The sequence below is a fragment of the Scomber scombrus genome, chromosome 3 (assembly GCF_963691925.1).
Source record: "Scomber scombrus chromosome 3, fScoSco1.1, whole genome shotgun sequence".
Lineage (NCBI taxonomy): Eukaryota > Metazoa > Chordata > Actinopteri > Scombriformes > Scombridae > Scomber > Scomber scombrus.
Window position 1 is genome coordinate 2,627,985 of NC_084972.1, and position 109,751 is coordinate 2,737,735.

The 109,751-nt window shown below is 38.8% G+C and overlaps 5 protein-coding genes across 6 annotated transcripts; all 5 read left to right on the forward strand.

Moving 5' to 3' along the window:
* Positions 1–3,247: 3,247 nt before the first annotated feature.
* chia.1 (chitinase, acidic.1) lies at positions 3,248–8,660 on the forward strand. Its single transcript, XM_062416548.1, has 11 exons — positions 3,248–3,266; positions 3,841–3,870; positions 3,984–4,188; positions 5,407–5,463; positions 5,580–5,745; positions 6,036–6,160; positions 6,508–6,631; positions 7,088–7,270; positions 7,663–7,779; positions 7,946–8,072; positions 8,452–8,660. Exons 1-11 carry the CDS (start codon positions 3,248–3,250, stop codon positions 8,658–8,660), a joined length of 1,362 nt encoding a protein of 453 aa, XP_062272532.1.
* Positions 8,661–24,817: 16,157 nt separating this feature from the next.
* Positions 24,818–28,215, forward strand: LOC134005267 (acidic mammalian chitinase-like). Its single transcript, XM_062444269.1, has 11 exons — positions 24,818–24,842; positions 24,959–24,985; positions 25,100–25,307; positions 25,419–25,475; positions 26,229–26,394; positions 26,526–26,650; positions 26,745–26,868; positions 26,955–27,137; positions 27,262–27,378; positions 27,465–27,597; positions 27,968–28,215. The coding sequence occupies exons 1-11, from the start codon at positions 24,818–24,820 to the stop codon at positions 28,213–28,215; spliced, it is 1,413 nt and encodes a 470-aa protein (XP_062300253.1).
* Positions 28,216–34,023: 5,808 nt separating this feature from the next.
* On the forward strand, positions 34,024–37,586 carry LOC133978234 (acidic mammalian chitinase-like). Of its 2 annotated transcripts, XM_062416638.1 has the most exons (11): positions 34,163–34,207; positions 34,325–34,351; positions 34,467–34,674; positions 34,786–34,842; positions 35,601–35,766; positions 35,898–36,022; positions 36,117–36,240; positions 36,327–36,509; positions 36,634–36,750; positions 36,840–36,972; positions 37,339–37,586. In XM_062416638.1, exons 1-11 carry the CDS (start codon positions 34,183–34,185, stop codon positions 37,584–37,586), a joined length of 1,413 nt encoding a protein of 470 aa, XP_062272622.1. In that variant the 5' UTR covers positions 34,163–34,182. The 2 variants fall into 2 exon arrangements, with proteins under 2 accessions (XP_062272623.1, XP_062272622.1); XM_062416639.1 differs by lacking the exons at positions 34,163–34,207; positions 34,325–34,351 and adding an exon at positions 34,024–34,032 and having other exon boundaries at positions 34,484–34,674.
* A 4,236-nt stretch (positions 37,587–41,822) lies between these two features.
* Positions 41,823–48,255, forward strand: LOC133978185 (acidic mammalian chitinase-like). Its single transcript, XM_062416549.1, has 8 exons — positions 41,823–42,073; positions 42,186–42,239; positions 42,927–43,092; positions 44,896–45,020; positions 45,117–45,219; positions 47,368–47,550; positions 47,891–48,007; positions 48,097–48,255. The coding sequence occupies exons 1-8, from the start codon at positions 41,823–41,825 to the stop codon at positions 48,253–48,255; spliced, it is 1,158 nt and encodes a 385-aa protein (XP_062272533.1).
* Positions 48,256–66,814: 18,559 nt separating this feature from the next.
* arfrp1 (ADP-ribosylation factor related protein 1) lies at positions 66,815–80,744 on the forward strand. Its single transcript, XM_062442196.1, has 7 exons — positions 66,815–67,149; positions 69,497–69,584; positions 70,012–70,094; positions 72,019–72,100; positions 75,194–75,264; positions 75,523–75,623; positions 78,702–80,744. The coding sequence occupies exons 1-7, from the start codon at positions 67,057–67,059 to the stop codon at positions 78,787–78,789; spliced, it is 606 nt and encodes a 201-aa protein (XP_062298180.1). The 5' UTR covers positions 66,815–67,056; the 3' UTR covers positions 78,790–80,744.
* Positions 80,745–109,751: the final 29,007 nt, after the last annotated feature.

Sequence of the window (109,751 nt, forward strand, 5' to 3'; positions counted from 1 at the left end):
AGAAAATGTTCATAATAAGAAAATCTCAATAAAGAATCAATATCAGCCTCACCACAGGCTGAACCCTGCACCTGTATACTGCAGTCTCCTCTCACCCTCCTCCGTCTTGCTGCTCTGTGGCTACTTACCTCACTTGTTAACCAGAATCATCCAACTTTCAGGCTAAGAGGATTAAGACATGTTCAGTGATATTTTCATAATCAGCATATTTATAGTTAAATTAATGTAAACAGGTCACATTCAGTCAGCCTAATGCTACAATTTTGATGAATTTACTTAATTACTAACAGTTTCAGTCCGTAAATTAGCCAGATGGAGTCCTTTTTTCAGTTCACCTGATTGTCACACTAGTCCCAAGTCAAAGCATAAGAAGCTCCAAAATTTGACCTCTAACAACAGAGTCCTGGTTTGTTTTCTAGTCTGCGTGGACACATCTATGCAGACTGAAAAAAAGCTAAATCTAAATACATGTTTTAAAAATGCCTAAATCAGAGGGTGCAGAGAAACCACTGTCTACTTGCTTGTGAGTTGGATGATTCTCTGTGACCCATGAACTCTGGGGATCTACATGCACTCGTTTTACATATACATAATAATGTAATGGTCTGGACAACCTAAAAGCTTTGTGTTACTACAGCATTACACTTTATACTTTGCAAGTGGTTGAATGATAGGCCACTTGATTGTACACTGATGTGCTTTATTATGTCTGGAAATTGTAACATTTCATCATGTGCTTTTACTTTACACCAAAATTATGTTTTATCATTTAACTATTATTAGGCTGGAGGTAGCAAAACACTGTATTGGGCAAATCTTAGGAAAAATGATTTTCTGTGAACACTGGAAAGCAACAACAACAATACAAATCACAAATATCCATACCTGTATACCATAAATATCATTTTGTAGCTGTAGGCAGTTACTATTATTGTACATGTTCTTTCATCAATGAAACTTGGATTAGGCCAATATGTGAATTGATCCTAATCACAGTTTCATGATGTTCTAAATACTCTAAATATGAGTAATTCAAATAAAATAAATTGGTCTAAACCTGAATTTAAACGTCCATCACTGTCTTTTACTCAGATATGTCGAGCGTCACGCAGTTGTATCATCTCTGCACAAATGTAGAAGTTAAAAATGCTTTAGGAGCATTGAATGTTGTTTTGGTTTTGTGCTTTTGTGCTTTACTCTGTACAAAGTGTTTTCTTAATGCCTTTAGTATTCATGGAAGAGCCATAAAATCATTTCTGTGTCGCACCACGACTGGATGCCACTGAAAGTTCGGACTGAACCTTCAGGTCTACTGGTGGACTGACTGGTTTCATCGCTCACTTAAGGTGGAAACCATGAGTCTGTCCATCATATGGCTGGGTGAAATGCACTGGATAATGTTGCCTTTGGGCCTTTTCAAAAATGTGATTGAATAGATATGTGAGGGAGGGTTGGGAGGGATGGAACTTGTAAATATGATTTAAAATAAACACCTTGAGATTGTATTTCATGTGTGCCTTTATTACATTCACAATCTTGACCAAGTATTGTACATTCACTTCTCATATAGGTCACTGTAGGTCATGATGTAAGGGCACCAGAGGAAAAATCATACACTATCCCAAATGGAAAAGGTTCATCCTGTTCAAAACATGAATGAGCATTTTGGCATCACAGGAAAGGTCAGGGGGTTACTAAAATCATCAGCATTCATCCAAAAAGGAGTTTGACATACATTGGCCAACTGGTAATGGATCAGAGCATTGGTCAGGAGAACCTTTGACTTTGTAAGACAGTAAATGGTAAATAATGTTGTAGGACAAGTGATAATGACCTCAGCTGTTTGCCATAGCTGAGAAACTAAAGTCTTTTTTCCCCAAAACTGTAGAGGAAGAGTCGTTTTCAGTTGCTAGCCTGAGAGGCCAATTAAACAGTACATAAAGCTCCAGAAAAGCTTATTCCCGACTCTCGTTGTACTCTCTACTGCTGTGTAAGAAGAGAGGAGTGAATGTAAGAGCTAAGAAACAACCAGTTTAGAGATTTTAGAGGCCTGGTTTGAGCCTGGTTTCTGTTTTACCAAGAACCAAACCTTGTTGACCATAGGGTTGACTGATGAGTTTGATAAGAAGATGCAGCATGTACAATATATAAGCACCTTTGAATGGTTGATACTGTGTTCTTTCACTTTTGATAGACCAAGTGTCCCCCTGCATCCAGTCTAAGGCTAAATGCATCATGGACCCAGATCCATACTGCACATTTATTAAGACAGTGTGTTTCTTTGCTCCTTTAATCACCCAGAAGCCCATGTATAGATCTTTAGCTGAACTCTGACATTCACATTACACTCAATAAGAATCCCAGCAGGAAGCTGCAAGCTCAGTTTCAAGTTCATTGCACACTATGCCTGTCTTCATTTACCGGCCTCTTACTTTCCCACTATGTCCTTTTACTTATCATTATGGTGTTACTCCTTTGTACTGATAACACTTATAACTGACACTTATAACTCCTGTAAAAACTGATCTGATAGCTCATTTCCCAGCAACTCTGGTGTTTATGTAACTTTGTCTGGCCTTTTCTGGGTGTGGGTTTATTAGGCACAGTAGGCCAAACTCCCACCACCTTCAATCCTTATCAGCTGCACTTTGTCACTAGCTATTAGTCATTAATAAGTAAAATATAAATCTGAACCGACTTCACCAAGCTCTGGACTCTGCTTCTGTTCTTCTTGAAGAAAGGTAATGAGATCATCACTTTGTATTTATCATTTACAGCCAGAATATTACTAGCAAACAAATATTCAATACTGTAATGCTTCATGTGAGAACAGTAAATATTGTATTTTGTACTGGAAAAAAAACAACATAATGAGATACATTGTTTTGTAATTATTGTAGTAGCTGCTAATGGCCCATAACTAAGAGTTATTTTTTGAATCATTAGTACATTTCTAGTATACACAATATAAAATCTAAGGTCATGTCTAATTTTGTATTTATTTTTGTCTGAGATAAAAAAACGTATAGATATTAAGTTTACTATCGTATAGCAGTTCATTTTGTGTTGGCTAGTATAGCATTAGCTACATGGTATCTGTATGGTATCTGTTATTGTTCTTGCTGCATGGTATCTGTTATTGTAACTGCATGGTATCTGTTATTGTTCCTCATGTATTTTATCATCATCTCATTTAAAGAAGTTCATTGCTGCAGCACTAAATTAGTTGGATCCCCGGCACGGCACCATGAGGAAACTCCTCACAGGTAAATAACATTAATTTATTCAGAACAGTAATGTAAAACTTAAACTAGTAATACCATATACTGACATCCACATACATACAAATGCACTAAAATGCACAAACATACATTAAAAATAATGCATGAACAATATGAAGTTGAGAGTTTCTACAAAAACCAATCACACTTTGTCACATGCACTCATCAATTATTCATTCTTCAATTCATTCATTCACTAATTCATTTATTCACTTACATATTTACTACATAAGTTGACATTTATTCAGGCTCCCCTTCTAGCATATCTGAAGTATCTATTCAAGGCGCTCCTACACTGTAGACTCACCTATTTGATAATAAAGAATATATAGTTGCATACACAGGTAATGCATTTTAAAAGTTTTCATATTTGCATATTTGTTTTTTAGTAAAAAGGAAACTGCACAAATCATATCAGTTACTTAATTTTCTGTCTATTCTATTCTCTTTTCTGCTGTGTTTTTCTAGACATCACCTGTCTCTGATCTCATTAACAGATTATATATCATTTTTTCCAAATGCTCACATCTCTCTTCCTGTTTTCTCTGTGTATTCGCAGCTCTGGGCCTTCTGGTCACCCTGCACATCGGTAAGCATTTGTATTGTATGATAAGCATTGACTCCTCTTCATACTAATAAACAAAGTTTCAGAAGAAACACAGGTGCAGTCAAAGTCTTCACTGTCCTTCTATCTCCCCTCAGCTTCATCCAACAGGCTGGTGTGCCACATGACAAACTGGGCCCAGTACAGGCCAAGCAGTGCCAAATTCACGGCAGAAAACATCGACCCCTTCCTGTGCACACATATCATCTATACTATGGCCACCATCAACAGCTTCAACCAGATCACCACCACCGAGTGGAACGATGAACAGCAGTTTGCCAAGCTCAACAGCCTCAAGAATGCGTGAGTAAACACAGTCTGTGCAGCAAGCTAGTATAGACAGCTGATGAGGCTTCTTCAAGGATAGAGTACATAAAATTGAGTGTTGGTATTCAATATTTAAAATGTTCCACTGTACATTAATTTACATATCAAAACAATACAAATATTCATTACATAAAATAACTTTTGTAACAATATTTCTAGAAGTTCTTTACATGGTGTAGTCCATTTATTCAGTGACAGGGGAATTAACAAATTCATTACTATGAAAACAATTAGACAAAATAATTTAATGAAAAACAATTGCCATGATGTTTTTGGGCAGAGATTATCACCATACCATCCTCCAATGTCTAATAACGTTGACTCAGTAAAGAACAGTATTGCAGTACATTGAAAACAACATATTAGACAATACATGTGACATTATTCTGTATGCTGCAGTGCATAAAAACTGCAATCTGCTAACATAAAATATATTTGACTTTTGTAACCTTGATACTCAAATTGTCCCTGATTTTATGTTGCACAGGACTGAACTCCATGTTATTGTCTTTTGTTGTATTTTATTTCATACAAATGTATCTACAAAAGAAGCACTTGCAGATATTCATTATTATTCATTATTTACATGCTCTGTAGGCAATGTTGAAACCAATTGTCTAGGGATTTAAGAATGTAAGAATGAACTTTTAGAATAAAAGTATGTTATGCAGAGGCACTTTTCGAGGCAGCAGACAGACCGTTCAACTACTCTGTTTTCAGCAGGAGTGAAATCATTACTCATGCCAATACAGACAGACTCATAGCTAACAAGCATATCAGCTATGAACCCAGGAGTGAGGTCATTTAAAAGAGATACTTTTAGTCATAGTGTAGTCATATTGTTTATTTGGACTTTTAGCACAAAGATCCGCATTCTGGATCAGCAGCAATTTCCGACTGGTGCCCAAAGAGAGTATGACAACAGTTAAATATCATCATGTGGGGTAAAGATTTGTCAGAATCAGAAACTATTTTAAGCTATTGGCTCTCTTATTAGCAGGTCTTAGAACTATAGTGAGACATCAGTCCTTACGCTATATATCTGGAAGAAATCACAATCAACAATAATTATTAAAAAAAATTCTAAGCCAAATATATAACATTATGTCATCTGCAATGGTTTGATAGAAAACTTCATGTTGTTTATTAATGTAATGGTTTATAACATATAAAACTGTCTATCTCTGCTTTTAGTAATCCTGCACTGAAGACTCTGCTGTCTGTCGGAGGAACAGTCAATGGACTAAGCCCGTAAGTTCAAAATGTCACAGCAGACATGACACAGTTTTACATCAACTCAGAAACCTTACTTACCTACCATATCACCAGAATGGAATCCACAATTTTTGTTTCATACGTCCTACCAGATACATCGCCATGGTTTCCAAGTCTGAGACCCGTGCAGACTTCATCAAGTCAGCCATCAGCTTCCTGCGCACCAACAACTTTGATGGGCTGAACCTGGCCTGGGAATACCCCGGACACAACGGCAGCAATGAGGACGATAGAGAGAGGTTCACTTCACTGGTCTCGGTTAGTATGGACCTTTTTTTAATAATAGCAATAGTGTATTACTACCATGTAATAGGTGTGGTGTATCTTAATCTGTCTTAAAGTCACTATGTCTCCATCCATTTCATATGATAAAAACATATTTTTAGTTATTCGGATTGGCAAAAAAGGTTTTTCTATTTTGGAAAAATGTTATAATCCTGTTAAAAACAATAGCATCTCAGTGTCATGGTGCCTAATTTATATCATATGCATTGCCGTCTAAATTTGTATTTGGAAGTATAATTAGGGTCTTATTGTTTGTTCTACAGGAACTGGCTAAGGCCTTTGAGGATGATGCCAAAGAAAACAGGAAGACTCGGCTGATGCTGTCAGCAAATGTTGCTGCATTGCATCAGACCATCACAAAAGCCTACGAGGTCGACAAGATTGCACCGTAAGTTTGTTTCCACTAGTCAATGTATGGTTATACTACAAACTAAGGTATCAAGTATAATTTCGGTATCAGGACCGACACATGGGCATCCCGTTGGCACTGGTTATTTCAAATGATACCCAGCTTCACTTATATTAATGACAAATACACTTTGGTAGGAGGTATGAAAAGAAATTGAACGTGAGACCAGTAATAATAATGTGACAGACCTTTGTGAGATTTGCTCAAACAATGTGCATTTTACTTTTTAGACTTATAGTTTGACCTTTAATCAAATATTTTGCATGTGTACTATTTGGGAAAAAGTTCTACTGATGATCTGAAAGAAAACTTTTCCAAATCCACAGTCACTTTAACTTCATCAACGTCATGACCTATGACTACCATGGAGCCTGGGAGAAAACTACTGGACACAACAGTCCACTGTTCGCTAGCAGAGTGGACTCGGCCTCTCACATTTCCCACAATATAGTAAGAAACAGGCAGAAAAGTACCCAACATTCTTTGGCATAAATCAGTGTATTAGTTCGGCTGGTTTCATTATTCCTGTAAAACTGACAAAAATGCTTTTTTTTTAGGCTTCATCAACTTGTCGAGAACAAAATTAACACTAGAAACAATAAATACTGTAATAATGGTCAATGGGAAAATGAAAAACTAATCCGAACAAACCAATTCTGACCACTAGGGGGCAGAAATACTGTGACATACTATCAGATGACTATCATGTCCTTATCAGTAAGCATTTGTCTACTAAAACTGACTCAAAACAGTGTGGGCATCCTACTGGACCCATGTTTATATCCAAAATTCTCTTTTCAGCTGTGATTTGATTTGAAAAATATCTGGCTTTTTACCTGCAAATCTAAACAATCTAAAAATGTTACTCATAATGGAGTCTCAATTTTCACCATTGTCCACTTTCAGAATGCTTCTATAGTTAGCTGGTTGGTTCAGGGGGCACCAGCTGAGAAGTTGCTACTAGGTTTCCCGACGTATGGAAGAACATATCGTCTTCGCAGCGGTGACACCAGCCTAGGAGCTCCAGCTAATGGCCCAGCTGAGGCCGGACCCTACACTCGCACTGCCGGCTTCTGGGCCTTCTATGAGGTACAACACATCAATATAGCTCAACTGAGTTTGTGGTGATGGTCAATATTTCTCCAAAAACAGCTACTATGTATGTGTTCACTGATGTTAAAATGACAAAACATCAGTGGCCAGTAATGCCACAATTAAAGATGCGCTCTATAAGCAAAACACAAGAAATATAGAATACTAGGTACTGACATCACTGTTTTTCATACCCAAACATTTCTCCATTTAAACTCCGCTGATTTGTCTGGTCATCAACATATGATCAATTATCTCTGAAAATAAGAAAAAATACACCTCTAAACTAAACAGACCCAAAATTGAATCAACACAAAAATGTATGAATAAGAATGGTCTTTATATTCTGTGCTGTCTCATTATGTCTTATTATGTTTCCTCACTGTCAGATCTGTGACTTCACCAACGGTGCTGATATTGAATGGATCGATGAACAGCGCGTTCCATATGCCACTTATGGCAGTGCATGGGTGGGCTATGATGACAAGCGCAGCTATTCTTCCAAGGTAACTAAGGGCTCCATTATTACTTGCGGTTATGATCTGAATTATTTTTGGAAGAAAAATAATAGCAATAGTTCTCCTGTTTCTCCATTCTTGGTCTATTTCATAGACGTTCAACTGAAACTATTCAAATCACATTTGTCATTGATATGGTCATGATGTATTGTAGGTCCAGTGGATGACTAATCTCGGCCTGGGAGGTGCTCACGTGTGGGCTATGGACATGGATGACTTTGCTGGATCCTTCTGCTCAGAAGGAGCTTATCCTCTCGTCAACCACCTCAGGCTATCAATGGGTAAAAACTCTACCTCAGCTAACTTAGAAAGCAATCTCTGCTCACTGTGATGGCTTTTACTTTTTGATGTTGGAAAAAAAAATAAAAATAGATATATATATATATATAAATATATGTAGATATAGATATATATAGTGATCTCAGAAACCTGACAATGTTGAACATCGTCTTCCAGTATTTGATACATTTTAAAAGTTGTGAATGCCACTGCACCACTCATCAAATACCATTGGTCAAAATTATTCAAAGTCTGTTTGTTCTTTGACTTGTGAAAATATTTACTCTAAAATAATAAATATTAGTGAGAATTTTTGGACTTCACATACTATCAGGTCAGTTTAGCTTGTGTCTGATTGAAACATTTATGCTGATTCTGCAGGCTTCCCCCCTAAGCCCACCACCACCCCAGCCCCTACCACCACCAAGGACCCCATAGCCTCCTTTTGCCAGGGCCGCCTTGATGGCCTGTATGAGAATCCAACTGATAAAACCACCTACTTCCAGTGCTTCAAAGGAAACACCTACATTCACCACTGCCAGTCTGGCCTCATCTACTGGGACTCCTGCAAGTGCTGCGACTGGCCCTGAGCTGCAGAAACATCAACTGCAAACACACACAGAGTCTATGACTGTATGAGACAGACAATTCTGTTTTAGTAAAATGATTTCAGAGTGTCAGAGTTTAACCCTAACCCTAACCCTAACCCTGTGCTGTTTAACCTCATAATGCTGGGTTACAACTGCTACAAAAAGTAAGCAATTAGTACACTGCTGTCTCTTTTCATATTCTTATTTGCAGGTGACTTTTTGTGAACAAAATAAATGATGAACTGATCAAAGATATGTCTGATTACTTCTGCTTTTCATTATTATGTTTTATAAGAAAAGTGAACACTCTCTCTACTTAGACAGTTGCAAGACAGTTTGGTTCAGAGGCTGTTTGGTCAGACCTCAAACTGTTTGGCAAACTGTAAAATCTCTCTGCTAACCCTCGCTTGTCAGAGCTACCTCCTCAACTAGTTGTTGACTCCATCCCTGTCTCAAATACATCTGAGATGCCTCCAGCTCCAATATCCCATTGTAAATTACCCAGATTTTCCCCAGTTAGTCATGCCTATGACTATGTTTATGGTCTATAGCATATTAAACCTATGGTGATTTTTATTTTCAATTTTTAATTCAATTACTCCAGTTTCAAGTGAAGGTTTCTATTATTTGTGTCCGCTACATTGTAATATAACACACTCAACTCTATTATATTCTTACAAATAGACTTTGTAGCAATGAGGAAGCTATTCATGCCTCACAATCACTGGCTCATTTACCGGCTGTGTAGCAATTAGTCGACTAATGACACCCAATATATATAAATCTTGCATGGAAATGAAGACTTGATACTTCTCACTATGGCCCCAGTTACCCATATCATTTCAGGGTCTACAGGAATTTGGATGACGAAGGGAAATAACATTCATTCTACTTACACTTGAAATAAAGTTGATTGAAGAACTCTGATATTAACAAATTAATATTTTGAGTATGCTGCAGAAATAGTTATGTTAGTTATGCTCTGTCTTGTCGGTTGTGTCTCATTTCTTAATTCAGTTAAACATTTCAAATATGAGAAACAAAATGTACACTGTACACTTTACAAGTGGTGTGTCATCTCAATATGTTACCTGATGGAGTATAAGGCCTTTGCAGTTAATGAATATGAACATATTAAAAGGTAATTATCCCAGCCAGCATGTCCATGTGGGCCCCATAAGGGTTCAATTTGGGCTGCAAATTTTGGGTCTAAGTATGTTTGTCTGCAGTTAGCCCCACCTGTGTTTGCCCATATGGGTTCTGACTGGGTTTCAGATGGAGCCCAATTGGGTGAGCTACACATGTGGGGCCCATGTTTCTGAAACAATATGGGACCCATACAACTGGCCCTGCTTATGGCCATGCCCACTAAGCCCACTTACATCCCTTATGGGGCTCATACAGTCAGCCCACATGGGCTTCACATGTGGGGCCCATGTTACTGAAACCATTCGGCAAAATTTGCCCAGTTCAAGCCCATGCGCAATACACAACCCATAGTAACACTTATTTTGATGCTCTGATCTTACTGATAGACAGTTTATGTTAAAAATTGTTATAAAAAGATAAATGTCTTGAGCAAAAATATATAATATTGCAACAATTTTGTTTGTACTAAATTTCAGCACATCCCCCCTTGTCACATACGCATAACCCTTATTTCTGTTTAGCCACCAACAACTTCAATAGTAAACAGTGTGGGTGTGTAGCAGACAGACAGGTTATCAGCTGTGATAGCAGCATCTGGGGAGGGCAATGTCAGTGTGTGGGTCAGTCCGCCACTTTAGTGCATGTTGTAGACTCAACAACTACTGGGGTACGTTCCATAAAGCAAGCTCAGAAAAGCGGCGCTTATTGTCAAACACCTGATTTGAATGAGCCTAACAAATGAGATCAGGCTAAAGCGGTTCCATAAAGGCCAATCCATGTTCATGCAATCAAACTAATTCAAGACAGGCTCAAGTATTCAGACTAACTGCGAGTGCACGCCATTCACATGCAGCCCATGACGTCGAACACAGATCAAACGGATTCACAATGACAAAATCCACCACAAAAGAGCCACAGAGCAGCAGCAGTCTCCAGCACACACTTCTGCTGGAGATATATGAAGAATTTAAACATATGATCACAAAAAACTGCTGATCGATTGAATGGGTCTGATCTGTCTCTGAAGTTGTGCTCTTGTTGCAGTGCCCTGCGTACTATAACAGCTCTGTCATGTACAAGCTCCTCAATGAAGGGACACGGCTTCACTAACAGAGAAACAGAGCATGGGTTGAGGTCGTTATATAGACTGGACCTTAATCAATTAACAGATAAAGGGAAACACCTAGACATGCATCCACTAAACACATCTTAGTTTACTTTTTAGACATTATTTTAAATGTACTAATCAATAAGCAATACCTTTTAAAACAGCGCTTCCTACCAGTTAAAGACATATGGATTTAAATATTACATCTCTTGTCCAAATATGTTTGCAGTTGTTTAATATTTATGAGGCTGTTATTCTGTCAGGCCTCAATGTTCAATATTATGAACACACAGACACAGACACAAATACATACATATATATATAATTAAGTTGACTAAGTACTCGATTATATAGGGCTATGTATGAATGATGTGTATTAAGTTGACTATATATTTGTGTATATATATTTATATGATAAGGCTATTATTAAGTCGAATTAAGTTTCTTTTTAAATTATGGTGATTAATGAAGCCATATAATATGTTAAATCATCTCTTTTCTTTCAGGATAAGCAGCTACTCAGGCTAAGCCTGACAATTAGCCTGGTCCAGACCAGGTTAGTTTGCCAGCATAAATTGCCATGGTAACTGAGCTTGAACTATGCTGAGCTTGCTTTATGGAACCGAATCTGCTGGAAAATGAGCCAGACTAACGAAATAAACCTGGCTTATTTGGTAATCCTGCTTTATGGAACAAGGCCCTGGATGGATTGCACAATCTTGTTTCTTAGGCTTATTATTATAACTACCTGAAGATACCACAGCATTTCTACAAATACTATTGTAACATTTTCCAAAGTCTCTTTATTATGTTTGAATTTATATATTCATGTTTCATATGTGTTGATACTGGTGTCCTTTCCGTGAACTGTGTGGTTTTATCACTCTATTGTTCCATCAATCTTTTATCTTTAAAGTTACGAACGTGTTGGATGATAATGCACTAACTGGTATGCTTTTTGAAAGAAAAAAGTTGACCTTTAGATTTCTAACAACGCATTATGTAAGAACTCAATGAACTGTAATAAATTGAAAAATGCATTACATTTGTAAAGTTATATTACATATTGCATTGCTACACATTTTTAATTCCATGTGATTTTGAATTTTACACTTTGGTCTTAAAAATCATTAAGAGCCTGTGAAGTATCATATTATGATGAGACAAAGCTTCATGTTCCCTTTGGCTGTTAGCGTATATTGACCCTGAGATGTACAGTATACAGTATATGGTATTTACCCAATAGACATAATATAAGGGTTGCAACATACTATACTTACTACCAGCCTTGTGACCTTTTGACCACTGATTTCAATGTCAAAACGTTCTTATCACCTCAGCTCAGGCCGCTGTTCATTTTATGAGGTGCAGTACAGTACAGCACCTTCAAAACTATTAACTATTGTTTGTATCCATAGATATATGATAAAGTCTCAAATTCTGTAGCATTTCTAATAGGTTTGGTTACATTCTAGTTTTATTCCAGATGTCAGAAATGTTATCTGCAGTGGAAAAAAATGATGGGTCCAGAGCATCTCCATTGCTCTGGCAAGCAACTTCCCGAGGTTTCTAAAGGTTAATTGATGCCCAAAGATACTGAATATATAGAATATGCATAATATAGGCTGTAAGTATTGTATAGATCCAAGCAAGGTATAGAATAGACTTAGAAAGACATAGATGAAAGTTAATGTTGGCACATGCATTTCACAAAAACAATTAAAATCATCATCTATATTTATAGTATATAGAACTTTTCAAATAGTGTCACACAGTGTTTTGTTGGTGGTCAAATCAATAGTTGCTAACTTGATCCAACCATCATCTTCAAACATTAAAAAAATAAACGTTCCTGCTATGTGGCACAAAAAGTGTTTATGTGGCAAATCAACTACCACACAGGATCTTTTCTTCTGTCATAGATGGGCTGACTTCCACGACTTTTATGGTTGTTGCCAATAGTTGTAATGTAATACACGCTGTCACATCCAAGTCACCACATACGTAAATGTGAGTAATATAACCATGTTATCAATCGAAGGATTAATCATTTACTGCTATCATTATTAATTAATCATAATAGCAAAGTTTCCAAACTGATAGGTTCAATGTTCTTCAGATTCTGACAACAAAACAGAGATAAAGTAATATACACGTAAGCTCCAACCTGTAAAGTTCAGCCAATTAAAGTACAATGGATTTATATGGCTTGTACATTAATTGTCCTCGCACAGTTCAATTTTTGTCCACGTCTTGGGAGAAGAAGATGGAGAAGTGTCACCAATATAAAGCTGCATTAAACAAAGTGTTCCTGTGAGTAAAGTGCATGACCTGATTAGCCTTGCTTATGATAATAATCATCATCATCATCATCATCATCATCATATTTGTTAGTAGAGCACTTTTCTAAAAGCAAGTTACGAAGCGCTTCACACTGGGTATGAAATTAAAAGCAGCAGTTCATACATAGCAGCAGAATTGAAACAAGCAAGTCATAAAACAATTGCTTTAAGACTGAATTCAGTGCAAATACAGGGCAATCAGAGCAGTTGATAAAACAAACTACAGTATCACCAGCAAAAGGGCAATCAGTAAGATTCATAAAATCCATAAAAATCTATGAAAATCAGCATTTCAGGCAGTGAATAAAATCAAATAAATTCTTGAAAATCTCTCCAAAAAGTATGTTTTAAGAAGAGATTGGAATAAAGACTGAAAGCAGAGGGAAACAGTCTGGTTTCATCCAAAGAAAAGGGGAATTCCATGCGGGAACTATTTATTTGTCAAAAACAGTTGGGTACAGTGACTGTGTGCAGCTTTCAGAAGTCATATTGTCATGTAAGGTTGCCAGGTTTGGTACCTAAAACAAGACCTATACCTATCTATCACATGCTACCCAGAGAAACTACAAAGAATCATCAGAATTTTTTGTTCACTGAAAAAAACAAATCATATCTAATAACAAAATAAGGCCATGTTAAATCAAGGATTTTATCACTTTGTTTCCAGCAGCAGGCAGCTGTTAAAAGTGAGTGTGTAGGGAAATGTTCTCCATAACAACTATATGTAAATGTTTTGTTCAGAACAGTATGTCTGTAGTCCGATGGGTGAGGTCACCATAAGTCTGCCTTACTTCATATTTACAAGTCATTTATAAGAACACAATGTGAGGAAATAATGTCCTTGAACTTTTGAAGGATTGTTGAGCTTTATTTCCATGGTGATAATCAGTGACACCTGCTAACAATTGATAAAAAAGATGAAAACATTGCTTGATTTGTGGTTTCCAGACAGTGCTGAGGAGCTAGCAAGACAGCCACAGTAACACATTTGAAATATTTACATGTATTTTCCTTTTTTACAGTTTAAATCTACAGTTTAAATTGTTCCAGAAAGTGCACATTTTCTGCTGGAGTGAACAGTGGCAAGAAGCTTTACTCAGTCATGTCATGACCTAAATTATCACCATGTCAGTTGAGGTCTGATGTAACTTATCTTATCCCTTTTTGTACTCTGTACATTTCATGTCATTACTGCTTCCTTTGATGATATGACTGATGACTGAGATCCCCCTCCTCCACAGTGCTGTAATGTTTGTATTAGGCTGGAAAACTTGTACAAAGTAAGCTTGTACTAGGAAATCAGCACTATTAGTCTCCCTTTCTGTACACTGTACTTACTCTTAAGTGTGCCATCCTCAAGGAGGGTCAACAAACTGAAGTTAAAGACATTTCTCAGGTATCATGTTCTTTTTTCAAGAACATGATACTGGTCCAATTTATGTTATTGGCTCTCTTATGAATTGCTGAAACAATGTGAATCAGTTATTAGTTCAATTTAAACATGAAATCTTTATAGCTAACATAACCTTGTTTGATTGAATTAGAACAGTCACCACCGATGTCTATTGTTTAATTAGCGAGACTGTTTTTAGTGTACTTTAGGAAACAGAAGTAAAAGTGAGCTTTGAAATCAAAATGACCAAGCTCACTGTTCTAGCAGGTAATGCTATCCTGTTCACAATGTAAAGCAGTTATCTCTTATGTTTGTCTTTCTTCAAGCTTGTGTGTGCTGGTGTGTCCCTGGTGTCAGTACAGACCAGGGACTAACAAATACATGCTCCAAAATGTGGATCCCTGCCTGTGCACCCACCTGATATATTCTTACTCCATTATCAAAAACAGAAATGAGTTGCTTACATATGAATGATGAGACCTTGTACAATACTGTACCTTCAATGACCTGAAGAGTAATTAACAATTTCAGCTCCTGAAGCTTGTGATTAAAATTGAAACATGACATTTAAAAATCCCCATTCAGCAATATGCATACTTTTTTTTTTTAATGATAAATAAGCATTTGTTAACTCAAATAGTCTACATTTCACAAAACATGTAAAACTACATGCGTTTTCCAGGTAGCTGATCTGAAGACCATACTGGTTGGTGAACTTTTGGATCAACTTTGTTTAACAAAGGTGTGCTTCTTTATAACAACTCACATTTTGAACATGTACTGAATGTTTTGTTAAAATCAGAGAATGATAAAGGGCATTCATTTAGATGAAAACAGTCAGATTAAATAAATCAAACTTTAGTTTTTTGCAGGTACATTTTCAGATTATGAGCTGTGAATTGCAGAATAATGTTACTAAGTGATTTCTTAACATTAAACACATTTCCCAACGTTCTCTATCGGGGTGTCCGCTCCAGCCAACCGCCAGAATTTCATCCAGTCTTCTATCACTTTCCTGAGGACTCAAAGATTTCATGATTTGCCTCTGAACTGGATGTACCCTGGATCTCATAGAAGTCCCCCAGAGGACAAAAAGAGGTTCAGGCTTCTTTGGTGGAACGCCAACTCTGGAGCCATGGGGGACAGTTATATTGGATTCATAACATCAGGTTTTAAGAAGTTTTATTGAACTGTGTGCCTTTGCAGTAACTTGTTGAGATGAAGCCAAGACAATTAGCAGAGCCTGCTCATGCTGACTTCTACAGTTTGTGCTGCAAAGGGAACCATCGATGTTGGATATGAGATCACTGTGTAGTACTGCAGATTTTATTTTAGGAAATGCTAATATTTTAAATTAGTTTGTGTTTTTGATTAATGCTCTGAAGCTAGTCTAGATTTCATCATTGTTATGACCTATGACCTCCATGGAACTTGGGAGTGATTCACTGGACACAACAGCTCTCTGTACTGCAGCTCCCATGACAGTGATGACCTCATCTACTTGAACACAGTGTTGCACCGTAGTAGTGCTCTGTGGAGCCCAAAACATCGATAAACAGCATTACTATAGCACATATCACACAGGAATACATAAAATTGAATTGGTCCAATCTTTAACAGGCAACTCAATCGCTTTTTACTAATACTAATTATGGGGAGTATTACTCAGCTAGAACTACAAAAACACTTCGTAGTGATGTCATCTGGATATCTCAACTTGGGCTTGAAGACTAAAAATTCACGAACGGAGTTTGTAAAATGTGATCATTAACCAGGGAGGATGCGTCTAATGTGAAAGTTGGTGGATTCTCCTCATACTCTTTCTCCTCTTTACCCTGCTTCTGGAGAGCTACTGCCCTGCATGTTAGGTATCTCTCAACTCTAACACACCTGATTATTATTATTCAATTGTTATCAAGCCCGTTCACAAGCGTTCAGCTGCTTGATAACGAGTTATTATTAAAATCCGGTGTGTTTGATTGGGGGGATAACTAAAACATGCAGGGCAGTAGCTCTTCAGGAGCAGAGTTGGAGACCACTGGTGTAGAATACATTCTACATACTTACATTCAAAGATAGGGCAGCCATCATTTGCTGTCCCATCTGTGCAAATGCATTGGTGTTGGTAAGTCTTGTTTCTCTCTTGAGCTTATATGTTCTACCGTAAAGGACAGGCAAGAATAAATAAGTTATCATGTAAAACACAGAGTTCTTAGCAGGCTTTCGAGAACCAGAATGGTACCCTCTATGCAAGTCACATGGTTCTAAAATCAGATTTTTGGTCTAATGTTGTCTCTATTTCTTCCATGTATCACAGAGATTCTATCATTTCCACAAACCACTACTAAGAAACCTGGAATTATTACCATAACACCAACCACTACCAAAACCTCCAAACCCGTTGTTACAACTGCTGCACTAGCCTCGACAACAACCCCCAAATCCAGTGGTACCATCACTGCTCTGTCCACCAGTACCACCATCCCTCAACATGGCTTTTGCAAAGACAAGCCCAACAACATGTATACCAACCTAGATAACAAGACTACCTTCCACATGCGTGCTGGTGGTCGTACCAACCTGAGTGTGTGGAATCGGCATTGTCTTCAAAGGTAGGTGCAAGTGCTGCGTGTGGCCCTAAGTGTTAACAGCTGGAGGACTGTCACTGACTGATATCTGACATCTGTAAATTGCCTATAACGTAGGTAAACGTAAATTAGAACAGTATTTTAAAATGTGTACATTCCATCAGAGAAAAAAGCACAATGACATATCAAAATATTTTGTTCAACACATCATTAAAAATGAAAAATGTGTTTTATTACTTTACCCTACATGTTTCTACATGATGTACATGGATAATTCTATCAATGGTGTAAATGTTTGCAGTCATTTTGGGGGGTTCAAACTACTTTCTCTTGGTTTGGAAATGTAAACAGTGCAGAAAATCTGATCCCACATTCCTGCCGATAGGTTATGCTATTCCACTGATCGACAGTAGTGGCGATAAGTGCCAAGAAACAGCAATAAAGGTGAGAAAGAAGACAGCGAGCCAGAAAGCATGGAGATAAACAATGCAGTTTCATAAGTACTCAAGTACCTAAGTGCTAATGTTAAAGAAACTCTCCAGAAATGTGTTACAACAGTATAATTACTGTCATAAAATTCATAACATCCAACTTTAGGAACAAACAAAAATCATCACTATCAATCAATCAATCAATCTTTATTTATATAACGGGAAGAAACCTCAGGCAGAACCAGGCTCAAAGTCGGAGAACATCTGCCCAACCGGTTGGGGTAGAGAGGAGAGAGAGGAAGGATAGGAGAGAGAGAGAAGCACATAGAAAATAAACATTGAAGCTAGAAGGTCCGGGACTGGAATCTGTCATCCGGACAGCTAGTAGGTCCGGGACTAGAATCTGTCATCCGGACGTCTACAGGCCCAGATTACCTGTGAGATGAGAAAGCACAGACAACTCCGGGGAAGAAGTGTAGGTTATTGAATGCATTAATAGTACATGAATATTAATTGATATAGATGGATGGATAGAGAGAGAGAGAGGGAGGAGGAGAGAGGAGCTCAGTTTATGTGTGTTTGTGTTCAATACTGCTGCAACAATGTGGAAAAACAGCCACAGACACCAGATTAAAAAAATGTTATAGTGTGAAATACAGAGAGGTTTACTGGCAGTGATAGGCTTAATCAGCACTGTGTGAACTCATTTGAATGTAACGGATGTTCATTTATATGTAAAAGTCAAACAGGAACTAGACAGGTTCAAATAAACAAGGGACTAATACAGTTAGGAAGAAGATTAAAACACAGTGTAAACATTTAATCAGTACTTTGAATTTTATTAACCGTTACATAAGTTACACACTGAAACTGCTGCTGATTCATTCGCCTTAAAATAGAATGTGAGGAATTGCAGGGTTTGGATTATTACAAGGCACATTTGTATAATATCACAACATCAGTCATAGTGGGGACTTTTAACCCAATTTTCAGCATTGCTGCCACATTTGCCTGCAAAACCTTTGCATACATATTCAGACAAGTGATAAAGGTGTGTATTAACCAACACTGTGTCTTCGTGGCACATCGTGATATTTGTTGCATTGCCAAAGATGAAACCAGTATTTCCCTGATCACCTGTCAGGATGTGTGACCTTATATTTGGCAACCTCCATCGCCATATCACACATGCCCTTCAGCACCTAATAAACAGCTTGGAACTAGAAATCGGGAGCAATAAATCCTCTTCAATCATTGCTGTGTAGAGATTAATACTACTACAAATACTCACATGCTACTTTAATTGCTTTCGATAAATAATCCAGTCTCTATTTTTGCTGATTTTTGAAGGGATACATACCCAAATAGAAATAGCATTGCAGTTACTCCATTTATAATGCTTGGTGGTTGTTTTCTTTTGAGATTTTGTTGAGGGTAAGGTTGGGAGAGCAGAGTGTGGGGATTGGAAACGTGGGAGTGGAGACTACAGGTTAATGCAAACTGCATACACTCAGTCAGACTGTTGGAGAGCTTTGCCCTCTAAATGTGAATGCCAGAGGACCAGTCTCTGTGTTTCATCTGTGAGGTAACAGGCTCTTCTGTAGTCTGACAAAGTGACACTGCTGTGCTGTGTGACCTCATGCCAATGTTGTGTCAGTCAGTTATCTTAGAGACATTTCTCTGCTTTGGAGACCATTTAAAATTCAGTGCCAAAAACAATCTGCATTAAACTAAAACAACTGAGCAAATTTTATAATAATAATTACAATAACCTCCTCTGTCTGATAGGAAAAACAACTGTGATTTCAGGCTTCAGGCTCATTATCATTGAATGACTGACTATTACATTGTTGAAAAGGCAATCATTCAAATGAAACTGTAAAATAACAATAGGAAAAACACTAGAAATAAGAAACCAGGGCATAGAAGGCTGTTGGAATTTTATAGCTGTGGTCAGACAGAATGAAAGGTGAATTTTCAAGTTGTGATACTCTCATCAGTTTGACATCTAGATCATTTGTGTTTAATTGCCATAAAATAGCCAAAATAAACTGTAGTACATTAGCTGTAGGCTAGCTAGCAATGGCAGGAACCGACCGTAGGAGAGTTTCTGTGTGTTTGTGTTCAGTTCAGCTTCTGACTAAACCCAGAACTCACCAGAGACTCTGGTTCTTTCTGTTCTTTCCCTCCAGTCTCTGTCCTTTTCCCCTCTCCTCTCAGCACATGAAATACATTCATAAAGCCCTGTGATAAGCTGAAACATTTTCAACTCACACGGATGCAAATTCGTGTGGCCTGGGGCAATCTACTTGCATCTTTGCATTCACACACCACGCAAAAAAACTGACTTTGCATTGTGTCTGAACACACCAATAAACAGCAGTAACCATCTTTATCTCTCACGAGAAAAGTTCTAATTCAAGAAGATTTTTTTTTAAGTTAAGCTCCAAGAATGTGCAGGCGGTATATATAAAAACATAAACATCAGTTCAAACACAGAAATGGGTCAATGATGTTATGCTACTTTTTTTTCCATATCGTTTAGTCAAATTTAAAGGGGTTACAAATGTGAAAATAAACGTATGAATAACTTGCATACATTCTTTTTTTCTGCTTTTAATCCATTTTGAGAGAATATATTAGAGGATTATGGCAAAAATGTCTAAGTGGTATAACCATAAAAACTTGTACCAAATAATTCAACTTGCTTAAAAACAGTAAATTCTCAATAAAACACTATATCAACTAGTTTGGCATGATCTTACATTATAACTTTTTATATTAAATAAAGGTAATGGAATACAGTTGGGGAATCATGTCAAGTCAAGTTAATCTCATGAACTATCTTGTGGTGTAACCTCCATTTAAGAGGCCATTTTGTCAAAATAATGAAGAAGGCCATGTAACAGGAAGTGGTTTTACAGAGAATGACCTGTGCTGATCACAACTGCTGCCTGACAAGGTTAGAAGCTCTTAACAATTCCTCATTAATTCATGTTGTTAGTACTTTGCTCAGTTTACATGTCAAATGGTATGGCCCTAGAAAAGCATTGATAATTCCTAAAAATTCCTAAAAATTAATATTTACTTTAAAAATTACATTTCATATATTGAGACAAATGACATGTGCTTACACATGTGTCAAATTTGATTATAAAATGAAATGTAAAAATATATATTTGTATAACTTCTCACATCGACTGAGCTTTTCTGTTAGAGGACAATTTAGTCAAATATCAGTAAAGCTTTAAAATACCTAAAAATCCAATAATTCATCTAAATGAGCGAAGTTACTCAAACATAACATCTGTGAAATATAATTATTCAAATTTCTGCTATTTCATTACTAATATAAACAAAACTAATATGATAACATTAAATAAATAAAAATGGCTTTTCCCCATTAGATGCCATCTTCTAACAAGGAAAAAGTGACTCATCACAGAGCATTTATGAATGCTGATACTGCTGCATGAAACAGCTAGGTGGGAACAATGTCTTCACCTGGCCTCAACCACCTGACCTCTTTATAATATAATAACATCATCTGAACCACCTGACCTCTTTATAATATAATAATATCATCTCTTAACCACCTGACCTCTTCATAATATAATATGTGGGGCGGCTGTGGCTCAGGAGGTAGAGCGTTCGTCCACCAATTGGAAGATTGGCGGTTCGATTCCCGGCTCCTCCAGTCCACATGTCGATGTGTCCTTGGGCAAGACACTTAACCCCAAATTGCTCCCGTTGCTGTGTCAACGGTGTATGAATGTGTATGAATGATTAGCTTCCCCTGATGTGCAGGTTGGCCCTGTGTGGTAGCTCCTGCCATCAGTGTATGAATGTGTGTGAATGTGTGTGAATGGGGTGAATGAAATGTATTGTAAACGCTTTGAGTGGTCGAAAAGACTAGAAAGGCTATATAAGTACAGGCCATTTACCATTTACCATTTAACATCACCTGAACCACCTGACCTCTTTATAATATAATAACATCATCTCTTAACCACCTGACCTCTTTAGAATATAATAACATCACCTGAACCACCTGACCTCTTTAGAATATAATAACATCATCTGAACCACCTGACCTCTTTATAATATAATAACATCATCTGAACCACCTGACCTCTTTATAATATAATAACATCATCTCTGAACCACCTGACCTCTTTATAATATAATAACATTATCTGAACCACCTGACCTCTTTATAATATAATAAAATCACCTGAACCACCTGACCTCTTCATAATATAATAACATCATCTCTTAACCACCTGACCTCTTCATAATATAATAATATCATTTCTGAACCACCTGACCTCTTTAGAATATAATAACATCATCTGAACCACCTGACCTCTTTATAATATAATAACATCACCTGAACCACCTGACCTCTTCATAATATAATAACATCATCTCTTAACCACCTGACCTCTTCATAATATAATAATATCATTTCTGAACCACCTGACCTCTTTATAATATAATAATATCATCTCTGAACCACCTGACCTCTTTATAATATAATAACATCATCTGAACCACCTGACCTGTTTATAATATAATAACATCATCTGAACCACCTGACCTCTTTATAATATAATAACATCATCTGAACCACCTGACCTCTTTATAATATAATAACATCATCTGAACCACCTGACCTCTTTAGAATATAATAACATCACCTGAACCACCTGACCTCTTTATAATATAATAACATCATCTGAACCACCTGACCTCTTTATAATATAATAACATCATCTGAACCACCTGACCTCTTTATAATATAATAATATCATCTCTGAACCACCTGACCTCTTTATAATATAATAACATCATCTGAACCACCTGACCTCTTTAGAATATAATAACATCACCTGAACCACCTGACCTCTTTATAATATAATAACATCATCTCTTAACCACCTGACCTCTTCATAATATAATAATATCATCTGAACCACCTGACGTCTTTAGAATATTATAACATCACCTGAACCACCTGACCTCTTTATAATATAATAACATCACCTCTGAACCACCTGACCTCTTTAGAATATAATAACATCATCTGAACCACCTGACCTCTTTATAATATAATAACATCACCTGAACCACCTGACCTCTTCATAATATAATAACATCATCTCTTAACCACCTGACCTCTTCATAATATAATAATATCATTTCTGAACCACCTGACCTCTTTATAATATAATAACATCATCTCTGAACCACCTGACCTCTTTATAATATAATAACATCATCTCTGAACCACCTGACCTCTTTATAATATAATAACATCATCTGAACCACCTGACCTCTTTATAATATAATAACATCATCTGAACCACCTGACCTCTTTAGAATATAATAACTACACCTGAACCACCTGGCCTCTTTCTGATATAATAACATCATCCCTGAACCACCTGACCTCTTTATAATATAATAACATCATCTGAACCACCTGACCTCTTCATAATATAATAACATCATCTGAACCACCTGACCTCTTTATAATATAATAATATCATCTCTGAGCCAGAAGCTCTTGACTTACTGAATGATGGAGGACTGGAACCAGTCTCTCTCTCTCTCTCTTTCTCTCTCTGCCCAAACACATCTTTTAACGATATGTTAACTAAAATTCTTATTGTCAGATTAAATATTTATCAACTGTATTCACAATAGAAGACAATTTAACTTATGAGTTGCTGTTTTCAGGTCATTTTTTTCTTTTTTTTCTACGATAAAAAACATGGGTTAGATTTTAAGATTAAATTGCCATGATTTCTGTTGTAAAATGTTTTTTGTTTTTTTTTCAGCACAGACTTTATAGTAAAAAAATGTGTTCAGTTACTGAATGACATTTTTTGTCATTTACAATGATTGTTTCTTGACTGAATTTAAAATACAATGCAAGTGTTTACCCTGATCATTTCTGGTTGTCAGATGTTCCTTTTTCTAAACGGAAATAACATAAGAAACCAAGTTCACTGAACCTTGTTGACAGTCATATTTGATTTTCAGTGTCCCTTTCTTCAACAATCCACTTTTGCAATGCAACACTATGGTTTTTAACAAATTCTACATCATTTGTCACACAGTTATTTAGATAAAATGTTTGTTTTTAGGATCTGTCCTGCTCAATATTGACAAAAAATTTAAATGTAGAAACACTTAACTACACTATAGGTGGATAAAATATGTAATTTCATTATTTGGTGGTTACACCATTTGACATATTCAGGTACATTTTTGGTAAAAAAAAAAAATGGTACAAATGTCATTTCAAATGACATAAAACCAACACAAATACAAAATGTATATATATATATATGATAACATCTTACTACTGTATCTTCTATTTCAATAAAAGGAACATTTCAGGAGTTGTCACTGTAAAGTGCACAATTTCTCACGTGTATTTATTTAATTGTTTACTTTCTGATATTAATACTCTGAACATACTATATTCAAAAACAGGATCCTGGAGAAAAACATATTTATATTACATTTTATGATCAATAAGTTGATCAAAGATAATCTTTGTCCAGTGACCATATTACAGTACATCCCATTTGATGTCTTTGATGTCTGTCTAAGCAACTTATTTCCAGTAATAGGAAACTAATGATTAATCAAACTAATACATGTTTGTGAATATATTTTAAGTTGACTGAATTTAAAGCTAATAAAAATTTAAGTAAAACATCAGGATTATGATAAACTATACTATAAGGAAGTTTTAGCTATTTACACCGGGTCATGAGTGCAAGCTGAGAACACAGTGCTGTGCTGAGTAAATTATTGTCTACACGTGTTCAACCTTTGCAGGATCTTATCAATATGTATATGAACCCCAATATATCACAGGCTGGGACAACTCCTCCTCTCTTTGCACAGTCGATGATATAAAAGGCTGAAACCTCGCTATTAAGCTTTGTCACCCAGTCCCAAGGTGAGTCTAAACAACTTGTCTTGAAGCTATAGTTATTTGTTGTACCTGGTCTGATCACTGTGGTAATTGTGAGGATAGCTTTGCTTTCTTTTGTTGCCTCTATCATTGACCCTGTGTCACTTTTTGTTTTACAGTTATATCGTGAAGTTGTGAGAACTGAGACTAAGATGACCAAGCTTACCATCCTTGCAGGTATTATGAGAATTTATTTGAATTATATCTTAATATTTATCTTGTTGTTTTTTCACCAATTTTACCTTTTTATGTGATTTTCGCTGGACTGACCAATACTTTTTCATATTTCTTAGGATTATGCCTGGTGCTATGCCAGCTGGGTAAGTTGTGATACTATTTGGATCATACCAAATAGCATCATTTAATTTGTCTTTGCACTTGTACGGTATCACTGGAATCATTGCTTTTGGTAATATTCCTTACTCCCTACGCAGCAACTGCCGACCATGAGATGATATGCTATTTCACCAACTGGTCCCAGTACAGACCTGGTGAGGGCAAGTTCCTGCCACAGAACGTGGACCCCTTCATCTGTACCACCCTGATCTATGCCTTCTCCATCCTCAACCATAACAATGAGCTGACTACTTATGAATGGAATGATGATGTCCTGTACAAGAATTTCAATAGCCTGAAAAACAAGTAAGTGGCCAGTATTGAGGCACCCTTGTATCCGTGGAGCCTTCAGTAGAGTAAAAGTTTGCGTGATGGTAATATGACATTGTCCAAACCTACACTATGTACTGTTTCCAGGAATCCTCATCTGAAGACTCTGCTGGCTGTTGGTGGATGGAACTTCGGTTCAAAACAGTGAGTACATTTTACACCGTAAATATGCATGTATCACTTGTCTTTACCGAATAAAAGAGTGCTGAGAATTATGTCACCAGTGTCCCATCGGCCACATTCTGAACTGTGCCAAAAATCTGGCTAAATAAGGATGAGGATAAACTTTATTGTCTCTTGCTGGAAATGTGTTGTAGACAGCAGTACTACAAGGGCTGCAAACACAGACACATAAAACACCAACAAAGAACATGAACAGAAAATACAATAACAAAGGAAAGTGTACTCATTCACTCCTGATCTACACAGTATTGCACTTGTCCCATGTATTGCGCTTGACTCGGCTTAAGGGCAGTTTATCATCAATGTTCACCAAGAAGAAGGAGAGTTCAACAGAAAAGTGCTGAGTGCCAAATATAAGAAAAAATATAATATAATATATGTCGAGCAGTAGCTTGCTGCTACAGTCTTGTAGCAGCAAGTACATTTATCTGATGTTATTTTTCACATTCAGCACCTAGCTAATTTTAATCATGGATCCTTCCAGTTAGCTTTACTGTATGTTCAGAAAAAACACAACAATACATAGTTAACCAGATAATGTGGTTTGGTAGTTATCTAGCTTATATGTAAAGATTTAAAATGTGTTCATGATAAAGTAATTAATCATGTAAATTCTTTAAAACAGCAGCCAGTTGTTTTTCAAAAGCTAGGGGCTGCAGAAGAGCTGTTAGCCTATTTACTCAAATGATTGGTGATAACAGATCTCTCCCGCAGGTTCTCCATCATGGTGTCCACTCCAGCCAACCGCCAGAGGTTCATCCAGTCTTCTATCAAATTCCTGAGGACTCATGGATTTGATGGTCTGGATCTGGACTGGGAGTACCCTGGAGCTCGTGGGAGTCCCCCAGAGGACAAACAGAGGTTCACTCTGCTCTGCAGGGTGGGTGCTGATATCTCTTGGTTTATTTTTTAACTAAAATGACTAAACTACAACTAAACTACTGTTTATTTTGTTATACTGTACACCATGTTGTACTTCTTTCTTACTTTATTTTTACTGTGCATTTGCAGGAACTTGTTGCTGCCTATGCAGCTGATGCTAAGGAGACCGGCAAGCCTCAGCTCATGCTGACTGCTGCAGTGGCTGCTGGAAAGGGAACCATCGATGGCGCATATGAAATTGCTGAGATTGCCAAGTGAGTGTGTTGCCTTGAATTCCTCTTGATAGAGGAACCTGGGAGCTCTTCAAAGGTTTTTTGAAATGACCAAACTTGTTTTCCCTATCTTCAGAGAACTGGACTTCATCAATGTGATGACATATGACTTTCATGGAACTTGGGAGCATTTCAGTGGACACAACAGCCCTCTGTACCGAGGCTCTGAGGACAGTGGTGACCTCATCTACTTTAACACTGTAAGAACATAGTAGGGATTAAAGACAAATGAACTGTAGTACTTTCTGTCAGAATTCTACTTCACCTCTTCCCTCAACTTTTTTAGGACTATGCCATGAAGTATTGGAGAGACCAGGGTACCCCACTGGAGAAGCTGAGGATGGGTTTTGCTACCTATGGTCGTACTTTCCGTCTGACATCATCAGAGACTGGTGTTGGAGCCCCAGCTAACGGCCCTGCATCAGCTGGATCATACACACGTGAAGCTGGATTCTGGGCCTACTATGAGGTACAATTTAGTAAAGGAGTAAACCCATACAATCATATGTGTAGAATGTATTGATTGCATTGGCCTGTGTTAAAAATCTGAGTGCAAATTGTAAAGCTACATAAACGTATTGTTTGTGGTCTAGATCTGTGGCTTCCTGAAGGGCGCCACTATCAGCTGGATTGAAGACCAGAAAGTTCCATATGCCGTTAAGAACAACGAGTGGGTGGGATTTGATAACAAGGAGAGCTATGAGACCAAGGTTGGTGGCACTTCAGCTGTATATCTTCAACACACTGACAGTCTATCCAATGTAGTCATACTAAATTCCATTCATTTTTGTGTTAGGTGCGATACCTGCAGGAGCAGAAGTTTGGCGGTGCCTTTGTGTGGGCCCTCGATTTGGATGACTTTGCTGGACGATTCTGTGGAGAGGGAGCACACCCTCTGATGTATCATCTCAACAAACTTCTTAATATCGGTATGTCAAAAGCATTTTTTGTACAGATTTATTCATAAGAGTTATCTGGCTGTAGTGATTATAGTAATTATTACCCGTGGACTCTCTCGAATATTTCCAAAAGTTGAATCTTGTATCGCCATATGATTTAAGTCCAGTTTGTATCAACATAAGGTATTTCAATTATGAATTATATTCTGCATTACCAGTCATTTCCTATATAAAAAAATGCATACATGCATGTTCAAAACGTTATTCTTTTATAACACAATCTTGAGAGGGCTCTAATGAGCCTGTTGCAGTAATAAAGTAATGTACAGTGCTGTTAGGATTAGTCATAGTCAGGTTATACACAAATGTAATATACATTTCCTCTCCCTTTATCATTCAGTGCTGCCCCCACTGCCCCCTACCACCACCCCCAAACCTGGTGCTAGCACCACCAAACCAACCACCACCACCACCACCACCACCCATGCTCCAGGACCCGGATTCTGTAATGGCAAACCTGACGGTCTGTACGCCAACCCAGACGACAAGTCCACCTTCTACATGTGCGCTGGTGGCGTCACCCATAAGAGGCCATGCGGAACTGGATCTGTCTTTGATGACAGCTGCAAATGCTGCGTCTGGCCATGAGGCATGAGCCATGAGCCATGAGCCATGAGCCATGAGCCATGAGCCATGAGCCATGAGGCATGAGGCTTGAGCCATGAGGCATGAGGCTTGAGTAAAGACAATGTGTATTACAACCAATGCAAATGTCAGTCATTAAACAGACTGTAAAAATGTTCTTGTATTCAATCTGTATACAATCATTTAGCTGAGTGAAGGTGTCATTAGACATATATAGCTACAATGTATGTTCTTAGGAAATATATAATATACAGTGCATATTGCAAACTAAAGCATTGAAGTACTTTGGTTTAAATTGTTGACTGGATTATTGTAAAAATACATAAATAGAGTATAAATTGAATAAAGGATAAATAAATAAGACTAACAATGTGATATTCAGTCCTCACTTTGAGTATTCACAAAGTAAAATGGTAAACGACTGTACAGAGCACATATCATGATAGTTTTGTATTACTGAGACATAGTTTTTGTAAGTAATCCAGGCTCTTACTTACAATGGTCATGCTGGTTTCCTTAGTTAGATCAGTGGTGATAAGTCAGAGCACCAAAGGCTTATTTGAGACCCCAGACACCATTATTAGCCTGATATTAATTATGCACTGCCATGAATACTTTTATGATTCACGACTGGAACTTTCACCTCTAACAATGATGTGAATGTCTTCTTCCCCGTGTAATGCTACCCTACCAAAATATGATACAAATTGCTAAACTGATGCATGAGATGCAACACTAACGGGAAAAAATAACTTTCAAAGAGAATATCACTCAATAACATAAATATAACAAAGAGAATGACAGTGCCATCAGAAAACTGAAAGAGAACTCTGTAGCTCTTTTGAGTTCAGTCCAGAGTAAAGAGAAGGGAGGGAGCTTTGCATGCTCATGTACAGTAGGAAAGTGATTTTGCAGACTTTGTCCAATAAACTTGCCAAAACCCGTAGATAACAAAAATATCATGGTCAATAACTGTCAATAAGTGTTCAGTTTTATTATCAAAACTGATTATTGGTGAGTCACTGAATCATTAACTGCACGATGCCTTAATTTTAAGGCCAGGGTTAAATCATCAAATTTAGTAAGGGTTAGAGTAAAAGACATTTGGGGTGTTTTTACAGCTGTCAAGTGTCAAATGCCAAAACGGACAGTATGTAAGGGTTAATACAAAATTAACTAATTGATTTTTTAACAAGTCCATGATTTGCAAAACATACACACTTACGATATACAAATATATGATGAATGGATATAAAGTGCTGTGTGATGAAGTGCAGACAGTTCACTAACTATTCAGGGACCACACAAAAATGTAGCCTTTGGCAGCAGCATGTGCATGTAACATCTGTACCATAACATCCACCTGAGTCTGAGCTATTGCATCTACAGTTATTTCTATGACAGTGTACTTAACTGTGAAATAATTTAATGTCAAGCAAATTGACATTCTTCCACTCTTACCTATTTTGATTCTCTGCTTCTCTTAGTTGTCTTAATTTATTTTCTCTCATTAAAACAGTTACTGTAATTACTAGGGCAATGGGGGCCTCAAGGTTAAAGGTGCAAGCTTTTGACCTAAAGGTACAATCTAGAATGATAAATCTGGACAGGGAAAATGAAGCAGCACTTGTCTCTCCCTCATTACCAGCACTGAGGTGCCCCATAACCAAGTTATGAGTTGACTTATGAGTTGTTGTTTTCAGGTCATTTTTTTCTTTTTTCCTACGATAAAAAACATGGGTTAGATTTTGAGATTAAATTACCATGATTTCTGTTGTAAAATGTTTTTTTTTTTTTTTTTTTTTTTCAGCCCAGAATTTATAGCAGAAAAATTTGTTCAATTACTAAATGACAATTTTTGTCATTTACAATGATTGTTTCTTGACTGAATTTAAAATAGAATACAAGTGTTTACCCTGATCATTTCTGGTTGTCAGATGTTCCTTTTTCTAAACTGAAATAAATGTCAATATTGACAAAATGCTTTAACATTTAAATGTAGAAACACTTAAATACACTGTAGGTGGATAAAATATGTAATTTCATTATTTGGTGGTTACACCATTTGACATATTCAGGTACATATTTGGTAAAAAAAAATGGTACAAATGTCATTTCAAACGACATAAAACCAACACAAATACTGTAACCGTTGATAAGGACACAGTAGGCAGGCATACGTTTAATGACGTTTATTCAGGTCCCAGGTAGGCACAGAGTATGTACATTGTACGGTTGATGAAATACATTAACAACAGAATGGAATATCAGTACCTTTTAACAATAACGCATACATAACGTGTTGTAAGCTATGGTGAAAGAAATTAAATGAAACATAATTTAGGCTGAACTACTCTAAATATCACAGACATATATTAACAGAGTATTACAGGAATACTACAGCAATATTACAGGGATATTACCAAAACATTACAGAAATAATATAGAAATATAGGGGCACTTGCCTAGCATACAGGCCTGTGCATGCAACACACAGCTAACCCATCACCCATCACCCATCACCCAACCGCCTTTGTGAACCGGGCCCAGAATTGGTCCGCGAGGACCTGACTGTGTCGCCATCGACGCCGGGCAAGTAGCTCTGTATCTGCATACACCACTTGGGGTAAGGAAGGGTTCGGCCGCCCCATTAGGAGAATGTTCGGAGTGATGGGGCCTGGATCTGAGATGTCTGCAGAGGTGTACCCAAGGGGCTTTGAATTCAGGATACCCTCAGTTTCCACCAGTAATGTCCTCAGCACCTCCTCAGTTACTGACTGGGCACCCAGGGTCACATGAAGGGCATTCTTGAGGGTTCGGATCTCTCTTTCCCAAACACCGCCGAAGTGGGGCGCGTTTGGCGGATTAAATTGGAAGTGGATCTGCTGCTTTGCAAGTTCGGCTTGTAGGTCAGTGGCCAGGTTGGAAAATGCTTCCCGTAACTCCCTTTCACCTCCTTTAAAATATGTGCCTTGGTCAGAGATGATCTCGAACAGTTTCCCTCTTCTAGCAATGAATCGCCATAGTGACATCAGGAAGGCGTCTGTATCCATGTGGCCAAGGAGATCCAGATACACTGCTCTTGTGGTGAGGCATTTGAAAATAATACCCCACCTTTTCTCTGTTCTGCGATCGAGTTTCACTAAGTAGGGGCCTAAACAATCTATTATGCTTAAGTAAAATGAACAATAACCAATAAAGAGATAGTACCACTTGCGGCCTCCAGAGGGCACTGAAGGATACTTATAGTGACCTAGTCACACTTTCGTACAATATATATATATATACATATATATATACACTCACTGGCCACTTTATTAGGTACACCTGTCCAACTGCTCGTTAACGCAAATTTCTAATCAGCCAATCACATGGCAGCAACTCAATGCATTTAGGCATGTAGACTTGGTCAAGATGATCTGCTGCAGTTCAAACCGAGCATCAGAATGGGGAAGAAAGGTGATTTAAGTGACTTTGAACGTGGCATGGTTGTTGGTGCCAGACGGGCTGGTCTGAGTATTTCAGAAACTGCTAATCTACTGGGATTTTCACGCACAACCATCTCTAGGGTTTACAGAGAATGGTCCGAAAAAGAGAAAATATCCAGTGAGCGGCAGTTCTGTGGGCGCAAATGCCTTGTTGATGCCAGAGGTCAGAGGAGAATGGCCAGACTGGTTCGAGCTGATAGAAAGGCATTCAGTATTGTAATTTTCTGTTGTTGTTTATACATTCTAATTACTTTTAAATTATTTAAAAGTGGGAGTTTGCTGATTTGACATGTTTTACATGTTCTGTTTTACAGTAATTCATCTCTGTTGTGTGCATGAGTCATTTAATTGAAAAAGGTTTCCAAATGTATCTCCTGCTGCTGCTTTAACCCACTTCAATCCACTGTATGCTTATTATATGATATATATGGTAACACAAGACAGAAATTTGTTGAAAAACAATGTAGCAATTATTTTATTTCATAATTTTACAGACTAAATTATAATTCAGTAATTATTTACCCAAAAAAATCCATAGATTAATATAGATAATATAGCTCTACTTAAATACAATACTATATAATTTAATTGAGTCAACATTTTCAATGTTGATAGTGATAGTATAATCAGACTCAAAACATATAAGGCATCACACATTGTTGTGAATATTTTCTAATTTCATTCATGGCTCCAGTCAGTTTCATTTAAAAAGTCAAAAGTTTGTCACTAGGTGCTGCTTATACCTAGCCCGAGAACCAGAAGAATGTGCAAACTAATGTTTTATTTGCTCTTGCAGATGTGTCTGGTCCCCCTCCTGGTCATACCATGGATTTATGATAAGAGCTGGATACCAGACTCTAAGATAGACATATGCCAAAAAGTTTCTGAATATATGCAGCAGTAGTAGTAGTCTGTTTTAATTTTTCTGTCACCCAGCATTACGTCACGTTTCGTTGGTCTGATTGGTTTGAGGTCAATCCAATTGTGTCCAGGGTCATCTAGGTCTGTGCCTGTTGATAACACTTTTTAGAAATCAAAGATGAACTGAGAGGTTCCAGACTAATTCACAATAGCTATGGTGATTACAGACTTGCTTTTACCCACATCATATAATTGTAAAGTCAACATCCTGGAATTAATATTGTACAGACGTTTCCATTGTTGTTGTTTCCACCCTGTGTACCTTGTATGGCCCGGATTGCACCGGCGGCTCCACTTTATCTCCGAAAAATAAGCAGCTGGCTCTGGAACATCTTGATGGTCAATGGTCACGGCCAGTGTTCAACAAAGCAGAGTGATAACGTGATTGTAACTGGTAATCTTGAAACTACAGCAGGAGAGTCTCAAGCTGTCTAAAGTTGGCTCAAAACAGATCTCACTTTATGTGCATCTGATTAGTTTTGGATAGTCAGTCAACACATATTAAACATCACACATTGTGATAATTATTGATTTTGGAATTTGAACTACTATGTTCAGTTTCTTTTGAAATGTGACCTTACATTTCACACCCATTTAAAGAAAATCTAAATGAGCTTAAATGACTGAATGAATTTTAAAAACGTAAGTTATTTATTTTAAATAAAACATCATTTTACTTGTAAATGTATTCATTCATTTATTTGCTTATTAACTGCTTGTCAAGCTACTAACTTATTTATCACTGTATTTTCTATTTCAATAAAAGGAACATTTCAGGAGTTGTCACTGTAAAATGCACATTTTCTCACGTGTATTTATTTAATTGTTTACTTTCTGATATTAATACTCTGAACATACTATATTCAAAAACAGGATCCTGGAGAAAAACATATTTATATTACATTTTATGATCAATAAGTTGATCAAAGATGATCTTTGTCCAGTGATCATATTACAGTACATCCCATTTGATGTCTTTGATGTCTGTCTAAGCAACTTATTTAATATGAAACTAATGTTTAATCAAACTAATATTTGATGATCAAATAAACTATTTATCGACAAATGGTTGTAAATATATATTAAGTTGACTGAATTTAAAGCTAATGAAAATTAAAGTAAAACATCAGGATTATGATAAACAATACTATAAGGAAGTTTTAGCTGATGAATCATATAATAATCAATTATATGACCTAAATTACACCGGGTCATGAGTTGCGTGCAAGCTGAGAACACAGTGCTGTGCTGAGTAAATTATTGTCTACACGTGTTCAAACTTTGTGGGATCTTATCAATATGTATATAAGCCCCAATATATCACAGGCTGGGACAACTCCTCCTCTCTTTGCACAGTCGATGATATAAAAGGTTGAAACTTCGCTATTAAGCTTTGTCACCCAGTCCCAAGGTCAGTCTAAACAACTTGTCTTGAAGCTATAGTTATTTGTTGTACCTGGTCTGATCACTGTGGTAATTGTGTTTTGTTGCCTCTATCATTGACTCTGTGTCACTTTTTGTTTTACAGTTATATCGTGAAGTTGTGAGAACTGAGACTAAGATGACCAAGCTTACCATCCTTGCAGGTATTATGAGAATTTATTTGAATTATATCTTTATATTTATCTTGTTGTTTTTTTGAGCAATGTTACCGTTTTATGTGATTTTCGCTGGACTGACCAATACTTTTTCATATTTCTTAGGATTATGCCTGGTGCTATGCCAGCTGGGTAAGTTGTGATACTATTTGGATCATACCAAATAGCATCATTTAATTTGTCTTTGCACTTGTACGGTATCACTGGAATCATTGCTTTTGGTAATATTCCTTTATTCCCTACGCAGCAACTGCCGACCATGAGATGATATGCTACTTCACCAACTGGTCCCAGTACAGACCTGGTGAGGGCAAGTTCCTGCCACAGAACGTGGACCCGTTCATCTGTACCACCCTGATCTATGCCTTCTCCATCCTCAACAGTAACAATGAGCTGACTACCTATGAATGGAATGATGATGTCCTGTACAAGAATTTCAATAGCCTGAAAAACAAGTAAGTGGCCAGTATTGAGGCACCCTTGTATCCGTGGAGCCTTCAGTAGAGTAAAAGTCTGCGTGATGGTAATATGACATTGTCCAAACCTACACTCTGTACTGTTTCCAGGAATCCTCATCTGAAGACTCTGCTGGCTGTTGGTGGATGGAACTTCGGTTCAAGACAGTGAGTACATTTTACACCGTAAATATGCATGTATCACTTGTCTTTACCGAATAAAAGATTGCTGAGAATTATGTCACCAGTGTCCCATCAGCCACATTCTGAACTGTGACAAAAATCTGGCTAAATAAGGATAAGGATAAACTTTATTGTCTCTTGCTGGAAATGTGTTGTAGACAGCAGTACTACAAGGGCTGCAAACACAGACACATAAAACACCAACAAAGAACATGAACAGAAAATACAATAACAAAGGAAAGTGTACTCATTCACTCCTGATCTACAGAGTATTGCACTTGTCCCATGTATTGCACTTGACTCGGCTGAAGGGCAGTTTATCATCAATGTTCACCAAGAAGAAGGAGAGTTCAACAGAAAAGTGCTGAGTGCCAAATATAAGAAAAAATATAATATAATATATGTCGAGCAGTAGCTTGCTGCTACAGTCTTGTAGCAGCAAGTACATTTATCTGATGTTATTTTTCACATTCAGCACCTAGCTAATTTTAATCATGGATCCTTCCAGTTAGCTTTACTGTATGTTCAGAAAAACACAACAATACATAGTTAACCAGATAATGTGGTTTGGTAGTTATCTAGCTTATATGTAAAGATTTTAAATGTGTTCATGATAAAGTAATTAATCATGTAAATTCTTTAAAACAGCAGCCAGTTGTTTTTCAAAAGCTAGGGGATGCAGAAGAGCTGTTAGCCTATTTACTCAAATGATTGGTTTTAACAGATCTCAATCTCTCCCGCAGGTTCTCCATCATGGTGTCCACTCCAGCCAACCGCCAGAGGTTCATCCAGTCTTCTATCAAATTCCTGAGGACTCATGGATTTGATGGTCTGGATCTGGACTGGGAGTACCCTGGAGCTCGTGGAAGTCCCCCAGAGGACAAACAGAGGTTCACTCTGCTCTGCAGGGTGGGTGCTGATATCTCTTGGTTTATTTTTTAACTAAAATGATTAAACTACAACTAAACTACTGTTTATTTTGTTATACTGTACACCATGTTGTACTTCTTTCTTACTTTATTTTTACTGTGCATTTGCAGGAACTTGTTGCTGCCTATGCAGCTGATGCTAAGGAGACCGGCAAGCCTCAGCTTATGCTGACTGCTGCAGTGGCTGCTGGAAAGGGAACCATCGATGGCGCATATGAAATTGCTGAGATTGCCAAGTGAGTGTGTTGCCTTGAATTCCTCTTGATAGAGGAACCTGGGAGCTCTTCAAAGGTTTTTTGAAATGACCAAACTTGTTTTCCCTATCTTCAGAGAACTGGACTTCATCAATGTGATGACATATGACTTTCATGGAACTTGGGAGCAGTTCACTGGACACAACAGCCCTCTGTACCGAGGCTCTGAGGACAGTGGTGACCTCATCTACTTTAACACCGTAAGAACATAGTAGGGATTAAAGAAAAATGAACTGCAGTACTTTTTGTCAGAATTCTACTTCACCTCTTCCCTCAACTTTTTTAGGACTATGCCATGAAGTATTGGAGAGACCAGGGTACCCCACTGGAGAAGCTGAGGATGGGTTTTGCTACCTATGGTCGTACTTTCCGTCTGACATCATCAGAGACTGGTGTTGGAGCCCCAGCTAACGGCCCTGCATCAGCTGGATCATACACACGTGAAGCTGGATTCTGGGCCTACTATGAGGTACAATTTAGTAATGGAGTAAACCCATACAATCATATGTGTAGAATGTATTGATTGCATTGGCCTGTGTAAAAAATCTGAGTGCAAATTGTAAAGCTACATAAACGTATTGTTTGTGGTCTAGATCTGTGGCTTCCTGAAGGGCACCACTATCAGCTGGATTGAAGACCAGAAAGTTCCATATGCCGTTAAGAACAACGAGTGGGTGGGATTTGATAACAAGGAGAGCTATGAGACCAAGGTTGGTGGCACTTCAGCTGTATATTTTCAACACACTGACAGTCTATCCAATGTAGTCATACTAAATTCCATTCATTTTTGTCCCTATAGGTGCGATACCTGCAGGAGCAGAAGTTTGGCGGTGCCTTTGTGTGGGCCCTCGATTTGGATGACTTTGCTGGACGATTCTGTGGAGAGGGAGCACACCCTCTGATGTATCATCTCAACAAACTTCTTAATATCGGTATGTCAAAAGCATTTTTTGTACAGATTTATTCATAAGAGTTATCTGGCTGTAGTGATTATAGTAATTATTACCCGTGGACTCTTTCGAATATTTCCAAAAGTTGAATCTTGTATCGCCATATGATTTAAGTCCAGTTTGTATCAACATAAGGTATTTCAATTATGAATTATATTCTGCACTACCAGTCATTTCCTATTTTAAAAAATGCATGCATAATCAAAACGGTATTCTTTTATAACACAATCTTGAGAGGGCTCTAATGAGCCTGTTGCAGTAATAAAGTAATGTACAGTGCTGTTAGGATTAGTCATAGTCAGGTTATACACAAATGTAATATACATTTCCTCTCCCTTTATCATTCAGTGCTGCCCCCACTGCCCCCTACCACCACCCCCAAACCTGGTGCTAGCACCACCAAACCAACCACCACCACCACCACCACCACCCATGCTCCAGGACCCGGATTCTGTAATGGCAAACCTGACGGTCTGTACGCCAACCCAGACGACAAGTCCACCTTCTACATGTGCGCTGGTGGCGTCACCCATAAGAGGCCATGCGGAACTGGATCTGTCTTTGATGACAGCTGCAAATGCTGCGTCTGGCCATGAGGCATGAGCCATGAGCCATGAGCCATGAGCCATGAGGCATGAGTAAAGACAATGTGTATTACAACCAATGCAAATGTCAGTCATTAAACAGACTGTAAAAATGTTCTTGTATCCAATCTGTATACAATCATTTAGCTGAGTGAAGGTGTCATTAGACATATATAGCTACAATGTATGTTTTGAGAAATATAAAACATACAGTGCAAAGTACTTTGGTTTAAATTGTTGACTGGATTATTGTAAAAATATATAAATATAGTATAAATTGAATAAAGGATAAATAAATAAGACTAACAATGTGATATTCAGTCCTCACTTTGAGTATTCACAAAGTAAAATGGTAAACGACTGTACAGAGCACATATCATGATAGGTTTGTATTACTGAGACATAGTTTTTGTAAGTAATCCAGGCTCTTACATACTATGGTCATCAGTCACCAGTTGAGCACTGAATGGTGGTTTCCTTAGTTAGATCAGTGGTGATAAGTCACAGCACCAAAGGCTTATTTGAGACCCCAGACACCATTATTAGCCTGATATTAATTATGCACTGCCATGAATACTTTTATGATTCACGACTGGAACTTTCACCTCTAACAATGATGTGAATGTCTTCTTCCCCGTGTAATGCTACCCTACCAAAATATGATACAAATTGCTAAACTGATGCATGAGATGCAACACTAACGGGAAAAAATAACTTTCAAAGAGAATATCACTCAATAACATAAATATAACAAAGAGAATGACAGTGCCATCAGAAAACTGAAAGAGAACTCTGTAGCTCTTTTGAGTTCAGTCCAGAGTAAAGAGAAGGGAGGGAGCTTTGCATGCTCATGTACAGTAGGAAAGTGATTTTGCAGACTTTGTCCAATAAACTTGCCAAAACCCGTAGAAAACAAAAATATCATGGTCAATAACTGTCAATAAGTGTTCAGTTTTATTATCAAAACTGATTATTGGTGAGTCACTGAATCATTAACTGCACGATGCCTTAATTTTAAGGCCAGGGTTAAATCATCAAATTTCAGAGTAAAAGACATTTGGGGTGTTTTTACAGCTGTCAAATGTCAAATGCCAAAACGGACAGTATGTAAGGGTTAATAAGAAATTAACCAATTGATTTTTAACAAATCCACAATTTGCAAAACATACACACTTACGATATACAAATATATGATGAATGGATATAAAGTGCTGTGTGATGAAGTGCAGACAGTTCACTAACTATTCAGGGACCGCACAAAAATGTAGCCTTTGGCAGCAGCATGTGCATGTAACATCTGCACCATAACATCCACCTGAGTCTGAGCTATTGCATCTACAGTTATGTAATGTCAAGCAAATTGACATTCTTCCACTCTTACCTATTTTTGATTCTCTGCTTCTCTTAGTTGTCTTAATTTATTTTCTCTCATTAAAACAGTTACTGTAATTACTAGGGCAATGGGGGCCTCAAGGTTAAAGGTGCAAGCTTTTGACCTAAAGGTACAATCTGGAATGATAAATCTGGACGGGGAAAATGAAGCAGCACTTGTCTCTCCCTCATTACCAGCACTGAGGTGCTCTTAACCAACCGCTCCAGTGTAGCCTCTCATTGGCCTGCAGGCCAGGCTAAATCGGTACCCCCAAGGGCCCATGGGCACTGAAGCTCATGTCCCCGAAACAACTTTTCTTTTATTCTGATTGGATAACGCTGCTGACTGCTGTATGGAAACCTTGTAACTCCACATTGTGTTTTGGACATACAAGGTTTCTGACAGTGATCATAATTAACAACATCAGAATGAGTCAAGCCTTGTGTCGTATTTCTGTAGAGCCCAACAAAAATAAGGAAAAGGAAAAAAGAAAAAAGCACATCCTTTTTTCCCCTTCTCCTATCATTGACGGCCCCTCTCCACTCAAGGGCCCCTGGGAATTTGCCCACATTGCCCGAATGGTAGATCCAGCCATGCCTGCAGGCCAGACTGTGGTTGTATACTGCACAGCTTCCAGTTGTGCATATATGTAACCCTATTGATGTGATCAGGGCATTCCTGCAAAAGAGAAACTGTGTCTCAATGAAACTTCCCTGAGTAAATAAAGGTTAAATAAAACTGTTTATGTTCAGAAGATGGCATCACTTACCTGACTCCTGTGAGTGACAGAGAAGAGACAGTATGATCAGAAAATTCTTAGTGCAGAAATCATGCAAATCTCTTCTCAAATGTACTACGTGTATCTGAATAAAACATTGCACAGCAATACGGAAGATATTTCTGCAGTCAAAGCACTTTTATGATTAACAGAGGTGGCAAAGGTTAAATGAGACTCAAAAGTCCCAGAAAATGTACATCTTGATTACTGTCATCATCAGGACATCACTTAATGTGGCTATGAGCCAAATATAAACTACACTGATAAAAGGTACAATAAATAGACAAGGAATATACATCCATAAACAAACTGACAGATCCGACTTTTGATACTAGAGCAAATTATGATCTTATAATGTTTATCAGTCAACAGTACAGTACTAGATCAGTTCCTCTTTCAGTTCTTTTTCATTTGGTGAATGAGGCTTCTACTGGTAATTTGGGTTTACATTACATTTACATTTAAGTTTTTACATTTTGATGCCAGGTATTAGAAATGTGTATGTTCCCCTCATAAAAAGTGTCTATACCACATTTTGAACCACATATAACATTTTAAAATATGTTCATTTTTGTGCATTTTGGGCCACTTTAGGAAAAGTCATCACATTTCAGAGTAAAATACATTTAGGGTGTTTTTACAGCTGACAACTGACCCAAACAGTATGTAAGGGTTAAGGAGAGCAGCAGAGGATGTCTTAATTGTTGAATCCTCAGCATTGTGTCCTTATCATTTCTCATTACAGTGTAAAATGTGAGCAGTGTTACAGCCCACAGAGGAACATGAGGAGATTTACCAAAGCTCATCTCTACACAACAGAAGCTGTGAGTACACTCTCCTTAAGTTAAAGCTGAATAAAGACTTCTGCTGCTCAGGTGTCACTCAAATGCTTCCAGATACTGACAGAGCTCCATGTGACATCATTGTGGATTAACTCTGCTTTGCCATTTTGTCACAGAGAATGCAGAGACAGACATGCTGGATATAGCAGAATTTTCAACCATTCAAAATTCAATCTCAATCTATTTCAGATTGGACAGCGTAGCAGACAGAACAGCAGCTCTTTCTGTGCATCTTCTCACTCCTCTTTGGTGCTCATCCAGCACTTTTACGCCTTAAGCTTAAAGCATATCACTTCAGTATGACATGTCTTTTGTCTTGTCAGTCAGCATCCGTCAACTGCCAGCAACAACATATCATCATTACATTGACGGATATGAACAGATGCAGAGATGGTTTCACGTTGAGTTTCAAACACAGGTGTCATGTCAAAAAAGGCTTCGGGTGAAAACCTCGAAGTGGGTCATTCAAAACTGCAGCAGCTAAATAAAGAATATCAGTGTCCCCGATCCAGTTCTTCCTGTTGAGGGTGAAAAACATCAGCTGCAACATTTTTTTAAAATTCAAACTGAACTTAAAGTTTTCTATTTGATTTATTTTTTCAGGCTAAATAAAAATCATTTTCTAATATTAATAACTTTATTTGTATACATTACACTTAGTGTTTTTTATGTCACTATTACCTACAACAACAATACTGTAAATGTGTGTGAATGGGTGAAATTGACATGTGGTGTAAAAGCGCTTTGAGTGGTCAAAAAATGTGTCTATTAACATTTACCAAAAAAAACATTTTATGACTGTATTTCTGCCATCAGCCCCTGAAACTGTCTAATCCATCATACAGTATACCCATCACTACATGTGTCATAGAGACATATAGGGTATGTTAGGTAAAGGTATTTTATATCATGTGTCTCATAGTAATATGAGAAGTAAAACTGGAATGACATCACACCGTGTATACATTGCCTATGCTCCTGTCTGTGAGCTGTGAAGCACCACAGAATGGGAGACTGCCATTGGGAGGAGAGCACAAACAGCTGAGATGAATGCAGGAATAGCAAGTGTAATTGGTGAGATATTCTGTGTATAGTCTTGATATTTACCCAATTTTACTCGACTGATTGCTAAATATCGCACTTTGTTCAAATGTAATGACAGTATGAACTGTGCCTCTTGCAGTGGCTCTGCAACTGTTCATTCAGATGGGTAAGCAGAACATTTTAAACAAAGCAAGACTGATGATTTAATTAGAATGCGGAACAATCTTCAATGCATTTCTTTCTTTTCCTTAAAAGCAGCAACCACAACCAAACTGGTTTGTTATTTTACCAACTGGTCACGGTACAGACCCGGTGTGGGCAAATTTCTACCAGAAAACGTGGACCCCAACCTGTGTACACACCTGGTTTATTCCTTCACCATCATCAACCATGCTAATGAGATCACTGAGTATGAGTGGAATGAGAAAAGCCTCTACAAGTCATTCATTGAGCTCAAGAAGAGGTAATAATTATTCCATAGAAATGATGTGCAATTACCTAGAATATATGCAAGGTGTTTTTATGTTTTAATGTTTATCTAAGCTGGTTGTTTTCTTCTCTTTGTCCATGAGCAGCAGCTCCACACTGAAGACTTTACTGTCAGTCAGAGATGAGAGCGCTGGATCTCAGTGAGTTGAATCTCTATCTCTCCTTATGAAAGTCCTCCATCTGCTGACGAAGGCTAGAATGACTGCAGAGAAACAATACTGTTCTTTCAAGCTGACTGTTGATTATTTATCAGTATATTATACTGAGTGAATATTGGATTTTTGTAGAGCATGTAAGGAAATGGCTCCCCCTTGGAAAGACCTGTGCAGTAATAGTAGCATAATTATTAGAGTATCAGTATTGAATTGGTGGGTAGTTTCCTGCATTTCAGTGGTGAGTTTTTATATCCTGTGACTATCTGCCAAGAATGTAATTCTGATAGAATTCCTCAGTATTTTTTTTACTGATAACCCTAAACTTAACCACATTTTGATATTGAAGTCATGAAAAAAATAGCTAAACATTTGTTGGTCGTAGGTCCTTAAATGTGAGTTTTTGCTGCTTTTCTGTAAATGATTCATTTCTTTGGGTTTATGAGAGTTATTCAAACAAAATAAGCATTTACTTTGGGTATAGCCTAAATGAAAATGAGTTATTGAAAGAAATGAATACATGTATATGTAATAATTCGAAATGACTCTTTGCAATAGTCCAATTTATATGGTATATATCATTGCAAAGTATCTATTATTTTCAGCTTCAATACAAATGCAAAATACATTAAACGCAAAGTCATTATATTATCCTAAAAACAGTCTCGTCATCAGGTTCTCCATCATGGTGTCTGCTCCAGCTAACCGTCAGACATTCATTCAGTCTTCTATCAGATTCCTGAGGACTCATGGGTTTGATGGTCTGGATCTGGACTTAGGAGATGTTGGATCTCATGGAAGTCCTCCATGGGACAAAAAGGGTGTTACTCTGCTCTGCAAGGTAAACTGAATGGAGATGATTTTTTTCCTTCAACACCTCTACGTTCAAGACTCAGTGTTAATGTTCTTGTTAACATGAATGCTATGAATTATTTTTAGGAGGGCCTCTCATATTAACTTATATTATCAAACACAGGCATTGTGATTGGGTTTGATTTACAATACAGAGAAAGAGTTTTGAGTAACCCTAACCCTAACCCTAACCCTAACCCTAACCCTAACCCTAACCCCATGAATCCAAACCCTCAAACACAGAAATGAGCATTGCTTGAGTGGTTCAGACTGGGGTTAGAGGTATTCAGGGGGGAATATTTCTTCATTACTCTCATATTCAACTTGATGGCAGAGAATGGCATGGTAGTTCAAGCTAGTTGCCAGTAAATAAGTCAATATATGGATTTTTTCTTTTTCTTTCATGTTTTTTAAGATTTGGTCAATTTCTTATTTGTTTAATACATGTGTCCCATATAATCATTAATGTTACACTTGATATTTTAATGTCATTGCATTAAGTCACAGAAAGAAATATTGTATTTCTTCAAAAATACTTTAAACAGAAGTCATGTTTACATCCAACACAATTAGATTTAGATTTATTTTTCATATTTGGACTTTTTGCCTTTATTTTGTTAGTAGGTGGCATAGAGGCCAACAGGAAACAGGGAGAGAGGGGAATGGCCTGCAGCATAGGTCCCCTGCCAGAATCGAACCAGGGATGCTGCCTTGGTAACCACTTGGCTACCAAGGCACTCCATCCAACACAATTTAATCTAAAATTATTAAATCTAAATTGGAAGACTGAATGAATGTCTGACAGTTAGCTGTAGCAGACACCATGATATAGAACCTGCAGTGGATGATGGAAAATGAAATGAAGTATTATGCTACTGAAATGTTTGGATTGAAGCTAACAGTAGCAGATATATTGTAATGATATATATATACCATAAAATTATGACATACATGTACCTACAGCTACGAAGCATTTCAATTATTACATAATCTATTGATTTCTGTGTGTTGCTGAAAGGTTAGACTGTCACCAATAAAGCGGTCTTATCTGTTAGACGCCAGCATTTATGATGAATCATTATGTTTGGCCCTTTCATCTTTTTATTATTCTGTCATTCAGTCTCATAATTACACAGACAGCACAGACACTGCACTGAAGAGTTCAAAGTTGAAGTCTAGTCATTTTAATAAATGTTTGATTAATCTTATAAAAAAGACCTTCACAATCACTGTTTTATGTTTGTATAAAATGTGTATCAGCTGCATGTGTTTCCAGTTTTGTATACTATGGGTCACATTAGGAAAAGTCTGGCTAAAAGAAAATGTGTATATGGTGTTTTTACCTCTCTTAAATGTAAAAATGGGTAAAATGCGACCCTGAACAGGGTGTAAGGGTTAAAAAGATGATCCTGTATTTAGCTTTATTTGTGGCAGTAAGTGGTTTGTACTCATTTCAGTGAACCTGAAACTTGAGTTACATAATCCATCACAATGGGGATCTCTCCTACTTTTAGTTTGGGCACACAGCCTTAAATAAGGATTGTGTTAATGTAGTACCAGTCTGCAGTTACAATTACAATATCACTTTCATCACTATCACAGTTCAATCAAACATGATGTTGATGGATTATCTAACTCATTTTTAGTCTTTGAAAGCTGATTTTCACAGCATACTGGATTGAACTGGATACTGTTAGCTGGTTGGATAGGAAATAGTTTGCAGTAATGTAAAATATAACAGGATTTGTTTGGACAGTTCATCAATGTTTAAATAATTCCTGTGGATTTTTAGGGGCTTTGGGAGGCCTATGAAGCTGAGAGTAAAGGACACAAAGACACACGATTGATTCTCTCTGCAGCTGTGACAGCAGAAACAGATGTTTTAGATAGATTATATGAAATCTCTGAGATGTCAAAGTAAGTAACTCATCAACTCCAGGTTTAATATGTTTTATCATTAGATGATCCCATTTGCTTTAATAGAACCACTCTCTCTTATGTTAATGTGTGTAGGTACCTGGACTTCATTAATGTGAAGACGTTTGGACTCCATGGTGGTCAAGACGAAGTAACAGCCCACCACACTCCACTCTACACTGAAAACACAACTAATATAGTAATGACCTTTTTTTTTTAATTCATGACTTTCCTTTCATGTATAATACCAGTAAAAAGTACACTCGGTATTTATTAGAGTATTTATTCTATTTACTGTATTAACTGCATAATGCATGAAGCTATATAACTTAATTTGGTCACTTGGCAGCAGAACTACACAACAACCAGAAAATCCCACACACTGACATATGAAGCCTTAAAAAGTTTGTGTATGGGTAACGTCTCAGCAAACTGTTTGCAAAGTAGGTAGAATGTAAGTACATGGGTCATTAGCTGCTAAATGCTCCACTATGTTCACCAGCTGTTTGGTGCTGGGCATGTATCTGCTGCTGGAAACAGGGCTGATGAGAGCAACAAAATATTGAACTAAATCAAGTTACAACACATCATAGATTAGTACAGCTTTAACCAGTATTCAGAAAAGTTTGAACACATCTGATTTTGTAAAGTAAATTAAAGAGCTCCCAACAGAAATGTTTTAAGAAATACAAAATATGCTTTACTTCTACTGCTTTGAATAATAATTTACAGTGCATGCCATATATATGCAGGGACCTATGTTGCATGTCACACCCACTTCACTCTCCCTTTCTTTCCTGTCAGCCTCTCTGTAAATAACTAATAAAGACAAAAATACCTCCAAAAAATATTAAAAAATAGTTTTTTACATCTACTCCTTTTCCCTCATTAAGAATCCATCTATGAATATGTAAATAATATTTAATTTTAAAATGTTGAACGGCTGGACATGAGTCAAGTCAATTCTTAGTGTTTGTGTGCTGAAGACTTCAAGTTCTACATCACAAGTTGCATACTGGACCACGATTGGCTTCCACAGTATTTGTGATGTCACAAATCATGGTTTTATGAACACACTTTAAACTTAGATTAACACTGAACACACAGCATCTTTTAACGATCAGCAGATGAATGTGAAAACAAACTGTACTCACATCATTCTGCACAGTGAAGCTCAAAAATCCAACTGCAGTAATATGTAGAAAAACAGATTTTTGAATGGAGGGCAGCTTTAACGTAAACCAAATTTCCATTAAGCCTGCTCACATTTTTTTCCGGCATTATAATAACCCAGTTAGAATGTTTAATTAATTGTTTATTGGCCAAATAAGGGCAGCAGAGCATCACAGCATTGACATGGTTCATATGTTAACAGCTGTCTGTTTACACAGCCAGCAGACACAGATAAACATTAGTATTCACTTTAAGTTTAAATGATCATATTCACTCTGTTTCTAACTCTCTGCTTTCCACCAACATAAATGTGGCTCTTAGCTGCTCCATGCTGCACTGTTACATAGCTGGTTGCTAACTTTATCAGCTGTTTGGTGCTGGGCAGGTAGTGTACACTAGTTCATTAGAGCTTTTCACTGAAAGCGACTGCTGCTGCTGGAAACCACGTCAATGAGAGCAGATTTGCAGGCCAGAAACCCAGTGAGGCTAAAAGACTAGGCAAAGTACAGCTAAATGATGCTATTTGGTGAAAGACACAAAAAAAAAACCCATACAACTTTGAAGCCAGGCCTCCAAAATGACAGTCCAGAGCAGAGGAATGTATGAAAGAGTCATATTTTGACAGGGGGGGTCAAAAATGTAGTTTTAATGGGAAAATGTTTGTTCCTAAGAGGATTAGAGGAATAATTTGTCCATGCAGTGTATTATAGACCTACTATAAGTGATTGATTGACTTTGAATTTTTTTTTATTAAAAAGAATATCCTTGGAGAATGTCACGACATTACATAGTCTGTGGCACATAGTGAGGCACAAAGGTTAAAGCTCACATAGGCAAGTGGTCTGTTGAGGTTACATGTCCTGGGTCATACATTAAATCATCAGGAAAAGCAAAAGCTCCCTTTTTTAGGATCTGTGTGCCATACTTCACATGATGATCTAGAAATGACAATGCTCTTTTTCTATTTGACATTTTTACACAGGTATTCTGTAATATTATAAACATAACCTGCACCAGAGTAGCCAAAGTGTGTAGCTAAAGGCATTTTCACAACCTGATCATATGACAGACACACTCCAGATCTTTGCTTTGCTAAATATCATCAGTTATAATAGAATTCCCCCGCAGAAGCTCATTGATTTCACTGACAACTTCTCCCTTTCTTTCCTGCCAGGATCATGTGATGCAATATTGGATGAAGCGTGGAGCCCCAGCAGGGAAGTTGTTGCTGGGTTTCTCCACCCACGCTTACTCCTTTACACTCTCCACCACAGCAACAGGCGTGGGTGCTCCAGTCAGCAGTCCTGCCAGCCCGGGGCCCTACACCCAGCAGATTGGCCTCTGGTCTTACTACGAGGTAAAGAGAGTGCATGTAGCTGCATTCAGCAGAGATACAGACCACTATTATATGCTATCAGTCCATTACTGCTCTGGTGTTTCACCTCAGCATGGAGTCAGCACAGTAGTTATTGGATTGGCATGATGTATCAACATTAACACAAGTGCAGTTGTTCTTGTAGTTCTTGTAGTTCTTGTAGTTCTTACACATACCCTTCCAACTGAAACCTCTTTACACCAAAAACTACTAGTACTACTCCTGGTTCATCATTATGAGTATAACACATTTTTTTATAGTATATAACACAAAATAATAATAATGATGCAGACATTTCTGTGTGTTGATATTTCTTTGTCAGACATGCTCTTTCCTAAAAGGCACATCGGTTCAGTGGATTGACAGACAGGAAGTTCCCTATGCTGTCAAAGGCAATCAGTGGGTCGGCTTTGACAACCAGAGGAGCTACGATGCCAAGGTATACACCTGCGATACGGAAGAGGACACATATTTTAACAAGTGATTCTATATGTGAGTTTCATTGTCCTTCCTGTGTTCGTCTCACAGGTGGACTATCTGAGGAGGAGACAGCTGGGAGGAGCAGCTGTGTGGACTCTGGATATGGACGACTTCTCTGGACACTTCTGTGAACAGGGCAAATATCCACTCATATCACACCTGAAACATAGACTCAGTGAAGGTGAGGCTACCAAGCTGATCACTTAACAGACATTATGAGAGGCAGCAGCTCAATCCAACATCTAACAACATAGATGGCGTGTTTATTATAATTTAATTTAAAAGTGATTAATTAAATTACATGGGAAAGAAAGATAATAATAAATAAACTATTATAATCCTATAAACACCATGCATACATTTTTTTTAAACTGTTACAAATTAACCAATCAATGATTCTATATCAATGTATCAATTTACCTGTAAATGATTATTATTCCATTTACTAATATGTCTAATATTTTATCTCACAGTTATTTTTCCTCCACTTTCTTGCTCTGAATCTTCTTACTGATTAATCCAGGGAACATTGCACACTTGTATATAGTATCAGGAATTTATGAATATTGTAGATTTATAGAATTGCAGATTATTGTGCACAGAGATTGTTTATGGTATATTTTATTTTATTTTATCTTACTTTTAATTCAATTTTTATCACTTTCACATAATGCGGCTACTGTTGTGTCAGTTTTGGAATTTCTCCCTAAGGCAATCAATAAAGATACCTGACCTAACCTTACCTAGCCTTACCTTACCTAACCTTACCTTACCTTACCTTACCTTACCTTACCTTACCTTACCTTACCTTAATCTGATAGTAGCCTTAAAAAGGACCAATTACAGTAAATAACCTGTAACTCATCACTAACATAACTAGGGGGCGGCTGTGGCTCAGGAGGTAGAGCGGTCATCCACCAACGGTGTGTGAATGTGTGTGAATGGTTAGTTTCCTCCTGATGAGCAGGTTGGTACCCTGTGTGGTAGCTCCTGTCATCAGTGTATAAATGTGTGTGAATGGGTGAATGTGACATGTAGTGTAAAAGTGCTTTGAGTGGTCAAAAAGACTAGACTAAATTAAGCCAATAAACCTATTGATGGTTATGTGACAACAGTATAGTGGTGCTTAGTGTAAAAAACATGTGTATACTAATTTACATTTGTATAATGAGGCGATGGTCACAGTAGTTACAGGAAATGGCAGCTGAGGACGTTGTTACTTATAATGTCCTCAGCTACAATTTCCTGTTTGAAAAGTGGTCCCTCCCCTTCTGCTACGGAGCCAAAATGGCGACCGTTGAGTGTGAGAAGTGTCCATAGTTTCACACTCAACTTTTTGACTGTTTTGAGTGAACCATCCAGGTACCAATTTTTTCCATACTTCTCAGTGTGAATACAGTTTTAGTACAGAGGAAGAGATCTGAGACACAGCATGGTATTTTATCAAGTTCATCCAGAGCCACATAACACTGACAGAAGACACAGATGATTTTCAGCCGTACAATTAAACAGACCTCCATGTGTAAAATTGGTTGAGCGCCCCTTTCAAATATATCCTTCAATATTAAACACTTTCATTGTACATTTTTTATCAGTAGAATTATTTTCTTTTCTAGACTGGACACCACAGGGAACAACTCCTGCTGTGTCTCTTCCCACAAACTCCTCCTCTACCTCTGAAAGCACACATCCCACACACAAAGTTTTCACCACGACAAAACCGGACCACAGCTGCTTCCAGAACATCACTGTGGTGTATCCTGTCAGCGGCTTCTGCACACACAGAGGAGATGGACTGTACCTAAGATCAGACAGTCCAAAGACTTTCTACAGATGTGTGCAGAGGAGGACGTACGTGACAAGGTGCCACACTGAGGGAACAGAGCATAGCAGTGGAGTGCAGGTTACACCGTCTAATGATTTAGTTTTAGTGAGACTTATATTAACAGCTCTGTTCCATTTGTTATGTTACTTTATTTATGGTAATTAAAGCTTCTAGTTGAATAAGAAAGAAAAACATTGTAAGAAACAATACAGGTTGTGCTTTAGTGTATAAACGAATAATAACACAATAATAATATGTAATAATATGTTTTTAAAGAAAAGTTTAGAACAAATGAGGTGTGAATGAGGTCTGTAAAACATGACATTTAAGGTCAATGAGAAATAAAATCCATGTTTTATGTTGGCATGGCCTCAAAAAGGTAGGAAAAGCAAAGAAATACACAACCTACAAAAGGTTAAAGAGGAAACACTGAAGTAGAAGAACCTCCAAATCACTCTAAAGCACAGCACCTCAATAAATGCACATCACCAACAGGATGTACAATGATCAATGATGCCACCTAATGGTGACTTCAAAATCTACATCAATGGTCTCCAACTCTGCTCCTGTAGAGATACTGCCCTGCATGTTTTAGGTATCTCCCCATTCTAACACATGTGATTCATGAGCTTGATAATGAGTTAATAATCTAGGAGCAGGGTTAGTGACCACTGATCTACATGATGTTAGGTTTGAAGAAGCTTAATGTGGTGACCTTTTGGTGTCCTTTGTGTCTCACTGTATCATACTAAGATAGTATGATTAAATTATGTAAATTTTGTGCATTTTGTTTTTTCATATTAAATTGACTGAAATATCAGGGAGAAGCAGAGACTCTTACACAAGATAGATTTTTCAGCATATTTCACCCCAACATCAGTAAGTTCACCACTCGCTATATGTTAGTTAAAATTTGGAAAGCAACTGGTTTTGTTAATTTTATTGGTTTATTTTCATATAACAGCTTTATTGAGAAGTACGCAACAAGTTAACAGCAACCTGTGTCTACAAACACAGAGAGGGTCAACGTATGTAATGAAAAGAAAAATATGGTTAAAAATCGTATAAGTTTGACTCTGGTCAGGTGTGCCATGTTGCTGCTCTTCATCACTCACTGTCATACAGTTTTGACCCTCACTGCAAGCTGTGATGTGTGATTTTCTGTAGAAGGTAAAGCAAGAAATGCATCTGAGTCAGGAAAACATCTTCAATAAAGACAGTTCAAAAGTAGATCAAACATACATGTAAATGAGAAGATTAAAGTGAATTAACAAGCCTTCTTTAAAATCTTTTAAATGACATTTAAATACAGAAACTGAAAAAAGCTAAACAAAAAAACTAATACGAAACAGAAACACAGGAAGACAACTTTACAATAGGCCAATACAAATCATGGTTGGTCGGTTTGAATCAACCAGAGGCAGGAAATAGTCACAAACCTCCTCAGAACAGGATAGGACACATAGGACTCAATCAAACACTTTACAAATAGGCCAGCACCCAATTTGACTGTGTATTCAGTGTAATTACCCAGAACAGTTAAACATGTAACCTACTATTTGACTGTAGCAGTTACAGCAGGCAACCAAGTGTTCTTAATAGCAGCACTAAATGAAGCAAAACTTGATTTTGAATCTGTGAAGTAATGGAAACTGTTTAGTGTTTTGATTGCATACCTAAAAGAAACCAGTAAAGCAGATGTACACTCACACTTTATTAGGTTCACTTGTACAATCTATTTCAATCCAATACAATAACTCTGCAATAAATTCTACTTTTATGAAGTTTATACATTTTCAGTTTTTGTTAACATTGTCAAAAAATGATAATTCTACTTTATGAATGAATAGTGTTCGTAATATTTTGTCCACACCATTAACATACATGAGGGGGGTAAAATATAATGCACCCCAGTACAGAACATTTAGGTGTGAGCTATCCCATGGCTTTCAGGGGAGTTTACTTATTTATCACAGTGTAAATTTGCAGGTAAACTTCCAACATGTTGCATCAGGTCCCACCACCTCATTTAGCACACAGTCAACATAGAACATCATACAAAGGGGAAAAACATATCAAGATAGATGGAAGAAACAGGAAAAAAATTAGAAGGTGATTTTCGCCTTGACTCTGACCCTGTCAGCTCTGCACTGGACCGAGAAGATTACCACCTGCTGCTCTCTTTCATCACCATTGTAATCCACCCTGCTCCGGTGCTTTACTTAACAAGGTAATTGCATTTTATCAAATTCAGCATCTTGTGTTTAATTTTCTTTTTTTTTTTGGTTGCCTTTTTCCCCATAAAGATTAAGATTAATCAAAACTTCAGCGATCAATAGCTCACAAACGAAACATTGTTAAAACATAAAAAATGCCTCTTTCCTATCGTAGTAAGGTAGACTAATGACTACAAACTCATTTTCGCCAAAACGAGTCGTCCTCCAGGCTGCAGGAAATGTACTCTCTATGCACTGCGGGCGGAGAGGCGAGCGCTTAGGGACCGTCTACAAAGTGCAAAATATTCAATATCTCCACTTTTATTCACTGTAGTCTCACCAAATTCACTCCACACACCAACAATCACCTGATAATCACACTACAACAGTTATTGTTACAAAATGTGCTTGTGTATAATACTTCAATATCATCACTGTCATGTGCTGTCGTTCCATTGATTTCCCTTCAATAGCATCAATATTATACACAGTAGTCTTCACTATATTCACTCCACACAAAGAGGGTCACCTGATAATCATACTACAACAGTTATTTCAGAAAAAAAATCTTTTTGCATATTTTTGGGGAATTTTATTGTGAAAAATCGTCAATAGCGTTAATATTATACAGTGTAAGATGACAAAAATCATGCTACACAACAAGGGTCACCTAATAATCATACTACAACATTTATTTTGGGAAAATTAGTTTTGATATAATTTTGGGGATTTTTTATATTCAAAAATATTCAATATCGTCAATATTATACACTGTATACTCACCAAAATCATGCTACACAACAAGGGTCACCTGATAATCATACTACAACAGTGATTTCATAAAAAGGTGTTTTTGTTTATTTTTGGGGAATTTTATTGTGAAAAGTCGTCAATAGCGTTAATATTATACAGTGTAGGATGACCAAAATCATGATACACAACAAGGGTCACCTGATAATCATACTACAACAGTCATTTCAGAAAAAAAATCTTTTTGCATATTTTTGGGGAATTTTATTGTGAAAAATCGTCAATAGCGTTAATATTATACACTGTATACTCACCAAAATCATGATACACAACAAGGGTCACCTGGTAATCATACTACAACAGTTATTTCAGAAAAATGTGTTCTTGTTTATTTTTGGGGAATTTTATTGTGAAAAATCGTCAATAGCGTTAATATTATACACTGTATACTCACCAAAATCATGCTACACAACAAGGGTCACCTGATAATCATACTACAACAGTTATTTCAGGAGATAAAAAAATGTGCATATTTTTGGGGAATTTTATTGTGAAAAATCGTCAATAGTGTTAATATTATACACTGTATACTCACCAAAATCATTCTATACAACAAGGGTCACCTGATAATCATACTTCAACAGTTATTTCAGGAGAAAAAAAAATTGCATATTTTTGGGGAATTTTATAGTGAAAAATCATCAATAGCGTTAATATTATACAGTGTAGGATGACCAAAATCATGATACACAACAAGGGTCACCTGATAATCGTACTACAATAGTTATTTCAGAAAAAAAAATTAGGGATGCTCCGATCAGCATTTTTGGGGGCCGATCCGATCACCGATCACAGGAATCATATATCTGCCGATACCGATCACCGATCACAGAATAGATGGGAGAATAATAATAATAATCCTCAATGTCCTGTATTTACAATGTAGCCTTGTGCACCACTTAAAGTGGTAAAACCATTTGTACTAAAATAAATAATAAACACAATCAAGATCTTTATGTACCACAATCAACTTTTTATTTGTGTAAACCCTGCCCTGTCAGCTTTGTTGTAATATCCCTCCACCTTTTACTGTCCCTGCTGTAAGGCTCCAGACGTCTAAACGTTTCACTGACAGTGGGCTGAGTGACGGCGGCCGTCTTTTTTTTTGTCCGGGCTTGTTCCTCATACTCGCCGTATTCTGTTGTGTGGCGCGTTCTCAAATGTCGGATGAGGTTAGTTGTATTAAATTGTCGTGGTTGTTGACCACCTCTTGGTATTTCGGCGTCGCATATCTTGCAAACAGCGAGTTTTACATCTTTTTCGGAAACTGTGAAAAAATTCCAGACCGGAGAACTCATGCTGCCTGTGCCAGCCTCATTCATGAGAGCGGATAAACAGTGGCAGATTAATTACGTCACGCGCTGGAATGCGGGAAACAAAACATACCGTCAAAACTCATATAATATACGTCACGCGCAGAATATCTCCGGTAAAAAATAAATATATATTTGCGATCGGCTTTTCTGATCTGCACTTTGAGAGCACACCGATCAACCTGTTTAGGATCAATATCGGCCGATAACGATCTGCGGCCGATCGATCGGAGCATCCCTAAAAAAAACGTTTTGCATATTTTTGGGGAATTTTATTGATGACGTCAATAGCATTAATATTATACACTGTATACTCACCAAAATCATGCTATACAACAAGGGTCACCTGATAATCATACTACAACAGTTATTTCAGGAGATAAAAAATGTGCATATTTTTGGGGAATTTTATTGTGAAAAATCATCAATAGCGTTAATATTATACACTGTATACTCACCAAAGTCATTCTACACAACAAGGGTCACCTGATAATCATACTACAACAGTTATTTCAGAAAAATGTGTTTTTGTTTATTTTTGGGGAATTTTATTGTGAAAAATCGTCAATAGTGTTAATATTATACACTGTATACTCACCAAAGTCATTCTACACAACAAGGGTCACCTGATAATTATACTACAACAGTTATTTCAGGAGAAAACAAATTTGCATATTTTTGGGGAAATATTATTATTAAACACTGTATACCCCATCCTGAGGAGGGCGGAAAGGGCGCAGCTCAAGAAATTGGTTGGCGTGGGACTCAGACCAGACCTTAGGATGGAATGCAGGATTAGGGCGCAGCAGCACTCCAGCATTCCCAGGCAAGAAGCGGCAGCACTCTTCATGCACGGAAAGGGCATGTAGCTCACCCACCCTTTTTGTCGACACAATAGCCAACAAGAATGTAGTCTTGAGCGAAAGCCATTTCAGCTCAACCGTTTCCAGAGGCTCGAACGGCCCATGCCGCAAGGCTGACAAAACCATCTCCAAATCCCATGGGGGGACACCCGGCCTCCTGGGAGAGGGAGCAACCTTACAAGCCCCCCTAAAGAACTGAGCAATAAGGTCACAACAACCCTGTGCCAGTTTACGAGGCCCAACATGGGCCGCCTTTATGGCTGCCACCGTCCCCCTCAACGTCGAGGGAGACTTGCCTGCCTCTAACAGCTCCTGAAGGATACCAGGGGCCATACAGGAGAGGGGATCCACGTGTCGTGAGGCACACCATGATTGAAACACCCCCCAACGATAGGAATAAGCAACCCTGGTCGAGGGAGCCCGGGCCCCCTGCAAAGTACCCACTACAGACTAGGGGAATCCCAAGGCTAGCAATTCGGTCCTCTCAGGGGCCAGACCCAAAGCTTGAGGCCCTGGGGAAAAGGATGAAAAAGTTCCCTCGGCCTGGGACAGGAGGTCCCGGCAAATGGGTAGCTCCGACGGTTGTCCCTGAAGAAGGGGCGGAATGTCGGCAAACCAAATCATCTGGGGCCAATTGGGGGCCAACAGGATGAGGCTGGACTCTCTGTAGGAGTTGGTGCAGGAGGAGGAAGGGAGAGAAGGCATACAGGAGGCCCAGTGGCCACTGATGTGCCATCGCATCCGTCCCTAAGGGAGGATTGTCCCTCCCCATGGAGAAAAAGAGGGGACAATGAGTGTTCTCCCTGGATGCAAAAAGATCTGCCACGGCTGTGCCGTAGCGATCCCATATTCCGCTCACAACCTCTGGATGCAGTTGCCACTCTCCGGGGAGGGGTCCCCTCCTGGAGAGCCGATCTACAGCAAGGTTCTCCCGACCCGGCACGTATGTGGCCCTCGGGGACTTGAACTGGGGATGAGCCCACTCCCATATTGCCCGAGCCAATCTGCAAAGGCGAGGGGAACCTAGGCCCCCTTGCCTGTTGATATATGCCGCCGCTACTGTACTGTCTGTTCTCACCAGCACATGGCGGTAGAAAGTGCAGAAGAGCCAGATGGATAGCCTGCGGCTCCAAAACATTTATGTGCTGCACTAACCAGGGTCCGTGCAAAAGGCCGCTGATGCCCTTGCTTTCGTGGACAGCCCCCCAGCCTACCAGGGATGCATCTGATGACACCACCTGGTGACGCAACACAAGCCCCAGTACCGTCCCACGTGCCAAGTTGGTCGGCCGCCGCCACCAACGGAGAGCCACACACAGTCTGCGCATCACCAATACGCTGTCCTGCAGATTCCTCTGGGGGCAAAATCCAAGGCCCAGGAGGCAGCGCTGCACTGGGCGCATGTTCAGAAGAGCCAGGGGTATGACATGCACTGTGGCTGCCATTAACCCCAAGAGGCGGAGACATAGCCTCCAGGTCACCCTGGCCCCAAGCCGGAAATGGGACAAGCAAGCCCTGAGGGCGGCCTGTCTCACAGGAGTCAAGTAAAAGAGTCCCTGCCCTGGCATCCAAACACATGCCTAGGAACTCCGTGGACTGTGAGGGCTGGAGCCTGCTCTTCTTCCTGTTGAAGTGCAGGCCTAGGTACTCTAAGTGCTGCTGGAGACGAGCCTCATCTCTGCCGCACTGCCCCTCCGAGCGAGCACACATGTTGGCTGGCCTCCAAAAGGACCCGTAGATCACCGGAAGCAGCAGAACTTAATTGAGGTGGTCTTGGCTGTGGGGCTGGTACCGGCCCCGCCCGAGCATACCAGACATCTCATGTGTGACCAGCAAACCGGTGTCACGAGCCGCCACGCTTTCACCAGCCCGGGTAGCAAAGACAGTCGCAGCAATCCAGAGAGGGGCCCGTAGACCAGCTCTCCCAAACTCAAAGTAAGTGGATATTGTGCACACAAGCCGTCTAAACACCCCCCCACCCCACCCCACATATGGAATATGTAGGATGGAGAGATAGTCTTGACACAATATAGAACATATGTTAGAATATATATTAATAATTTTTTCTCAACTATTCAAAGTCAAATGTTATCCACCAATAAGAAAATATAGTAGACCTAAGGAGAACACCAATGCCCATGTTGCAAATATTTAAATCGCTCAAATATATAACCAGTTCTGAAAAAAAAAAAAGTTTATTGTTTCAGACAATACTGTCAATATTGTAAAAGGAGCACATACATATGAATCCAATTCATTATATCAACACCGTATATCATTATGAAATCCCTGAGATGTTTGCTTGTTAAACCAGAAGACATTTTTTGGATATTGTACTCAAAAGGAACATGGCACTTATAATTAATATTCCTCATGCCAAATTGTTTCAGAATTTTGGTATACTCACCAGGAGGATTTTGGTGAGTATACAGTGTATAACATTAACGCTATTGATGATTTTTCACAATAAAATTCCCCAAAAATATGCATTTTTTCCCCCTCTGAAATAACTGTTGTAGTATGATTATCAGGTGACCCTTGTTGTATAGCATGATTTTGGTGAGTATACAGTGTATAATATTAACGCTATTGACGATTTTTCACAATAAAATTCCCCAAAAATATGCAAAAAGATTTTTTTTTCTGAAATGACTGTTGTAGTATGATTATCAGGTGACCCTTGTTGTGTATCATGATTTTGGTCATCCTACACTGTATAATATTAACGCTATTGACGATTTTTCACAATAAAATTCCCCAAAAATATGCAAAAACACATTTTTCTGAAATAACTGTTGTAGTATGATCATCCTACACTGATAATATTGACGATATTAAAGATTTTTGAATATAAAAAATCTCCAAAATTATATCAAAACTAATTTCCCCAAAATAAATGTTGTAGTATGATTATCAGGTGACCCTTGTTGTGTAGCATGATTTTGGTGAGTATACAGTGTATAATATTAACGCTATTGATGATTTTTCACAATAAAATTACCCAAAAATATGCAAAAGAAGGTTTTCCTGAAGTGACTGTTGTAGTATGATTATCAGGTGACCCTTGTTGTGTAGCATGATTTTGGTGAGTATACAGTGTATAATATTGACGATCTTGAAGATTTTTGAATATAAAAAATCCCCAAAATTATATCAAAACTAATTTTCCTAAAATAAATGTTGTAGTATGATTATCAGGTGACCCTTGTTGTGTAGCATGATTTTGGTCATCCTACACTGTATAATATTAACGCTATTGACGATTTTTCACAATAAAATTGTCCAAAAATAAACAAAAACAAATTTTTCTGAAATAACTGTTGTAGTATGATTATCAGGTGACTTTTGTTGTGTATCATGATTTTGGTGAGTATACAGTGTATAATATTAACGCTATTGACGATTTTTCACAATAAAATTCCCCAAAAATATGCAAAAAGATAATTTTTTCTGAAATGACTGTTGTAGTACGATTATCAGGTGACCCTTGTTGTGTATCATGATTTTGGTCATCCTACACTGTATAATATTAACGCTATTGACGATTTTTCACAATCAAATTCCCCAAAAATATGCAAAAACACATTTTTCTGAAATAACTGTTGTAGTACGTTTATCAGGTGACCCTTGTTGTGTAGCATGATTTTGGTCATCCTACACTGTATAATATTAACGCTATTGACGATTTTTCACAATAAAATTCCCCAAAAATATGCAATAAGATATTTTATGAAATAACTGTTGTAGTGTGATTATCAGGTGACAGTTGGTGTGTGGAGTGAATTTGGTGATTATACAGTGTATAATATTGACGATATTGAAGATTTTTCGCTTTGGTACTGCACTTTGTAGACGTACCCTAAGCGCTCACCTCTCCGCACGCAGCGCATAGAGAGCAATATATTTCCTGCAGCCTGGATGACGACTCGTTTTGGCGAAAATTAGTTTGTAGTCAATAGTCTACCTTACTACGATAGGAAAGAGACATTTTTTTATGTTTTAACAATGTTTCGTTTGTGAGCTATTGATCGCTGAAGTTCGAATCTGCCAATCTCTTTCTAACTTTACCCAAGTGCATGCATGCTAATGTTAGCTAGCATATCCATGGGATTGAATTTCTAAATGATCAAATCAGCAGACTAAATCAAGTTAATGTTAGCTAGCTTGGTCAAATGTTGTGTCTAATCAAACACCGGTACGGTGTGATTCTTCATTGATTTGTTGTTAATTCTAAGTAGTCTCTATTTTACCATTTGTTGTGTGTGGGGTTATTTCATGTAAAAATGTTTGTGGGATGTGTCATGTTGCTTTTCTCCATACCTAAGGAGAGGAAATTTGCTTGTTATGTAAGCATAATTTCATTATTAACTTGGATGCCATTGTCCATGTTTTACAGAAACCTGCAGCCAGTGTTACTGTCACTGAACCTCCCAGCCAGTCCACACCTGTTACTGTCAAGTGTCACATAAGCAAGGCTTAGAGTATAACGTCAATCAGTCTGTCTGTCTGTCTGTCTAATAAACTTATGTTTTGTTGTGGTCTCTTGTAGAAGTAGTTCTTTCATCAATGTTGTTTTTGTGGAAATAAATGATACTTCATGTAATAGAGTAAAAAAAGGAAGATATAGTCTTTGAGTGTCATTTCATCAAGTGTGTTGATACCTTAAAATACCTGGATAGGGCCCTGATGATTATACTTGATACTGTTTTGTGACATTAACTATCATTTTTGTCTGCATCAGTTGCTAGTGATAAAGCCACACTTGGACGCTAGATGACCAGCATTGAAAGTCATGTCATCTGCGAAGACATCCAACCAAGCTTCATTACAGGGCTTGCTGTACTGTTCAACTTCAACGAAGCTGATGTCCAAGACAATGGAGAAGCCGGTCAAAGAAAAGACAACTATGAAGTTGCCACCCGTCTAAAAAACTCATGGACTTTGAGTGGGGCGTTGTTTAGCCCACAACACATCTCCACACAGGACCTCACTTTTACAAAGGAATAGCCCACACTGCAACCAGATGTTCATGTTGTCAAGGTAATATGTCTCAGAATTGAGTTCTGTTCACTTCAGTGTATTTCAGTTATGCAGTTCCAGGTTTGTTCTTTCATTTGCGTTCTATAACTAATGAAAGATGGATACTGAAGGCAGGTTACATTAAGTTTGGTAAGCAAGTTGTATACAGTTTGTTGAGAACCTGTTTGACATGATTTATTGTTCTTATGCGATGTATTTTACAAGAAATGTATTACTTGATTTTTTTTAAGCTACTGAATGTGTTTGATGCAGTGTAAAAATGTAATGCTATACAGTCATCTCTTGTCACTGAATTCAGGTTACATGTGCTAGGGCATGCAGATTGAGAACCTATTCAGGATGAGGAATGGTGTTTTTATGGACTGTATTTAATTACATTAAGTTTAAAAGTTATTTAATGTTTTACCACTGCACTTTCAATAAATAAATATTTTGAAATGTAAAATTTTAGAATCATTATTTTCTAACAGTGTTATACCGTAAAGGTCACATTACGGTACAGGAACAGTTTTAATAAATATTACAGTAATAAACTGTTTAAGGATATTACAGTAGCAACCGTAAAATAACAGCTAACAGTATTATACTGTAAAGCTTTTATTCTATACAGTACAGTAGTGTAATATTTTTTACAGTAATTAACTGTTGTTTTAGATTACAGTAGGGATACTGTAAAATAAAAGTAAATTGCTGGCGTTTGTAGCTGCCAGTACTTTACTGTTATTTAACGGTAATTTTTTTTTTTACAGTGTATGGACATATTTATATGCTGATTTCAAAACAGAAATGAGTAATGGCAGTTTGGAGAAATGTGGAGTTATGGTGGATTAGGGTAATATGGGACACTGACTAATGTGGGACAACTAAGCTCCAGTGCATTTATCTCTTCATCTATTCAATCATGTTAAAGCTAACTAGTATGCGTACTGTGTAAGTTATATTGTTTAAAATTACACGTGAACATACAGGGTACAAGTTTTTTAACCTAAAAACTATGGGTATGCACATTTCAGAAAGTCTTGGCAGAAAGGTTGCTTTGTATAATTCAAGTATTTCTAGGCCTAAAAACTAGTTTCCCAGATTACAAAATCTATAAATTCTGAAACAATTTGGCATGAGGAATATTAATTATAAGTGCCATGTTCCTTTTGAGTACAATATCCAAAAAATGTCTTCTGGTTTAACAAGCAAACATCTCAGGGATTTCATAATGATATACGGTGTTGATATAATGAATTGGATTCATATGTATGTGATATATTACAGTAATGCAATATTCATTTGTTAGTGATCGGCCTAATAGACTTGCCGTACTTTTGAGTTGTTGTGCTGCGCATGCTCAGGAATGTACCTGAGACTAACACATGTTATGAGTGTTGTACATCACGCCCCGGCCTGCTAGTAAAGTTGTTAAACGTGTGCAGCTGCCTCGTTATTGAAATACACCACATAATTGGCGACGAGATAAACTGGATGAGGTAAATGGCGAATTTTGCAAGACCGGACAAATTCAAGCCTGAAAATGAACCGTGGTCTGCCTACGTGGAGCGTATGGAGCTCTTTTTCGAAGCACATAAGGTTGCAGCGGAAAAGAAAGCCGACCCTGTTGAGTACCATGGGAGCTTCTGCCTACGGACTTTTGCGCAATCTGGTTCAGCCAGAAAAGCCAAAGGACAAAAGTTTTGACCAGATTGTGGCCTTTCTGAAGGGATATTACGAGCCAAAACCGTTGGTCATCGCTGAGCGCTTCAGGTTTCGTAAGTGTGTCCAGAAAAGTAACGAGTCGGCTACTCAGTTTGCTGCAGAGCTACAACAGTTAGCCGCCAAATGTGACTTTGGGGACCGGCTGGATGAAGCCCTGCGAGATGGTTTCGTCAGTGGGATTAATAATGAAGCTTGCCAGCGAAAATTGCTCTCAGAGGACGGACTGACTTTTGCAAAAGCCCTTGAACTCGCAATGAACATGGAAACAGCCCATCGGGATGTTCAGCAGTTGAGAAAAGGAGACGGCGCTACCGCTTCTGTTCACAAGGTAAACGAAAAACTGAGACACTCTTTCGGCACAAAAAGAGTGCTATAGATGCAAAGGCAAAAACCATAGCGCTAGTGACTGCTACTTCAAGGACAGTAAATGCCATAAATCTAACAAAGTGGGGCATATCCAGAAAGCGTGCAGGGCCAGCTGGCCCGTACGTGAGAAGAGGGGAGCGCAGAAGAAACGCACACAAAAAGTCACCACGGGCTATGTTCATGCAGAAGGGGCAGAAGTGGATATGTTCCCAGTGTTCAGTGCAGGTGACACAGGCAGGCGGCCATTCAGTGCTGATTTTGAAATAAATACGGTACATGTACTGATGGAAATAGACACGGGAGCCACTGTCAGCATAATCTCAGAGACTGTGTATGAAAGGTCATTCTCGCAAGTACCACTAGAGGGCACTAATGTCAAGCTGAAAACCTATACAGGTCAGCCCATCCCAGTGAGAGGACAGTTCATGGCTAAAGTGACATATGAAAATCAGACTGCTAACTTGCCACTGATAGTTGTGAAAGGGAAGGGTCCTTCACTGTGTGGGAGAAATCGGCTTGAACAAATAAGACTTAATTGGAAAATGGTCAAAACAGTCAGTGAACGCACACAGCCACCAGAGCCGCCCAAGTCAATGCCTGAAGTGATTGCAAAATACAGTGAAGTTTTCAGAGATGAGCTGGGGACATTAAAGGACATCAAAGCAACAATCTCTGTTAAGCCTGATGCAACTCCAAAATTCCACAAAGCACGCCCCCTGCTGTTTGCATTGAAAGACAAAAAGAACTGGAAAGACTGGAGAAAGATGGCATCATCTCCCCTGTGAAGCACAGTGAGTGGGCTGCCCCAGTAGTAACCAAGCGAGACAGCACGCTCCGTTTATGCGGTGACTACAAGGTTACTGTGAACCAGTCTACAAACACTGAGATATACCCCCTACCACGCATTGAGGAGGTGCTGGCGACACTTAGTGGTGGGAAGTTATTCTCAAAAATAGACCTGGCTGCAGCATATCAACAAGTACTCCTTGACGAAGACTCTCAGAAGTACACAAAAATAAACACTCACAAGGGACTGTTTGTTTACGACCGCCTCTGCTTTAGCATAAACTCTGCTGTCTTCCAGAGAACTATGGAGAACCTAATGAAGGACCTCAACGTGGTGGTTTATCTGGGTGACCTCCTCGTAATGGGCAAAAAATTAAGCAGAGCATCTCACAAATTTGCAGCGTCTCCAGGAGAACGGGCTGAGGGTGAGAGAGTCCAAGTGCAAGTTTGGTAAAACTCAGATTGAGTATCTGGGTCATGTGCTAGATGAAAAAGGTGTGTACCCCTCCCAAGACAAGGTGAGAGCCATACACGAAGCACCAGCACCTTCAAGCGTCAAAGAGTTGAGAGCTTTTCTGGGGCTAGTAAACTACTATGGACGTTTCGTACCTCAGCAGAGCACAGTGCTCGCACCGCTCTACAGCCTGCTAAAGGATCAAGCCACCTGGAAATGGAGCAAAGCTGAACAGGATTCATTCAACAAGTGCAAAGAACTTTTGACAAGTGACAAAGTGTTAGTGCACTACAACCCACACCTGCCACTAACTCTCGCATGTGATGCTTCTGCTTATGGGATCGGAGCAGTAATTCAGCATACAACACCAGATGGAGAAGAGCATCCTGTAGCATACGCCTCGCGGCCACTCTCCCCGGCAGAGAAGAAATATTCTCAAATTGAGAAGGAGGCTTTGAGCTTGGTGTTTGGTGTGAAAAAGTTCCACCAATACCTCTGGGGACGGCAGTTCAACCTGATCACAGACCACAGACCTCTGCTAACGCTGTTTGGAGAGCATAAGGGTCTTCCGACAATGGCGGCAGCACGCATACAGAGGTGGACCATCATACTGTCTGCGTATGATTACCACATACTGTACCGCCAGTCAGAAAAACATGGCAACGCAGATGGATTATCACGTGTTCCACTGCCTGAGACCAAGGACGCTGGAACACAGACTGTGTCAGCATACATAGATGCACTGGTATGTGAGCACCTAGAGGGGGTGCCGCTGAGTGCAAGACAGATCGCCAAGTCGACAAGGAATGACCCAGAGCTTTCAAAGCTGCACAGGTACATCATGGAGGGATGGCCAAAAGAAATACCAGAGGAACTGAAAGTGTTTCACAAAAAGAAAGATGAATTGTCCGTGGAGCAGGGATACGTCCTGTGGGGGACAAGAGTGATTGCACCTCCAAAACTGAGATCAGCAGTGCTAAAAGAGATCCATGCTGGATATCCAGGCATCGTAAAGATGAAAGCAATCGCACGGCAATATGTCTGGTGGCCTAAAATCGACATGGATGTGGAAAAAGTAAGGAGTGTGAGACTTGCCAGCTGGATCAACACATGCCACGCCAAGTCCCACTACACCCCTGGGAGTTTCCTGGGGATGTTTGGAAAAGACTTCACATTGACTTTGCAGGGCCGTTCATGAGTAACATGTTCATGATAGTGGTCGATGCATATTCAAAATGGCTGGAAGTTTACAAGATGACACAAATAACTTCTGCAGCAACCATCACCAGGCTAAAGAGACTGTTTGCATCATACGGAGTTCCAGAGCAAATAGTCACTGACAATGCAACAACCTTCACATCAGACGAGTTCCAGCAGTTTGTGAAAAGGAATGGAATCCTGCACACAACTGGTGCTCCGAGACACCCGGCTACCAACGGCCTAGCCGAGAGGTATGTTGCAACTTTCAAGGCAGGCATGAAAAAGCTGGCAAAGGACGACCTGAGCATTGATGATAAGGTCTCACAATTCCTGCTACGATATCGCACGACTCCCAACAGCACGACCGGTGAGTCACCGGCTGACTTGTTCTTAAAGAGGCATGTGCGAACCAGATTGGACTTCCTGAAACCAAGCAATACGGAAGCAGTGAGGAGGAAGCAGTATCGACAGAAGGAAGAACACGACAACAAAGCTGCAGAGAGGCAGTTTGAGGTGGATGAGCAAGTTTATCTGCGCAATACTGCAGGAGAAAATCCAAGGTGGATTCCAGGAGTAGTAAAGCAGCAGACTGGCCCGGTCTCATACAAGGTGCAAGGCGAAAAAACTGACCAAATGTACAGACGTCATGGAGACCAGCTGAGACCTCGCTTCTCTCCAGACACTCAGGAGCAAGCACCTGAGGAGGAGCCAGCTCAGTTCACCGAGCAGGCAGAGGCTTGTTCAGGAACAGAGCCCCTGGCACTTGAGGCCCCAGCATCTGTGCTGCCAAAGCTTCCTGAACCACCTGACCCAGTTGCAGTGACTTTGAGACACTTACAGCGTGCTACACGCTTGCCACAGCGTTACCAGAACTGAGCATGCTGATGAGAAGTTTCTGAGGCCTGTTGAGAGTACTGATTGCTGAATTTCAGTTTATTAAAAGTTCACAATTGAAGTTACACATTAACAGCATTCAGTAAGGTTAAGTGAACATGTCTATTTTTGTTGTTGACAGTTACAGTGATGATAGCGGTTGTTAATGCACTATAGTGATAAACAGTGTTTTGGGGTACCACAATATTTTGAGTTATTTTTGAGCTAAAGGGGGAGGAAATGTGATATATTACAGTAATGCAATATTCATTTGTTAGTGATCGGCCTAATAGACTTGCCGTACTTTTGAGTTGTTGTGCTGCGCATGCTCAGGAATGTACCTGAGACTAACACATGTTATGAGTGTTGTACATCACGCCCCGGCCTGCTAGTAAAGTTGTTAAACGTGTGCAGCTGCCTCGTTATTGAAATACACCACATGTAAATAAGGTAAACAAGTCAGAATTGCAAAAAGTGTCTCACATTACCCAAATCTATCCTACACAATGAGCCATTTTTATCCCTTAGGTTGCCCTTCAGTTAGCAGACAGTTTGCAGCATCGGGTGCAGCTTGTTCCAGACTTAGCCTAGATAAGAGTTTTGCTTTGTATTTCTACTTCCACTGCCTGTTTGGAAAATGAACACATCATGAAACTTATCAACTTATAAGCTTGGGAGAGAGATCTGTCTTTGCTCACCCTATAAGGAGTCACAAGACCACAACCTGTGCAGTCCTTAACGTGTTAAGTTTTTATGTCCATACTGAGTGAATTAGTAATGAACCCTCATGCGTTAATTATACATCATCAATAGCCCAACTTTATGCATGAACCATGACGATGAAAATACAAAAAATAGAAATACATGGCAATATTTGCATTGTTAATATTTTAGAGATCCCCCAAAATTTCACGACCCTTGTTGCCAGGAGAGCTCATGTCTTATTAAGAGAAGGCCAATCTGCCCCCTGCTCTCCTTTAGTTCGTACCCTGCATTTGTGGCAAAGCCGCTGTATTGCATTAAATTAGACTGCACGGATGTACCTAATGAAGTAGCCAGTGTAGTTCTTTTTTATTTTGTTATGTTTATCTACTGTTCAACACTCCAGTAGATGGTGGTAATGTGCCTATAAGCTGGTTGCCAGTCGCCAATAAAACCTAAAAAACTGTGAATAAGAAGAGTGAGCTGAACAGGGAAATGTAGTTTTATAGGAACGTTCATCCTGTTAACGCTTATCTCTAACCAGACACACTGTGGACTTCATTTCCCACAATTCCTACTTCTCCACTTCCTGGTTATATTACACGTAGCGTCACTACTGTGTAGAAGCTTAGAGAAGGAAAATAGCAACAAACGACGACTTTAACACACATATTACATATAACTAAGCTTGTTAGTCACTGTGTGTATAGCCACATTTGTTTGCTTTGTTTACAATGAATGTGCAGTGGCGGGAGTCGTTGTGTGTGGCCTCTCATGTAGGCTAAGTTAAGACACGGAGCTAATATTTGTCCTAGTAGTTAGCGAGTAGTGGGGTTGTTTACAATAGTTTTCAAAGATGTATACTTTATTATCTGGATTATATAAGTACATGTTCCAAAAGGATGAATATTGCGTGTTGATCCTGGGGCTGGATAACGCTGGGAAAACGGTACGTTCAGCTTTAATGTCAATTTATTTCAACAAAGTCGTTGACTGTGTTTAAAGAGGTTGTGTGTAGATTTATACACAGTGTCTAAGCACATTAAGCTATTCTAAATAATGTTTAGAATAATGTCAAGAAATGCTATCTAACAGTGTTAACGTGGTTTAGAGGCCACTGTCCAATACAGAGCATTGAAGTCAATAACTTGTCATAAAGATAATGTTCAAAACAGCACAGTCTGTAGCTGCGTCCACCTAACTTTATTATTATTATTCGGTTTAAAAAAAAAAAGTTCATTACCAGAATTAGGGCTGGGCAATATATCAATATTATATCGATATCGTGATATGAGACTAGATATCGTCTTAGAATTTGGCATATTGTAAAATGGTGATATGGCATAAGAGTCTTTTCCTGGTTTTAAATGCGGCATTACATTAGAATGATGTCATTATCTGAACTTACCAGATTGTTCTAGCTGTTATATTATTTGCCTTTTATCCACTTAGTCAATATATCCACATTACTGATGATTATTTATCAAAAATAGCATTGTGTAAATATTTTGTAAAAGCACTAACAATCATCCGTACAATATCGTTGCAATATCAATATCGAGGTATTTGGTGAAAAATATTTTGATATTTGATTTTATCCATATCGCCCAGGCCTAACCAGAATATATAAACCAGGTAAAGTATCCAGCACTACACAAACAAACAACAGACGGAGAACCCCCCTTCACCTCCCCTATTAGATTTTGGTTATAGACCAAGAGCTTCTATAATCTGATCCCATAGCTTTTAGAACATTATGTCACTGTTCTCCGTCTCAAGACTTAGTCAAAGTAACCCGTTGTAGACTTCTAGTTTATTTGAGGTCCTACATTTTAACATTATTATACATTATTGTGCAGCCAAGTGGATATTTTATGTAGCCTAAACCAATGGTTTTCAAAGTGGGGTCCAGGGACCCCCAGGGGTCCTTTAGGTGCTTCCAGGGGATCCCCAGGAAAAAGGGGAATAATTTATTTTCACTATAATTCCATCCATAGGTAACATTATGACAGAATGTATACATACACCTTCTGTATGAAAACAAAAATCTTACCAGTTGGAGGTCCAGGGTGTAATTGGTGTCAATGTAGGGGTCAATGATGTGAAGAAGTTTGAGAAACACTGGCTTAAACTACAGTCATGGAGAATATAGGTGGAGAGGATGAAAAAATATGACAATTCAGCACTAAAGTTAACTATCCAACTTGTTTTCTCACATTATCAGAAAGAATTGTATAATTTACGGTATCTTTCTAGGTTGGAGCAGCAGAATATCTCTCTTGGGTCCCCTCTCTCTACCTAACACTTTATTTTTCTTGTTTCTGGCAACAACAAAAAAAAAAGAACCATCCAAAGCCTTTGTATTGCCCAATGTTGTATTGCTTTGCCAACTGGAGCTATTTTATAACTAACCTAACCACATCATTTATAATTATTGAAGCTACAGCAATGAAGTGGGTTTTATTGTAAAGAGTCTACAACCTCAACATTCTCTTTGTGTACTATTTGATTAAATGTGATTATTTTTTATCCACATTTGACTGTAATAATGTCACTTTACTCCATAGCTTAATACTGGATGGGTTCACTACACTATCTTCTTCTTCTCCTCGTCCTCCTCCTCCTCCTTCTCCTTCCCCTCCTCCTCTTACTTCTCCTTCTTCCTCTTCTTTTTCTGTTTCTTTTTCTTGTTCTTCTTCTTTTTTCTTTTTCCTCTTCTGATTCTTCTTCTGATTCTTCTATTTATTATTATTGTTCTTCTTCTTTTTCTGATTCTTCTTCTTGTTCTTCTTCTGATTCTTCTTCTACATGTTTTTCCCATTCCTGTTATTTCTGTAATTCTTCTTTTTCTTCAGTATTTTTCTACTTTTTCTTCTTGTTTTTTTGGCGATTCTTCTTCTGTTTCTTCTTGTTCTTCTTCTGATCTTCTTCTGATTCTTCTCTTTCTCATTCTTCTTGTTATTCTTCTTCTCATTCTTCTTTTCATTCTTCTTTTTCTTCTTCTAATTCTTCTTTTCTTCTTCTTCTCATTCTTCTTTTTATTTTTCTTCTTTGTCTTCTACTTCTTATTCTTATTCTTCTCATTGTCATTATCATTATTATTATTATTTTTATTGTTGATAAAAATAAATGTGTGTAATTTGATGTAAGTGCTCATCTTACGGTCTCTCTCTCTCTCCTCTCTCTCTCTCTCTCTCTCTCTCTCTCTCTCTCTCTCTCTCTCTCTCTCTCTCTCTCTCTCTCTCTCTCTCTCTCTCTCTCTCTCTCTCTCTCTCTCTCTCTCTCTCTCTCCACAGACCTTTCTGGAACAAACCAAAACAAAGTTCAGCAAGAACTATAAGGGAATGAATCTGTCAAAAATCACAACTACAGTTGGTCTGAACAGTAAGTGCTTATGATGACGAGTAGTGAGCTTGTTACTGTGTGCATCACCTTTCTGTTACTCCGGCGAAAGCTAAAGACAGTCAAATAATCAAATATGCTGCTATGATTCAAAGTCATTTGCCACATAAATCATCATCTTGCTGCATGTACTCATAAGAATCCAGTCTGAGGTTATGTGAACATCAGGAGCAGTCAGTAACTCAGTTGAAGAGGAACAGAAAAGTGCAGCTGATGTCCTTTTTTTCTCGAGCATTGTTAATTTTTAAACAGCATCATTATTTAGTGCAGTGCTGGAAAGCTGCAGCTGTTACAGGAACAAATGTCACTGCAAGTTCAGAGCAGCCTACACTTCTCCTTTCTCTCATGCTGCTTGTCTTATATTCTACAGTAGGTGTCTATAACGTTTCTTTGTCACTTTCCTTCACAGTTGGTACGATTGATGTGGGGAAAGCTCGCCTAATGTTCTGGGATCTGGGAGGTCAGGATGAGCTGCAGTCTCTGTGGGACAAAGTGAGTTCAAGAATAAACACCAACAGCATCCTTTACCTGCTTTTCACTCACACACTGGCTTCATGTCTCTCTGTGTGTCCTCAGCACAGTGGAAACTACCTGATTTCTAAAAGGAATTATGCATTTTCAAATGTTCTACCTTTTTACAGTTTGACCCCCTAAATCCAACTCAAACTGAAGGCTTTATGTCAAATAATCAGCTTTTTATTAAGTGTAGCCGTGATTTGTCCTTAAATTAAAAAAATAAAATGAAAAATAAATGAATAAACTCAAAATCAAGAGCCACTGAGGCACCTCAGGAATGAATCTTCCACAGGGAAAAAAAGTTCATAGTCCAGGAAAGCATGACATTTCTTTTGGTTTATTTTACAATTTTTATAAGCAAACAGACAAAGAACAATAGCATCTGCTGCCTCTCTGCCCTGGTAAAAAACCATAAACCCTTCCTGGTGCCTGCTTGTCTTATACCTGCCCTCTTATAGAAATATGCACCTTCTATGTCCAAGCTGACCAGTACCTTCAAAACAAAAGCTTTAACCAGTACTTAAATGAACTAAAATAATACTAATGTAATAAACAAACTAATTCAGCTATATTCTTCAACACAAACAACAACACAATTAACATTGAATTATAAACCCTTACAAGAACAACGAATAGCAACACAGAGATAACAGGCATCGTAACAGGTGAGAGCTGGTTGTAACAGTTTACATATCAAATTAGGAAGGTGAATGATCTGAAATGATCACCAGTAAGAATCTTATCATTATTTCAAGATACTGAGATAAAATGAAAAATAAACAGCTGTAATAAAGCAAGACACGAGCAGACATGTTTTGAAACTTGTGGACTGATTAAAGTCACTAATTTTACTCTCTGGAAGTGATATGAAAGGCAGCCAGAATGACCTGTTATATACTTAGCTTATATTGGCCTATCGCAGGTATATCGTTATCAGCGTATATGTTGTCCAATATTCACCAATATATATATTTATAAGTTATATTGACAGCATTGTATGTATATCTGATCCTTTTATTTAATTCAAAGTAAATATATATGTAAATGTGGATTTTTTTGTTCTGTTTTTTTTTATTAGTTTTTTATACTCATTTATATTAAATTCCCAGTGAAGTTTACTGTGTCTGTGCAGTGTTACTGTGTAAAATATCATGCTTCCATTAAATCCCTTCATCACAGGTGTTTGATAACCACATTTGAGGGATTATTCAAAAATGCGCTCATGTATATATTACATAGTTATTTATTCCGTACATATGATGATATATCGATATTGGAATTTTTTCACTCCTTATTATCAGTATCAGTATCGGCCCCAAAAATCCAGTATTCAATGGTTTCTTCTCAACCTCTGTTATTGCAGCACATAGCCATGTCCCTCATCTTTTTAGGGTGAAGCAAGTTGGACTTTATTAGACATGAGTAACATGAGCCTGATAGGGTGTGGTGACTGTGCATTCCTGTCTTTTGCATGTAAAAATAGTGACTATCAGACTATCAGAAACACTGTACATGTAATACCACCATCCAATCATGATATACATTATTTGGTTTCTGGACCCAACATTTTTCTCAAAATCCTGTTAATTCTCAAAATATTTATGACTTTTTTTTTTTTAAGGCTCATTTCTGTAACATTTTTGTACCTGACAACTTTTGACAGTCATGCAATGATTGATGGAGCTGAGAGAAGTTCAAGCAGGGATTGAACTTTCTCTCCTCTCAATTTTTTTCATTCGTTACACAACTATTTCTGTCACTTTTCATGCGAACAAACGAGTGCAACTCTGTGTCGAAGCCTTTTTTTGATGATGCAGTCAGTCATCTGTGAAGTTGCTGCTTCTCTCAGTGCAGGAGACTGCTCTCATGTCCTCTCTGTGTTCTTCCTGTTTATATTTAGTACTATGCCGAGTCCCATGGAGTCATCTACGTGATAGATTCAACTGATGAAGAGCGTCTGTCAGAATCAAAGGAGGCCTTCGGTGAGTCCCACACTCTCTGTCACTCTGTGTTATTTTATTTTATTTTCTATCACTTATTACAAGAAAACTGTTGTGTCAAGTTATCCTTACCTTACTTAACCTTACTTGTGTTAAGGTTAACCATAGTCTGTATAAAGATTAGTGAGGTGTGATGTCACCCGTTGGTTTCATTGGAACCAGTTTGAAGCCCAGAATTGCTAGCTTAGGTCGAAGCCATCTTTTCCATTTGGAGCCAGAAGCTTCCAAATAAGGAGTGCAACTTTTACGCACTGAAAACACACTCCGCTATTTTGGACCCAAGCTAACACTCCCTTACAGTGAACACCAAGCACTACACTTGAGCTTGAGCTACTTTAACTACATTCTGCAAACACGTATCATAATCAAGTAACGTGAAACTTATTTATTTATTTACTTTCTGTCTTTTTATTTGCATTTAAGAAATTACATCACAAAATTATGCTGGAGTTACATAGCATAGAAAATCAATAGACAATATAACATCAACAGTGAAAGAAAAAAAAAGTAAGTAATAAGGCTGAGTATCGTTTTAAAAATTAGGATACCAGTACCAATCCAAGTACCCTTAAAGTGATACTGATACCAACTGGGTACTTCATTTGATACTAGGGGTGTGACGAGATCTCGTGCCACCAAAAAAACAAAGAAAAAAACAAAGACGATCGCTTTTCTATTGCTCATTTGCACGTCACGTCTTCTTTTTATAATGTCACGTGTGGAAACTAGTGAACTAACAGCTTTTACCTGCTGAGAAGATCTCAATTAATAGTAAGAGAGGAGAGGAGCAGGTTGACCTCAGGTCTCTACACTGAAAGCCTGAAGTAGGAGGAGCAGGGAATCTAGCGCAGCTGTGGAAGCCTAATGATGACAAAAGTAAAATGAGTCACACTACCAAATTAAAAGACAATTTATAAGTATGTGATACAGGAGTTTTGCAATTTACTTTTATTTCTGTGTTTTTTTATTAGAAATATGTTATAATTTGTGATAATTTGATTCTTTATTTAATTTATATTTATATACTAGAATTGTTTCTATTTTTTATAATTTACTTTGTAGTATTTGTGATTGTATCTAACTTTTGTATTTATGGTTGTTATTTCCTATAAATACCAAAATTATCTATCTATAAAATATCTATATGGGGAAACCTTTTACAGTGCTGCATACTGCATATGATAATTATATATTTAGAAAGTAGAACTAAAGTGATTCATTGCAAGTTGATAATTTAAAACATTTCAAAATGCACCTGCATTATTTCCATTGAAGTTTTCTTAAAAATATAGTTAAATCTCCTCTCGTCTCAATCTCGTGAACCCAATATCGTGTCTCGTCTCGTCTCGTGAGCTGAGTGTATCGTCACACCCCTATTGGATACCCATTCCACATGTTGTACACTGTCTTTTATCCGGTGTAACAGGTGTGTAGTGTAGACACACTTTAGTGCGTTTAGGTGGCATCTTGGCTGCTGAACTGCTAAGCACGCTAACTCAAATTCACCACGACTTCACCACCACAGATGGGTTGTAGCTGCTGTGGCAGTGGGCCAATCACACGTCGCATTAAATCCAAGAACGCTTGTGTTGATTGGCTGTGAGTAAGTCCATACAAATAGTCATATTTTCTAGCTCTGGGTTAAAAAAGAATCGATTTCAGTTATTTTTCCAATCTTGACCACCAGTGCACTTATTAGAGAACCAGCAATTTAGCAATCGAGACGATAATGACTTGTTAAAATAATCATTGACTTGGTATTTCTAGACAGAAGTTGATGCTTTTTGTGTCTGTGTCAGTTGGGGCGTCTTGTAGCTGTCAGTTGCACTTGAGGGTACTTCTGCATTGGCTTCAGCCTCAAGTTGTGGTAGTTGCTGCATGATGAAAATAAGAAGTAAAGGAGCGGACTCTTTAAATTTGAAGGTCACCAGACTTTGTGTGCGAGCAGAACTGCAGTACATTATCAATAATCCATGTGCTGCCCGCTGCACCACTTACAGGGTTTTATTCAGCTGCAGTGCTGGAGTGTGCACGCAGAGCTCATGTTGCCATATCCTGGATTTGTACACCAGCAGTCAAATAACTTGAGAGTTGTTCCAGATAAGTTTATTCATGTTCACAAGCCGTGTGTGTGATAATGTACAGGAGGTTCAGATAGCTATAGTTGTAATAAATGTCAAAGAATCAAATGTCTCAATTGGGAATAAAATATGATGTTATATGCAGTTTTAAGTCCTTACAATATTTATAAAGAATTTAAAAAAACAGATTATAGTTTTTGACAGTAGACTCACATTAGCAAGAAGAAAAGTGAAGCAAGTATTCTCACTGATGAAGTAAGTGCTATGTCCTGAGGTAACCCTGATTCACAACAGATAGCTGAATCTTGTTTCTACAGCAACCACAGTAAAGTTAATAATATTAATATCTCACTTGAAATAAATCTAACATGACAGTAAAATAAATCATATTTCTGACATGAAAATACTTAGTGAAGTTTAGAAGGAATAAAGGACATAGACACACACACACACACACACACACACACACACACACACACACACACACACACACACACACACACACACACACACACACACACACACACACAGTCAGTCTTTTTTGTGTGTGTTAACTGACATGTCTTACAAACATGTGTTTCTTGATTTCAGGCTGAGAGCTCACACCTGGTCAGAGACAACAGATGAAAACTAGCCTTTGGGCTAATTCTGGCATATTTACAGAAATGTTTTTTCTGCATGTTACACCCCCCTCTCTCTCCCGTAATTTCCTGTCTCTTTACTTTCAAATAAAGGCGTCTATGCCAGAGAAAATCTTTTTTAAAAAAAGCTAACAAACTGAGTTAATTAATTAATTTCACCCTTATGAAGGATCTGATCTAATATAAAGCATTGAAAACTCCTTCATTAGAGTACTTTGTATGTTACATTTATTATGGAGATTAATGGTACTGATTTCAAACATATTGTGTACATATTTCAGACATATTTATCAGAGTTAGATTTCAGAAAGTGTGCAGCAGCCCTTTAATCCTCTGAGTGTTGTTTCCTGCAGAGAAAATGATCAGCAATGAGGCGTTAGAAGGGGTTCCACTCCTGGTGTTGGCCAACAAGCAGGATGTACCGGTACTGTACCATCATTATTCATACTCATACACATTCATCCACACATCTGAAAATTGAGCTTTTTAAATGGTCACTTGGACTAAACAAGTATTCACTATTTTATTAGACTTAATGAATATTGACTAATGATTGGAATAAGCTGATTGATCAGAATGAAACTATATTATAGGGATTGATTGGCATGTCTTTGTGGTCTTGTTAGGTTTGTGTTGCTGTTTCAGTCTTCAGTCATATTTTGTGTCTCTCTCTTTTCTTCAGAACTGTTTGTCAGTGCCGGACATTAAAACAGCCTTCAGCGACTGTGCCCCGAAGATTGGAAAGAGAGATTGTTTAGTGCAGCCTTGTACCGCTCTCACAGGGTAAGACTGCCACTGTGTTCAATGCTAAACTACAATAAACCAATTCAACATCCATGTGAGTTATATAGTCCCACTAATACTAGATATCTGAGGTCCATAAAATGATTCTGCCCAGCAGTTCCAAATGTGTAACCCTTACTCTCAAAAACTCATAACTCACACACTTCATACACACACTGTAAAAAAAGAAAAAGAAAAAAGAATAAGTGATCTGTTAAAGAGAAGCATCAGTGAATCCACTTTGAATTCATAGAAATGAGGCGCTGCTTCTAACTTGTGATCTTGGTTCTTAATCATCACATTTCTGTCCTATGCTGTGAATCAAACACAGCATGAAACTCTGTGCTGCAAATTTGTCAAAAACATGACCTCACAACTTGATATCAGTCAGTGTGATGTCACTATAAACGCATTGATGCCTTGCTGGCTGATACAGAAGTAAGGCTGGAACGATCACTCGATGAATTGCATTGACAAAATTAATTAATCAGCATCTGTTTTGTCTTTTCCTTTTTTTAAGTAAAAACATGAAAGATTTACTGGTTGCATCCTCTCGAAAGTGAGGATAGGAAGCTTTTGTAAACTAAACTGTATAGCTTTAGGTTTTGCACAGTTGATCACATAAAATAAGACATCTGAAGTAGTCAATTTGAGCTCTAAGAAATTATAATGCCATTTTCATGGTTTGCTAACATTTTATAGACAAAACAATGAATTGAACTGGCAGATTAATTGATAATTATTGTTAGTCACAGCCCTATACAGAACATTTATAATCAGCAGTCTTGGGTGACATAGTGACAATGCCATAAGGAAATTAAAATCAGGCAAAAAAACACTCTAGAGTACAATGAGTTAAGAGTTTAAAAGACAAGAGAATAATAACATATATAAGATAATATATTGGTTTATTACATGGCTGATAGTATTCCGGCGCCGTGCAGGATCTCCGGCAAACCGGCGTGACTGCCGAAAGGTCATATATGAGATCAATGCAGATCCGATAAGAATTACAAAGGTATAATAATAATAATATATAACGTGATACTCTACATTATTATCACAACAAACACACAGAGCAGGCATGGGCAGCCAGCGAGTCAATTTCCAAATATCAATAAATTGTTCAAATGATGTTGAAAGCAAACAGAAGTTAAGTTGTGACAACTCTGTGTGTGTGTGTGTGTCTAATGCTCCGCCCCCGAGATGGAGGAGCAGCTAACTTTAGCCTCTGCTGCTGTTAGCTGTCATCATGCTGCTCTCCTCTGAGAGTCTGTTCACGGCAGGAATACTACTACTTTATTCCTCCTCACTGTTCTGTATAAAAGGTCCGGACACTGAATGGAGGACAGAGTTGCTCCGTCAGTAAGCGGCTACAGAGGTAGCGTCTGTAGTACGCTGTTGTATTAGCTGTTACCTTCCCCACACACCTCCACTCAACCCTGCAGCTCAGCCTCAAACACCTGTGTGCTGTTTAAAGTAAATGGCAGCAACGTTATGCTGGTTTTGGTTGGTTCAATGTAAGAAAGCAAAGTCTTAATGAGAGATGTTGTTTATGTCTATGATAATAATCTGTTTCACCTGGCCGAAAACTGGAAGTGACAACTACACTCATTATGTTACTGTAAGTATAATCAAATCTACCAGAGTAAAACAAAACAAAAAATTGGAGTAATTTAATTTAATCCACCTAAAAAAACGAGTGGTTACTTGATTTTTGTTTTAAAATACAAAATGTTAAATTGAAATACAATTTTTCTTTCTCCTGGTCAAATAGTGATGAGCAGAAATTTTAAAATGGTTTGATTATCTTTTCCTATTTAGAATAATAAAAGATAAAATCACTGGCAAACCAATGAAAAATGACCCGTTTTCTCATATTCTGAGACTGGATATTGTCATCAAGGCAAGAGTGCAATAAATATAAATAAAAAATAAAAATCCTCTCTGTGTCACTGCAAAGGTCTGATGGACCGTTTGAGTTTTTATAATGTTAATAACTATTTTCTGAAGCCCATAAGATAAAATACAAACCATTTCTGAACATTTATACCTCCGACCCCCACTGTGGTATGCTTTATTATTGCCTGTAAGCTTTTCCATTTCATTTAGAAAAGAGCAGCAATGGTTAGTGGATGAAATATAATCATGTTTTCTCAGCTGTTTCCACCTTGTTTTACCTTAAATCCTAGGAAGTGATCGTAAAAGGGTTTCTATGACAAGGTAGATGGTGAACAGTTTATGACTTGGTCGGGAAAAGAATTTCAGTCAGAAGATTTTTTTTGTTTGCTTTAGTCCCTGTCTGTAGTCAGAGTATGCTAAGAGCAATGTGACAATATGGCAGATAAGTGGCGAGATAGTGAAAAGGGATATTTTCAAATAATGTTATATAAGTTATGTGTTAAAATGGTGCCGCATACATAGCACCCCCCACCCCTCCCCACCTCCCGGGGCACAGAAAAAAGTTCAGGCTCAGGATTTTTTTCCACTATCAGCCCTGTTATTAGTCCTACTGTGGGGAAATGTACAGTATTACCGCAAGTAGATAGCAAAAACATTAATACAAAAGAATAAAAAACTAAGTAACACTTAGTACACAAGTGATCAAAACAAAAGTAGCAAAAAATATAGTAAAAAAGTAGTAACATTATGTACAAGAGTAATAGATTTTATGATTTTAAAGTGAAAAAAAGGATATATATTGCATACTTGAACTGAAGTAACAGTGTACCAGAAATACTGATAAGCTTAACAAATAGAAACGTTTTTCTTAAAAAAAGAATTCCATAAAATGTATATTTAAAAATTGTAGATTGTCACCATTTATATCCATTTTTATCCAAAGTGTTTCACAATTTTGCTGTGAAACAATTTATCTATGATTAACTATTATCATCCTCAACAAGAAGAAACACTGTGTGTTATAATGTTCAATATCTGAAGTAGATGCCAATAAAAGATGGTATTTTGATTGATAGTTTCCATGTATTTATATATCTGTAATTTGATCTGTCAGTGACATCCTTGTTAGTGAATGCTACTAAATCACATGTTTAACACTTCTTTGTTGTGATGCAGAGATGGAGTGAACGAAGGCATCGAGTGGATGGTGAAGTGCGTGATCAGAAACATTCACCGACCACCCAGACAGAAGGACATCACATAAGAAGTGACCATCTCTCTCTCCTCTTTGGTTTGGACTGTGAGTTTCTCCTCGAGGACATTCCGTGTTAAACCCTGGAGCTGATTAACTTTTCCTCTCTCCTCGTGTTCGCTGTGACTTTGAACAGTGTGGATTTCTGCTTTGTAGGAGTTCAACACAGACAGAGCGAGACAGTATTTTTTTAAATCACTGAGCGAAGCGTCAGACGTGCTCGGAACGGACGTCTGTCAGTTCCAGATGTTACACCTTTTTTTGAAGCGGTTATGATGTACAAGCAGTAGCTTCAGTGTCAGCAACATCTGTATGGAGCTCCACTGACTGACACTGTGATCAGAAGAGTGTGAAAACATCAATTTGATACATGAATTCTCTCCTAAAACATACAAAACCCTCGTAGTTACTCCATGTATGCATGTGTCAGATTATCTAAGACATTTCTAGCTCACATTTTAAGGTTTGAACTCTCCAAACTGTACACTACCTCTAAAAAAAACATGGGAACATTTACTTCTTTACCTCATCTGCCCGAAAGCAGGCAGGAATGTTGCTTCTTTTAGTGTGTAAACTACCTTTGTGTACCTGATGTGATACGGTTTGCTCATCATGCCATTACTTTGCTAAGATAAGTTATTGATCGATATATAAAAACATTTTCTTGCTATTCACAACTCTTTCTATTTACAAGGCAAAGAGGCAAATGCTTCCTCGTTGTGTGGCAGCTGTGTGGCTTTAAGAGTTTAAACCATCAATATGTCAGCTATAAATCATCATCTGAGTCCAACTCTGAATAGAAAAGAAGAAGAACTTTACTATTAGGGCTGGGTGATATGGGCAGAATCAGATATCATGATATTTTTGACCAAATACCTTGATATCAGTATTTTGACAGTATTGTAGGGATGACTATCGGTGCTTTCACAAAATATTTACACAATGAGATTTTTGATAAATAATAATCAGTAATGTGGATAGAATGAGTAAGTGGATAAAAGCAGATAATACAACAGTCTGTTAAGCTCAGAACATGACATTTTACTTTAATGCAGCCTTTAAAAGCAGGAAAATACACTTATTCCATATTACCATATTCAAAATCGTACACAATATCTATAAAATATCACGATATCGATATAATATTGATTTATTGCCAGTCCTACTCATTATACAGAGTTTCATATACATGTAGGTGATAGTTTCTGTCTTTTCTGCACTCTTTGCTCACAGTATATAAGTCACTGAGCTCCATACAAACTGATGCAGCACCAGAGTCTGTGCAGACTTGTGTGAGTGGTATGTATGCGATTCAGCAGCCATTTCATTGACTGTTTGTTTATGTCACCCCTGTATCATGGAAAACATTGATAGTCCGATCACTTATTGATCTGCTTTGGACTTTGTTAATGCTCTGTATGATTTGACACTACAGCTGATAGGGTAACTGGAAATGATATGTATAAAACACAAACGGGTGCTGAACACACAGAGACCTTGCTGGCCTTTGCTGAATCGCTGTATACAGTACCAGCAGTTTATCTCAGTTTGTAAGAAGCAGTTAAAATAAACTGGAGGTGACGTGCTGTCAGTCACATATGTGGTTCATTATAATAAATTCCTGATTTCTGAAACTAAATCTGTCATGTTTGAATTCTAGCTATAGTGTCAGTCCTCACATTGACTCGTATGGCTCCATCCAGGATTGTATTTATCAAGCTATGAACACTAATTATATGTTATTGATTAGAGTTTCTTTGCTTTTTTACTACCTGAATTATACGGCAACTGTAAGGTACCATTTCATCGATCATTAACTGCTATGCAGATAAAATTCAGTGTCGTCAAGATGAATAGTTGTTCAGGTTTACAAAAGGTGAAACGTTAAGAATGTAAAGTGGATGTTTGAGATATACATATTCATACATATATACAAGACAAAATATGCAAGTAGTATTTATGAGAAGTCTGTGCTTTGGGTCCATAAGGTCTGGCAGGATTTAGACTTGACATTAATCCAGTTTTTATTTTAGATCATCTCACAGTGTCTGCTAATGTTTGCATCAAGTTATTCTATTCTTTTCAATAGAAGGCTATTACACTGTTTTTTTTTTTTTTTTTTTTTAAAGGAAAAATAGTGCCAAAAGTCTGGCAGCACGAGTTGCTAAATGTTTAAAAAAAAAAAAACCTAACCTGAACATGAACCATACGTTTAATGAAAAAAAAACTTTTTTTTTTTACACTGAGCATAATTTTTAGAATATGGCATTTAACTGCTGCTCTCCTCTGTTTCTCAATTTACTATACAATGGTCATTTAGCATTTGTTAGCACAGCTCAAGGTGAATGTGAACAATTAAGGTTTAGAAATGGAATCAATACTTAGTGTATGATTGTCACTTAAAGGTCTTTTCAGCCATTTTTATGTGTTTTTACCTGCAAAACAATGTTGATGTGTTATGTGATAATTGTATTGATGTTTTAATTTATTCATTTTATTTTAATCATAGAAAATCCAAAAATACTTTCAGGAGTTCCAGTGGATCTGTGTTTGAAGACAGCACACACACTCATATATGACAGTGATGTGTGTAAGCATTACGGTTATTCACAAATGTGAAGGCTGCACAGTCAGCAGAATCCAACTGTGAATTAACAGGGACATGCATTACATATTTATAATATAATATAAGTTTGTCTTTCAATCAAGACGCGTATTTGTCTTTGGAGACAAAGACTGATTAACAATAAAATGCTTATTGGGAAAATATGTGAAACAAAAACAGACTTTGATTCCTCAAAGTCTGTTTTTATTTCACAATGGAGCTGTAATCAATTCTGTTAAGAGAAGCTAGATGAAATAACAACTTGATTCTTAGCCAAATTAATAGTGCTGTATTCTGTATTCATATGAGGATTCATAATGTGTTATATATTCATTTAATATTGAAGACTGTTTCACAATAATCCTATTTCTACTAAACGTCTCTTCAGCAGAATGTCAGCATGATCTGTAAGTGACTGAAAAACTGTCAGTCTGGAAGCTGAGATAAATGAGTCTTTTTTGTCATTGGACTTGGTGGAGTGCATCACTACAGCTTTACTAAGGTTAGAAAACAGTGTTAGACTGAATCAGTAATTAAGAAGTTCAAAACCAATTCAAGTCTAATTTGAACACTTCCTCACATTTCATTAAGACAGGAAAACTAACCTTACTGTCATACTGAATAAACCAATATTAATTATGCTTAGTTATTTAATAGCTGCTTACTGGATGATACAATAAAATGTGTTTATTACTTACAAACTCCAGAAGTGTTTTCTCTACATGTTTTCAACAATTCATTTCCTCTAGCGGCTCATCACCATGATGCATTAAACCCTAAAATACTGCACAGAGGTAGCAAATCTAATCAGTAATAACCTTCCTGTGTGGTTTGCTTTAAAGCCCGGCTGGTTTTACTCCAGCCAGCAGGAATCAATGTGCCATTTGAAATGCTAATAACCTCTGTCACACACACATGCACCTGTCTGAATTTCCTCAGAGTGGTGTTAAATCAATGCAGCATCTGCTGCTTTGATATATGATTAATCAACATTATCCTCACTTATCACAGCAAGGGAACTGCAGGCTGTAATTCATCCAGTATCAATTTAATTTACAAGAGAGACAAATACCTTAAAATGTGCTGGATGGAGTCATCTGGTATTTTAAAGGCTGTTATAAAATGTCCACTAATGCTGTGGGAGGCTAAACATTGCTGCAACATTAAAATGAACCAGATATTTAAACCAGAGATCCGCCCTCAGCCTCTCCTCGGAATGACTGTGCAGGATTCCAATCTATAATATTGATCCACTTACAAGAAATGACCTATCCCTGAGTCATGCCCCTCATGACCTCCCTGCAGCTCCTCTCTGTTGTCACACCATCACTCAGAAAAATTCCCACATTCCTCCTCCCCCAAATACATCCTGTTTTCTCTCAAACCACATGAACAATCCCATCGTTTTATCAGCTGGTTGTAGCTGGTAGCTTTGTATGCAATCAAAATTAAAGATCTCATACCAATAATAATATTACTTTTAAATCAATGTGTGTTTTTTTTTTTTAAATTTACATAACATTATGAAAAAGGTCTTATGGCTGTCTCTCCAGCCTGCCCCCAACATGTAGTACAATAAGATGTATGGGAAAGAATCATAGCGTGAATAAATATCAGTATCAGTGATAATTCTTTGTGGGTTTGTTGCTATGAGAAATAACTTTCACATTACTAGTAATTTGATCATTTAATCATAAAGATATTCTTTAGTGCAATCTTGAATCACTTTTACTGTGAGTCTGAAGCAAGCGGCAAGTACCACGGCAATTTAAATACACAATTTAGCTGAAGTAGCTAACATTAGCCCAAGTGTGTGGAACTCGGTGTTCCCAGTAAAGTCCTGTTTCCATTAAGGAAAATTTAGGAGGTAGGAACTTTACAGGAACGTCCTCTCACTCGGTCCTCTCAGCTGTTGTGTCTCCATTGCAGAGTAGGACCTTGATAGGACCCACCGGACTCTGGAGGCGACCTAATCATTCTGCAACAGTTTATAGGCGATTATTTTGGCCCTTTCTGTTGACGTCACATCCCGCTTTGAGTATACGCAATCAGCACTGAGTCAACCTCAAGCCTAGGAAACCTAGCCAACCTCAAGCCTAGGAAATGTTCGGGACCAACCCTTTTCCACCAAAGCAGTTCCAGTGCTGGTTCTGGGCCAGTGCTTAATTTGGAACCGCTTTTCCTGTTTCCACAGACAAAGAACCGGCTCCCGGCCAAAAAAAACGGTTCCAGAGTGGCACCAGTTCTTTGCTGGACTAGAAGAAAGAACTGCTTACGTTAGGGGGCAGGGAGCGGGGTTATTGAGACCAACCACAAAAAACAGGACTGCATAGTGGAGAATAGATAAGGAGAGAATTATCCCTTGAACATTTGACTGATGGTGAGAATCAGACACATTTGCGTTGTGAGTTAGCTGTGCTCTGCTGGCTAATGTTAGCTTACAACAAAGGCTAACATAACCATCTCAATCCTGTCGAGCAGCACAAATACGTTGTATCTGCCGTGTAAAAAAGGCTGTGCTCTCATGCACCGTTCGCTTGAGTCTCTGATTTCCGACGCTGCTCTGTGCACATGAATGCATCACTCACTCTGCGTGCCTGCACCTGTAGAGCGCGTGGGACAGAGAGACGATGACAGGACCTCACTGTTTCTAACCATAGCAACGTCAAACGGACTTTTTTACTGTGTGCGTCCATGAATACGTAAGCTACAAGGTTCTTTAAGCTTGTTATGTTGTGTGATAGCTTATTTGTCGCCATGAGTGCAATAAAAGGATTAGTTAATTGGTGTTTCCTCCATCCAAAATATTTCACCATTAAGAGCTAGCTGCTGGATTGTGCTAATTGAGAGTTATGCTAGCTAGTTAAGTCTGTTGTACATTGTATTTGTTATTTTATGTTTTACGCTAAGGTTAATAGCTTTCAGTCTGATGTTAGCTGTTATATATGTGTAATTATGTCTTTTATTGATGTTTCTGTCAGATTGTAGTTATTAATCAATCTGTATTGCTGTTCTCTGTTGTTGCAGAACCACACAAACTCAGAGATACGTATCCCAATGACTATATAAACAGTCAAATCTGTACATGGACTCTGCATTCCTTTTTTCCCCCACACTCTCACCTGAATAAGTTAAATTAGTGTCCTGACCCGACACCCTGAAGTGTTTGCTGCCACAACTAGAGATTTTTGACATTCTTCCACACAATTTTTGGTCCTTCGAGCCGGATACAAGCAACCACTTCAGCCCAAGATGTTCAGGCCAGATGAGAGAGACTCAGAAGGAGATGTGAACCGTCCACGCCGACGAAGTCACCCACCATCCTACCTTCAGGACTATGAGGTCCGTCATCCTATGAGGCACCGCAGCCCAGTTGATGAGCACACCAGACAGACTACTACCACTGATGTTCTGCACTGTCTTCGTAGCATGAGGGAAGAAAATGAACAACTGAGACTTGATGTGCTTCGCCTTACAAACATGATGTCTAGCTCTCCTGTTCTAGCCTCACCACCTGCTAAGTCATGGCCCAGACGCAATGTGGAGAAGACACCATCCACACCTGCACATGCTAGTCAGTTGACGCCATTTAGTGGTCATCAAGACCCACGTCAGCATGACAATGCCACACAGGTGACAATTAGTGATGAGTCTCCACACTCACCATGCAGCCAACGTGACCCAATTGTGGAGCTTAGTGACAGTCTACAGAGAGCAGGGCTGAGCAGTCAGCATGTAGCGCAATCACCAGTAACTTCAGGTGAATCATCTCCTCACTACACAGACTTCCCTCCAGACACACCAAAGGGTAGTGAGTCCCCTCCGCCTCAAGGCTCAGGTGCAGTGGCAAAGTCGCAGCTGTATCACCAAGAACGTAGCTGCCCCCCATCTGGAGCTGTTCACCATCAGCCTGTCGACAGCTACAGCCCTCATCATGGTGTCACATTCAATCAGCCTGATGGGAGGCATCGATCCCAACGTGATGATGCCTATCGTCGCCATGATGACAGCTTCCACCCACGTGATGACAAATACCACGCTCAGTACGGAGCCGCCTGCAGCCAGCCTGATGATAGTCACTCACCTCTATACAGCGCTTCGTACCATCAGCCTGATGTCAGGGCTCGCCCTCTGCCCGATGAGCGTTATCATCACAGCCGCAGTCAAGCTACTGCATCTTATCGACAGCCTGGTCAGAGAGCCCATCATGATGACGGCTACCATTGGCAAGATGACAGACATCGTCCCTCTGATCCTATAGGTCGCCATGACGATCACTATCGTCCTGTCCAGGGCTACGGCTACTACCATGGTCATGATGAACAGTACAGGCATCTGGATGACCGTTACTCAGATGATCACCGCCATCATCCATATGATCGCCTGCCTCGAACTGATCGGTCTCGGGCTCCACCCACATTTGGCAGACCCCCACAGACAGATTATTTCGGACCTAAGCCAACAATCCCAGATTTCGTGCATGAGGATCCACGCGAGTTTGCAAGGTTGAAGCTTGCATTAGATAACATACTCCCACCTGACAGCCCAGAGCGTCTCAAGTTTCAGATATTGATGGATCACTTGAAGTGTGAAGAAGCACTGCTCATTGCTGATTCGTACAGCAACAGCCTATTTCCGTACAGTGACACCATGAGAGCACTCACTGAGATGTATGGTCAACCTCAACAGCTAGCATTAAAACGGATCTCCAATCTGATGGATGAACCCAACATCAAGAGTGGTGATGTAAGGGCCTTCAAGTCATTTGCTCTCCAAGTCCGTGCATTAGTGGGCATGTTGCATCAGCTGGGGGACCAGGGTTGGACAGAGTTGAGGTGTGGCTCACATGTATCTCGCCTCTTAGCTAAGTTGCCACATGACCTAAGAGCCAACTTTCAGAGATTTGTGAATCCTATCCGTACTCCTATCCCAACACTGCTTGACCTGGCTGAGTGGCTTGAGTACGAGGTTCGCGTACAGGTAGAGGGAGGCCAGTACAACTCAGACAAAGAGAAGCAAGCTCCACGCAGAGACCGACGCACTGAATACAAGTCTCAGAAGACCACTACCATTCTCCATGGTAGTGAGCAGAAAGAAAAGTCAGAAAGGGTCATGACATCAGTGGAGGTGGCACATGAAAAGCCAAAGAAATACTGTCCCTTCTGTGACTCTGTGCAACACTACCTGAATCAGTGCAGCAACTTCAAACTCTTGACAAAGGAGCAGAAGACAGAGTGGATAAAAGCAAACCGGAGGTGCTGGAGATGCGGTCGTGAGCACCAAGCGATAAAGTGTACCCTCAAAGCTAAGTGTAAACAATGTGAAAGAAAGCACCTTGAGGTGCTCCATGAGGTCAATACCAGCCAAAATGCTGCAGCATCTGGGAAGTCCAAAGCACATGAAGAAAGCACTTGCTTGGTGAGTTCAATCTCAGAGACATTGTACCTAGATCGGCCAACAGGTAGCAGCCAAGTGCTGCTCAAGCTGAGTCGTGTCATCCTCAAGAGCGGCAACAAGGTACTTGAGACCTACGCTATCTTAGATGATGGGTCAGAACGCACTATACTCCTACATGAAGCTGTTGATCTCTTAGGTCTTCGAAAGGAACCTGAAGATCTGGCTCTCCGCACAGTCAGGCAAGAGGTTCGCACCATCCATGGAGCCGCAGTGTCATTTTCGGTAGCTTCTGCAACACAGCCTGGCAACTCCTTCCAGATCCACAGGGCTTTCACTGCCAAGGGACTTGGTCTTGCCTGTCATACATACCCAGTCAAAGCTCTGCAAGAAAAGTATCGCCATCTCAAGGACCTGCCACTGCCAAGCATCAAAGAGGCACAGCCATTGTTGCTCATCGGGTCGGATTACCCACACCTAGTTACTCCAGTGGAACCAGTACGCCTGGGCCCGCCTGGAGGGCCTGCAGCTGTGCGCACTAGACTAGGGTGGACTCTACAAGGACCATCCAGAGTCTTACGCCACCAGCTAACTCCGCAGCAGTGCCTGTTCACCTCCTGCGTCCCTCCAGATGCAGAGCTTTTCAGCCACGTCGAGAAACTGTGGCAGCTGGATACCTTGCCGTATCGGAGTGAGCGGCTTATTACCAGATCAAAGCAAGATGCTCAGGCAGTACAGAGGCTTGAGGAAAAGACAATCAAGGTCATAGTGAACGGAGTAAACCGTTATGCCACCCCGTTACTGTGGAAAGACAATCTCCCCATACTAAATGCACCTAAAGGGGCAGTGTTGGCTCAGCTGCGTGGGACGGAAAGACGACTAGCCAGGGAACCAGAAAAGGCAGAGACCTACTCCAAGGAGATTCACAAGCTTGTAGATGCTGGCTATGTCACACCCATGTCATCAAAGGAAGTAGAAGAGATCAGTCATTCATGGTATATTCCACACCACATGGTCCGGCACAATGGTAAAGACCGTATAGTCTTTAATTGTTCCTTTACATTCAAGGGTCAGAGCCTGAATGACCACCTCTTACCTGGACCAACACTGGGAGCTAGCCTGTTGGGAGTCCTCCTTAGATTTAGGGAACATCCTATTGCCATTAGCAGTGATGTTAAAGGGATGTTCCACCAGGTTCGACTGCTGGAAGAAGACAAACCTTTCCTCCGTTTCCTGTGGCGAAACATGAAGGTAGATGAGGAACCCACAGTCTACGAGTGGCAGGTGCTTCCCTTCGGGACGACATGTAGTCCATGTTGTGCCACCTTTGCACTCCAAGCTCATGTCAGGAAGTACTCAGAGCCAGAAGAGGATGCACGTCTGTCAATAGAACGGTGTTTCTATGTTGACAACTGTCTGCAGAGCCTGCCCTCTGAAGTGAAAGCCAAGAAGTTGGTTGACAGACTGCAATCCCTCCTTATGGAGGGTGGATTTGTACTGCGGCAATGGGCCAGCAACGCTCCCGCAGTCATTGACCACCTACCAAGAGAGTATCAGTCAGAGAGCAGCGTACTCTGGTTCACCCAGGAGTCAGCTGACCCCCAAGAGCGCACGCTTGGACTCATATGGCATTGTAAGTCTGATACACTGCGATATAAACACCAACAGAGTGGAAGATCAGAACCTACCATGCGCAACATCTATCGACTGCTTGCCCAACAGTACGACCCTCTTGGGTTCATTATCCCATACACTACCCGAGCCAAGATCATTGTGCAGCGTCTCTGGGACAAGAGAAGAGGGTGGGATGATCCCCACCTACCTGAAGACCTGCTTCAAGCCTGGCAGTTGTGGGAAAGTGAACTTCCACAGCTGTCACAGATAACTCTGCAGAGATGCTACACTAAGCCCAGCTTGGATTGTAGCAAGAGCAGGCGGACCATCCATGTGTTCTGCGACGCCTCTGAGCGTGCATATGGGTCCGTTGCATACCTGCACACTGTTGAAGATGAAGGACAAGTCCAAGTATCCTTCTTGGCTGCAAGATCGAGAGTCTCGCCAAAAAAGCAACTCTCTATCCCCCGGCTGGAACTGTGCGGAGCCCTGACTGGAGCACAGTTGGCTTCAGTCCTGAAAAGAGAGCTCACTCTTGACATTCAGGAGGTGGTGTATTGGACAGACTCAACCACTGTACTTACCTGGCTCCAGTCAGAATCATGCAGGTATAAAGTATTTGTGGGAACCCGAGTTGCAGAAATCCAAGAACTGTCTGATCCTGCAGCCTGGCGATATATCGACTCAGCAACCAACCCAGCTGATGACATCACAAAGGGGAAAACACTTGCTCAGCTCACTGGAGATAATCGCTGGAGTCGAGGGCCACCCTTTCTTCAGATGCCAGCCAACCTGTGGCCCAAGGCTCCCATGGTAGAACCCAGAGAAGAGGTAGAAGAGTTGAGGAAGACAGTGTTCTGTGGCTTACTAACAGATTCAACCAGTTCAGCGATACCTGACATCCAACAGTTCAGCACATATCAGGCACTCCTGGAAGCCACCACGCAGGTGCTGCACGGGGCGGCTGACAACACTGATCATCCAGCTGCAGAAGACTTCCACAAAGCAGAGATGGCCCTCCTGAGACATGCTCAGATGGAGAGCTTTCCTGAAGAGGTTGCATTAATCAAAGCAGGAAAGACCATCCCAGCCAGCAGCAGATTGCTTACTCTTGCTCCTGAGTACGATGAGTCTTCTGACCTGATACGAGTTGGAGGTAGACTCCGCCGATGTGACAGCCTGAGCCCGGAAGCTTTGCACCCAGTTGTTCTAGCTCCATCTCACCCAGTCACGAAGCTCTTGATCAAGCACTGTGATGACCAATTACATCACCCTGGAGCTGAACGTGTGTTTGCAGAGCTGCGCAGAAGGTACTGGGTATTGAGAGGCAGAGAAGCAGTAAGGAGGCATCAACATAACTGTTCTGAGTGCAGGAAATGGAGAGGACAACCAGAGGTTCCAAAAATGGCAGATTTGCCCCCTTCAAGTTTGAGGCTCTTCCGACCTGCCTTCTACTCAACTGGGATGGATTGTTTCGGCCCTATGCTTGTCAAAGTCGGGCGTAGAACAGAGAAGAGGTGGGGCATCCTGTACAAATGTCTTACCACCCGGGCAGTCTACCTTGACTTATTGACTAGCCTGGATTCTGATTCATTTCTGATGTCACTACGACGTTTTATTGCTCGTAGGGGAAAGCCCTTCGAGCTCTTGTCTGATCAGGGCACAAACTTTAAAGGAGGAAGTAGGGAACTTCACGAAGCATTCAAAGCCCTGGAGCCTGCCATTCAAGACCAGTTGGCAGCGGAACAGATCAGGTTCCGTTTCAATCCACCTAACGCTCCACATTTTGGTGGGTCTTGGGAAAGAGAGGTGCGATCTGTGAAGGCAGCCCTTCGCACCACAGTAGGAGCCCAGACTGTGCCAGAAGAGGTATTGAGGACCGTCTTGACCGAGGTAGAGAACATCCTCAACTCCAGACCCTTGGGCTATGTTTCGACCGACGTTGCAGACCCAGATCCTGTCACGCCCAACTCCTTGTTGATGGGGCGGCCAGACTCCTCTCTGCCTCAAGTAGTTTACCCAGAATCAGAACTGCTCAGTCGCAAGAGGTGGAGACATACCCAAGTCTTAGCCGATCATTTCTGGAGATACTTTACACAGCACTTCCTGCCCACCTTGCAAGTACGGCAGAAATGGAATGCAGAGAAAACTGACATCACTGTCGGAACTGTAGTTCTCATTGTTGATCAGCAGACTGCCTGCTCTACCCGAAGATGCCACAGAGACATAATGGATGCCTCCGTTATGTCAAATTTGCACACCAAATTTGAGGGCGGCTGTAAAAAAGGCTGTGCTCTCATGCACCGTTCGCTTGAGTCTCTGATTTCCGACGCTGCTCTGTGCACATGAATGCATCACTCACTCTGCGTGCCTGCACCTGTAGAGCGCGTGGGACAGAGAGACGATGACAGGACCTCACTGTTTCTAACCATAGCAACGTCAAACGGACTTTTTTACTGTGTGCGTCCATGAATACGTAAGCTACAAGGTTCTTTAAGCTTGTTATGTTGTGTGATAGCTTATTTGTCGCCATGAGTGCAATAAAAGGATTAGTTAATTGGTGTTTCCTCCATCCAAAATATTTCACCATTAAGAGCTAGCTGCTGGATTGTGCTAATTGAGAGTTATGCTAGCTAGTTAAGTCTGTTGTACATTGTATTTGTTATTTTATGTTTTACGCTAAGGTTAATAGCTTTCAGTCTGATGTTAGCTGTTATATATGTGTAATTATGTCTTTTATTGATGTTTCTGTCAGATTGTAGTTATTAATCAATCTGTATTGCTGTTCTCTGTTGTTGCAGAACCACACAAACTCAGAGATACGTATCCCAATGACTATATAAACAGTCAAATCTGTACATGGACTCTGCATTCCTTTTTTCCCCCACACTCTCACCTGAATAAGTTAAATTAGTGTCCTGACCCGACACCCTGAAGTGTTTGCTGCCACAACTAGAGATTTTTGACATTCTTCCACACATGCCGTGTTCGCTGCCGGTTCGCTATTGAACCGACTGTGTACCAGCACCAGCCCAGCACCAGCACTGGAACTGCTTTGGTGGAAAAGGGGAGTACATACCCTGAGGCAGGGACTCGTTTTGCCCCCGTACAAGTTCCAGGAGATTTTCCTTCAGGGAAGTTCCTGCAGTGGAAACGGCCCTTAAGCTAGTGTTAACTTCGGCCCCAAGCCGCCAAAAACAGTGCTGGGCTGTGAGGCCAATATGACAGTGGCCAAACGGTGGTACTACAACGTCAATTGTAACCAGAAGATAGCTGGCTCGGCCTGTTTAAGTCTCTAGTGAGCATGCTCTGTAGGCTCAAAAATCAGGGAGCGGGAGCAACATCCTGGTTTCTTTACAGCGGGAAGATGATTCTTTGGTTTCTTGCATCACTGAGTAACTTTAATAGGGATGAACAGGTCACCACCTTTTGAGGAGTGTTCATTTTGACTGCAAATTTTGATTTAATTTTAGTCATAGTCTTTTGACTAAAATGGCACTTAGCTTTACTCATCTACATTGTCCAGTTTTAGTTGACTAAATATGATAAGACTATAGTTGACTAATTCTACAGTAGATTTAGTCGACTTAAAGCTTAATGTTTTTTTTAAAAGTTTGTTTTGAATTTCTGAAGTCATTATTACTACTAGATGAAATTAATCCTATATTTAGCTGTTATGAAATGGTAGTAAGGTTTGAATGTGCAATACACACAGACACAGACATATTCATATCAACATATCTTTATTTACCTGTCTTGCAAATGTCGCATCAAGTTTGTTGTTTTTTTTACTGGTGATAGTCGCTCAACGCGATTAACAAACTGTTCTTTTCCTTGACATCAAATATGAAATCTGTCCACATGTTTGCTCTCCTCTGTCTCCCAGGCTCTGACATTTTGTCGCGTTTTCATGAGAAACACAGTGCAGAGCTGCTAGTTGCACCGTCTTCCCAGGGGTAGATCAAATGTGCGCTTCAACTCCTTAGGGTGAAAGCGATTAGCTCTAATTGGATCTCTTCCCAAGTCGTCCCGCCTCTTCCTAACTTGTCTCTACCTATTGATTGGATCTCGTCTCTGGCAAACATTTTTGCCTCGTTTTTATTTGTTGATGAAAGTGTCAATACGTTTGATCATAGTTTCCGTCCTTGTGCTTTAGTTTTTATTTAGTTATCTTCACGTTTTCGGCAGAAAAAAAAAGGTTGTTAACAAAAACTATGACGATTTGTCAACAAAATGAACACTGCTTTTGAGTCTAGTATCCAGTATGTAGCAGGGTGTGTTTCCAGTGTGTGAAAGGCAAAATTCCAAATACAAAAGATGGAGACAACTATAAGCTGCAGCTCTGGGCTTCAAATCGGTGACATCACACCACTCTACGCCCATCTTTATATACAGGCTATGGTCTGAAGTTTATCAGTGACTTCAGAAAAATGTCACTTAGATACAGAAGTGCTGTCTGATGAAATTCAACCTCAAACAGTAACTAGATGCATTTCACACCCACTAAATCTGTCCATAGAATCATGTGTGTCTGGCTATGTCTGGTTGTGTGGCTGTTTCCCCACTGCTTCACCCTGCCCACTTCTTCCATTGCCAGCAACAAAGTGCACACACACACACACGCGCGCACACACACAAACAGTCCCCCTGGCTGCCCATTGTTCACGTAGACTTGTGCACTGCACCATTCAGGGCACAGACACACGCCCAGCCCATCCTCTCTCTCTCTCTCTCTCTCTCTCGCTCTCTCTCTCTCTCTCCTTCCTCCTCTTCTTCCTCTGTCTCTCTCTGACTCCTTCACATTCTCTCCTCTCCTCCATCCAGCAACATCCTCCGGCTCTCTCCTCCACAATCCGCAACAATGACCAGCACAGTATCAGGTAAGACGACACGTTCCCCCAACAGCTAGTCGGTTAGTTGAAGTGGCGTGGATGTGTGTGTGTGCGTGTGTGTGCGTGTGTGTCTGTGGCAGGGGGAGGGGAAAAGGGGTTGCATTGTTTTAAGTAGAATATCTAATAATGCTAAGGGTGGAGAGGGTATCTGTGTATCTGTGTAATTGTCATGGCAACTGGGGTTTTTCTTCTCTCATTGTGCTGGGGCTCTCATGTAAATATGGAGACACTCCCACACTCCCATCAGACATGTAAATGCAGTCAGATTGATCCACAAAAGCAGGTGATTGATCAGTCATTCATTTGCAGTAATATGTGACATCCTATCATCCTATAATACATTTTTAAAAAAGCTCACTCACTGGTTTCACTCACTGAGACAGACAGTGCTGCAAAAATGTTCATTCAATGCAATGTGCTGGTGACTTTTTACTGCAGGTGGGGGAGGATAAAACAGATAAGATTAATACTGCAGGGATTATCACAGCTCAGGTCTGATATACTGTGATAAGTATAAAATGTTACATGGTAAAAAAAAAAAAAAAAGTTCAACTCATTGATTATATATCTACTTCATGTTCTCAAATATTACAATCATCATTGTAAAGTACATATACTTTTAAATAAACCCGTGTATCTACATTACTCATTACATGTTATGCCCTGATGTTTGCTGACAAAGTACAAAAGACAAAAAAAAAGGAGATGTATTTTCTTCGTCTGGTACTTTAGAATTACACACAACATGCTTTTAGATACCTAACAAACAACTTTAACAGGATTTTGGAGTTGGAATGTGATTTAGTACATTTCCTTTTGAATCTGAGGCAATTAGACTACAATGTTATAAGAAAAGATAAGATAAAATAAGATAAGATAAAATAAGATAAAATAAGATAAGATAAGATGAGATAAGATAAAATAAAATAAAATAAGATAATCCTTTATCAGTCCCACGGTGGGGAAATTTACAGTATTACAGCAGCAAATGGATAGTAAGAGAAACAGAAATACTAAGTAAGTCTACAAGCAATAAAAACAATAGTATAAAAAGCAACATTATTACCAATATTGGTTTTGAATGATAATATATCTGAGTTATATGTTGATATTGCACAGAGTGAAAAAAATATATATATATAATTGTATATATATATATATATATATATATATTGCACAGTTGAACTGTGAGTAATAGTATACCTGAAATACTGTTATTGCACAGTGTCTACCAGGTCAAAAGCCTTTTTTTTCAGAATCACACACAGCACAGTAAAGCTTTTTCCTCCTGTGACGCTGCAAATCAGTAAGTGAATTCTTAAAAATGGTTCTAAATCTTTCTAAATCTATCTCTAGCTTTCTGTGTATTCTAGTTTTTCCTGTGTACTTTAGCTGAAGAACTAACTGTACAACTAAGAAGAGGACTGGCCTTGACATTTCTGGGTCGAGCACTTTTTTAGCAATGTTTTGTATTAAAAGTATATGCAGCCTGCACCAATCTGTGACTGTACCAGTGGTCAACACAATAAAACACAGCTGATTCTACAGTAATACTGAGAGCTGAATGCTAATGGAGACATGGCATTCTGTTGTTTAAAACATCACTCATCTCCTCTTTGGTGCACCATGATTTATTCACCAAACATTTCTGCTATGTCACCTGCACCACCGCCTTGTATGGTGAGGAAGAGTTTTTTTCTTTTTTGATGATCTCAAACTGATTGGCACCTTGCTGTGTTTGTTCTTAAAGTTAGAACACGCTGATTTTTAGCAGGCACAATTTTTTACCTTGATCGCCATATTTGTTTAGCATGATAGATTTTGATGAGGCTGATTGGAATGTGGTCATAATCCTTATCCTCCTTATTATGGTCTTGGGACCACAAGTCTCTGTACAGTGGTGGATTGACCGAGCCCTGCTGCCAGCTTGCATATGTAAAGGGTTACTTATATCAGGATCAGTGACAAATAAGGGTTGGGAAGATGAGCATTTCAAAAATATGTTAAAAACTACTTTTAAAAGCAGCATCAGGTTTGTTAAAATGTACATTTAGCATGTTTGTTGCTTTTGTCATTTGAAAGGACATTTGCACCATTTTTTAACCAAAAGTAAGACTCCTGAAAATGTCAAATGGTGTAACCACAAAAGAATGATAAATATTAAATATTTTATCCACCTACAGTGTATTTAAGTGCACTTATACAAATAATTACTTTCTTTAAATTAATCAAATGAAAAGAAAAAATGTTGGAGTATTTCTACATTTAAATTTTAAAGCATTTTATCAACACTGAGCAAGACATATACTAAAATAAACCATTTTTTTTAGATAAGTTTTGACAAATGATGTAAAATGTAGTGTTGTATTGCAAAAGTGGATTATCTACACATTTTAGTTCACATTTATTTTCCTGTATATAATCAGATTTTTATGAAAAAATACTGGTTACACAAATTGACACTGGGTTGCATCATCTCACTGACCCATTATGCATTTGTTATATTGTCTACATGTGTTTTTATCTGTATTTATGCAACAGTATCAATTGATAGTCTTTTCTATCACTGTTGAGCATTTTTCAGTTTTGATAGATATTCTTTGCTCTTACATTTATTACAATGACACAGAGATTATTGCCGTAAGGCATAATATCCCCTGGAGTGTTATCTTTTAAAGAGCTTATGATTTGTTGAAAATGTCTCTGTGCATTATCACATTCACTTCCCTGTTGTTGATATCTGAGGTCAGAAAAGCCAGTAAAAATAATCGTTTCTACTACATTCTCCACACACCGTCCTACATCTGTCATCAGTTTACCTCACCAATGAATCATCCTCTTGATTTCACAACCTGCTCTCTCATGATCTTACAGCGCATTGAGCTAACAGCCTCATCAATGTCGATCTGTGTCTGTCCCTTAGCATCTTTATTTTTTATGAACTGGACTGTGGTTTCATGCCAAAAATGAATGATGAGGGACATGTTCCTCATTTCAGCCAGTGAATCAAAGTGGACCTGAGTCTTGAGACGTTACATGTCTTTAGTCACTTCACTCCAGTATCTAGCTTTGTCCTTGTTTTGACTTATCTCTGTCTCAACCCTAATGAGTGAATCTTTCTCCAGAAATACACACAGATACATTATTTTCTACCGAATAAAACTCCCATTGAAAACTGTTGACAGGGAGGTTTGTGATCTATACAGATTAAGAAGGACAGGCTTTCTGAAAAATCACTATAAATATGTAATATTTCAGTTCAGTGAGTGCCACAAACTGCATTCCATGAGGCTGAAGTCTCAAAAGTAAAACCCAACTGTCTCAATGGTTAGATATCAGTAGAGGTCAGTGAGGTAATACATTTAGGTGACGCAGCCATTTAACCCTTACATACCATCCATATTCGGACTCATTATTAGTCTCTACATCAATTCACATTCATAAATTCTCCATCAGTCATTAATAAATGTTTGATTAATCTCATGGAGGACACAAATGTTGCACATTTGCATATATATACATGTGCATCAGCGGCACAAAAGTTGAAAAAAAAAATATTTCCATTTTTTGCATACTGTGGGTCACATTAGGAAAACTCCAGCTAAAAGAAATATATATAAGGTGTTTTTACAGTCAAATAGGACCCTGAACAGCATGCAAGGGTTAAAGGGGAAGCACAGTGGACTTTAAAAGAGCTTTAAAGCTGCAATAATCAATATTTTTATATCAAAAATGGGCAAATGAACACACAGAAAATGATGACCCAACCCTGCAGTTCCCCTCAGCTCTGCCCAACTTGTTAGCTTCTCATCAGTCTCAACAATAACAACTAACAGGCACAGTTAGCTGTAGACTTGCTGGTGAACATAGTGGAAGCCTTTAGCAGCTAAGTAGCCAGATATTTCCCTCAGGAGTTAGCGGAGACAAAAAAAAAACACAACTAAAAGTTGTTCTAGAGAATAAAAATATTCGACTTTAATTCTTCAGGTGAACACAAATATGATTCTAAACACGTGTTAATGTTCGCTAACACGCTGGGCACAACTTATGTTTCATACTGTGGAAGCACAGCAGCAGATATATGTAAAGGATAGAAAAGAATATAATTGCTACTAAGCTTTACTTAGCATGTTGATTACCCCACACAATTAGCCAACACAAAGCATGAGCTCTCTTTACAGTTTCAATTTACTGGTATCCTTAAGAGGCTGAGAAGTAATAGTGCTGCATTCACAGTGACATCATTCTAACTATGACAGCACTATGTATGACTATATTGTCTGCTTTATTGAAGTTACAGTAGTTTAGTGAGGCCTAATGAGCAATAATCTACAGTTCTCAGGTGAACCAGACTCAGCATTACTTCCATCAGTATTTAGATTGCTTGCTTTTTGCACCAAACTCTTGAATAATGCATCAAAAGCTGCGTGCTCTCAGCCCAGAGAGCGAGTCCGCGCCCTGTGCCTTGTCTCGCCGATGTCTCCTTTTTGTGTACACACTTGTCATCTTCCTCTCAGACGCACGCACACAGCTCATTACCTGCTGCTGTTTAGCCTCCGCAGACAAAGCACAGCAGGAAGCTTATTCGCTCCGAAGGAGAAAAAGAGAAGAGACGAGAATTCACAGCTGACACATTGTTATGCCGGCAGCTCGCAGCGTGGAGTCTGAACATGAATAATGAACATGTTTGCCTTTCCTTCTCTGAAATGAGATGTGATTGCATCCATAATACCACATCCTGGTGCACGAGTCAGCCATTTTAAGTACTCTGTGGAGTGACAGAGATGACTGTGCTAGAATCTCTCCCGTGGAGCTTAGCTAACACTTACCTTGTCCTACTTTAGAGAGACACTGATGAAATGTTGTGTAGTGCTTCATAGAGCCAAACACTCCTATGAGCTGTTTACTCTGCAGAGGTGTAAATGTTTACAATTAGCCATATGTTATATAGCTGAGTTGAATATATTCCACCCAAAAGAACAGTAAGAAGGAGATTCATTAATGGATGCATCATATTTGTAGCCCTGGGACTCTCAGGGCTGGTCCAAGGCTTTTTGAGGCCCTGAGAACCTGAAATCTATAGCTACACAAATCCAAATGTAACACAAATCTGTACACATTTTCAGAAAATTCGACATATAAAAGTGCTGGGTCATTCCAGAAGAAGAGGGAGCAAAGAAGAGCGCAAATGTAATGTAAGTTAATGGAGCATTACAAACCTAAAACGATGGAACACCATCTAGAAAACCGGATGAAAATATGAACTTTCTGTTTGTTTCATGTATTCATTTGATGACCGATACAATCTCCTCATCTTCCTGCAAAAATCGTATATTTTTGTCTCTTCAGTAAAAGCTTAAACACACAATATGTAATTTCTGCCACTAGGGGTCTCTCAATTAACAAAAGACAGAGTTTGATGACATGGTGAAGTAGTGTTATTGGGAGCCATATCATCCGCAGAGGTCTCCTCCTCTCCAAAATAAATGTACCAGTAAAAACACGCAGTGAAGCAGTTTCATGTAAAAATGAATCAGTGTTTCTCCGATACTGTTCAGAAGACACAGGACGAAAGGAGTCGCTGCTAACGCTTGCTCAGCTTGTTTCATTGTTAAAATATAGCTTAAAACGGAAAAAAAGCCAATTTCTGACTGTTTCTGACAGACAACACCAATATATTATCTTGTATGCATGGAAGACAACCACCAATGCATGCATCTTGCGCACATGTACTCTTTGGGAGGAGGGGGTAATCAAAATGAAATTATATGATTCAAATGAAAGATTTCTCTGGATTTTAAAATTGTTGGAAACATTTGGGATATTGTAATTTCACAACTCAACAAATATATAACATAGGTCTTGTCATATTTTTGACATTTTAATGCAGAATAGTTACATATTACTTAATACTTACTTATTATTGTCTGTTTTCATTTCCTCTTTATTTATACAACAACTTTACCCACCTCAGCCAACCATCGAAACCTGTTGGCAGTATTTTTACTTTTTTTAAATGTTCTCTGGACCCAATAAATAAATAATTATTATTATTTATTAATATTGAATATTGTACCACTGTTGCTGCTGCTGTAACAGAGTTGAGAGGGATTGTTTTTTTTCTCTTCACCTTCTTTCATTGTAGGTAAATGAGGGGTGGGGGGTTGGACGCTGTTGTTTATGGGTGTTTCACTCTGCACTCATATCTTCAGATGAAGATCACCTTACCATTGCAGGCCTGCTTCGTGCTTCTTGTGCTGTTCTTCTTACGCTCACGTGTGCACCTCCCAGAACTCCCCAATTATGTAATTGGTTATGTGAAACCAGTGTGAGACCTGCTGCCTATGTCATAGACACTATGTGTGAGGGCTGAATTCATTTAAATTTAGCACGCTAAATTCATGAAATAATTCATGATGCATTCAAAATGCAGTGGCTACAGTGATATATACAGTATGTAAGTATACTAACATCATAGCATATTTATAATCAATGAATATGACAGATGTTTAATAAGGTTTAATACTACATTACAGCCTATACTTACCGTGTAATGGAATATTTTATTCCACAAATGTAAAATACATATATTGTATCATCTACATATCTGTGTATCCAAGATCCAATATCAAAGCTTTTCCTCAAAAGTGAATATGCAATATGCAGAACAGCAATCCTGTCTTTAGAAAAGCATTTTCCCTGAAAGCTTCTAGGGCCCTGTGTGTATAATAATGAGTATACTGATGTATAATATGGATTTATCAGCTTGGGCTCATTTAAATTATCTCACTCTTCCTTCCTCTGTTTGCTCATCTTCTCATAATTAGCAATAAAAACTGAGTAGCCAATAAGTAGCAGTTCCTCTGGCTTCAGCTGGGTTTTAATGGAGCAGATGAGCCATTACTGTATATGGCCTGTATAAAATGATAGTATAACAGTGTTTAGTGGTGTTGTGTGGCTGCTCCACCCAGGCTGCAGGAGATTTGTATTGTGTTATTTGATTTGGAAGCATTCCAATGTAGAAGAAAGTCTTCCTCTCTGTCATGATGCAGTGTGACTGGTACAGACAGATTGCATAAGGAAACACGTGGTTCGGTCGCTGAGTGGGACTAATGCGTCCATCCTGATGAGCACCTCAATAATAAATGACCTTGTGGCGAATGCACATATCCCACGCTTCCTGCCATGTCAGTAAGACCCAGGACATTAAACTAACAATGTATTTTTAGGAGGATAGACCTTCGCAACATCACACAGCTTTTCTAAATCTGTCCTGCAACTAGAAAACTAAAGGTACTCTCAACTAAAAACATCTCTCAGTGGGAAAAAAAAAAAGTCCATCTTAGCCTATGAGCTCAGGTCATCTCTGATTCAGCCTGCTGGACTTGATTGCATAACACTCACAGAACATTGAGCCTAACCAACCAAACGTCTTCTGCTATCACAAGTACACCATGTAGCACAATACAATTAACCCTTACATACTGTTCATAATCTACACCCTTGGCCTGTGCTAACAATCCCTTCATAAAAAGTGTCTATACCAAATGTTGAACCACAGATGTGTTTAGAAAGCATCAATAGTGGATCTGACTGATCAATAAATGTGATTAAACCTTGATTCATGTTTCAGAGAGCATAGAGAGTGTATTTTTTAGCTTTTACACCACTAAACATCTCCTATCACACAATATCATGTCCTATTTTACCTAAGACATGAAAATATAACATAGTAATAATGATGTTAATGTATTTTATGTTAAGTGAAAATGACAAGAACTTTATGGAAGTGTGGGGTTTATTGTAGAACCATTAGAGCCATCAGTCTTCACTGCTACATCATAAAAAGAAATCCTTATTAAAACTATTAACTATTCATTTCACTAAAACACATGTCAATAGATACGGAGATAATCTGACCCAGAACAGCCTCAATGGACAAAAATGTGTAGCACCTATACAAAAGTATAACATTTTAAAATATTTTCATTTTGTGCATTTTGAGCCACTTTAGGAAAAGTCATCAAATTCAGGGTAAATTTTCTTCTTTTCTTTTCTTTTTTTTTTTTTTTTTTTTTTTTACAGCAGTCAAATGTCAAAATCGGTCAAATTTGACCCAAACAGTATGTAAGGGTTAACAGTTAAATGACTTGTTCAAAACAGTTGTCATTTGCCTTTCTGAACAGCAGGGGGCGTTTTTCAACAACAAATGTGGTGCAAGTAAACCTGGAATCTGGTTCAATGAGTAACGTACAGTATCATGGATATTGCAGGGAGTGTTCATGGGTAGTTAGTTACCTCTAAAAAATATTATGTCACAGACCTTCGGCCACACAGATTGATCTCTTGGAGGAAACATGTTTTTTATTTGGTGCAAAACTCTCCAACTGTCAAAAAGTAATTTTCTTCATTTTCTCATGGAGCTAATTTGCCATTTGAGTGAATTTGTACTCAGTTTTCACCAGGTATCATCCTCATGCTCTCCAGGGTTGAACATTAATTGACAAACACTGAGCCATTATATTTTACTGCAGGTGTTTTGCTTGCAGTAGTCTGTTCACTTGTACAGCTGCCATTATTTCACCTTGGCAACAACTCCCATTTGGGCAATGAGTGGCTTTTATTGCAGGCATATCAACACACATACACACACACACACACAGGAGGAAGTCTTCATGTGGGACTGGTTTGTTTTGCAGCCTTGATGCAGAGAGGGCCAAGGACAAATGAATTGCAGGGTTGCATCTCTAAAAAAAACCAGCTTTAAATACTTTACAGTACACTTTAATATCCTCATTTTACATCCAGCTTAGTTTTGGTCTAAAAAGCCTTAACTATAAGTGCTGGAATCCTACATAACACACACTTTTCAGCCAAAGTTAGAATAGTTTTTTGGTTATTTTGCATTGAATAAAAATAATAATTAATTTAATTTGTAACACTTTTCATTCGTAGTGAACAATAGTGAAAGCAATTTTAATTTTAAGCAATTAAGCAATTTTGTGATTCTTAAAAGTTTTAGACCCTGGATTTGCATCCATGCTTGCTTTCTAGCAGTCCTTTTCTTCTTTGAGACTGTATAGGTTGTAACGTCAGTCACCCAAACATGATATATAGTTACATTTGAGTAACAGTTGCCATCTAGTAGTAAGTATGTGTCATAACCCAGCTCCTAGGCTATGAGAACATGTGGGAATGTACACAATAGATAGCAATAAACCAAAAGTATTTGTTATAGTTAATTGAACAATGAACTGAATAACTAAAAAAATATGTGTCAGTCAGTCACATCAGTGAAGTAGGCGGAATGCTTGAATAATGATGTGTAAGGTGTTGTGGAGTGAAAACAAAACTAAAGTCAAATGAAAAACAGAAGCCTGCAGCTACTGAAAGGGATGAGTCAAGGAGAGAGAGAGGCTGAGTAATGCTGGGAGTTGGTATTTTATCTTATGGGAGCAATAAGTCCCAGGTGCTCCAAATCTGTCTGGCCACCACACCCACATTCTCCTGGACACCTTAATGAACACAAAAGAATATAATAATAACCCATAACGACACCAGCATCAATACAATGAAGGTAGGCCAGGCAGAGGCCTTCACAATGACCCAGAGCAGAGGAGTGGTGCAATTCATATAATGATAATAATAATAAACTTTATTTATAGAGCATCTTTCATATAAGGGATGTAGTGCTAAGTGCCTTACATAGAAAAATAAAATTACAATACAATAAAACAAGCAAATAAAATAATAAAAATAATACAATTAACCCAAACTGGAACCAGTGGACTGTGCCAATTTCCCGTTGCTAAAAGGGAAATAAACAGTCTTTCCAACGGTATAAGATTTATTGCCAAGAAGCATTGTTACATCAAAGAAATACTCTATCAAACACAAATGTCCTTATTTTTTGTGCTATGTTTAGTTGTCACATCATAAAATTATTTTTTTAACAGTGTTTTGAAAAGGTTTTGAAAAGAACAGACAAATGATGTCCTGATTAGAAAATGCTTTATTGAGACACACTGTCGAAAAAATGGATTAGGCGGTTTAATTTGGAGGACACGTTGTCTTCTTCTCTGTCTTTTGTTGGTGCATTGTGTTTCTTTGCACGTTACTGTCACCAACTGTCAATCACTGGCAGCAGGATTGTGTATAACATGTTTGTCATTCTCACATGCACACTGCAAGCACAGCAAGGGCCCACTTAAAAAGCTTGCCCTGTAGCACTGCTAGTGGTCAAAAACTCCACAGTGTGCTTTTAAGGTTTCTATGAAAAGGTTTGGGTGAAAGTTTTTTAAAGTCTACAATTAATGGGTGCTTTTCTCTCCTCGAGGCATGTCCTGATTTACACCTTATAATCCTACCATTGCACAGCTCAGACCTGGTGTTACTGTAAATGTCCGGAATTATTCACAATAGAGACCTCAGTGAAAATCCTGCAGTCAGCAACATGTACACTGTGGATATTTTTAGGTATATCTCCCTGCTGCCGGGTGGGTACACAGATACAGTACCAGTCAAAAGTTTGGACACACTTTCTCATTTAAGGGAACAGGAAAGTGTGTCCAAACTTTTGACTGGTACTGTATGGTTTAAAAGTTCACTATGGATACAAAATGCAAAGCAGCCGAGCCTGTCGGGAGAGCTGCCTCTTCCTCACAACTCTCATTATTCATTTTGGAGACTCTGGCTTGCATTCAAATCCATTTGGGAAGATTAGCTACTGCAAAGAGCAAAGTCATGCATGCAGGTAGCACAAAAACACACATCCACAGACAGCAGCGAGCCCCACACAAACATCCCAGAAGGCTATGGGGCTGAGAAAGTGACTTTGAAGTACATGTTAATAATTCAGAATTTTTCTAAAAATAACAACTTTTCCTGAAATGTACTGTACTGCGCTTTAGTTTCAGTCACGCAATAAAAGCTTCCAGATAACATGATGGACATAAAAACTGATGGGCCCACTACTTTGTACTTTGCACTGTTACTTTGCAAGTGACCTCAAATGGCTTTGAAGAGTAGATGCTATAATTTTGACTACAGACCAGACTTCAGCATTATGAAACTTTTTTTATTGTAATGTTTAGACACTGGTAGGTTTATGTTAGTGAAATATCATGCCTCTAAGTTAATACAAAAAAGTTTGTCGTTACTTGAAGCACCAATACAGTGTTCATTAACCCTTACATACTGTTCATATTCTACACCCTCACAGTATGTGTCAGTTTAATTTTTTTTAATGTATCAATAGTTGATCTGACTGATTAATAAATATGTGATTAAACCTTGATTCATGTTTCAGAGAGCATGGGGGAGTGTATTTTTTAGGTTTCACACCACTCATTTTTATATAAAAAAACATCTACTATCACACAATATCATGTCCTATTTTACCTAAGACATGAAAATATAACATAGTAATAATGATGTTAATGTATTTTATGGAAAGTGAAAATGACAAGAACTATTTTATAACCATTAGAGCCATCAGTCTTCACTGCTGCATCATAAAAAGAAATCCTCATAACTACTATCTTATTCAAACTATTAACTAGTCATTTCACTAAAACACATGTCAATACATTTGTAATGTGTAGCACCTATACAAAAGTAGAACATTTTAAAATATTTTCATTTTGGGCCACAATTTTAGGTTAAAAGATATTTGAGGTTTACAGCTGTCAGATGACAAGGCAGGTCATATTTGACCCGAACAGTATTTAAGGGTTAAGATTTCATGGAAACCAACCTTTAACCAAGCTTAATTAAGTACTTTGATGTCTAAAACTAAATGCACAGGACCCAGGATTAAGTTTACTAACTGGTTGGTGTGCAGTATTTTGGTTGTGTTTGATAAGTCAGAACTTTACCAACTGGTAATTTCAAATAAAAAGTTCATTGAGGCCACGATGTGTAGGATTGAAAGTGTCAGACTTTGACACCCTACAATGGTAGCGTAATAAAAGGTACCGCGGCAGCTTCAATTAACTTGGCACTGAGCGCTTCATTAAATTATCAAAGGACGTTATCAATCAACTCTGGCTGTCAACCAGTTAAGATTTGACTACAAAGACTGTGTAACATGTCCTTATTATCTTCCCTTTGAGAAAATGCTGTTGCTATCTCAAGTGCTGTTACATGACCCTGAAAAATCAAGTCAAGTTTTGTGTCATCCCCCTTTAAGTGTCAATGATACAGACTCAAAGTGGGGCAATTTTATTTGAAGAGCATATTTTATACATTGAGTAATTCAAAGTGCTTTGCATAAAACAGTCACACACTATCATTTCATTATTTCCTCTTCATAATAAATCAAGAGATATAATTGTAAGAATGGAAACACATTCAAGGTGTGAACATATACAATACATATTTCTGCTTTATTTTGCTTTATTTAGCTCTCAGGCTTGTATAACTGACGAGTGTTTTCCGTTTTATAGCCTACTCTCCCACTCAGACTACAATGTTTTACAAGTGGTCAGTCATGTCATGTGATGTGATGTCATTTGATGTGATGAAGCAGAGTGGATGGGTGGGGTGGTGGGTGTTCCTCAGGTCTGCAGTCATCTTCTTCTCTGCCTTTGTTGGTGCATTGCTGCATTTCTTTGTGCACTACAGCCACCTGTAGATCAGTGGAAGAGTGTGAGGCCATCAACACATGATCAGAAACCAATATGATACAATGTTACATCAGAGGGGAGAAGTTCTGTTTATCTGCTCAAGTACTGCACTGGTTTACTTTACCAAGGCTGAATTTTGAACTGAACTGAATTGCACAATTGGGCAACTGTGACTAAAGTGCAAAGTGGTTTGATTATGTACTCCACCAAATCAACTGCTATATAAAGCACTAAAGGGGGTGATTACATCTTTATGGCCTTGTCCTGTACAGGCACCATTTGTCAAAATATAGCAGCTTAAACACACACACACACACACACACACACACACACTCACACACACACACACACACACACACACACACACACACACACGCACAGAGAGAGAGAGAGAGAGTGATAGTGTACTTTCCACTGTATTATTTTTTATTTCACTTCTAATGTTTAGAAAAACAGGAAAACTGATATGCGGTAAGCACTGGACTCAAACCCACATGTTGTGAAGACAAACCTGTTACTCTGGTTGCATTACAGTGCAGTAGAGTCATATGACATGACATATGATAAGAGTCTTTACCTCATCATTTAGGAGGCTTTCTTACATTATCAGATCAGGTTGAGCGATAGTTATGTTGAGGGGAAAAAACACAAGCAGGAGTTGGCCTTCAGTTTATCCGCTTATAATAATAATAATAATAATAATAATAATAATAATAATAATAATAATACATTTATTTTGTGTAGCGCTTTTCTTAAAACTCAAAGACGCTTTACAGAAGCAAGGGTAAAATAAAAACAACAAAAAAATCCACAGTGTACAATGAATTAAAATAAATATAAAAACACAAAAACAAAAATACACATGAAGTGAAATAACACAATAAGACGCGAGCATAATCAAACATTAAAAGCGATTCTGAAGAGGTGGGTTTTGAGCAGTGATTTAAAAGTGGGCAGGATGGTACAGTCACGGATGTGATTGGGGAGTGAGTTCCAGAGGGAGGGGGCGGCGATGGAGAAGGCTCTGTCACCCCAGGTCCGGTGCTTGGTACGGGGGGGGGGGGGGGGGGGGGGGGGGGGGGGGAGTAGGTCAGTGAGGTAGGAGGGGGCCTGGCTGTGGAGAGTTTTGTGGGTGAGGAGAAGGACTTTGAAGTGGATGCGTTGTGGTACAGGGAGCCAGTGGAGAGTACGAAGGACGGGGGTGATGTGGTCACGGGAACGGGTGTGGGTGAGCAGGCGAGCAGCAGAGTTCTGTGTACTGGAGTTTATTGATGATTTTGGATGGTGATCCATACAGAATACTGTTGCAGCAGTCGAGTCTGGATGTGATGAAGGTGTGGATGAGAGTTTCAGCAGCGGAGAAGGAGAGTGATGGACGGAGACGAGCAATGTTTTTCAGGTAGAAGAAGGCAGTCCTTGTGATATGGTTGACATGGTCTTTGAAGGAGAGGTTACTGTCTAGAATAATTCCGAGGTTGCGGATGTGTGAGGAGGGCGACAAAGTAGAGGTGTCAATGGTGAGGTGAAAGTTATGGGTGGTATTGATGAGGGATTTGGTACCAATGATGATGATGTCTGATTTGTTGCAGTTCAGTTTGAGTAAGTTGGCTTGCATTCAAGATTTTATTTCAGTGATGGAGTTTGTGAGAGTGGAGTGTGTTGCGGTGGTGATGGATTTGGTGGAGATGTAGAGCTGGACGTCATCAGCATAGAAGTGGAAATGGAGACCGTGGCGACGGATGATGTTGCCGAGTGGGATCATATAGAGGATGAAGAGGAGAGGACCAAGCACCAAACCCTGGGGGACACCATGGGGCACAGGAGCGGTGGAAGAGGTGCAGTTATTGATGTTGATGAACTGTTGTCTGTCTGTGAGGTAAGACCTTAACCAGGAGAGTGGCAGTGATGTTGAGGGAGGATTCCAGACGGGAAAGAATAATCTGGTGGCTGATGGTGTTGAAGGCTGCAGTGAGGTCAAGGAGGATGAGGATACTGAGGTGGCCAGAGTCTATGGAGAGGAGTAGGTCATTAGTTACTTTTAGAAGGGCAGTTTCTATGCTGTGCTGTGAGCGGAAACCGGATTGAAATGGTTCGAACAGATCATTGGAGGTGAGGTAGGTTTTGAGTTGGGTGGCGACAGCACGTTCGAGTATTTTAGACAGAAAGGGCAGGTTGGATATGGGTCGAAAATTGCTCATGGTGTCAGGGTCGAGTCCAAGTTTTTTAAGGATGGGGGTGACAGCAGCCAGTTTGAGTGTTTGGGGGACAGAGCCAGAGCTGAAAGAGGAGTTGATAATTTCTGTGATAAGTGGGGAGATAGCTGGGAGACAGTCCTTTACAAGGTTGGATGGAATGGGGTCCAGAGCACAGGTGGAGCTTCTCATGCCAGCCATGGCTTATCAAGTACATCGTCATATTCCACTGAAATCTTGTCAGTTCGTTTACAGGCGGGTGGTCTTGTTGCACGTCATCCCCCTCTGTCTCTCACTACAAGCTCCAAATAGATAATTCCAATTGCCAAAGTGGAGATCAGACAGATGCCAGTATAAACCATGCAAACTGTAGCTCATTGGGAGAAGGCAACGCAGGTCTGGTAGAATTCTTGGCTGCTCATATGCTCAGCTGTAACCATTGGATTACCAATCACCTATTGGTACAATGAGGACCAATAGGTGATCACTTCCTTTTGATTGCCACTTGTTTGCATATATTCCTTCTCTCTCTCTCTCTCGCTCTCCCTCTCTCTCTCTCTCACACACACACACACACACACACACACACACACACACACACACACACACACACACACACACACACACAGACACACACACACACACACACCAGTCATAATAATGTGAAATATTATAAAGGGTAAAAAAAAAAAGGGTTCAATTAAATCTGCCAATTTATTGAATATAGCATGTCAACCTGGAAATATACCAGTGTCTCCTGCTATCTCCACAAGGTTAGCTCTACTCAATATCAGCTCACTAGTCAACAAATCACTGTTAGTTAATGACGTCATTATGACCTATGATCTAGATTTTTTATTTCCTATGATCTAGATGTTTTATTGAAACATGGCTGACTGAATGTAGCTGTGGTACTATTCTCAATAAGGCAGCACCAACAAATTTCAGTTTTTCAATTATTGGGTTTTATTTTTATTTTTCAAATTGCATGTTTTTATGTTTTTTGTTTCCAATTCTTACTGTTAAGTATTTGTTTTATGTAAAGCACATTGAGTTGCCCCTGGGTATGAAATGCGCTATATAAATAAAGCTGCCTTGCCTTGCCTTATAAAAATATTTCTCTTGTCTCTTGTTGTTTTGGGCTTATTATGCCTCTATTTGTCACACATTGTCAATACAAACTTTTTTTGTTGTTTCTAAAAAGGTAACAACTTTTAGAGTTTTGGAGTCAGTGTGAGTTTCTACTTCAACAGAATGCCTGTTGTTCAGACAGGACCAGGGACACAAGTGTAACATGTTATCCAGGAAGAGAGAAACAATTACAGCCTCACAGGTTTATCCACAGAGCTGATAAGCAGGCTCTATGGAGGAACATGTAGGGAAATCTGACTGAATGTAATTCAATGACACACTGCACACTAAGTCAACCACAACCACAACACTCAATCCGTTTGACAGTAGTGTAGACTTCATGCTGATGGCAAATGATATCACTGAGTAAAAGGTGTTTGTAGATTTTAAACTGCAGCCCATACAGTACATCAATGGAGAAAGTGCACAGGAGTCCAAGATGTTTTACACTGAAAAGGTTTATTGAGACTTAATCAAGGAGAATGAACGAATTATCAGTACACACTCTGTTCTGATGCTC

Coding starts and splice junctions, on each gene's coding strand:
- arfrp1 (XM_062442196.1), top strand. CDS start 67,057: ATGTATACTTTATTATCTGGATTATATAAGTACATGTTCCAAAAGGAT. Junction 69,585..70,011: donor AACTACAGTTGGTCTGAACA/GTAAGTGCTTAT, acceptor TTTCCTTCACAG/TTGGTACGATTGATGTGGGG. Junction 72,101..75,193: donor AGAATCAAAGGAGGCCTTCG/GTGAGTCCCACA, acceptor TGTTTCCTGCAG/AGAAAATGATCAGCAATGAG.
- LOC134005267 (XM_062444269.1), top strand. CDS start 24,818: ATGACCAAGCTTACCATCCTTGCAG. Junction 24,986..25,099: donor CCTGGTGCTATGCCAGCTGG/GTAAGTTGTGAT, acceptor CTCCCTACGCAG/CAACTGCCGACCATGAGATG. Junction 27,138..27,261: donor GATTCTGGGCCTACTATGAG/GTACAATTTAGT, acceptor TTTGTGGTCTAG/ATCTGTGGCTTCCTGAAGGG.
- LOC133978185 (XM_062416549.1), top strand. CDS start 41,823: ATGCGGAACAATCTTCAATGCATTTCTTTCTTTTCCTTAAAAGCAGCA. Junction 43,093..44,895: donor GTGTTACTCTGCTCTGCAAG/GTAAACTGAATG, acceptor GTGGATTTTTAG/GGGCTTTGGGAGGCCTATGA. Junction 45,021..45,116: donor GAAATCTCTGAGATGTCAAA/GTAAGTAACTCA, acceptor TAATGTGTGTAG/GTACCTGGACTTCATTAATG.
- chia.1 (XM_062416548.1), top strand. Junction 5,746..6,035: donor GGTTCACTTCACTGGTCTCG/GTTAGTATGGAC, acceptor TTTGTTCTACAG/GAACTGGCTAAGGCCTTTGA. Junction 7,780..7,945: donor AGCGCAGCTATTCTTCCAAG/GTAACTAAGGGC, acceptor GATGTATTGTAG/GTCCAGTGGATGACTAATCT.
- LOC133978234 (XM_062416638.1), top strand. CDS start 34,183: ATGACCAAGCTTACCATCCTTGCAG. Junction 36,510..36,633: donor GATTCTGGGCCTACTATGAG/GTACAATTTAGT, acceptor TTTGTGGTCTAG/ATCTGTGGCTTCCTGAAGGG. Junction 36,973..37,338: donor CAACAAACTTCTTAATATCG/GTATGTCAAAAG, acceptor TTTATCATTCAG/TGCTGCCCCCACTGCCCCCT.